The sequence below is a fragment of the Lygodium microphyllum genome, chromosome 23, assembly GCF_053477565.2.
Source record: "Lygodium microphyllum isolate KBCC chromosome 23, Lygodium_microphyllum_v1.1.10, whole genome shotgun sequence".
NCBI classification, from domain to species: Eukaryota; Viridiplantae; Streptophyta; class Polypodiopsida; order Schizaeales; family Lygodiaceae; genus Lygodium; species Lygodium microphyllum.
The window spans coordinates 26,314,506-26,458,684 of NC_141157.1; positions in this window are offsets into that span (position 1 = coordinate 26,314,506).

The following is a 144,179-nucleotide window of genomic DNA, read 5'->3' on the forward strand; positions in this document are numbered from 1 at the left end:
AGGCCTTGGTACAACAACTTATCTTTTAGAAAGATGGCAAGATCCATGCACAAGAAACGGGATTGCCTCTTTCTTTGACTTCTGGAAAGGGAGGTATGCAGAAGTTGTTGGAAAAGTTGGTTGTCTGAAATGCTTATGTGGCAGTACATGCTTCTAATTTTGGTCTACAGTTGGATAGAATGCATGGCCAAGTGATGGTTGGTCCAAAGGTCGAAATATGGACACATGCTTTATATGCAGCTGAAAAGAGAAAGGTCATTGATAGTGGAATGTCTCATACAGGGCAAGACATTCGTGGCATAACTGGTTGGGAATCACCGTAGATGCATATTCAGTGTATGCATATTAGCAAAGATACAAAAGATGGATGTAATTGTGGAAGAAAAATGAAAAAGAGATGAAGATATTGCAGGGACATCTAAAAGAATGACAAGAAGAAGTGTGGATCAGCCTAAAGCTGCAAATCAGCTACCTCCCGAGCATGTTATGGAAGAGGTCAGTCAAGAACAAAAACAAGATAACAAACAAGAGGGCAAAAAGAAGGGCAAGCACCCAAGATATAAGTTGCAATCTGACATTGAGACAGCCATAGATCTTGAGAAGGTTCTTGAAGAACAGATCTTAAACAATCGGGTGAAATTCACCTTAGGAGAGGTGCTTGGCATTGCCAAGCGAGAATTTCATGATGAGATCATTGATATAATTAAAAGGAGGTGTCAGTTTCTTGGTGATACCACTAGTGCATTGCTACAATTTGAAGAGGAAACTGGTTTGTTGGGTATTCGGGCTGAATATGAGCATGAAGTAAGTACAGGATTGTCTATGTAGGATGCTGCTAATCAGTGGAAAACATGTGGAAAAGAGAAGAAAGTGGCTGAAAATGCATTGTCTTGTAGCAATATGCATGGTGGAGTAAGGTAAATGCAACAATATAGAGAACAGACTCTAGGATTTATTCCTCGAAGTCACTACACAAGAAACCATTGGGCTAGAGCTACCACTGAAACGGTAGTGAAAATAGGGGAACATGAAACTCCTTGTGTTGCTTTACTTGACCATGGGTTTGAGATAAATGTCATTGAGCATGGATTGTATGAAAATGGTGCATGGCTTGTAGACACTAATCATGGTTGGTGAATGAGGGCTATAAATAATTCTTCAGGGGAGCTCTATGCTGCATGTCCCCAAAGTGACGATTGGTGATGTACAGGAAGAGCAACACTTCTTTGTGCAAGATAATTCCTCATATACAATGATTTTGGGACAGCCCTATATTAGACGTGTGCATATGGAAACAAAGGTGCTTGATGATGGTTCTGCTTATGTAAGAGTCAGAAGCAAGGATGGGAGAAAAGCAATCCAATTTCTTACTGTTTGTGTTAATCATCCTAGAAATCAGGATACACTTCGAGAGTCTCCTTTGGTTCCAAATGCAAGGGAATTCAAAGACGTGGATTTTCATTAAGCACTACTGTAATGTGGGGCTACAGTAGTATTGTTCAGAGGGTGTACTTTCCTCTTGATGAAATGAAGCATGTATTTACTATTGGTAATTCTTAGTTTACAACAAACAGTTCATGTTGGTTTAAGCCTATGGAAGCTATGTGCAAGGTTGAATGCATATCTATAAAATGGGCTACTAAGGAACTGAGAGTATTGGGACTGTTAGCTGAAAATGAAGTCATTTCAAGCATGTTTTATGGGCTGAATATTAATGACACTATGGTTGAAATTTCGGCAACTATACATGCAGAAAATGAGGCTGAAAATAGAGTGTTGTCAGTATGTTCTTTGGACATGTATGATATTATAGCATTGTTTGCTCAACAAGAAGGATTGCAATGGGTTGAAGCACTTGTGGAGACAAAGTATAAGACAATTGACAAAAATGTGAAACCAATTGCTTTGCCACTTCCACTAGAGAGTAAGGGTATGTATGAAAAAGTGTCAAGGCAGCCAAGCTTATGGGATCCTAATGATATAGCTCATCAATTTACATCTGAAACATTACAGGAATTGAAAGTTGGTGTAGAAGGGTTTCTTTTGCCTGCTGAGAGAGACTGTTTTATGTGGATCTTGGCTAGACATGGAAAGGCATTTGCATTTCAGCCAAGTGAAATAGGTTGTGTGGATCCAAATGTTGTCTCTCCTATGGTCATATTTACGATGCCACATGTACCATGGAACTTGAGGCCTAATCGGGTGCCTAAAGCTTACTTGCCAAAGCTGATGGATTTGCTAAATGAAAAGATTTGCATGAAGATTTTGGAGCCTTCGTCAACCCCGTACTCAAAACATTGGTTTACTATGCCCAAAAAGAATGGGGCTTTGAGATTTATTCATGACAAGCAACCGATCAATAAAGTAACCATAAGAAATGTGGGTGCAGGTCCTGTGGTTGATGAATTTGTAGAGGCTTTTGCAGGTAGAGCAAATAATTCTTTGGGCGATCTTTACTTGGGTTATGATCAGTTTCGCTTGCAATTGAAAGTAGGGATATCACAACCATGAAGACTCCCTTGAGGTTATTACGGATGTGTACTCTCCCACAAGGAGCAACAAACTCAGTGGCACACATGACAAATGCTATGAATAGGGTACTCAAGCATTTTATACCACAATTGACTATGCCCTTCTTGGATGATGTCCCAATCAAAGGGTGTACAGTGGATGAAAAGAATGAAGAGATGGATGCACATGGATGTAGATAGTTTGTTGCAGACCATATTGTGGATTGTGAGAGGATTTTGACCCGTCTAGAAGAGGTGCATTTAACTCTTTCTGGACAAAAGCCTGTCTTTGGAGTTGAAGAGGTTTTGATTGTTGGGCATATGTGTGGGCCTTATGGGCGAAGGCCATCACCAGCAAAAATAGATGGGATTGATAGAATGCAAGATGTATGTATGAATGTATCAGAGGTGCGTAGATTCTTGGGTGCATATGTATTCTATTTGATATGGATTCCTCACTTTGCACATGTAGCCGATGCTCTTTATCAGCTTCTAAGAAAAGGCTAAAATTTTCATTGGAAAAGGAAGCATCAAAAAGCAATGAAGAAATTAAAGCAACTCTTAAAATCTGCTCCTACATTGAGAAAGGCTAACTATTCACATGGAAAGCCTATCATTATTATTGTTGATACAAGCCCAATCGGAATTGGATGGGCAATTGGGCAAGATGATGAGGAAGGGCAAAGTTATGCAACTCACTTTGGTGCTAAAGTATTGACTGAACGACAGAGAAGATATCCACTGGTTAAAAGAGAATTATGGAAATTTGTGACAACCCTTAAATGTGACAAGGAGTATTTTATGGGTGCTCATGTAGTCATTGAGACCGATTGTTTGCCGGTATTGGGTATGATTACTAGTTGTGCTACTCCGGACATTGCTATGCTCCGGTGGATTGCATACATAAAATCTTTGAACCCTGAATTTCAGCATATTGCAGGAAGAGATAACCCAGTGCATATATGTTATCTCGAGCACCTTATGAGAATGAAGATGGGATGATGGATGAGGAGGAAGAATATGACTTTCTTATGGCTGAAAATGATATTGCAAGAGTGCATTTAGCAATACAAGGTGTTGCTATAGCATTAACAGAAGCCTGGAAAACAAAGAGGAGAATTGGTCAAATACCTCAGTACATTAACAAATAGAGATGAATGGTCAGATGAGGAGTTTAAGAAAATCAAGAGGAAAGCGTATTGGTTTTTTTTAAAATATGGATACTTATGGAAATATGCTAAAAAGAAACAGGGTATGCCATTGCGAGTTTTGGGTGATAGAGCTTCACAAGTAAAAGTAACGCAAGAATTTCATGAAAGCTTGTGGGCTAGTCATAGAGGTGTTTGGGGTACTTTTACAAAGATCAAAGAAAGATATTGGTGGTAGGGTGTGTATAAGAATGTTGCTCACTTTCTAGAAACATGTACGACATGTCAAATGTATTCATCTGTGAGACATCAGGATGAATTGCAACCGACATATCCACGGTCTCTTCATTTTAAGTGGGTTGTGGATTTGGTCACAATGCCTACAGGTCTTTGGCAAATGAGGTATCTTGTGCTTGCTCATGAAGACTTGACTAATCAAGTGGAAGGGAAATCTTTACGTACTAAGACAACAAATGTTGTGCGTACTTTTTTCTTAAAAGAGATCTTTTATCTGTATGGCTATGGGGAAAAATTTACAGCAGATAGGAGTGAGTTGGATGCAGATGAAGCTCATGATTTCTTTGCATGGTTGGGGATAAAGCTTGCTTTAACTTCAGCCTATAACCCTAAAAGAAATGGAAAAAGTGAAAGAGGTCATCCACCTATTGTGAAGGCATTAGCAAAAGCATGTGGAGAGGAGGAAAAAGAGTGGTCATGATTGCTCCCTTATGCTTTGTGGGCCGATAGAACAACTCATAGTGCCGTTACAGGATATATGACTGCAGAATTGATGTATGGTCCAAAATCTATCATGCCAATAGAAGAGATGACAGTCACATGGAGTGTGCTACCTTGGGAGGAGGAGTTGGATCGAGAGGAGTTATTGGCCTTGCGCATTAAACAATTGGAAAGAAAGTCAGAAGACATAGAGGTAGTAATTGGAAAGTTAAGGGTAATAAGGATACATAACAAGAAACGGCTTGAAAAAAGACATACACTGAGACCAAGAACCATACAAGATGGGGATTGGGTATTGGTTTATGATAGCAATTTAGACAACCAGCATAGTGCCATGTGTAAAGTTCTCAAAAGATGGTTTGGACCCTATGTGGTAAGACAGGTGTTTGACAATGCTACTTATGCATTAAATTAGTTGGATGGGATAGCCATCAAACTTCTAGTAGCAGAGAAAAAAATCAAATTACTCAAAAGCTAGGAATCTACTGCCTATGAGTTGCTAGAATTGGAAGAAAATAGTGTTCATGATACAAGGGCTAGCTAGGAAGATATGAAAGATGAAGAAGAAAAGGATATGATTACAGAGGATGATGAGGACTCAAAATCCGATGATAACTAGGATTTTGGCACATACCGGAGGATGTGCAGGTTAGGAGGGGGTGGATGTCGTGATGTTATGAGGACACAATGTGAAAAAGTATAGAATGCATCATCATTCGACTTCTTTATTGATCTAGAGAGTCAATGTGATTTGAGCCATTAGTACTAGTATGAGTTGCATGGATTATTTGAAAATACTAGATTTTTGGATAATTTTAGCCTATTTTTGATATTATTGATTGTAAAAATCCTAAAAAGTTAGAAAAAGATTCTAGATTAGGATGGCATGCAAAAAGCCAGCTGCTTTTTTAGCCAATTATGGGATTTTCACAAGGGGGATAGATTGACGAAATCGCACACATCGCGATCGCTATAAATAGGCTGAAAACTGTAGATTGAACGGAAAGAAGAAGAAGGAGTGATGTGGGAGATCCGTGGGCAGGTGTCATGCAGTTTTACCCCCCTTTCAGAGGCAACGGAGCCATCAAATTTGGGTTCCGAGCAACAGAGAAGAAGCTGTAATTTGGAGGCACGTTTTGTTCTACGAAGAAGCTCCAGGAGAACTAATGCCTTGGGATTGCTTCTGAGTAGTGCAAAGATTCAAGGTTCTTTCAATACATATTGATTCAATTCTTTGTGCTTTGTCTTTGTAGTGTTTACCACTTATGTATTCTCTATCTTCTCTTCCATCTCCTATCTCTACTTTCTTCTACTTCTGATCCTCGGTGGATTCGACCTTTCGACAAAACCCCTCCGACAATGCCATGCTCAAATTGTGTTTTGTATCTATAAAGATATCTTTGGGATTCCATGAATCTCATACCATACCCTTCCACATACCACTTGTCCATTGAAGATTAAGTTGTACTTCCTTATTCCCAAGTAATCAATCGTGCATGATGATTCAAACTTGTTATAAACATAGTACGTGTAGTTTTCAAATTGTAGTCTTCAAAAGTATTTACATAATTATTGCATTGCTTCTCTATCAACAAACTGACAACACTTTTCTTGGCAACAATCAATCATGGAAACCTGTGAAATGGAGTCCATAGAAGTCCTCAAGTTTGCACCTTTAGGGGCAATAATTCAAGGCTTTCTATTGACCATACAATATGATCTCTTCTGAACAAAAATTGACTTTTTTGCAGAAACATAATCTTCATTGGTATCTTTCATGTTTTTGGCACAAGCATTTGTAGAGATAAATTGCATGTATGATTGTTGTTGTAGCAGTGATGTTCCATCATCAAAGGTGACTTGTTTAATAGGCCATCTTTCCAATGTGACATAGTGGAGGTTGTCATCTATGTATGTTCCTGTGATTTAATCAAGGGCTTTATCTACCACCACACCAACATCCTCTTCTCCTAGCAATTCAAATTTTATCACATCATATGGAAAAGCCAATAATATAACCTATGTCCCAACACACACACAGTTGCCTTCTATCCATAGCATCACTCTACATTCTCTCCAACTTTCACGAATGCTAAGCACATCAATATCCTCAGAAGGTAGAACATGGTTTGATTCGTAATCATCTCCTCTGTCATGAATTGTAATTGAGTTTGAAACAACCACCACATCTTTCTTTCCCCATTTTGCAAAACCACCTATAGCTTCATGAACCTTCATTGTGTCAATTGTTGGGAATGGAAAATATGCTGCTATATTTAAATATTTATCAATATCCACTGAAATATATCAATCTTCAAGTATTTCTCCATGGTATTCTCATTTGGATGTATTGCATGCACTCTCCCAAGTGCAACAATCTCATGATCAACTAGCAAATTCATAGTTTCTCCAAAATAAAATTTGTTATTCATGATACATGTACAAGTGAGAAAATGGAGATTTTATCATTTCTATGTTGTCACCTCTCACAAAGAAGAAAACAATAATGAAATTGCTAAATACAATTAAGTATCAAATTTCATTGAAACGAAAAAAACACTTAAACATTAGATAGAATGAGTTCAACTTCTATAATAGAAAGTATTAATTGAAACATTATACAAAAAGGGGATAAATTTGACCATATGACCAAAAACAAACTTTCTCATGAACTATGCCCTAAAGTAAATAAGAAAAGTTTCTTATATTATTTTTAGTTACCCTTGATTTTACTTTATTTTATTAGCTACTCTTTGAGTAAGCAAAAACTTCTTGGTGTGTTCTCATTGGGAAAAGATATAGCAAATGTACAAAACTTATACTATACCTATTCAATATGAGAGAAATGATTAAAATTATTTATAATGTGTATAGAAAAAGATTTAGCCACCTGGACAAAAATCTATTGTATGTATTCCATACCATAGCAAATATAAAAATTATTTGTGATCCCCATAGGAGAAAACATAGTCAAATGATTGAAATCTTTGTTGTATGTATTTCACATGACAAAAAGATAAAAGTTCATTGTGGTCTCCATAGAAAAATATTTAGCTAGATGGTCAAAACCTCAAGCAAAATACATACAACAAGGATAAAAGTTCATTGCGATCTTTATAGAAAAAGATTTAGCCAAATGATCAAAACCTCTATTGCAACTATTTTACACAAGACTTAGGATTCAAATTCTTTGTGATGCCCACAAGAAAAGATTTAGCCATATGGTCAAAACATGTATTATATGTAACCTAGATGATAGCAAGGATAATAATTGTTTGTGATGTCCATAGAACAAGATTTAGCCAAATGGTCAAAGCATTTATTGTATGTTAACAAGAATAAATAATCTTTGTGATCTCCACTAGAAAATATTTGATCAAATGATCAAAACCTTTATTTCATGTATTCCACATGACAACAAGGATAAATATTTTTTATGAGAAACTTTGACCTCGTGCTTAAATGTTAAAACCACAATGACCTCTAAAGAATAAGAGATTTCATTCCCTATGACACAAAGTTATAAGATTGAGAAAATTTCAACATCAATTAGAAACTATTTGAGAAGGAAATATATTTTTTATCATGGTTAAATATTTATAAATCTTATACTACCTACTTGTTGATAATAGTAAGTAACATATTATATTTTATTTTTAAGTTATACTATTTTAGTCTAAATCATGTTATATTAGTATATCGTACTATGTGCATATTATGGAATATAGTATCAAATTATTTTTAAAAAATAGATATATTAAATTAATTTAGTAATAACTAATAAATATAAGTAAAATATATTAAATTATATTTTGTAAGATTATGTATATTTAATGTATCTAATATGTAATGTGTAATATCAATGAGGATTTTGAAGCCACCTTAGTGATAGTTCGAGAGTAGAATCTCTAGTAGGATAGGATAGAGAGTATGTAGACAAAATCTCTAGCTGTGGAAATAGGGGCAATATCCCAATGGTGGGTTCTAAAGGAGGGGCGAGGAGGAAGGAGCGGATCTAGGAGAAATGCCCCTAGTGAGAGTTTGAGGGCAATGTCCTCCTCAGTGGTGGTTTGGGAGCAATGCCCCCAGTCGAGGTTTGGGGATAGTGCCCCTTGTAAGGATTTAGGGGCAATGCTCCCAATGGTGGGGGGGGAGGGGGGTTCAAGGGGTAGCACCCCTTAATGGGGGTCTGCGCGGGCAACACCCCTAGTAGGCGGTTGGGGGTAACACCCCTGATGGGGGTTTGGGGGCAATGCCCCCAACGGGGGATTCGGGGGCAGCACTCCCAAACGGGGGTTCGGGGCAGCGCCCGCGGTGGGGGTTTGGAGGCAACGCCCACAACGGGGGGTCCAGGGGGCCCTAACAACGCGGTCTGGGGGCGACGGTATAGCCATTACATGATTTTTGAAAAAATCGCAACTTGAAATCTTTAATAATATTAAAAAATAGATACAAAAATAAGATCTAAATTTACTTGTATTCCGTAACAAGTCATGGTTATTTGAATAGTGTGATATATTAAATGATCCCTTTCATGAGGTCGATCTTTACAACTAATCAAGATGTTTTTCAAAATGAGTTACTCTTCCCCTCCCTCTTTCTTCCACGTGACTCTCTAACTTGAGTGTTTTCTCTGTTGCATTTCTACAACTGCAGGTTTTGCATCTCTCATCCTCTCCGTATCTCTGCTTCTCTCACCCCTCTCTTATTGCAGGTTTTGCGGCCCTAATCTTTGGCAGTTCTATCCCCCTGCTCTTCTTTGATTGCTCTCCATTGTTTCATTTTCTCAAACTGAAACAGATTGTACAGTGGAAATTCTAGTTCAAATAAGGGTATTATGACCAAAACTATTTGCATCTTCAAATCAGAAATCTTAGTCCAAGGCTTCAGCAATTCAACAGGGCAGTGAATGATTGCCACTCCACAATGTGTCTGCTCTACTTCATGGGTGTATTTTGTTACATTGGCATACATTACTGACTTCTACTAATTACAACAGGTTTTCAACTCTTCCCTACATTTCTGATTTTGAGTTAAACTACATTGATTTTGATAATTTCAATCCATACAATTACTACAAATCACACTACTACTCTTTTGTATGAATACTATTGAATAATATTAAGATCAAACACCAAAAGCATTTTCTAAATAAGAATCATGTATGAAAAATAAATGTAATATTTATTTCTGTAGCAATGAGATTAGGCACTCACTCTTGAGAATTCAATGTCATCTTCTTCTTCTCGATTGCTTGATTGATCTCTTGGAGCGCCTGTCTTTTTTTATGTCCACATATCTTGCAAATGATAGCTTATTTGCTGTGAATATGAAAACCACCATTTCTTGCACTGTTGAAAATATTCTTTTTGCTATGAATATGAAATATATGATTTGTGCAATGTTGAAAAAACTCTCTTAGATGTGAATATGGAATAAATGGTTTGTGCAATGATTTTATCAATGAGTGCTTTCAAAATACTAACATTTCTTTCTATTCTGTGATGCTATATACCTTAAGGTTTTACCTCAATGCTAAATCTAGCCATATATTTCTTGTATCCTTCAAGTAATATTAGAACATTTTATCAAGTTCTTATACATCATATTATACTTTACTATATAGAACTTTTCATTATGCTGTATTTTTATAGCAAAAGCATTACCATCAGATTTTATGGTTACATTCTTTATAATTTTGCAATAAGCATATGGCTATACAATACTTACCAATACTCAATATGATTTTGCCATAGAATGTAATTTGATCTTCTAATAACACATATCATGATCTTTCATCACTTTTTGTTATTTCATTCAATACAATCTGAGATTTGGCCATGAGGTCAAATCTTTTCTTATAATATAAGATGTGATTTATGTTATTTTTCCCAATATACTGTGAGATTTTGCCATGTGGCCAAATCTTCTCCTTAAGCTATCTCTTTGCCAAAATAAGGACTCTTGTAGTATCACAATATCTTGCAACAAATCGACCACTTTGTTCATTTTACTACAAGAATGGCATTTCACCATTTGGTCAAATGCTTTCTTATATTATCAACTCTTACTCACTTCCAAAAGGAAATGCTAGATACTACTTAGAATTCCTTATTTTCTATAATTTGGCCATGTGGTCAAATCTTGTCTTGCAACAAACAAACCACTTTTTTGGAAATTTATCCTGAAAAATTAAGACTAAATCTATGGTGGGTTCGATCACAAAATTTTTGGAGATGCTAGATTTGGTTGTATGGCAAAATCTTCTAAGAAAAACATCTTCTATATTATCTCCAAAAAGGAAGACTATGTTCTACTTGGAACTCCTTGATTACCTACTATATTTATAGGAAGTTTTGCCATGTGGTCAAAACTTGTCATGCAACAAATAAACCACGTTGTTTCCATAAACCATTTCTTTCATTTCAATTTTTCATAACCTCCTATCTATATGTTCATATATAAATATCATATCATTTTGCCACAAATCAGCCACTTTTTCCATTCCACTACAAAATAAAAATTGGCCATATGGTCAAATCTTTCATTTTGTTATCAATGCTAGCATCCAAGAATCCCCCATTCTTGTTTCATTCAGCCATATGATCAAATCTAATCTCATACATCTTGCAAACCATTAGACCACTTTTTCATTCCACTATAAAATAATATTTGGCTATATAGTCAAATCCAATTTCACATGTTACAACAATGAATCACTTTCTTCATATGGTTATGAAACTAGATTTGACCATATGGTTAAAGCTAGTTTATAAAAATTGTCTTATCTTGTAGGTTTCACCATGAGGTTAAATCTCCACCTTTCAAGTATTTTTCACATTACCTTATATTGATATCTATGGGATTTGCTACATAGCCATATTTGTTTATATGTGAATCTCATATCACAATAAACTGTATCCTCTCTTTAAATAGCCTTTAAAAACCATATGGTAAAAAACCATGGCAAAGGTTCTAATCTTATAGATAAGTCTTACGACTAAATAGGATTTGACCACATGGCTAAAACCAATGACAATGTTTTTACAATATAGCTCCTTTCAAGGGAAACTTACATGGCACTAATTAAAATTTAACTTTGGGCCAAATGGAATCGTGAGATTACTACATAACCACATTGATATATGGGTGGATCTCATATTGGACTAAATCGCATTCTTTGATTAAATAGGAGCTGACCACATGGCCAAAATCCTTAGCAAAGTTCCTAGAGTATGATCCTTGCATAGGAAACTTACATGGAGAAAAAATCCAATGTTAACTTAGGGACAAAATCATCCATGACATTTTCTACATAACCACAATGATTTTTCACTATATCTCATACCACACTCACACTCAATTCACTTAACCATTTGATTAAGCCCATGGTTAAGTCTCACTATTAATAGAATTTGATCTTCTCACCGAAGTCCATGGCAAAGTTTTTACTATATGATTCTTGCAAGAGAAACATAATTAATGCTAGCTTACGACTAGAATAATCCATGAGATTTGATACATAAGCACATATATTTATGGTCGGATCTCATACCACACTTAATCTTAAATTTCAATATTTCATTTTATGGAAGAGTCCCTTTAAAGTGCATTTGACTTGCATTTCATAAAATCTTGTGTTGTGTCTTCAATTTTCAACCTAGATATATTATACATTTATTTGGGTTTTGTGAATTTTGAATATTTTTCTATTTGTAGAACTATTCAATGGCAAAGAAAGATAGCACATCCAAAAAGGAGACCCAAACCATTGATGGAGTTATCGGTGATTTTGTGTATCCATGGTATGTGGATGTTTATGATAGTCAAGGAAAAAGGGCTAACAATGCTCTCTTATTTACTTTAAAGAGTGATATTCCATTTGTTCAACAAGATGGTATCATAGAGAAGAAGAAAGAGGGAATACCATGTAATCTTGTTAAGATGAAGGGGAAAATGTAGTATACAAACTTGATCCTTTGTCATTTTGCTTTGCCCGTATTAAAGAGGACGAAGAATACTCTTTGAAAACAATGGGATGGACCTTATTTGAGGAGGTAAGGGCACAAAAGACATTATATTAGCATTCCAAGCTATCCAAAATAGTGAGCTACTTTCCCTATAATGAAAAGGTTATCGCCCCAACAAACGAATAAAGCTCCAAGATAAACAAATAGACTTGAGATCTTTACATTCTCCTCAAGAAGAAAATAATTCACTAAATCCCACAAGCTCAAAGTCAAAATCAACTCAACAAAGTTCCTTGTCACAAGCTCTTGTTGTTAGTATGGCTGCTAACACTACTGAGAATGATGCCACTTTACCTTCCATGCTAGAAAGTTACACCTGCAAAGCCAATAATTTCTCTTAAGGTCAAGGGAGTAGAAAGAACATTTGATTTTCTTGAGATAGTTAAGAAGAAGGAAAAGAAGGAAGAATCATGATTTCACATGTTTTAAAAATTCTTTCCATTTGGTCTAACAACACAATTTCATATTCTCATTGATAGGTGTTATGAGGCACCTCCTTTATATGCTTATAGGTCATTGTGTTGGGATTATATAGAGAAGCTAACCACGTTTTTCATAAAGAATCCCATGAATCTAGCAACAACAGTATATCTTATGCATCTTGTATAAGACAACAATGAGAAGAGACCCATGCATCGTGATGAGGTGGATGCTAATAAGTTGGACACTTATAGTTATTGGATTATATCAGGGCTTTACTCAATTCATGCAGCAAAGATATATATTTAGAGTAATACTACACGTTATCTAGTAACCAAGCATTTATACACCACGAGAAATGCTAGAATATTAGTTGATTGTCCTGCGGAAATGTGCATTGAGCTTTCATGAATGACAAATATGGAATCACATTATGTCATGAAGAATGCCCCTTATGTTGAGCAATTTCAACAATTAAGAGATTAGTGGCTAGAATTTGGTTCTCCACCAAAACCCCAACAAGGGCTTTCTAAGACAAGCTCTTAAGGAGTACCATGGCAGGTAATCGCATATAAGCTTACCTTCTCTTTTTATGAAGATTAGTGTGATGCTCTTTCTTTTATTCTATGCTCACTATTTTGATCTTTTTTTGGTTGAGATTTGTGGCATACATTGGAGAAAATTGTGCATCTAGAGATTGCCATATGATTGTTAGCTCCCAAGAAATATTTGATAGTTGGATCAAAATCATGAAGAGATACTCTAGAGGTGAGCTTATATCCCAAGAGCAGAGTTCAAGAAAAAAGGGAAGGCAACATTGTCCTATTGCATTTCATTGCCTTATGGGTTTAAAGGATGGAGACATCCTTACACTACAAGAGGAGATCGATGAAGGTCATATCCTTTTTCTTAGAAACAAATGGGATAAGAAAGATATGATTGATATGGAAACAAGCTGGGCTAAGCAAATCGAGCAAGATAGGGTCCTAAAGGAGGAATTAGTCACTCATTTCAATGCTTCAATTCCAGAAAGTAGCATTGTGATGAAGACTTGGGAAGAGCTTTTTGATGATTATGATATCAATGATGAAGTCTACACAAAGATTCTAGGCATTTGCAATGATTGGGTATCAAAGAAGCTCACATGTGGAGATGATGTTGCAGGGTTCCTACCAAACGAAGTAAAAGATATTGTGAGCTCCCTAATTGGAAAAATGTAAAATCCTCTTCCATCCTCCACTACTTCCCCTTGGCGTGTATATGTTGTCGGATGAAATCTAGAAACCTTTGATCTTATATATAATGTTTACAGAGATCTAATTACCATTGGGGTTGTTGTTCTAGATGCAGCACATGGGGTTGAGGGAATGAAATGGGACTCTATAAAGTTTGGAAAGGTTGTATCCACTATACTACAAATGACATGTGAACCTAAACAATTCATGTTGTTATCATTTATTGATTGAAAGAATTTCTTGGAAGTATCGCATGCTAGGTGGTAGTGTTGACTTCCTACCAATGGATAGAGCATTTGCTTTTGGATCTATAGATTCTTTTGTGGTTTTGACATTAGTGACCATGGAGAAAAGCTTCATCAATTTTGAGCGATTGTAATATATTATATATATATATATATATATATATAAAATTCACCTTAGCGGTGGCGCATCGAGCTGGAGCATGAGAGGGGGGATGGAGGAGCCAGCAAGCTCCTCGCTGGAGCTTGCTCGGCTCCATCTTCATGCATAGCGCCACATCGAGGGAGGGAGGATTCCCTCACCTCCCCTATAAAATCAGGGGTAGGCAGCTGAGACAAGAAGGCCGGGAGAGAGTAGAAGGAAGCTTTGGCGCTGCTGGTGCTGCTATCGAGGGAGGACAAGGACAAGGAGAAGCCGCCTGGTGCTGCCGAGCTGCCACTGCCGCCTATCACCTCTAGCCTATCTCCCCACGGCGCCATCGTCGGCGACCGGCAGATTTTTCCACCCCCATCGCCGCCTGATCGTTTCCCGCTCCTGCCATGTGGGATAAAGGAAGCTTCTTTGAAGAAGCTTCCTAAGGGGGGGCTAATTAAGCCCCCTTTCACCCCCTCATATCCCTTCTACTCCATAAATTCCCGCCCCCCCACCCCGGTTTTTTTTAAACCCTCAAGTTCCCCTTTCTATACCTTTCCTTTACCCTTTCACCCCCTCCTGGTTCTAACCCTTAGAAATCTTTTTCACCCCCGCGACGGTCCTAAGACCTTAAACCCTTCCCGAGGGCCGTTAAACCCCCACAACCCTTGGCCTCATAACCCATAAATTCCCCTCCCCCCCCCCCCCCCCCGCCTAAATCTATAAGTCCCTTCTTGTGTTGAAACCTCGTGTTTTTCTCCCCTCATATTCTTTTTTTTTCTTAACACAACCCCTAAGCCTTTCTAATCCCGTGTTCCCTTTTTCTTACACACCCTTTTCTCTCTTCCCCCTACTATAAGCCTTCACCCTTCACCTTTCCCTCTCACTCCGGGTTAAAATCCCAAAAACCTTTACTACTCTAAAAATTCCCTTTCTATACCTTTTACCCCAAGCCCAAAGTTCCCCAAAGGTTCATGTGGTTGCGAAGATACATTCACCCATAACCTTTTTGCCGTGTATATACCCTATAGGGCCTTCTTAGGCTTTATAAATCTTTCCCTCTCCAAAGAAGATAAGAACCTAAAGGTCTTATTATTTCTTCTCCTAGTCAATCATTTAGACGGCTCCTTGCCTCGAAAGAGAGATGGTGGAAATCTGAAAGAAAGAGTAAAAGCTACCTTCATGTTTGAACTGCGATGCCGCCTAAGAAAGTCCAAGGAGTAGCTACGGGAGGGTCATCTCCTGGTATCCATGTGGATATCTCACCCCAAAATCAGATTTTTCCTTCTTGGTTTTATATCGATTTTAAGTCAATCACGCAAAGATGAATTGTTAGGGATAATATATATATATATATTTTTGAGTTATTTACGATGAAGGAGTTTAGTTTAATTGAACATGCAAAAATGATAATGTATAAAACATAGTTCCTTCGAATAGCATCATGCATTGAAACGAATTACGAGCAAGATTATCTACCTACTATAGTAGTATATTTTGGTTAAATCTTGAAGGTATAAAAATTACATCTTGCACCATTAGCCCTATTCCTTTTTGCAATGAATCATCGTAGAACATGAAATTCATGAAAGGTTTCTTACGTTGCTTGAATTCTAGGAAGTTATCATTGCTAATTGCATATCTTAGCAAGGAAAAGATTGTTATTTGGCATGAGTTTTGTTTGCAAGGAAAATGGAAGAATAATTGAATTTACCTAACCTCAAAGCATTAAAGTTTAGGACTGAAAAATCAATTGTCACAAGGATAACAAATCGTGCCGAGGTAATCTCAATATTACCTTCTAAAAGATAACTGAATTAATGTAAACTTAGAAATACCTATGCTGCGAAATATGCCTTGCAAACGATTTAAAGACCAAGAAACGTTTATACCTTAAACACTTGACTATCTTCCCTGATTGTAGGGTAAATAAATTCGTAAATGTAAAAGAACTAGGGTTGTCCTTGAGGTTCTTAAAAAGAGACCCTAGGTCCGACAAACGTCAGCTTAAAGAAACTAAAATGGATTATTTCATCGTATATTACGATGCAGGACTTGCGCAACAAGTACGAAGTCATATAGTCTTGTGACTGATTCACAAGAAGAAAGGTTAAATACCCTCAACAAGGATGGCGGATCCTTATGCAAGTTATCTTGTAAAAGGATGTATTCTTTGATATCCTTCTAAATAAGGAAAATTAAAAACCGAAAACTAAAGTATCCAATGAACTTTAGGGTTGACCAAGTTGGGTTAATAAGATACGCCCTAACCCATAATATAAGGGATCTTGCTAAGTTGCAAAACACCTTGCAATGAGTGCTGATGCATTCGAAAGAAAAGAATCATTCCTTAGCAATTTGCCAAACAACAAGGTCGATTAATGGAAATGTTTGTGCTTGCTAGAGATTTTAGAGCACTGTTTGATTTATGAATTACAGATTAAATGAATACCTATACTTCAGGTTGAAGGCCTAAAGGGAGAGGCTGTTTTAGTTACCCCCGACTGCATGCCTGACCCTAGCAAAGGGGGTTGTTGACCGCACCGAGAACGTGGACCGAAGCCCCTACGAGAGGTCTCTCCGTTGAGCTCTACTTGGAGCAGGAGGACGCTTGGGTGCCCAGGGGGGCCTTGGCCGTAAATCCCTCGCCTTTCGGGTCCTGCACAAGAGGCTAACGTGACTCGGGATTGGATCTTGAGGCCTGCATACTAGTTTACGGGTGAAAGCTTGGAATAGTGATCCCTGTGGATTACTGGATAACCTTCAGGCGGATTATGGACAAGCCTACGGGTGGAAACTCCTTGTATTTCAAAGATAAAAATGATGATATGTTAATAAAGAACTTGTTTGATATTGTTTTTCTATGTCACGTGATAAGATTACGTGAAGGAACCAGTGCTTAACGGATTAATTAAAGAAGCTGATTGTTACATGTCAAATTAATGTGTTAGATAATTACATAACTAAAACAAACCGAGGAAAGTGCGGAGGATGGGCCATGGGTCCGTCCTACGGTTGGGTGGTCCCGACTAGCCGGGAACTTTTCTCAAAGAACAGTGGGATGATCGTCAAAGGACAGGAACAACAAAAGCGTTGACCTAGAGTGATGTCTTAACCGATTTACACTGTTTTAGGGGAACAGACTGGGACTATGCCTTATGGTAGAGAGGTTGAGCTTTGCATCCCTCTCATTTCCCATTCTCCTTGAACCAAGTGCAGCGTGAATCCGCTACGGACCTGGTGTTTCTGCGTAAAGTAGTTCGCTTGGGTCCGACGCTAGTTGCTGTTAGGTAATGACCAATCTAGAAAACCCTAATTCTGGTCGATCCTAAGTGGGAACGGCCAGAATACTTCCGCTACATGGCAAACGCGAGAAGCCCTAGATCGCAAATCCCGTAACATTCCATGGGAGTGCCGGGCGGAGCTTTCTAGACATCCTTCCCGACGGACTGCTAAGACGTGTCCTGGATGATGCTAATGGACACATTACAGTTGGTATCAGAGCCGACAAATAACGAAATAGTTTTTATGAAATCTCAAAGAAATGAAGTAAAGCAACTGTTGCTGTGCGAGCATTTCCTTACCTTCAATGCTGTCTTGCAGAATTACGAAGCGTGGAACAAGTTTTTGGTATTTCAAGTCATGTTTATGACTGCAATGCATTCTCCGCTTTATAAACAAAGAATAGGGATGATGAACAACTTGGAGCAGATTTATAACCCATCACCTTTATACATGGAACGAAGATGGACGTGTGCTTTAGGAATCTATTATATAGCCACCCACCGGTTTACTTATCTACAGACCAACCTAAAGAGGATCAAGTTGTTGGTAGACCTGAAAATTGTGAAGCTGTTTGACTCACATAAATTCGACTTTACATATTCGTGGTCAAAGGGTTGAGATGAACTCATATGTATATGAGGAAGTAACTCGTGTAATCCTCGCCGACAGGATTAAAGTGTTGGGCCGCCATGAGAAGTATAGATTCCAACGGAAAGGATATCCTGAACTTCCAATGACTTATCGATTCCTGAAGATCCATGATCCAAAACCCTACTATTATACAGTTCATGTAGATAAATGCAATACAACGTTGTTCTCTCCAAACTAAATGTAACAATTGACTTATCATCACAGGGAACGTTGCATTCTTGCCTTGGGGTGTGTACTTATGTAGGAAGGTCATCCAGTAGCATACTCTTCAAGGAAATTGAAGAGCCATGAAAAGAATTATACTACGCATGATCTAGAATTACTAGCTGTCATCCATGCTTTAAAACTTTGGAGACGCTACCTGTTGGGTAACAAGTTTACTCTAGTAACTGACCATAAGAGCCTCAAATGGATCTTTACCCAGAACGAGCTCAACATGAGGCAACGTCGGTGGATTGAAGTGTTGGAGGAATATGATTTTGAATCAAGTACCGACCAGGGAAAGAGAATGTAGTTGCCAATGCACTTAGCCGCAAGGCATTCCTAAATTCCCTAATCTTGCAAAATCCGTCAACGGCTAGATCTCTGGCTGCAAAAGTATCTATGCCAAACAACCCTATACTTGAGTTAGCTAGAGAGGAAGCATGCCATGATTTGGCCTACCAAACAATGCTAAATGAGATCTCTACCAAGGAGCAAAATCAAAAGTTGCAAGCTAAGTATCAAGAATTTTCCATTGATAATGGACTTGCCTACTACAGAACAAGGTTGTGTATACCAACAACCCAGTCACTTAAGCAGAAGATAATGTGGGAAGCTCATGATTCCCCTTTCGCAGGACATCCTAGCTATACTAAGACTCTTAATGCAGTTAGGAAGAGCTACCATTGGGAAAGGCTCAAAGGTGACGTTCTCAAATATGTCACTGAGTGTTTGTCTTGCCAACGTATCAAAGCCGAACATGTCATGATGCCAGGGAAACTGCAACCACTTGACATTCCCCAAATGAAATGGGAATTCATCAGTATGGATTTTGTGGTAGGCTTACCCCAAGTCCAGGGAGGATACAACTCCATTATGGTTGTGGTTGACAGCTCACCAAGGTTGCACACTTGATTTCAGTAAAGACAAACTATAAAGCCTCCGACATTGCAAGATTGGTTATCAAGGAGATATTCAAGCTACATGGTTTACCGAGAAGAGTCATTAGTGATCGAGATTCTCTCTTCATATCACACTTTTGGAGAGCTATCTTTGAAGCTATTGGGACTCAACTCTGTTTTAGCATTGCCTACCATCCCCAAACGGATGGCCAAATAGAGCGAGTAAATCAAGTCATCGAGGATATGCTTAGGGCATACTGCTCTCGAGAACCCAAGAAGTGGATTCAATACTTGCCTTTGGTAGAATTTGCCTACAATGCTTCTTACCAGCAAAGCATTCAGATGACCCCTTTCTAAGCATTATATGGTCATGATTGTCGAAGTCCTCTAAACTTTTATGATCCAATCCTAAGGGTTGAAGCATCAAGGCAGATGTTGGAAGAGATGGATGATCAAATAAAGACAATAAGATAGGACATCCAAGCGGCCAAGGATAGACAGAAGGCATACACGGATTTAAAGCGTCATGGAAGAGTCTTCGAAGAAGGAGACATGGTCTTCATTCGCGTACGCCCTAAAAAGAGTTCTCTATCCCTAGGAGATTGCAAGAAGCTAAGTCCAAGGTATTGTGGGCCATACAAAATCCTCAAATGCCTAGGACCCAATGCTTATAGATTACAACTCCCGGAGAACATAAAAGTTCACAATGTATTCCATATCAGCCTATTGAAAAAATATGTACCCAACCCTAATCATGTACTTGGTGACCAACAAATTGTAATGCCTAGTCAAGGAGTCCTTGAACTAAGGCCAGATAGGATCTTATATGTTAGGGAGAGACAATTAAGATCCAGAACCTTGAGAGAATGCCTCATCCAGTGGAAAGATTATCCCGAAGAGGATGCCACCTGGGTAGATGAAGGCACTCTCAACCATCAATATCCCCAGTTTATCTTGAGATGAGGACATCTCGATTCTTCTAAGGGGGAGAGAATGTAATATATTAAATATATATATTTTAAAAAAATTCACCTTAGTGATGGCGCATCGAGCTGGAGCATGAGAGGGGGGATGGAGGAGCCAGCAAGCTCCTCGTTGGAGCTTGCTCGGCTCCATCTTCATGCATAGCGACACGTCGAGGAAGGGAGGATTCCCTCCCCTCCCCTATAAAATCAGGGGTAGGCGGCTGAGACAGGAAGATTGAGAGAGAGTAGAAGGAAGCTTTGGCGCTGCTGGTGTTGCTATCGAGGGAGGACGAAGACAAGGAGAAGCCGCCTGGTGCTGCCGAGCTGCCACTGCTGCCTATCACCTCTAGCCTATCTCCCCACGGCGCCATCGTCGGCCACCGGGCAGATTTTTCCACCCCCATCGCCGCCAGATCGTTTCCCCATCCTGCCACGTGGGATAAAGGAAGCTTCCTTGAAGAAGCTTCCTAAGGGGGGGGCTAATTAAGCCCCCTTTCACCCCCTAATATCCCTTCTACCCCATAAATTCCCCCCCCCTCCCCCGGTTTTTTTAAAAGCCTCAAGTTCCCCTTCCTATACCTTTCCTTTACCCTTTCACCCCCTCTCGGTTCTAACCCTTAGAAATCTTTTTCACCGTCGCAACGGCCCTAAGGCCTTAAACCCTTCCCGAGGGCCGTTAAACCCCCACAACCCTTGGCCTAATAACCCATAAATTCCCCCCTTGCCTAAATCTATAAGTCGCTTCTTGTGTTGAAACCCCATGTTTTTCTCCCCTCATATTCTTTTTTTTTCTTAACACAACCCCTAAGCCTTTCTAACCCCGTGTTCCCTTTTTTTTACACACCCTTTTCTCTCCTCCCCCTACTATAAGCCTTCACCCTTCACCTTTCCCTCTCACTCCAGGTTAAAATCCCAAAAACCTTTACTACTCTAAAAATTCCCCTTCTATACCTTTTACCCCAAGCCCAAAGTTCCCCAAAGGTTCATGTGGTTGCGAAGCTACATTCACCCATAACCTTTTTGCCGTGTATATACCCTATAGGTCCTTCTTAGGCTTTATAAATCTTTCCCTCTCCAAAGAAGATAAGAACCTAAAAGGTCTTATTATTTCTTCTTGTGGTCAATCATTTAAATGGCTCCTTGCCTCGAAAGAGAGACGGTGGAAATCCGAAAGAAAGAGTAAAAGCTACCTTCACATTTGAACTGCGATGCCGCCTAAGAAAGTCCAAGGAGTAGCTGCGGGAGGGTCATCTCCCGGTATCCATGTGGATATCTCACCCCAAAATCAGGTTTTTCCTTCTTGGTTTTATATCGGTTTTAAGTCAATCACGCAAAGATGAATTGTTAGGATAAGATATTTTTTTTTTTCCAAGTTATTTACGATGAAGGAGTTTAGTTTAATTGAACATGCAAAAATGATAATGTATAAAACATAGTTCCTTCGAATAGCATCATGCTTCGAAACGAATTACGAGCAAGATTATCTACCTATTATAGTAGCATATCTTGGTTAAATCTTGAAGGTATAAAAACTGCATCTTGCATCATTAGGCCTATTCCTTTTTGCAACGAATCATCGTAGAAGATGAAATTCATGAAAGGTTTCTTACATTGCTTGAATTCTAGGAAGTTATCATTGCTAATTGCATATCTTAGCAAGGAAAAGATTGTTATTTGGCATGAGTTTCGTTTTGCAAGGAAAAAGAAAGATTAATTCAATTTACCTAACCTCAAAGCATTAAAGTTTAGGACTGAAAAATCAATTGTCACAAGGATAACAAATCGTGCTGAGGTAATCTCAATATTACCTTCTAAAAGATAACCAAATTAATGTAAACTTAGAAATACCTATGCTGCAAAATATGCCTTGGGAACGATTTAAAGACCAAGAAACGTTTATACCTTAAACACTTGACTATCTTCCCTGATTGTAGGGTCAATAAATTCGTAAATATAAAAGAACTAGGGTTGTCCCTGAGGTTCTTAAAAAGAGACCCTAGGTCCGGCTTAAAGAAACTTAAATGGATTATTTCATCGTATATTACGATGCAGAACTTGCGCAGCAAGTACGAAGTCATATAGTCTTATGAGACTGATTCACAAGAAGAAAGGTTAAATACCCTCAATAAGGATGGCGGATCCTTACACAAGTTATCTTGCAAAAGGATGTATTCTTTGATATCCTTCTAAATAAGGAAAATTAAAAACCGGAAACTAAAGTATCCAATGAACTTTAGGGTTGACCAAGTTGGGTTAATAAGGTATGCCCTAATCCAGAATATAAGGGATCTTGCCAAGTTGCAAGACACCTTGGAATGAGTGCTGATGCATTCGAAAGTAAAGAATCATTCCTTAGCAGTTTGCCAAACAACAAGGTCGATTAATGGAAATGTTTGTGCTTGCTAGAGATTTTAAAGTACTGTTTGATTTATGAATTACAAATTAAATGAATACCTATACTTCAGGTTGAAGGCCTGAAGGGAGAGGCAGTTTTAGCTACCCCCGACTGCCTGCCTGACCCTAACCAAGGGGATTGTTGACCGCGCCGGGAACGTGGACCGAAGCCCCCGCGAGAGGTCTCTCCGTTGAGCTCTACTTGGAGCAGGAGGACGCTTGGTTGCCCGGGGGACCCTAGCCGTAAATCCCTCGCCTTCCGGGTCCTGCACAAGAGGCTAATGTTGTCGAAGGGTTTGTGAAAGCAAAGTCGCGTCTTCAGAAGACCTTGATATATATCAAGATGAAAGATGGAAGATGGAAGATCAATCAAATGAATAATCCAATGTCAGAGATGGTTCTAGCATTCAACTCTGAGTCATATATTTTTAATAGCCATACAATAATTCCAGAATTCAATCAATAAATTCTGTTTTGGCTTCAGCATGTCATACAGGAAGAGTGCACCAATAACATTCCTGTAGTCCACTGAAAATAGATGCCTCTCTTTTACAGTGAGCTCAACATCAAGTTTTCAGGGCTAAACCAAGCAGAATAGGATGAATAGGTGGCAATATGTTGTTATGATGGGCTGTTTCTGTAAATCTCCCTTCAAAAGCAGAGTCTCTATCTGGTCAATATTTACTGATGCATTTCCTTTTACCTCTGTACTCTTTAGACGTCACATCTCAAATAGTGGTTGTTTCTTTTGACATGTAAAGAAATGTCCCATCATCGACCTCAGTGGGGCAAGCAAAGTTTATTCTTTGTTTTCTGATGTTTGCTTTCGAGTGGTAGGCATTGTGACCTGTGAAAGTCTGAGGTATACCTGATAGCAGATGAATTTTTGTTTTAACAGTTTATATTTAATATCAGTGGACTGATGAACCTTTATTTTTCAATTCCATCCACCATGGCAAAGGCCTTTCACAGTACAGTTTTCCATCCATATGTATATTGGCAAGACCACTGCAACATCTCATCCAAACTGGTAAGGTTCGTTCACGCTTTGACCTTCATATGATGATGGATGGGAAAGGAGTTTGGTGGTTGTCAACCCATGTAATATCCAAGCTGAAAGGTGGTTTCAGCAGCTGTTATGCTGGAGTCATTCTACTGCACAGACCCAGCAGTTATTAGCCTTGAAGATGACACCTCGGCTGTTGCAAGCTTTGAAGACTTCACACTTGATGTGTCCTGAATGTCCTGGGTACTAATTACACTGTGTGCTTGCATTGCCAACATCTCAGAAAGCTTAGATTTCAGTAATTCGTTCTCCTGAAGGAGTAGATGCTCCTTTTTTGCGCAGGTCCGGGACCTGTTCCACCAGCAGTTGCATCTGCTTGTTACACAGCAATGTTGTCTTTTAGCCCCCAATCCTCTTCTCTTCTTCCCCCAGAGCACAAAAAGCAACGTCGCCGTGACCTCTGCAGTGCTCCCCTGGAAACGAGCTTGAATTCCCTTAGAAATTTTGGAGGAACTGTTTGCTTCAAGGTTTGCATCTCCTAGAGACTCATCAGGATTACTTGTTTTGATCCACAGCACACGCCACTGCACACGACTAGCTCTTTCAACACCCGAGAGATAGTTGCACTGATCGCAACTTTTTTACCTTCACATATGTCTCCAACAATCTTTGGTTGAGTGCTTTTTGAGGAGCAAGCATTACTTTTGTTGTAATGGAAGAGACAGGATTCCCCAATCTGTTGTTCCGGTCCGTTGCCATCAAAGTTTTAGCTTTTTTTTTTTTTCCATTTGACAGTCATGGATGCCACTCATTCTGTCCGCATTCCCTTCCCAAAATGCAGATATACTCAGGTAACAGAGAGACGGACTAACTTCGAGTTGCCGGTCTTCTTCTTTGTTATTGCCTCTTCATTATCTTCAATCGTCTCCTCTGAGAATCCATGTCATCGTCATGTTTCGTCCTACATCAGTGCTCCTTCTTCCGAGTTTGCGGAGAACTTCTTCGATTCCAATTCGTGGTGAGATTGCCCTCCTCCTCAGTCGATCCTCATCTTTCGTTCTTGCTCGACAGGTTCAGCGACAGGCCTGTCCCTGCTCTATCGTTTTGCACTTAAGGAACTGAACTCTTCCTTCTCGTCGACTGAGCAATGTTTGCCCTCCAGATGACGACTTTCAATTCCATTTTTGATACGTGCAGCTCCTGAAGCCCCCATCACTTCCGATTCCCTTTGTTCTTGCAGACTTTTCCGATGATCCCTCTTCGTCTCCGGCTATTTTCCTCCTCGTCCAGCACAGACAATCTATTTCCCTCCTTCACGATTCAAAAAAAGCTCTTCCTTTTTTTCCCCAAAAAAAACCTCTTTTTCCTTCCTTTTCGTTCCACACCAAATTAGCGTCCTTCAGATTTGGCCTCATATTTAGCACAGCACCAATCAACAGACCACCTGCACTTCCCATGGATACATAACTTGTCCTTAGCACCAAAATTGTATGCCATTAGGTGTTCTACTGAGGCAATAAAGTCAGTAAACGTGTTCTTCTTTTTCAATAGCTTCCCGTCTTCATACCATTTTCTTCCCATCTCTCCCCCTCCGCGTATGTGTGCAACAGCATACACAAATCCTCTATCAATCAGCGCTAATTTATTTGATCGAAATTCTGGCTCAATTGGATACTTATATGATCCATATCCATACAACAGCATGGAATCTGTACCATCTAGTTTCACAAGATCCTTCCTATAGAGAATAGAAATCAGTAGTTTTGTTCTATCAACTGTCGTTGCCCATTCACGAGTTGTCACATAATTCATACATGTCCACAAGCATGTCACCAACAACAGAGTCTCTTTCTAGGCCCCTTAGGATGATCTCAGCATGTATCTCTTGGCCCATTGGGAATGCTCCTATGCTACCACAACTTTCAAACAAACCCTTGGTCACAATCAAAGTGGTCCATGAGATTGCATTTCAAGTTACCAGTCTACCAAAATTCCTTATTCTTCTCCGTCTTCGGCACAAAATGAAAGAGCAAACATAATAACTAAATATGTACAAAGTATCAAATCACACACACGACTTTTGGGTGGTTTTCACACCTCGAATGCGCAGCAATACAACATCCACCCCCTCTAATCCTGCGCATCCTCCAGATGGGCCAACTACCCATGATCGTTGTCATCAAGATCCACAAACAGATCAATCTCTTCGTTATGCATTTCTTGTAGATCAACAAGATTATCTGTCATATCATCTGTTTCTTCCATTGGAGTTTCTTCTCGTTGCTCTTCTCTTGAAAATTCTTCCAATGCGTATTCCTCATCATCTCTTTTCTTCAAAATCTTGATTCTTTTTCCAGCAATAGGCACTCTAAGCACTGTCCCATCCAATTCTGTCAGCTCATATGTTGCATTATCAAAGACATGTCTGACTATGTACGGCCCAAACCATCTTTTCACCATCTTCCGAAGTGCAGTCTGCTGATTTTCAACGCTGCTATCAAAGACCAATACCCAATCTCCCTCTTCTATTGCTCTTGGCCGCAAGCGATGCCTGCTGTCAAACCTGTCCTTATTTCTTAGTCTAGCAACCTTCAACCTGTCAATAGCTAGCTGAATATCCTCAGGTCTCCTCTCCAACTGTCGAATCCGAAGAGCTAAGAGCTCTTCTCTCCTCAAATCCTCCTGCCAAGGTAAAACTGACCAAGTCAAAGCACAAGTCTCAATCGGCATAACCGGTTTCTGACCATACATCAACTCTGCAGGCATATATCCTGTGGTAACACTATGAGTCATACGATCAGCCCACAAAGCAAATGGTAGAAGTCTCGGCCATTCTCCAATCCGTCCTCTGCATGCTTTGGCTAATGCTTTCACTATCGGCGGATGCCCTCTTTCACTCTTTCCATTTCCCTCTGGATTGTATGCTGTTGTTAGAGCCAACTTGATTCCTAGCTGAGAGAAAAACTCCCTAGCTTCATCTGCATCCAATTCACCACGATCCGTAGTGAACTTACCCACACAACCATACCTGCAGAAAATTTCCTCCAATAAGAACTTACACACTGCACTAGTGGTCTTCGTTCTCAAAGATCTGCCCTCAACATGATTGGTAAGATCCTCTCTAGCCAAAACAATGTACCTCATCTGCCATAGACCCATAGGCATGGTAACCAAATCAACTACCCACTTATAATGAATGCATAGTGGATAGGTCGGATGAAGCTCATCTCGATGACGCACTACCGAATACATCTGGCAGTCTCTGCAAGTCTCAACAAAGTGAGAAACATCTCTATACGTGCCTTTCCACCAATATTTCTCCTTGATTTTCTCATAAGTAGCCCATACTCCTTTATGACCAGCCCAAGGACTCTCATGAAACTCCCTCATCACCTGTAACTGTGTCTCTCTATCGCAGACAACCCGCAAAGGTAATCCGCATCTTTTCTTCGGATGCTTCCAAAGAAATCCGTCCTTGAGAAAGTAACCATAGGCTTTCCTTCTGATCTTCTTGAACTCTTCATCCGTCCATTCATCTCTTTTGTTTAGTGTACTAAGGTACCTGCCAATCTGCAACCAATCTCCAACATAGAGTTCTTCTGTGAAAGCCACAATATCATAGACATGACAAACATGATCAACCATAGTGGCTGAAATTTCTGCATCATCCTCTTCTGCAAGTAGAGTCTCCTCATCATCATATCTGGCTCTAGACAACATATCTGCCACTGGATTATCCTTCCCTGCTATGTGTTTAAATTCCGGATTTAATGACTTGATATATGCAATCCATCTCAACATAGCTATATCCGGAGTAGAGCAACTCGTAATCATACCAATCAATGGCAAGCAATCTGTCTCTACCACAACTGAAGCTCCAATAAAGTACTCCTTGTCACATTTGAGAGCTGTGACAATCCCCAATAACTCCCTCTTGATTTGCGAATATCTCCTCTGTCTCTCGTTTAGGACTTTCGCCCCAAACCGAATAGCATACCTATTTCCATCTGCATCATCTTGACCCACAGCCCAACCTATGCCAATTGGACTAGTGTCAACTGTCAATACAATAGGCCTTCCACAATTATAATCCGCTTTCCTAAGAGTAGGAGCATTCTGCAATAACTTCTTCAATTTCCGCATGGCTCTAGTGTGGCTCTCATCCCAATAGAATTTCTGCCCCTTTCGAAGTAGCTGATACAAACAATCTGCTATGTGTGCAAAATGAGGTATCCAAATCATATAAAACACACAAGCTCCAATGAATCTCTGTACCTCTGAAGTAGTAGAACAATACTCTGCAATCTTGCCAATAGCATTCACCTTATCAGGTGAGGGTTTTCTGCCATAATATCCACACATATGTCCAACAATGACAACCTCATTCACTCCAAAAACAGATTTTTGCCCTGAAAGTGTCAAGTTCACTTCTTCTAACTTGGCCAAAATCTTCTCACATGCTGAAATATGATCAGCCACAAAGTATCTGCATCCGTGCTCATTTAGGCTCTCATTCTTCTCTTCTTCTGCACACCCCTTAATGGGCACATCATCCAAGAAAGGCATAGTAAGCTGAGGTATGTAATCACGAAGGACCTTATGCATGGCATTCATCATATGCGCAACAGAATTAGTGGCACCTTGAGGCAAGGTACACATCTTGACAAGCCCAATAGGAGTTCTCGTGGTGGTTATGTCCTTGCTTTCCAAAGCCAGCTGAAACTGATCATATCCTGAATACAAATCACCCAAGAATAGATGGCGCGTCCAGAAAATGCCTCTGCAAACTCATCCACAACTGGACCTATACCAACATTCCTGATAGTAACTCTGTTCACTGGCTGCATGTCCTGAATAAATCGAAGAGTACCATTTTTCTTTGGAACTGTAAACCACCTGTTTGAGTATGGTGCAGATGAAGGCTCAAGGATTCCCATCCTGATTTTCTCATTCAATAAATCAATCAGCTTTGGCAAGTGTGCTTTAGGCACTGGAATAGGTCGGAGATTCCATGGGATATGAGGAATAGTAAAAATGACCATAGGAGCAACAATATCAGGATTCACACATCCAATCTCATGTGGGAAAAAAGCAAATCCCTTTCCATGACGCTCAAGCATCTCCTGAAAGCATTGCTTCTCTATGGGTAACAAGAAATCACCATTTCCAATTTTCAATTCAGCAAGAGTCTCTACTGAAAATTTATGACCAATATGCTCCGGATTCCTCAAAATTTGCTGTTTAGCAGCCCTCTCTATTTGCTGATCACTGTCAGGTGGAAGCAGTACAGCAACCGGCTTCACCTTCTTATCCACAGTTTTGTATTTCGTGTCAACCCTGGCTTCATTATGTTCTTCTGCATTACATAAACCTTGCTGTAAATCAGCAATTCTGCACTCCAATGGCTGAATATTCTCAGCCCTCTGCTCTATGGACTGCATAGAAACAGCCCCAAACTCTGAATGCTGAAATATTTCAGCATTAAACTCTGTTGGCTGAAAATTTTCAGCCCTCTGTTACTCTGAAAGCTGATCATAACCAGCTGGAAACTCTGTTTGCTGAATTTCTTCAGCACTCAACACTTTTGGCTGAGTTACCTCATCCTCTGACTCAATCTTTGACACAAAATCTGCAATTTCATGAAACATGTCCAGGGACTGCACTAATACATTACTGTGACAATTCAGCATATCAGTTTTCAGCATATCTCCCATCTCTGTCATCGTATCTGCACAAATTACACTGTCATACATCCCATCTATGTGCTCATCATCCTCCAAAATTCCTGCATTTTTCAAATTTTTCTCCTTCTTGCATATATACTGCCTGGCAGCTCTAGGCAACCTAGAAGTCTTCTGTTAACTCATCGAACTGTTTGCTGAAATCCCAACGAACCCGGAGGAGAAAACACTGCTGCCAGGAGGCGAGAACTCCAATCTCCTCTCCTCTGTACCACCGTCGTCTCGCGAAACGGCGGTACCTAATGAAAACCTGAATCTCTCACAGTGGGCAAAGGTGCATCTCTGAGAGTATCTCTGTTTCTAACATGGTTCACACATACAGTCATAAACTGAACTGCTCTCATACCATCTTTACTGCGAATCCGTGCATAAGCAGATCCATCATCCATGACCTTTATTTCCATGCGCATCTCTGTAATGAATGGCTGACCAAGAATTATGGGATAAGAGCATGAATCCTGCACAAAGAAATGAAAATCCTCCTCTACATCACCAATAGAAACCCTGACACTAGGACAAGTAGCATATAAATCACTTGCAGTGTTATTGGCGGCTCTCATACGCCACCCATGCTCTACATCCATAGGCCATCTGTTACTCTCATAAACTCCACGAACTATGAGATTAATCTCTGAACCATGATCCACCAATGCAACATAAGGCACCTGTTTCTCTCCAATCTTTACCATCGTCTTTGTAGTTGCCCTAGCCCAATGGCTCCGCGAAAAGTGACTACGCGGTATCATGACAGGCTCATCAATTTCAGCATAATGCATAGGCTGAACCCTCTTCTCTACCTGCGGAAAAACAGAAGCATTATCAACCATAACTTCATCCTCATCCTCATCCAACTTCCCAATCAAAACTCCCTGTGTATCAGTGGTAGACAATGCATGTCTTTTCCTCTTCAAGACCTCCTGAAACTGATCCTGAAACTCTCTTTTTGAGATGCCCAAAATCTCAGAAATAGTGAAAGTCACCTCACTGCCAAGTATCTTATCATTAAAGATTTTCTTCATGTCTGTAGATGTCTCAATATCGGACATCAATCTGAATCTTGGCTGCTTTCTCTCTCTAGGCTCTTGCCTCTTTTCCCTCTTTTGAGCATCCTCCATCTGTCGATCTGGCCCTGGTCTTGAAGATGGTCCTGCAGTAGGTGGAGTAACAAACTCACCCCCTCTAGTCTTCTTAGTTGCACTTGGATTTTCTTCATCCCTCTTACGCTTCTCCTCAACAAATACATCTGCACCATGAAATTTAGCCAAATAAGCATAAATAGAATACCTGTCAACAGGCGAGTCCCAACCTGTCTCTGATCTGATGCTAGAGCCTGCACTAGTCAAAACAGTTTGCTGAATTTTCCCCTTGTTTGCAGTCTCCATAGCATAAGTCCATAGCGCGGACTGAGTCTCTGATCCCTTCTCAATCTGTACTCCATATGCAGAAGCATCACCTCTAGCTGTCACATAAGAAGTACGGGCAACCATGTCCTCCACTAACTTCTTCATTCCACCTTTACCAAAGTTGGTAGCAAGTGGAGCTCCTGTCTCAGTCAACCAAATCTTACCATCTTGCCCCCAATATACCACATTCTTCCTCCTTGCATCCTGAAAAGAATCACAATCCCTGCAATGCTGATGGTCCGTACTATCACACCAAATACATCTCCGATCTCTCCTAGGTGCACTAGGAGAACTCCTAGGTGCAGTAGGAGCACTAGAAGAAGTAGTAGGCGCAGTTGAAGCAAACTGCTCCTTCAACTTTCCCACCAACTCCGCTTTGACTGACTCCAGTGTCAAATCTATGATGCCTTTGATTATGTCATCAAGAGAGGTAGGCACTGATGGAGCAGATGGTTTTGGAGTAGAAGGTGTAGGCATCGGTCGTGGAACAGGAGGAATAGGTGGAGTGGAAACAGTAGGCACTGGCATAGGCCAAGAAACTGGCTGAGGAGGAGAAGAAATAACAGGGATAGAAGAAGGTATAGGAGCTTATGAAGGTGTACGTGTCATGGAACCATTCTGTAGGCGAGTCTTCCATATCCTCCTCTTGGTCAAAGTCGAGACTGCATCCTGAGCATCCTGCCAATCAGTTTTAAGACCCATAGGCTTCGTGCGATCTTCAAGAAGCTCACCCAATTCTTCTTGAAGAGCAGGATCTGCAGCTTGCAAGAAAAGCTCAACTTTTTCAACATCCAATGCTCTTTGTTCAATGGCATCAAGCTGACTATACCTCTCTTCGAATTCTCGAATCAACTCCGAAGCAGCGAGACCTTTGTTTGGCATGTAGACCCACTCTCGGAATGACCGCCGAGTAGCCATACCAAAGTCCTCAAGGAAGTATTCTTCTTTCAAGGCCTTCTTAAAGTCTTGCCAATGTGTATTTTGAATAAAAAGATCAGTCACTTTTGTCCTCAAAGCAGGTGTGACAAGACGAAGGAAGTACTTACTCATAAGTCCAGCTGGAACTCCGAAAAACCCCATCTTGATCTCATATGTCTTCAAATATGCTGAAACATTACGCCCGTCAAATAGCTTCTTCTCATTCTCAACTGCTTCAATAGCCTTAGTCACGCTGTTTGCATTCTCTTGCTCCGAATAGAGTTGCCTTTGCTGAGACAACTGCTGTTGATGCAATTGTTGTTGCTGCTGCATATACAATTGTGTTTGCTGATTTTGGAGCTGCATATACATGGACATATTCTGCAAAATCTGCTTTAGATCCTCCGTTGAAGTACTTGACGCAGCAGTCATTGATGGAGCTGAAGTAGACGCAGCTGGAACTGTAGAAGAAGCTGAAATAGAGGCTGAAGTATCTCCCATCCTGAAATTTCTGCGACGCTTTCACGTCGGGTTCACCAAAGATGTCGAAGGGTTTGTGAAAGCAAAGTCGCGTCTTCAGAAGACCTTGATATATATCAAAGTCGCGTCTTCAGAAGACCTTGATATATATCAAGATGGAAGATGGAAGATCAATCAAATGAATAATCCAATGTCAAAGATGGTTCTAGCATTCAACTCTGAGTCATATATTTTTAATAGCCATACAATAATTCCAGAATTCAATCAATAAATTCTATTTTGGCTTCAGCATGTCATACAGGTAGAGTGCACCAATAACATTCCTGTAGTCCACTGAAAATAGATGCCTCTCTTTTACAGTGAGCTCAACATCAAGTTTTCAGGGCTAAACCAAGCAGAATAGGATGAATAGGTGGCAATATGTTGTTATGATGGGCTGTTTCTGTAAATCTCCCTTCAAAAGCAGAGTCTCTATCTGGTCAATATTTACTGATGCATTTCCTTTTACCTCTGCACTCTTTAGACGTCACATCTCAAATAGTGGTTGTTTCTTTTGACATGTAAAGAAATGTCCCATCATCGATCTCAGTGGGGCAAGGAAAGTTTATTCTTTGTTGTCTGCTGTTTGCTTTCGAGTGGTAGGCATTGTGACCTGTGAAAGTCTGAGGTATACTTGATAGCAGATGAAATTTTTTTTAAACAGTTTATATTTAATATCAGTGGACTGATGAACCTTTATTGTTCAATTCCATCCACCATGGCAAAGGCCTTTCACAGTACAGTTTTCCATCCATATGTATATTGGCAAGACCACTGCAACATCTCATCCAAACTGGTAAGGTTCGTTCAGGCTTTGACCTTGATATGATGATGGATGGGAAAGGAGTTTGGTGGTTGTCAACCCATGTAATATCCAAGCTAAAAGGTGGTTTCAGCAGTTGTTATGCTGGAGTCATTCTACTGCACAGACCCAGCAGTTATTAGCCTTGAAGATGACGCCTCGGCTGCTGCAAGCTTTGAAGACTTCACACTTGATGTGTCCTGAATGTCCTGGGTACTAATTACACTGTGTGCTTGCATTGCCAACATCTTAGAAAGCTTAGATTTCAGTAATTCGTTCTCCTGAAGGAGTAGATGCTCCTTTTTTGCGCAGGTCCGGGACCTATTCCACCAGCAGTTGCATCTGCTTGTTACACAGCAATGTTGTCTTTTAGCCCCCAATCCTCTTCTCTTCTTCCCCCAGAGCACAAAAAGCAACGTCGTCGTGACCTCTGCATTGCTCCCCTGGAAACGAGCTTGAATTCCCCTAGAAATTTTGGAGGAACTGTTTGCTTCAAGGTTTGCATCTCCTAGAGACTCATCAGGATTACTTGTTTTGATCCACTGCACACGCCACTGCACACGACTAGCTCTTTCAACACCCGAGAGATAGTTGCACTGATCGCAACTTTTTTACCTTCACATATGTCTCCAACAATCTTTGGTTGAGTGCTTTTTGAGGAGCAAGCATTAATTTTGTTGTAATGGAAGAGACAGGATTCCCCAATCTGTTGTTCCGGTCCATTGCCATCAAAGTTTTAGCTTCTTTTTTTTTTTTTCCCATTTGACAGTCATGGATGCCACTCATTCTGTCCGCATTCCCTTCCCAAAACGCAGATATACTCAGGTAACAGAGAGACGGACTAACTTCGAGTTTCCGGTCTTCTTCTTTGTTATTGCCTCTGCATTATCTTCAATCGTCTCCTCTGAGAATCCATGTCATCGTCATGTTTCGTCCTACATCAGTGCTCCTTCTTCCCAGTTTGCAGAGAACTTCTTCGATTCCAATTCGTGGTGAGATTGCCCTCCTCCTCAGTCGATCCTCATCTTTCGTTCTTGCTCGACAGGTTCAGCAACAGGCCTGTCCCTGCTCTATCGTTTTGCACTTAAGGAACTGAACTCTTCCTTCTCGTCGACTGAGCAATGTTTGCCCTCCAGATGACGACTTTCAATTCCATTTTTGATACGCGCAGCTCCTGAAGCCCCCATCACTTCCGATTCCCTTTGTTCTTGCAGACTTTTCCGATGATCCCTCTTCATCTCCGGCTATTTTCCTCCTCGTCCAGCACAGACCATCTATTTCCCTCCTTCACGATTCAAAAAAAGCTCTTCCTTTTTTTCCCCAAAAAAAACCTCTTTTTCCTTCCTTTTCGTTCCACACCAAATTAGCGTCCTTCAAATTTGGCCTCATATTTAGCACAGCACCAATCAACAGACCACCTGCACTTCCCATGGATACGTAACTTGTCCTTAGCACCAAAATTGTATGCCATTAGGTGTTCTACTGAGGCAATAAAGTCAGTAAACGTGTTCTTCTTTTTCAATAGCTTCCCGTCTTCATACCATTTTCTTCCCATCTCTCCCCCTCCGCGTATGTGTGCAACATCATACACAAATCCTCTATCAATCAGCGCTAATTTATTTGATCGAAATTCTGGCTCAATTGGATACTTATATGATCCATATCCATACAACAGCATGGAATCTGTACCATCTAGTTTCACAAGATCCTTCCTATAGAGAATAGAAATCAGTAGTTTTGTTCTATCAACTGTCGTTGCCCATTCACGAGTTGTCACATAATTCATACATGTCCACAAGCATGTCACCAACAACAGAGTCTCTTTCTAGGCCCCTTAGGATGATCTCATCATGTATCTCTTGGCCCATTGGGAATGCTCCTATGCTACCACAGCTTTCAAACGAACCCTTGGTCACAATCAAAGTGGTCCATGAGATTGCATTTCAAGTTACCAGTCTACCAAAATTCCTTATTCTTCTCCGTCTTCGGCACAGAATGAAAGAGCAAACATAATAACTAAATATGTACAAAGTATCAAATCACACACACGACTTTTGGGTGGTTTTCACACCTCGAATGCGCAGCAATACAACATCCACCCCCTCTAATCCTGCGCATCCTCCGGATGGGCCAACTACCCATGATCGTTGTCATCAAGATCCACAAACAGATCAATCTCTTCGTTATGCATTTCTGGTAGTTTAACAAGATTATCTGTCATATCATCTGTTTCTTCCATTGGAGTTTCTTCTCGTTGCTCTTCTCTTGAAAATTCTTCCAATGCGTATTCCTCATCATCTCTTTTCTTCAAAATCTTGATTCTTTTTCCAGCAATAGGCACTCTAAGCACTGTCCCATCCAATTCTGTCAGCTCATATGTTGCATTATCAAAGACATGTCTGACTATGTACGGCCCAAACCATCTTTTCACCATCTTCCGAAGTGCAGTATGCTGATTTTCAAGGCTGCTATCAAAGACCAATACCCAATCTCCCTCTTCTATTGCTCTTGGCCGCAAGCGATGCCTGCTGTCAAACCTGTCCTTATTTCTTAGTCTAGCAACCTTCAACCTGTCAATAGCTAGCTGAATATCCTCAGGTGTCCTCTCCAACTGTCGAATCCGAAGAGCTAAGAGCTCTTCTCTCGTCAAATCCTCCTGCCAAGGTAAAACTGACCAAGTCAAAGCACAAGTCTCAATCGGTATAACCGGTTTCTGACCATACATCAACTCTGCAGGCATATATCCTGTGGTAACACTATGAGTCGTACGATCAGCCCACAAAGCAAATGGTAGAAGTATCGGCCATTCTCCAATCCCTCCTCTGCATGCTTTGGCTAATGCTTTCACTATCGGCGGATGCCCTCTTTCACTCTTTCCATTTCCCTCTGGATTGTATGCTGTTGTTAGAGCCAACTTGATTCCTAGCTGAGAGAAAAACTCCCTAGCTTCATCTGCATCCAATTCACCACGATCCGCAGTGAACTTACCCACACAACCATACCTGCAGAAAATTTCCTCCAATAAGAACTTACACACTGCACTAGTGGTCTTCGTTCTCAAAGATCTGCCCTCAACATGATTGGTAAGATCCTCTCTAGCCAAAACAATGTACCTCATCTGCCATAGACCCATAGGCATGGTAACCAAATCAACTACCCACTTATAATGAATGCATAGTGGATAGGTCGGATGAAGCTCATCTCGATGACGCACTACCGAATACATCTGGCAGTCTCTGCAAGTCTCAACAAAGTGAGAAACATCTCTATACATGCCTTTCCACCAATATTTCTCCTTGATTTTCTCATAAGTAGCCCATACTCCTTTATGACCAGCCCAAGGACTCTCATGAAACTCCCTCATCACCTGTAACTGTGTCTCTCTATCGCAGACAACCCGCAAAGGTAATCCGCATCTTTTCTTCGGATGCATCCAAAGAAATCCGTCCTTGAGAAAGTAACCATAGGCTTTCCTTCTGATCTTCTTGAACTCTTCATCCGTCCATTCATCTCTTTTGTTTAGTGTACTAAGGTACCTACCAATCTGCAACCAATCTCCAACATAGAGTTCTTCTGTGAAAGCCACAATATCATAGACATGACAAACATGATCAACCATAGTGGCTGAAATTTCTGCATCATCCTCTTCTGCAAGTAGAGTCTCCTCATCATCATATCTGGCTCTAGACAACATATCTGCCACTGGATTATCCTTCCCTGCTATGTGTTTAAATTCCGGATTTAATGACTTGATATATGCAATCCATCTCAACATAGCTATATCCGGAGTAGAGCAACTCGTAATCATACCAATCAATGGCAAGCAATCTGTCTCTACCACAACTAAAGCTCCAATAAAGTACTCCTTGTCACATTTGAGAGCCGTGACAATCCCCAATAACTCCCTCTTGATTTGCGGATATCTCCTCTGTCTCTCGTTTAGGACTTTCGCCCCAAACCGAATAGCATACCTATTTCCATCTGCATCATCTTGACCCACAGCCCAACCTATGCCAATTGGACTAGTGTCAACTGTCAATACAATAGGCCTTCCACAATTATAATCCGCTTTCCTAAGAGTAGGAGCATTCTGCAATAACTTCTTCAATTTCCGCATGGCTCTAATGTGGCTCTCATCCCAATAGAATTTCTGCCCCTTTCGAAGTAGCTGATACAAACAATCTGCTATGTGTGCAAAATGAGGTATCCAAATCATATAAAACACACAAGCTCCAATGAATCTCCGTACCTCTGAAGTAGTAGAACAATACTCTGCAATCTTGCCAATAGCATTCACCTTATCAGGTGAGGGTTTTCTGCCATAATATCCACACATATGTCCAACAATGACAACCTCATTCACTCCAAAAACAGATTTTTGCCCTGAAAGTGTCAAGTTCAATTCTTCTAACCTGGCCAAAATCTTCTCACATGCTGAAATATGATCAGCCACAAAGTATCTCCATCCGTGCTCATTTAGGCTCTCATTCTTCTCTTCTTCTGCACGCCCCTTAATGGGCACATCATCCAAGAAAGGCATAGTAAGCTGAGGTATGTAATCACGAAGGACCTTATGCATGGCATTCATCATATGCGCAACAGAATTAATGGCACCTTGAGGCAAGGTACACATCTTGACAAGCCCAATAGGAGTTCTCATGGTGGTTATGTCCCTGCTTTCCAAAGCCAGCTGAAACTGATCATATGCTGAATACAAATCACCCAAAGAATAGATGGCGCGTCCAGAAAATGCCTCTGCAAACTCATCCACAACTGGACCTATACCAACATTCCTGATAGTAACTCTGTTCACTGGCTGCATGTCCTGAATAAATCAGAGAGTACCATTTTTCTTTGGAACTGTAAACCACCTGTTTGAGTATGGTGCAGATGAAGGCTCAAGGATTCCCATCCTGATTTTCTCATTCAATAAATCAATCAGCTTTGGCAAGTGTGCTTTAGGCACTGGAATAGGTCGGAGATTCCATGGGATATGAGGAATAGTAAAAATGACCATAGGAGCAACAATATCAGGATTTACACATCCAATCTCATGTGGGAAAAAAGCAAATCCCTTTCCATGACGCTCAAGCATCTCCTGAAAGCATTGCTTCTCTATGGGTAACAAGAAATCACCATTTCCAATTTTCAATTCAGCAAGAGTCTCTACTGAAAATTTACGACCAATATGCTCCGGATTCCTCAAAATTTGCTGTTTAGCAGCCCTCTCTATTTGCTGATCACTGTCAGGTGGAAGCGGTACAGCAACCGGCTTCACCTTCTTATCCACAGTTTTGTATTTCGTGTCAACCCTGGCTTCATTATGTTCTTCTGCATTACATAAACCTTGCTGTAAATCAGCAATTCTGCACTCCAATGGCTGAAAATTCTCAGCCCTCTGCTCTATGGACTGCATAGAAACAGCCCCAAACTCTGAATGCTGAAATATTTCAGCATTAAACTCTGTTGGCTGAAAATTTTCAGCCCTCTGTATCTTTGAAAGCTGATCATAACCAGCTGGAAACTCTGTTTGCTGAATTTCTTCAGCACTCAACACTTTTGGCTGAGTTACCTCAGCCTCTGACTCAATCTCTGACACAAAATCTGCAATTTCATGAAACATGTCCAGGGACTGCACTAATACATTACTGTGACAATTCAGCATATCAGTTTTCAGCATATCTCCCATCTCTGTCATCGTATCTGCACAAATTACACTGTCATACATCCCATCTATGTGCTCATCATCCTCCAAAATTCCTACATTTTTCAAATTTTTCTCCTTCCTGCATATATACTGCCTGGCAGCTCTAGGCAACCTAGAAGTCTTCTGTTAACTCATCGAACTGTTTGCTGAAATCCCAACGAACCCGGAGGAGAAAACACTGCTGCTAGGAGGCGAGAACTCCAATCTCCTCTCCTCTGTACCACCGTCGTCTCGCGAAACGGCGGTACCTAATGAAAACCTGAATCTCTCACAGTGGGCAAAGGTGCATCTCTGAGAGTATCTCTGTTTCTAACATGGTTCACACATACAGTCATAAATTGAACTGCTCTCATACCATCTTTACTGCGAATCCGTGCATAAGCAGATCCATCATCCATGACCTTTCTTTCCATGCGCATCTCTGTAATGAATGGCTGACCAAGAATTATGGGATAAGAGCATGAATCCTACACAAAGAAATGAAAATCCTCCTCTACATCACCAATAGAAACCCTGACACTAGGACAAGTAGCATATAAATCACTTGCAGTGTTATTGGCGGCTCTCATACGCCACCCATGCTCTACATCCATAGGCCATCTGTTACTCTCATAAACTCCACGAACTATGAGATTAATCTCTGAACCATGATCCACCAATGCAACATAAGGCACCTGTTTCTCTCCAATCTTTACCATCGTCTTTGTAGTTGCCCTAGCCCAATGGCTCCGCGAAAAGTGACTACGCGGTATCATGACAGGCTCATCAATTTCAGCATAATGCATAGGCTGAACCCTCTTCTCTACCTGCGGAAAAACAGAAGCATTATCAACCATAACTTCATCCTCATCCTCATCCAACTTCCCAATCAAAAATCCCTGTGTATCAGTGGTAGACAATGCATGTCTTTTCCTCTTCAAGACCTCCTGAAACTGATCCTGAAACTCTCTTTTTGAGATGCCCAAAATCTCAGAAATAGTGAAAGTCACCTCACTGCCAAGTATCTTATCATTAAAGATTTTCTTCATGTCTGTAGATGTCTCAATATCGGACATCAATCTGAATCTTGGCTGCTTTCTCTCTCTAGGCTCTTGCCTCTTTTCCCTCTTTTGAGCATCCTCCATCTGTCGATCTGGCCCTGGTCTTGAAGATGGTCCTGCAGTAGGTGGAGTAACAAACTCACCCCCTTTAGTCTTCTTAGTTGCACTTGGATTTTCTTCATCCCTCTTACGCTTCTCCTCAACAAATACATCTGCACCATGAAATTTAGCCAAATAAGCATAAATAGAATACCTGTCAACAGGCGAGTCCCAACCTGTCTCTGATCTGATGCTAGAGCCTGCACTAGTCAAAACAGTTTGCTGAATTTTCCCCTTGTTTGCAGTCTCCATAGCATAAGTCCATAGCGCGGACTGAGTCTCTGATCCCTTCTCAATCTGTACTCCATATGCAGAAGCATCACCTCTAGCTGTCACATAAGAAGTACGGGCAACCATGTCCTCCACTAACTTCTTCATTCCACCTTTACCAAAGTTGGTAGCAAGTGGAGCTCCTGTCTCAGTCAACCAAATCTTACCATCTTGCCCCCAATATACCACATTCTTCCTCCTTGCATCCTGAAAAGAATCACAATCCCTGCAATGCTGATGGTCCGTACTATCACACCAAATACATCTCCGATCTCTCCTAGGTGCACTAGGAGAACTCCTAGGTGCAGTAGGAGCACTAGAAGAAGAAGTAGGCGCAGTTGAAGCAAACTGCTCCTTCAACTTTCCCACCAACTCCGCTTTGACTGACTCTAGTGTCAAATCTGTGATGCCTTTGATTATGTCATCAAGAGAGGTAGGCACTGATGGAGTGGATGGTTTTGGAGCAGAAGGTGTAGGCATCGGTCGTGGAACAGGAGGAATAGGTGGAGTGGAAACAGTAGGCACTGGCATAGGCCAAGAAACTGGCTGAGGAGGAGAAGAAATAACAGGGATAGAAGAAGGTATAGGAGCTTATGAAGGTGTACGTGTCATGGAACCATTCTGTAGGCGAGTCTTCCATATCCTCCTCTTGGTCAAAGTCGAGAGTGCATCCTGAGCATCCTGCCAATCAGTTTTAAGACCCATAGGCTTCGTGCGATCTTCAAGAAGCTCACCCAATTCTTCTTGAAGAGCAGGATCTGCAGCTTGAAAGAAAAGCTCAACTTTTTCAACATCCAATGCTCTTTGTTCAATGGCATCAAGCTGACTATACCTCTCTTCGAATTCTCGAATCAACTCCGAAGCAGCGAGACCTTTGTTTGGCATGTAGACCCACTCTCGGAATGACCGCCGAGTAGCCATACCAAAGTCCTCAAGGAAGTATTCTTCTTTCAAGGCCTTCTTAAAGTCTTGCCAATGTGTATTTTGAATAAAAAGATCAGTCACTTTTGTCCTCAAAGCAGGTGTGACAAGACGAAGGAAGTACTTACTCATAAGTCCAGCTGGAACTCCGAAAAACCCCATCTTGATCTCATATGTCTTCAAATATGCTGAAACATTACGCCCGTCAAATAGCTTCTTCTCATTCTCAACTGCTTCAATAGCCTTAGTCGCGCTGTTTGCATTCTCCTGCTCCGAATAGAGTTGCCTTTGCTGAGACAACTGCTGTTGATGCAATTATTGTTGCTGCTGCATATACAATTGTGTTTGCTGATTTTGGAGCTGCATATACATGGACATATTCTGCAAAATCTGCTTTAGATCCTCCGTTGAAGTACTTGACGCAGCAGTCATTGATGGAGCTGAAGTAGACGCAGCTGGAACTGTAGAAGAAGCTGAAATAGAGGCTGAAGTATCTCCCATCCTGAAATTTCTGCGACGCTTTCACGTCGGGTTCGCCAAAGATGTCGAAGGGTTTGTGAAAGCAAAGTCGCGTCTTCAGAAGACCTTGATATATATCAAAGTCGCGTCTTCAGAAGACCTTGATATATATCAAGATGGAAGATGGAAGATCAATCAAATGAATAATCCAATGTCAGAGATGGTTCTAGCATTCAACTCTGAGTCATATATTTTTAATAGCCATACAATAATTCCAGAATTCAATCAATAAATTCTGTTTTGGCTTCAGCATGTCATACAGGTAGAGTGCACCAATAACATTCCTGTAGTCCACTGAAAATAGATGCCTCTCTTTTACAGTGAGCTCAACATCAAGTTTTCAGGGCTAAACCAAGCAGAATAGGATGAATAGGTGGCAATATGTTGTTATGATGGGTTGTTTCTGTAAATCTCCCTTCAAAAGCAGAGTCTCTATCTGGTCAATATTTACTGATGCATTTCCTTTTACCTCTGCACTCTTTAGACGTCACATCTCAAATAGTGGTTGTTTCTTTTGACATGTAAAGAAATGTCCCATCATCGATCTCAGTGGGGCAAGGAAAGTTTATTCTTTGTTGTCTGCTGTTTGCTTTCGAGTGGTAGGCATTGTGACCTGTGAGAGTCTGAGGTATACTTGATAGCAGATGAATTTTTTTTAAAACAGTTTATATTTAATATCAGTGGACTGATGAACCTTTATTGTTCAATTCCATCCACCATGGCAAAGGCCTTTCACAGTACAGTTTTCCATCCATATGTATATTGGCAAGACCACTGCAACATCTCATCCAAACTGGTAAGGTTCGTTCAGGCTTTGACCTTGATATGATGATGGATGGGAAAGGAGTTTGGTGGTTGTCAACCCATGTAATATCCAAGCTAAAAGGTGGTTTCAGCAGTTCTTATGCTGGAGTCATTCTACTGCACAGACCCAACAGTTATTAGCCTTGAAGATGACGCCTCGGCTGCTGCAAGCTTTGAAGACTTCACACTTGATGTGTCTTGAATGTCCTGGGTACTAATTACACTGTGTTCTTGCATTGCCAACATCTCAGAAAGCTTAGATTTCAGTAATTCGTTCTCCTGAAGGAGTAGATGCTCCTTTTTTGTGCAGGTCCGGGACCTGTTCCACCAGTAGTTGCATCCGCTTGTTACACAGCAATGTTGTCTTTTAGCCCCCAATCCTCTTCTCTTCTTCCCCCAGAGCACAAAAAGCAACGTCGTCGTGACCTCTGCAGTGCTCCCCTGGAAACGAGCTTGAATTCCCCTAGAAATTTTGGAGGAACTGTTTGCTTCAAGGTTTGCATCTCCTAGAGACTCATCAGGATTACTTGTTTTGATCCACTGCACACGCCACTGCACACGACTAGCTCTTTCAACACCCGAGAGATAGTTGCACTGATCGCAACTTTTTTACCTTCACATATGTCTCCAACAATCTTTGGTTGAGTGCTTTTTGACGAGCAAGCATTAATTTTGTTGTAATGGAAGAGACAGGATTCCCCAATCTGTTGTTCCGGTCCATTGCCATCAAAGTTTTAGCTTCTTTTTTTTTTTTTCCCATTTGACAGTCATGGATGCCACTCATTCTGTCCGCATTCCCTTCCCAAAACGCAGATATACTCAGGTAACAGAGAGACGGACTAACTTCGAGTTGCCGGTCTTCTTCTTTGTTATTGCCTCTGCATTATCTTCAATCGTCTCCTCTGAGAATCCATGTCATCGTCATGTTTCGTCCTACATCAGTGCTCCTTCTTCCCAGTTTGCAGAGAACTTCTTCGATTCCAATTCGTGGTGAGATTGCCCTCCTCCTCAGTCGATCCTCATCTTTCGTTCTTGCTCGACAGGTTCAGCGACAGGCCTGTCCCTGCTCTATCGTTTTGCACTTAAGGAACTGAACTCTTCCTTCTCGTCGACTGAGCAATGTTTGCCCTTCAGATGACGACTTTCAATTCCATTTTTGATACGTGCAGCTCCTGAAGCCCCCATCACTTCCGATTCCCTTTGTTCTTGCAGACTTTTCCGATGATCCCTCTTCGTCTCCGGCTATTTTCCTCCTCGTCCAGCACAGACCATCTATTTCCCTCCTTCACGATTCAAAAAAAGCTCTTCCTTTTTTTCCCCAAAAAAAACCTCTTTTTCCTTCCTTTTCGTTCCACACCAAATTAGCGTCCTTCAGATTTGGCCTCATATTTAGCACAGCACCAATCAACAGACCACCTGCACTTCCCATGGATACATAACTTGTCCTTAGCACCAAAATTGTATGCCATTAGGTGTTCTACTGAGGCAATAAAGTCAGTAAACGTGTTCTTCTTTTTCAATAGCTTCCCGTCTTCATACCATTTTCTTCCCATCTCTCCCCCTCCGCGTATGTGTGCAACAGCATACACAAATCCTCTATCAATCAGCGCTAATTTATTTGATCGAAATTCTGGCTCAATTGGATACTTATATGATCCATATCCATACAACAGCATGGAATCTGTACCATCTAGTTTCACAAGATCCTTCCTATAGAGAATAGAAATCAGTAGTTTTGTTCTATCAACTGTCGTTGCCCATTCACGAGTTGTCACATAATTCATACATGTCCACAAGCATGTCACCAACAACAGAGTCTCTTTCTAGGCCCCTTAGGATGATCTCAGCATGTATCTCTTGGCCCATTGGGAATGCTCCTATGCTACCACAGCTTTCAAACGAACCCTTGGTCACAATCAAAGTGGTCCATGAGATTGCATTTCAAGTTACCAGTCTACCAAAATTCCTTATTCTTCTCCGTCTTCGGCACAGAATGAAAGAGCAAACATAATAACTAAATATGTACAAAGTATCAAATCACACACACGACTTTTGGGTGGTTTTCACACCTCGAATGTGCAGCAATACAACATCCACCCCCTCTAATCCTGCGCATCCTCCGGATGGGCCAACTACCCATGATCGTTGTCATCAAGATCCACAAACAGATCAATCTCTTCGTTATGCATTTCTGGTAGATCAACAAGATTATCTGTCATATCATCTGTTTCTTCCATTGGAGTTTCTTCTCGTTGCTCTTCTCTTGAAAATTCTTCCAATGCGTATTCCTCATCATCTCTTTTCTTGAAAATCTTGATTCTTTTTCCAGCAATAGGCACTCTAAGCACTGTCCCATCCAATTTTGTCAGCTCATATGTTGCATTATCAAAGACATGTCTGACTATGTACGGCCCAAACCATCTTTTCACCATCTTCCGAAGTGCAGTATGCTGATTTTCAAGGCTGCTATCAAAGACCAATACCCAATCTCCCTCTTCTATTGCTCTTGGCCGCAAGCGATGCCTGCTGTCAAACCTGTCCTTATTTCTTAGTCTAGCAACCTTCAACCTGTCAATAGCTAGCTGAATATCCTCAGGTCTCCTCTCCAACTGTCGAATCCGAAGAGCTAAGAGCTCTTCTCTCGTCAAATCCTCCTGCCAAGGTAAAACTGACCAAGTCAAAGCACAAGTCTCAATCGGCATAACCGGTTTCTGACCATACATCAACTCTGCAGGCATATATCCTGTGGTAACACTATGAGTCGTACGATCAGCCCACAAAGCAAATGGTAGAAGTATCGGCCATTCTCCAATCCGTCCTCTGCATGCTTTGGCTAATGCTTTCACTATCGGCGGATGCCCTCTTTCACTCTTTCCATTTCCCTCTGGATTGTATGCTGTTGTTAGAGCCAACTTGATTCCTAGCTGAGAGAAAAACTCCCTAGCTTCATCTGCATCCAATTCACCACGATCCGTAGTGAACTTACCCACACAACCATACTTGTAGAAAATTTCCTCCAATAAGAACTTACACACTGCACTAGTGGTCTTCGCTCTCAAAGATCTGCCCTCAACATGATTGGTAAGATCCTCTCTAGCCAAAACAATGTACCTCATCTGCCATAGACCCATAGGCATGGTAACCAAATCAACTACCCACTTATAATGAATGCATAGTGGATAGGTCGGATGAATCTCATCTCGATGACGCACTACCGAATACATCTGGCAGTCTCTGCAAGTCTCAACAAAGTGAGAAACATCTCTATACATGCCTTTCCACCAATATTTCTCCTTGATTTTCTCATAAGTAGCCCATACTCCTTTATGACCAGCCCAAGGACTCTCATGAAACTCCCTCATCACCTGTAACTGTGTCTCTCTATCGCAGACAACCCGCAAAGGTAATCCGCATCTTTTCTTCGGATGCTTCCAAAGAAATCCGTCCTTGAGAAAGTAACCATAGGCTTTCCTTCTGATCTTCTTGAACTCTTCATCCGTCCATTCATCTCTTTTGTTTAGTGTACTAAGGTACCTGCCAATCTGCAACCAATCTCCAACATAGAGTTCTTCTGTGAAAGCCACAATATCATAGACATGACAAACATGATCAACCATAGTGGCTGAAATTTCTGCATCATCCTCTTCTGCAAGTAGAGTCTCCTCATTATCCTTCCCTGCTATGTGTTTAAATTCCGGATTTAATGACTTGATATATGCAATCCATCTCAACATAGCTATATCCGGAGTAGAGCAACTCGTAATCATACCAATCAATGGCAAGCAATCTGTCTCTACCACAACTAAAGCTCCAATAAAGTACTCCTTGTCACATTTGAGAGTCGTGACAATCCCCAATAACTCCCTCTTGATTGCTGCCAGGAGGCGAGAACTCCAATCTCCTCTCCTCTGTACCACCGTCGTCTCGCGAAACGGCGGTACCTAATGAAAACCCGAATCTCTCACAGTGGGCAAAGGTGCATCTCTGAGAGTATCTCTGTTTCTAACATGGTTCACACATACAGTCATAAACTGAACTGCTCTCATACTATCTTTACTGCGAATCCGTGCATAAGCAGATCCATCATCCATGACCTTTGTTTCCATGCGCATCTCTGTAATGAATGGCTGACCAAGAATTATGGGATAAGAGCATGAATCCTGCACAAAGAAATGAAAATCTTCCTCTACATCACCAATAGAAACCCTGACACTAGGACAAGTAGCATATAAATCACCTGCAGTGTTATTGGCGGCTCTCATACGCCACCCATGCTCTACATCCATAGGCCATCTGTTACTCTCATAAACTCCACGAACTATGAGATTAATCTCTGAACCATGATCCACCAATGCAACATAAGGCACCTGTTTCTCTCCAATCTTTACCATCGTCTTTGTAGTTGCCCTAGCCCAATGGCTCCGCGAAAAGTGACTACGCGGTATCATGACAGGCTCATCAATTTCAGCATAATGCATAGGCTGAACCCTCTTCTCTACCTGCAGAAAAACAGAAGCATTATCAACCATAACTTCATCCTCATCCTCATCCAACTTCCCAATCAAAACTCCCTGTGTATCAGTGGTAGACAATGCATGTCTTTTCCTCTTCAAGACCTCCTGAAACTGATCCTGAAACTCTCTTTTTGAGATGCCCAAAATCTCAGAAATAGTGAAAGTCACCTCACTGCCAAGTATCTTATCATTAAAGATTTTCTTCATGTCTGTAGATGTCTCAATATCGGACATCAATCTGAATCCTGGCTGCTTTGTCTCTCTAGGCTCTTGCCTCTTTTCCCTCTTTTGAGCATCCTCCATCTGTCGATCTGGCCCTGGTCTTGAAGATGGTCCTGCAGTAGGTGGAGTAACAAACTCACCCCATCTAGTCTTCTTAGCTGCACTTGGATTTTCTTCATCCCTCTTACGCTTCTCCTCAACAAATACATCTGCACCATGAGATTTAGCCAAATAAGCATAAGTAGAATACATGTCAACAGGCGAATCCCAACCTGTCTCTGATCTAATGCTAGAGCCTGCACTAGTCAAAACAGTTTGCTGAATTTTCCCCTTGTTTGCAGTCTCCATAGCATAAGTCCATAGCGCGGACTGAGTCTCTGATCCCTTCTCAATCTGTACTCCATATGCAGAAGCATCACCTCTAACTGTCACATAAGAAGTACGCGCAACCATGTCCTCCACTAACTTCTTCATTCCACCTTTACCAAAGTTGGTAGCAAGTGGAGCTCTTGTCTCAGTCAACCAAATCTTACCATCTTGCCCCCAATATACCACATTCTTCCTCCTTGCATCCTGAAAAGAATCACAATCCCTGCAATGCTGATGGTCCGTACTATCACACCAAATACATCTCTGATCTCTCCTAGGTGCACTAGGAGAACTCCTAGGTGCAGTAGGAGCACTAGAAGAAGTAGTAGGCGCAGTTGAAGCAAACTGCTCCTTCAACTTTCCCACCAACTCCGCTTTCACTGACTCCAGTGTCAAATCTGTGATGCCTTTGATTATGTCATCAAGAGAGGTAGGCACTGATGGAGCGGATGGTTTTGGAGCAGAAGGTGTAGGCATCGGTCGTGGAACAGGAGGAATAGGTGGAGTGGAAACAGTAGGCACTGGCATAGGCCAAGAAACTGGCTGAGGAGGAGAAGAAATAACAGGGATAGAAGAAGGTATAGGAGCTGATGAAGGTGTATGTGTCATGGAACCATTCTGTAGGCGAGTCTTCCATATCCTCCTCTTGGTCAAAGTCGGGACTGCATCCTGAGCATCCTGCCAATCAGTTTTAAGACCCATAGGCTTCGTGCGATCTTCAAGAAGCTCACCCAATTCTTCTTGAAGAGCAGGATCTGCAGCTTGCAAGAAAAGCTCAACTTTTTCAACATCCAATGCTCTTTGTTCAATGGCATCAAGCTGACTATACCTCTCTTCGAATTCTCGAATCAGCTCCGAAGCAGCGAGACCTTTGTTTGGCATGTAGACCCACTCTCGGAATGACCGCCGAGTAGCCATACCAAAGTCCTCAAGGAAGTATTCTTCTTTCAAGGCCTTCTTAAAGTCTTGCCAATGTGTATTTTGAATAAAAAGATTAGTCACTTTTGTCCTCAAAGCAGGTGTGACAAGACGAAGGAAGTACTTACTCATAAGTCCAGCTGGAACTCCGAAAAACCCCATCTTGATCTCATATGTCTTCAAATATGCTGAAACATTACGCCCGTCAAATAGCTTCTTCTCATTCTCAACTGCTTCAATAGCCTTAGTCGCGCTGTTTGCATTCTCCTGCTCCGAATAGAGTTGCCTTTGATGAGACAACTGCTGTTGATGCAATTGTTGTTGCTGCTGCATATACAATTGTGTTTGCTGATTTTGGAGCTGCATATACATGGACATATTCTGCAAAATCTGCTTTAGATCCTCCGTTGAAGTACTTGACGCAGCAGTCATTGATGGAGCTGAAGTAGACGCAGCTGGAACTGTAGAAGAAGCTGAAATAGAGGCTGAAGTATCTCCCATCCTGAAATTTCTGCGACGCTTTCACGTCGGGTTCACCAAAGATGTCGAAGGGTTTGTGAAAGCAAAGTCGCGTCTTCAGAAGACCTTGATATATATCAAGATGGAAGATGGAAGATCAATCAAATGAATAATCCAATGTCAGAGATGGTTCTAGCATTCAACTCTGAGTCATATATTTTTAATAGCCATACAATAATTCCAGAATTCAATCAATAAATTCTGTTTTGGCTTCAGCATGTCATACACGTAGAGTGCACCAATAACATTCCTGTAGTCCACTGAAAATAGATGCCTCTCTTTTACAGTGAGCTCAACATCAAGTTTTCAGGGCTAAACCAAGCAAAATAGGATGAATAGGTGGCAATATGTTGTTATGATGGGCTGTTTCTGTAAATCTCCCTTCAAAAGCAGAGTCTCTATCTGGTCAATATTTACTGATGCATTTCCTTTTACCTCTACACTCTTTAGACGTCACATCTCAAATAGTGGTTGTTTCTTTTGACATGTAAAGAAATGTCCCATCATCGATCTCAGTGGGGCAAGGAAAGTTTATTCTTTGTTGTCTGCTGTTTGCTTTCGAGTGGTAGGCATTGTGACGTGTGAAAGTCTGAGGTATACTTGATAGCAGATGAAATTTTTTTTAAACAGTTTATATTTAATATCAGTGGACTGATGAACCTTTATTGTTCAATTCCATCCACCATGGCAAAGGCCTTTCACAGTACAGTTTTCCATCCATATGTATATTGGCAAGACCACTGCAACATCTCATCCAAACTGGTAAGGTTCGTTCAGGCTTTGACCTTGATATGATGATGGATGGGAAAGGAGTTTGGTGGTTGTCAACCCATGTAATATCCAAGCTAAAAGGTGGTTTCAGCAGTTGTTATGCTGGAGTCATTCTACTGCACAGACCCAGCAGTTATTAGCCTTGAAGATGACGCCTCGGCTGCTGCAAGCTTTGAAGACTTCACACTTGATGTGTCCTGAATGTCCTGGGTACTAATTACACTGTGTGCTTGCATTGCCAACATCTCAGAAAGCTTAGATTTCAGTAATTCGTTCTCCTGAAGGAGTAGATGCTCCTTTTTTGCGCAGGTCCGGGACCTGTTCCACCAGCAGTTGCATCTGCTTGTTACACAGCAATGTTGTCTTTTAGTCCCCCAATCCTCTTCTCTTCTTCCCCCAGAGCACAAAAAGCAATGTCGTCGTGACCTCTGCAGTGCTCCCCTGGAAACGAGCTTGAATTCCCCTAGAAATTTTGGAGGAACTGTTTGCTTCAAGGTTTGCATCTCCTAGAGACTCATCAGGATTACTTGTTTTGATCCACTGCACACGCCACTACACACAACTAGCTCTTTCAACACCCGAGAGATAGTTGCACTGATCGCAACTTTTTTACCTTCACATATGTCTCCAACAATCTTTGGTTGAGTGCTTTTCGAGGAGCAAGCATTAATTTTGTTGTAATGGAAGAGACAGGATTCCCCAATCTGTTGTTCCGGTCCATTGCCATCAAAGTTTTAGCTTCTTCTTCTTTTTTTCCCATTTGTCAGTCATGGATGCCACTCATTCTGTCCGCATTCCCTTCCCAAAACGCAGATATACTCAGGTAACAGAGAGACGGACTAACTTCGAGTTGCCGGTCTTCTTCTTTGTTATTGCCTCTGCATTATCTTCAATCGTCTCCTCTGAGAATCCATGTCATCGTCATGTTTCGTCCTACATCAGTGCTCCTTCTTCCCAGTTTGCAGAGAACTTCTTCGATTCCAATTCGTGGTGAGATTGCCCTCCTCCTCAGTCGATCCTCATCTTTCGTTCTTGCTCGACAGGTTCAGCGACAGGCCTGTCCCTGCTCTATCGTTTTGCACTTAAGGAACTGAACTCTTCCTTCTCGTCGACTGAGCAATGTTTGCCCTCCAGATGACGATTTTCAATTCCATTTTTGATACGTGCAGCTCCTGAAGCCCCCATCACTTCCGATTCCCTTTGTTCTTGCAGACTTTTCCGATGATCCCTCTTCGTCTCCGGCTATTTTCCTCCTCGTCCAGCACAGACCATCTATTTCCCTCCTTCACGATTCAAAAAAAGCTCTTCCTTTTTTTCCCCAAAAAAAACCTCTTTTTCCTTCCTTTTCGTTCCACACCAAATTAGCGTCCTTCAGATTTGGCCTCATATTTAGCACAGCACCAATCAACAGACCACCTGCACTTCCCATGGATACATAACTTGTCCTTAGCACCAAAATTGTATGCCATTAGGTGTTCTACTGAGGCAATAAAGTCAGTAAACGTGTTCTTCTTTTTCAATAGCTTCCCGTCTTCATACCATTTTCTTCCCATCTCTCCCCCTCCGCGTATGTGTGCAACAGCATACACAAATCCTCTATCAATCAGCGCTAATTTATTTGATCGAAATTCTGGCTCAATTGGATACTTATATGATCCATATCCATACAACAGCATGGAATCTGTACCATCTAGTTTCACAAGATCCTTCCTATAGAGAATAGAAATCAGTAGTTTTGTTCTATCAACTGTCGTTGCCCATTCACGAGTTGTCACATAATTCATACATGTCCACAAGCATGTCACCAACAACAGAGTCTCTTTCTAGGCCCCTTAGGATGATCTCAGCATGTATCTCTTGGCCCATTGGGAATGCTCCTATGCTACCACAGCTTTCAAACGAACCCTTGGTCACAATCAAAGTGGTCCATGAGATTGCATTTCAAGTTACCAGTCTACCAAAATTCCTTATTCTTCTCCGTCTTCGGCACAGAATGAAAGAGCAAACATAATAACTAAATATGTACAAAGTATCAAATCACACACACGACTTTTGGGTGGTTTTCACACCTCGAATGTGCAGCAATACAACATCCACCCCCTCTAATCCTGCGCATCCTCCGGATGGGCCAACTACCCATGATCGTTGTCATCAAGATCCACAAACAGATCAATCTCTTCGTTATGCATTTCTGGTAGATCAACAAGATTATCTGTCATATCATCTGTTTCTTCCATTGGAGTTTCTTCTCGTTGCTCTTCTCTTGAAAATTCTTCCAATGCGTATTCCTCATCATCTCTTTTCTTGAAAATCTTGATTCTTTTTCCAGCAATAGGCACTCTAAGCACTGTCCCATCCAATTTTGTCAGCTCATATGTTGCATTATCAAAGACATGTCTGACTATGTACGGCCCAAACCATCTTTTCACCATCTTCCGAAGTGCAGTATGCTGATTTTCAAGGCTGCTATCAAAGACCAATACCCAATCTCCCTCTTCTATTGCTCTTGGCCGCAAGCGATGCCTGCTGTCAAACCTGTCCTTATTTCTTAGTCTAGCAACCTTCAACCTGTCAATAGCTAGCTGAATATCCTCAGGTCTCCTCTCCAACTGTCGAATCCGAAGAGCTAAGAGCTCTTCTCTCGTCAAATCCTCCTGCCAAGGTAAAACTGACCAAGTCAAAGCACAAGTCTCAATCGGCATAACCGGTTTCTGACCATACATCAACTCTGCAGGCATATATCCTGTGGTAACACTATGAGTCGTACGATCAGCCCACAAAGCAAATGGTAGAAGTATCGGCCATTCTCCAATCCGTCCTCTGCATGCTTTGGCTAATGCTTTCACTATCGGCGGATGCCCTCTTTCACTCTTTCCATTTCCCTCTGGATTGTATGCTGTTGTTAGAGCCAACTTGATTCCTAGCTGAGAGAAAAACTCCCTAGCTTCATCTGCATCCAATTCACCACGATCCGTAGTGAACTTACCCACACAACCATACTTGTAGAAAATTTCCTCCAATAAGAACTTACACACTGCACTAGTGGTCTTCGCTCTCAAAGATCTGCCCTCAACATGATTGGTAAGATCCTCTCTAGCCAAAACAATGTACCTCATCTGCCATAGACCCATAGGCATGGTAACCAAATCAACTACCCACTTATAATGAATGCATAGTGGATAGGTCGGATGAATCTCATCTCGATGACGCACTACCGAATACATCTGGCAGTCTCTGCAAGTCTCAACAAAGTGAGAAACATCTCTATACATGCCTTTCCACCAATATTTCTCCTTGATTTTCTCATAAGTAGCCCATACTCCTTTATGACCAGCCCAAGGACTCTCATGAAACTCCCTCATCACCTGTAACTGTGTCTCTCTATCGCAGACAACCCGCAAAGGTAATCCGCATCTTTTCTTCGGATGCTTCCAAAGAAATCCGTCCTTGAGAAAGTAACCATAGGCTTTCCTTCTGATCTTCTTGAACTCTTCATCCGTCCATTCATCTCTTTTGTTTAGTGTACTAAGGTACCTGCCAATCTGCAACCAATCTCCAACATAGAGTTCTTCTGTGAAAGCCACAATATCATAGACATGACAAACATGATCAACCATAGTGGCTGAAATTTCTGCATCATCCTCTTCTGCAAGTAGAGTCTCCTCATTATCCTTCCCTGCTATGTGTTTAAATTCCGGATTTAATGACTTGATATATGCAATCCATCTCAACATAGCTATATCCGGAGTAGAGCAACTCGTAATCATACCAATCAATGGCAAGCAATCTGTCTCTACCACAACTAAAGCTCCAATAAAGTACTCCTTGTCACATTTGAGAGTCGTGACAATCCCCAATAACTCCCTCTTGATTGCTGCCAGGAGGCGAGAACTCCAATCTCCTCTCCTCTGTACCACCGTCGTCTCGCGAAACGGCGGTACCTAATGAAAACCCGAATCTCTCACAGTGGGCAAAGGTGCATCTCTGAGAGTATCTCTGTTTCTAACATGGTTCACACATACAGTCATAAACTGAACTGCTCTCATACTATCTTTACTGCGAATCCGTGCATAAGCAGATCCATCATCCATGACCTTTGTTTCCATGCGCATCTCTGTAATGAATGGCTGACCAAGAATTATGGGATAAGAGCATGAATCCTGCACAAAGAAATGAAAATCTTCCTCTACATCACCAATAGAAACCCTGACACTAGGACAAGTAGCATATAAATCACCTGCAGTGTTATTGGCGGCTCTCATACGCCACCCATGCTCTACATCCATAGGCCATCTGTTACTCTCATAAACTCCACGAACTATGAGATTAATCTCTGAACCATGATCCACCAATGCAACATAAGGCACCTGTTTCTCTCCAATCTTTACCATCGTCTTTGTAGTTGCCCTAGCCCAATGGCTCCGCGAAAAGTGACTACGCGGTATCATGACAGGCTCATCAATTTCAGCATAATGCATAGGCTGAACCCTCTTCTCTACCTGCAGAAAAACAGAAGCATTATCAACCATAACTTCATCCTCATCCTCATCCAACTTCCCAATCAAAACTCCCTGTGTATCAGTGGTAGACAATGCATGTCTTTTCCTCTTCAAGACCTCCTGAAACTGATCCTGAAACTCTCTTTTTGAGATGCCCAAAATCTCAGAAATAGTGAAAGTCACCTCACTGCCAAGTATCTTATCATTAAAGATTTTCTTCATGTCTGTAGATGTCTCAATATCGGACATCAATCTGAATCCTGGCTGCTTTGTCTCTCTAGGCTCTTGCCTCTTTTCCCTCTTTTGAGCATCCTCCATCTGTCGATCTGGCCCTGGTCTTGAAGATGGTCCTGCAGTAGGTGGAGTAACAAACTCACCCCATCTAGTCTTCTTAGCTGCACTTGGATTTTCTTCATCCCTCTTACGCTTCTCCTCAACAAATACATCTGCACCATGAGATTTAGCCAAATAAGCATAAATAGAATACATGTCAACAGGCGAATCCCAACCTGTCTCTGATCTAATGCTAGAGCCTGCACTAGTCAAAACAGTTTGCTGAATTTTCCCCTTGTTTGCAGTCTCCATAGCATAAGTCCATAGCGCGGACTGAGTCTCTGATCCCTTCTCAATCTGTACTCCATATGCAGAAGCATCACCTCTAACTGTCACATAAGAAGTACGCGCAACCATGTCCTCCACTAACTTCTTCATTCCACCTTTACCAAAGTTGGTAGCAAGTGGAGCTCTTGTCTCAGTCAACCAAATCTTACCATCTTGCCCCCAATATACCACATTCTTCCTCCTTGCATCCTGAAAAGAATCACAATCCCTGCAATGCTGATGGTCCGTACTATCACACCAAATACATCTCTGATCTCTCCTAGGTGCACTAGGAGAACTCCTAGGTGCAGTAGGAGCACTAGAAGAAGTAGTAGGCGCAGTTGAAGCAAACTGCTCCTTCAACTTTCCCACCAACTCCGCTTTCACTGACTCCAGTGTCAAATCTGTGATGCCTTTGATTATGTCATCAAGAGAGGTAGGCACTGATGGAGCGGATGGTTTTGGAGCAGAAGGTGTAGGCATCGGTCGTGGAACAGGAGGAATAGGTGGAGTGGAAACAGTAGGCACTGGCATAGGCCAAGAAACTGGCTGAGGAGGAGAAGAAATAACAGGGATAGAAGAAGGTATAGGAGCTGATGAAGGTGTATGTGTCATGGAACCATTCTGTAGGCGAGTCTTCCATATCCTCCTCTTGGTCAAAGTCGGGACTGCATCCTGAGCATCCTGCCAATCAGTTTTAAGACCCATAGGCTTCGTGCGATCTTCAAGAAGCTCACCCAATTCTTCTTGAAGAGCAGGATCTGCAGCTTGCAAGAAAAGCTCAACTTTTTCAACATCCAATGCTCTTTGTTCAATGGCATCAAGCTGACTATACCTCTCTTCGAATTCTCGAATCAGCTCCGAAGCAGCGAGACCTTTGTTTGGCATGTAGACCCACTCTCGGAATGACCGCCGAGTAGCCATACCAAAGTCCTCAAGGAAGTATTCTTCTTTCAAGGCCTTCTTAAAGTCTTGCCAATGTGTATTTTGAATAAAAAGATTAGTCACTTTTGTCCTCAAAGCAGGTGTGACAAGACGAAGGAAGTACTTACTCATAAGTCCAGCTGGAACTCCGAAAAACCCCATCTTGATCTCATATGTCTTCAAATATGCTGAAACATTACGCCCGTCAAATAGCTTCTTCTCATTCTCAACTGCTTCAATAGCCTTAGTCGCGCTGTTTGCATTCTCCTGCTCCGAATAGAGTTGCCTTTGATGAGACAACTGCTGTTGATGCAATTGTTGTTGCTGCTGCATATACAATTGTGTTTGCTGATTTTGGAGCTGCATATACATGGACATATTCTGCAAAATCTGCTTTAGATCCTCCGTTGAAGTACTTGACGCAGCAGTCATTGATGGAGCTGAAGTAGACGCAGCTGGAACTGTAGAAGAAGCTGAAATAGAGGCTGAAGTATCTCCCATCCTGAAATTTCTGCGACGCTTTCACGTCGGGTTCACCAAAGATGTCGAAGGGTTTGTGAAAGCAAAGTCGCGTCTTCAGAAGACCTTGATATATATCAAAGTCGCGTCTTCAGAAGACCTTGATATATATCAAGATGGAAGATGGAAGATCAATCAAATGAATAATCCAATGTCAGAGATGGTTCTAGCATTCAACTCTGAGTCATATATTTTTAATAGCCATACAATAATTCCACAATTCAATCAATAAATTCTGTTTTGGCTTCAGCATGTCATACACGTAGAGTGCACCAATAACATTCCTGTAGTCCACTGAAAATAGATGCCTCTCTTTTACAGTGAGCTCAACATCAAGTTTTCAGGGCTAAACCAAGCAAAATAGGATGAATAGGTGGCAATATGTTGTTATGATGGGCTGTTTCTGTAAATCTCCCTTCAAAAGCAGAGTCTCTATCTGGTCAATATTTACTGATGCATTTCCTTTTACCTCTACACTCTTTAGACGTCACATCTCAAATAGTGGTTGTTTCTTTTGACATGTAAAGAAATGTCCCATCATCGATCTCAGTGGGGCAAGGAAAGTTTATTCTTTGTTGTCTGCTGTTTGCTTTCGAGTGGTAGGCATTGTGACGTGTGAAAGTCTGAGGTATACTTGATAGCAGATGAAATTTTTTTTAAACAGTTTATATTTAATATCAGTGGACTGATGAACCTTTATTGTTCAATTCCATCCACCATGGCAAAGGCCTTTCACAGTACAGTTTTCCATCCATATGTATATTGGCAAGACCACTGCAACATCTCATCCAAACTGGTAAGGTTCGTTCAGGCTTTGACCTTGATATGATGATGGATGGGAAAGGAGTTTGGTGGTTGTCAACCCATGTAATATCCAAGCTAAAAGGTGGTTTCAGCAGTTGTTATGCTGGAGTCATTCTACTGCACAGACCCAGCAGTTATTAGCCTTGAAGATGACGCCTCGGCTGCTGCAAGCTTTGAAGACTTCACACTTGATGTGTCCTGAATGTCCTGGGTACTAATTACACTGTGTGCTTGCATTGCCAACATCTCAGAAAGCTTAGATTTCAGTAATTCGTTCTCCTGAAGGAGTAGATGCTCCTTTTTTGCGCAGGTCCGGGACCTGTTCCACCAGCAGTTGCATCTGCTTGTTACACAGCAATGTTGTCTTTTAGCCCCCAATCCTCTTCTCTTCTTCCCCCAGAGCACAAAAAGCAACGTCGTCGTGACCTCTGCAGTGCTCCCCTGGAAACGAGCTTGAATTCCCCTAGAAATTTTGGAGGAACTGTTTGCTTCAAGGTTTGCATCTCCTAGAGACTCATCAGGATTACTTGTTTTGATCCACTGCACACGCCACTACACACAACTAGCTCTTTCAACACCCGAGAGATAGTTGCACTGATCGCAACTTTTTTACCTTCACATATGTCTCCAACAATCTTTGGTTGAGTGCTTTTCGAGGAGCAAGCATTAATTTTGTTGTAATGGAAGAGACAGGATTCCCCAATCTGTTGTTCCGGTCCATTGCCATCAAAGTTTTAGCTTCTTCTTCTTTTTTTCCCATTTGTCAGTCATGGATGCCACTCATTCTGTCCGCATTCCCTTCCCAAAACGCAGATATACTCAGGTAACAGAGAGACGGACTAACTTCGAGTTGCCGGTCTTCTTCTTTGTTATTGCCTCTGCATTATCTTCAATCGTCTCCTCTGAGAATCCATGTCATCGTCATGTTTCGTCCTACATCAGTGCTCCTTCTTCCCAGTTTGCAGAGAACTTCTTCGATTCCAATTCGTGGTGAGATTGCCCTCCTCCTCAGTCGATCCTCATCTTTCGTTCTTGCTCGACAGGTTCAGCGACAGGCCTGTCCCTGCTCTATCGTTTTGCACTTAAGGAACTGAACTCTTCCTTCTCGTCGACTGAGCAATGTTTGCCCTCCAGATGACGATTTTCAATTCCATTTTTGATACGTGCAGCTCCTGAAGCCCCCATCACTTCCGATTCCCTTTGTTCTTGCAGACTTTTCCGATGATCCCTCTTCGTCTCCGGCTATTTTCCTCCTCGTCCAGCACAGACCATCTATTTCCCTCCTTCACGATTCAAAAAAAGCTCTTCCTTTTTTTCCCCAAAAAAAACCTCTTTTTCCTTCCTTTTCGTTCCACACCAAATTAGCGTCCTTCAGATTTGGCCTCATATTTAGCACAGCACCAATCAACAGACCACCTGCACTTCCCATGGATACATAACTTGTCCTTAGCACCAAAATTGTATGCCATTAGGTGTTCTACTGAGGCAATAAAGTCAGTAAACGTGTTCTTCTTTTTCAATAGCTTCCCGTCTTCATACCATTTTCTTCCCATCTCTCCCCCTCCGCGTATGTGTGCAACAGCATACACAAATCCTCTATCAATCAGCGCTAATTTATTTGATCGAAATTCTGGCTCAATTGGATACTTATATGATCCATATCCATACAACAGCATGGAATCTGTACCATCTAGTTTCACAAGATCCTTCCTATAGAGAATAGAAATCAGTAGTTTTGTTCTATCAACTGTCGTTGCCCATTCACGAGTTGTCACATAATTCATACATGTCCACAAGCATGTCACCAACAACAGAGTCTCTTTCTAGGCCCCTTAGGATGATCTCAGCATGTATCTCTTGGCCCATTGGGAATGCTCCTATGCTACCACAGCTTTCAAACGAACCCTTGGTCACAATCAAAGTGGTCCATGAGATTGCATTTCAAGTTACCAGTCTACCAAAATTCCTTATTCTTCTCCGTCTTCGGCACAGAATGAAAGAGCAAACATAATAACTAAATATGTACAAAGTATCAAATCACACACACGACTTTTGGGTGGTTTTCACACCTCGAATGTGCAGCAATACAACATCCACCCCCTCTAATCCTGCGCATCCTCCGGATGGGCCAACTACCCATGATCGTTGTCATCAAGATCCACAAACAGATCAATCTCTTCGTTATGCATTTCTGGTAGATCAACAAGATTATCTGTCATATCATCTGTTTCTTCCATTGGAGTTTCTTCTCGTTGCTCTTCTCTTGAAAATTCTTCCAATGCGTATTCCTCATCATCTCTTTTCTTGAAAATCTTGATTCTTTTTCCAGCAATAGGCACTCTAAGCACTGTCCCATCCAATTTTGTCAGCTCATATGTTGCATTATCAAAGACATGTCTGACTATGTACGGCCCAAACCATCTTTTCACCATCTTCCGAAGTGCAGTATGCTGATTTTCAAGGCTGCTATCAAAGACCAATACCCAATCTCCCTCTTCTATTGCTCTTGGCCGCAAGCGATGCCTGCTGTCAAACCTGTCCTTATTTCTTAGTCTAGCAACCTTCAACCTGTCAATAGCTAGCTGAATATCCTCAGGTCTCCTCTCCAACTGTCGAATCCGAAGAGCTAAGAGCTCTTCTCTCGTCAAATCCTCCTGCCAAGGTAAAACTGACCAAGTCAAAGCACAAGTCTCAATCGGCATAACCGGTTTCTGACCATACATCAACTCTGCAGGCATATATCCTGTGGTAACACTATGAGTCGTACGATCAGCCCACAAAGCAAATGGTAGAAGTATCGGCCATTCTCCAATCCGTCCTCTGCATGCTTTGGCTAATGCTTTCACTATCGGCGGATGCCCTCTTTCACTCTTTCCATTTCCCTCTGGATTGTATGCTGTTGTTAGAGCCAACTTGATTCCTAGCTGAGAGAAAAACTCCCTAGCTTCATCTGCATCCAATTCACCACGATCCGTAGTGAACTTACCCACACAACCATACTTGTAGAAAATTTCCTCCAATAAGAACTTACACACTGCACTAGTGGTCTTCGCTCTCAAAGATCTGCCCTCAACATGATTGGTAAGATCCTCTCTAGCCAAAACAATGTACCTCATCTGCCATAGACCCATAGGCATGGTAACCAAATCAACTACCCACTTATAATGAATGCATAGTGGATAGGTCGGATGAATCTCATCTCGATGACGCACTACCGAATACATCTGGCAGTCTCTGCAAGTCTCAACAAAGTGAGAAACATCTCTATACATGCCTTTCCACCAATATTTCTCCTTGATTTTCTCATAAGTAGCCCATACTCCTTTATGACCAGCCCAAGGACTCTCATGAAACTCCCTCATCACCTGTAACTGTGTCTCTCTATCGCAGACAACCCGCAAAGGTAATCCGCATCTTTTCTTCGGATGCTTCCAAAGAAATCCGTCCTTGAGAAAGTAACCATAGGCTTTCCTTCTGATCTTCTTGAACTCTTCATCCGTCCATTCATCTCTTTTGTTTAGTGTACTAAGGTACCTGCCAATCTGCAACCAATCTCCAACATAGAGTTCTTCTGTGAAAGCCACAATATCATAGACATGACAAACATGATCAACCATAGTGGCTGAAATTTCTGCATCATCCTCTTCTGCAAGTAGAGTCTCCTCATTATCCTTCCCTGCTATGTGTTTAAATTCCGGATTTAATGACTTGATATATGCAATCCATCTCAACATAGCTATATCCGGAGTAGAGCAACTCGTAATCATACCAATCAATGGCAAGCAATCTGTCTCTACCACAACTAAAGCTCCAATAAAGTACTCCTTGTCACATTTGAGAGTCGTGACAATCCCCAATAACTCCCTCTTGATTGCTGCCAGGAGGCGAGAACTCCAATCTCCTCTCCTCTGTACCACCGTCGTCTCGCGAAACGGCGGTACCTAATGAAAACCCGAATCTCTCACAGTGGGCAAAGGTGCATCTCTGAGAGTATCTCTGTTTCTAACATGGTTCACACATACAGTCATAAACTGAACTGCTCTCATACTATCTTTACTGCGAATCCGTGCATAAGCAGATCCATCATCCATGACCTTTGTTTCCATGCGCATCTCTGTAATGAATGGCTGACCAAGAATTATGGGATAAGAGCATGAATCCTGCACAAAGAAATGAAAATCTTCCTCTACATCACCAATAGAAACCCTGACACTAGGACAAGTAGCATATAAATCACCTGCAGTGTTATTGGCGGCTCTCATACGCCACCCATGCTCTACATCCATAGGCCATCTGTTACTCTCATAAACTCCACGAACTATGAGATTAATCTCTGAACCATGATCCACCAATGCAACATAAGGCACCTGTTTCTCTCCAATCTTTACCATCGTCTTTGTAGTTGCCCTAGCCCAATGGCTCCGCGAAAAGTGACTACGCGGTATCATGACAGGCTCATCAATTTCAGCATAATGCATAGGCTGAACCCTCTTCTCTACCTGCAGAAAAACAGAAGCATTATCAACCATAACTTCATCCTCATCCTCATCCAACTTCCCAATCAAAACTCCCTGTGTATCAGTGGTAGACAATGCATGTCTTTTCCTCTTCAAGACCTCCTGAAACTGATCCTGAAACTCTCTTTTTGAGATGCCCAAAATCTCAGAAATAGTGAAAGTCACCTCACTGCCAAGTATCTTATCATTAAAGATTTTCTTCATGTCTGTAGATGTCTCAATATCGGACATCAATCTGAATCCTGGCTGCTTTGTCTCTCTAGGCTCTTGCCTCTTTTCCCTCTTTTGAGCATCCTCCATCTGTCGATCTGGCCCTGGTCTTGAAGATGGTCCTGCAGTAGGTGGAGTAACAAACTCACCCCATCTAGTCTTCTTAGCTGCACTTGGATTTTCTTCATCCCTCTTACGCTTCTCCTCAACAAATACATCTGCACCATGAGATTTAGCCAAATAAGCATAAATAGAATACATGTCAACAGGCGAATCCCAACCTGTCTCTGATCTAATGCTAGAGCCTGCACTAGTCAAAACAGTTTGCTGAATTTTCCCCTTGTTTGCAGTCTCCATAGCATAAGTCCATAGCGCGGACTGAGTCTCTGATCCCTTCTCAATCTGTACTCCATATGCAGAAGCATCACCTCTAACTGTCACATAAGAAGTACGCGCAACCATGTCCTCCACTAACTTCTTCATTCCACCTTTACCAAAGTTGGTAGCAAGTGGAGCTCTTGTCTCAGTCAACCAAATCTTACCATCTTGCCCCCAATATACCACATTCTTCCTCCTTGCATCCTGAAAAGAATCACAATCCCTGCAATGCTGATGGTCCGTACTATCACACCAAATACATCTCTGATCTCTCCTAGGTGCACTAGGAGAACTCCTAGGTGCAGTAGGAGCACTAGAAGAAGTAGTAGGCGCAGTTGAAGCAAACTGCTCCTTCAACTTTCCCACCAACTCCGCTTTCACTGACTCCAGTGTCAAATCTGTGATGCCTTTGATTATGTCATCAAGAGAGGTAGGCACTGATGGAGCGGATGGTTTTGGAGCAGAAGGTGTAGGCATCGGTCGTGGAACAGGAGGAATAGGTGGAGTGGAAACAGTAGGCACTGGCATAGGCCAAGAAACTGGCTGAGGAGGAGAAGAAATAACAGGGATAGAAGAAGGTATAGGAGCTGATGAAGGTGTATGTGTCATGGAACCATTCTGTAGGCGAGTCTTCCATATCCTCCTCTTGGTCAAAGTCGGGACTGCATCCTGAGCATCCTGCCAATCAGTTTTAAGACCCATAGGCTTCGTGCGATCTTCAAGAAGCTCACCCAATTCTTCTTGAAGAGCAGGATCTGCAGCTTGCAAGAAAAGCTCAACTTTTTCAACATCCAATGCTCTTTGTTCAATGGCATCAAGCTGACTATACCTCTCTTCGAATTCTCGAATCAGCTCCGAAGCAGCGAGACCTTTGTTTGGCATGTAGACCCACTCTCGGAATGACCGCCGAGTAGCCATACCAAAGTCCTCAAGGAAGTATTCTTCTTTCAAGGCCTTCTTAAAGTCTTGCCAATGTGTATTTTGAATAAAAAGATTAGTCACTTTTGTCCTCAAAGCAGGTGTGACAAGACGAAGGAAGTACTTACTCATAAGTCCAGCTGGAACTCCGAAAAACCCCATCTTGATCTCATATGTCTTCAAATATGCTGAAACATTACGCCCGTCAAATAGCTTCTTCTCATTCTCAACTGCTTCAATAGCCTTAGTCGCGCTGTTTGCATTCTCCTGCTCCGAATAGAGTTGCCTTTGATGAGACAACTGCTGTTGATGCAATTGTTGTTGCTGCTGCATATACAATTGTGTTTGCTGATTTTGGAGCTGCATATACATGGACATATTCTGCAAAATCTGCTTTAGATCCTCCGTTGAAGTACTTGACGCAGCAGTCATTGATGGAGCTGAAGTAGACGCAGCTGGAACTGTAGAAGAAGCTGAAATAGAGGCTGAAGTATCTCCCATCCTGAAATTTCTGCGACGCTTTCACGTCGGGTTCACCAAAGATGTCGAAGGGTTTGTGAAAGCAAAGTCGCGTCTTCAGAAGACCTTGATATATATCAAAGTCGCGTCTTCAGAAGACCTTGATATATATCAAGATGGAAGATGGAAGATCAATCAAATGAATAATCCAATGTCAGAGATGGTTCTAGCATTCAACTCTGAGTCATATATTTTTAATAGCCATACAATAATTCCACAATTCAATCAATAAATTCTGTTTTGGCTTCAGCATGTCATACACGTAGAGTGCACCAATAACATTCCTGTAGTCCACTGAAAATAGATGCCTCTCTTTTACAGTGAGCTCAACATCAAGTTTTCAGGGCTAAACCAAGCAAAATAGGATGAATAGGTGGCAATATGTTGTTATGATGGGCTGTTTCTGTAAATCTCCCTTCAAAAGCAGAGTCTCTATCTGGTCAATATTTACTGATGCATTTCCTTTTACCTCTACACTCTTTAGACGTCACATCTCAAATAGTGGTTGTTTCTTTTGACATGTAAAGAAATGTCCCATCATCGATCTCAGTGGGGCAAGGAAAGTTTATTCTTTGTTGTCTGCTGTTTGCTTTCGAGTGGTAGGCATTGTGACGTGTGAAAGTCTGAGGTATACTTGATAGCAGATGAAATTTTTTTTAAACAGTTTATATTTAATATCAGTGGACTGATGAACCTTTATTGTTCAATTCCATCCACCATGGCAAAGGCCTTTCACAGTACAGTTTTCCATCCATATGTATATTGGCAAGACCACTGCAACATCTCATCCAAACTGGTAAGGTTCGTTCAGGCTTTGACCTTGATATGATGATGGATGGGAAAGGAGTTTGGTGGTTGTCAACCCATGTAATATCCAAGCTAAAAGGTGGTTTCAGCAGTTGTTATGCTGGAGTCATTCTACTGCACAGACCCAGCAGTTATTAGCCTTGAAGATGACGCCTCGGCTGCTGCAAGCTTTGAAGACTTCACACTTGATGTGTCCTGAATGTCCTGGGTACTAATTACACTGTGTGCTTGCATTGCCAACATCTCAGAAAGCTTAGATTTCAGTAATTCGTTCTCCTGAAGGAGTAGATGCTCCTTTTTTGCGCAGGTCCGGGACCTGTTCCACCAGCAGTTGCATCTGCTTGTTACACAGCAATGTTGTCTTTTAGCCCCCAATCCTCTTCTCTTCTTCCCCCAGAGCACAAAAAGCAACGTCGTCGTGACCTCTGCAGTGCTCCCCTGGAAACGAGCTTGAATTCCCCTAGAAATTTTGGAGGAACTGTTTGCTTCAAGGTTTGCATCTCCTAGAGACTCATCAGGATTACTTGTTTTGATCCACTGCACACGCCACTACACACAACTAGCTCTTTCAACACCCGAGAGATAGTTGCACTGATCGCAACTTTTTTACCTTCACATATGTCTCCAACAATCTTTGGTTGAGTGCTTTTCGAGGAGCAAGCATTAATTTTGTTGTAATGGAAGAGACAGGATTCCCCAATCTGTTGTTCCGGTCCATTGCCATCAAAGTTTTAGCTTCTTCTTCTTTTTTTCCCATTTGACAGTCATGGATGCCACTCATTCTGTCCGCATTCCCTTCCCAAAACGCAGATATACTCAGGTAACAGAGAGACGGACTAACTTCGAGTTGCCGGTCTTCTTCTTTGTTATTGCCTCTGCATTATCTTCAATCGTCTCCTCTGAGAATCCATGTCATCGTCATGTTTCGTCCTACATCAGTGCTCCTTCTTCCCAGTTTGCAGAGAACTTCTTCGATTCCAATTCGTGGTGAGATTGCCCTCCTCCTCAGTCGATCCTCATCTTTCGTTCTTGCTCGACAGGTTCAGCGACAGGCCTGTCCCTGCTCTATCGTTTTGCACTTAAGGAACTGAACTCTTCCTTCTCGTCGACTGAGCAATGTTTGCCCTCCAGATGACGACTTTCAATTCCATTTTTGATACGTGCAGCTCCTGAAGCCCCCATCACTTCCGATTCCCTTTGTTCTTGCAAACTTTTCCGATGATCCCTCTTCGTCTCCGGCTATTTTCCTCCTCGTCCAGCACAGACCATCTATTTCCCTCCTTCACGATTCAAAAAAAGCTCTTCCTTTTTTTCCCCAAAAAAAACCTCTTTTTCCTTCCTTTTCGTTCCACACCAAATTAGCGTCCTTCAGATTTGGCCTCATATTTAGCACAGCACCAATCAACAGACCACCTGCACTTCCCATGGATACATAACTTGTCCTTAGCACCAAAATTGTATGCCATTAGGTGTTCTACTGAGGCAATAAAGTCAGTAAACGTGTTCTTCTTTTTCAATAGCTTCCCGTCTTCATACCATTTTCTTCCCATCTCTCCCCCTCCGCGTATGTGTGCAACAGCATACACAAATCCTCTATCAATCAGCGCTAATTTATTTGATCGAAATTCTGGCTCAATTGGATACTTATATGATCCATATCCATACAACAGCATGGAATCTGTACCATCTAGTTTCACAAGATCCTTCCTATAGAGAATAGAAATCAGTAGTTTTGTTCTATCAACTGTCGTTGCCCATTCACGAGTTGTCACATAATTCATACATGTCCACAAGCATGTCACCAACAACAGAGTCTCTTTCTAGGCCCCTTAGGATGATCTCAGCATGTATCTCTTGGCCCATTGGGAATGCTCCTATGCTACCACAGCTTTCAAACGAACCCTTGGTCACAATCAAAGTGGTCCATGAGATTGCATTTCAAGTTACCAGTCTACCAAAATTCCTTATTCTTCTCCGTCTTCGGCACAGAATGAAAGAGCAAACATAATAACTAAATATGTACAAAGTATCAAATCACACACACGACTTTTGGGTGGTTTTCACACCTCGAATGCGCAGCAATACAACATCCACCCCCTCTAATCCTGCGCATCCTCCGGATGGGCCAACTACCCATGATCGTTGTCATCAAGATCCACAAACAGATCAATCTCTTCGTTATGCATTTCTGGTAGATCAACAAGATTATCTGTCATATCATCTGTTTCTTCCATTGGAGTTTCTTCTCGTTGCTCTTCTCTTGAAAATTCTTCCAATGCGTATTCCTCATCATCTCTTTTCTTGAAAATCTTGATTCTTTTTCCAGCAATAGGCACTCTAAGCACTGTCCCATCCAATTCTGTCAGCTCATATGTTGCATTATCAAAGACATGTCTGACTATGTACGGCCCAAACCATCTTTTCACCATCTTCCGAAGTGCAGTATGCTAATTTTCAAGGCTGCTATCAAAGACCAATACCCAATCTCCCTCTTCTATTGCTCTTGGCCGCAAGCGATGCCTGCTGTCAAACCTGTCCTTATTTCTTAGTCTAGCAACCTTCAACCTGTCAATAGCTAGCTGAATATCCTCAGGTCTCCTCTCCAACTGTCGAATCCGAAGAGCTAAGAGCTCTTCTCTCGTCAAATCCTCCTGCCAAGGTAAAACTGACCAAGTCAAAGCACAAGTCTCAATCGGCATAACCGGTTTCTGACCATACATCAACTCTGCAGGCATATATCCTGTGGTAACACTATGAGTCGTACGATCAGCCCACAAAGCAAATGGTAGAAGTATCGGCCATTCTCCAATCCGTCCTCTGCATGCTTTGGCTAATGCTTTCACTATCGGCGGATGCCCTCTTTCACTCTTTCCATTTCCCTCTGGATTGTATGCTGTTGTTAGAGCCAACTTGATTCCTAGCTGAGAGAAAAACTCCCTAGCTTCATCTGCATCCAATTCACCACGATCCGCAGTGAACTTACCCACACAACCATACCTGCAGAAAATTTCCTCCAATAAGAACTTACACACTGCACTAGTGGTCTTCGTTCTCAAAGATCTGCCCTCAACATGATTGGTAAGATCCTCTCTAGCCAAAACAATGTACCTCATCTGCCATAGACCCATAGGCATGGTAACCAAATCAACTACCCACTTATAATGAATGCATAGTGGATAGGTCGGATGAAGCTCATCTCGATGACGCACTACCGAATACATCTGGCAGTCTCTGCAAGTCTCAACAAAGTGAGAAACATCTCTATACATGCCTTTCCACCAATATTTCTCCTTGATTTTCTCATAAGTAGCCCATACTCCTTTATGACCAGCCCAAGGACTCTCATGAAACTCCCTCATCACCTGTAACTGTGTCTCTCTATCGCAGACAACCCGCAAAGGTAATCCGCATCTTTTCTTCCGATGCTTCCAAAGAAATCCGTCCTTGAGAAAGTAACCATAGGCTTTCCTTCTGATCTTCTTGAACTCTTCATCTGTCCATTCATCTCTTTTGTTTAGTGTACTAAGGTACCTGCCAATCTGCAACCAATCTCCAACATAGAGTTCTTCTGTGAAAGCCACAATATCATAGACATGACAAACATGATCAACCATAGTGGCTGAAATTTCTACATCATCCTCTTCTGCAAGTAGAGTCTCCTCATCATCATATCTGGCTCTAGACAACATATCTGCCACTGGATTATCCTTCCCTGCTATGTGTTTAAATTCCGGATTTAATGACTTGATATATGCAATCCATCTCAACATAGCTATATCCGGAGTAGAGCAACTCGTAATCATACCAATCAATGGTAAGCAATCTGTCTCTACCACAACTAAAGCTCCAATAAAGTACTCCTTGTCACATTTGAGAGCCGTGACAATCCCCAATAACTCCCTCTTGATTTACGGATATCTCCTCTGTCTCTCGTTTAGGACTTTCGCCCCAAACCGAATAGCATACCTATTTCCATCTGCATCATCTTGACCCACAGCCCAACCTATGCCAATTGGACTAGTGTCAACTGTCAATACAATAGGCCTTCCACAATTATAATCCGCTTTCCTAAGAGTAGGAGCATTCTGCAATAACTTCTTCAATTTCCGCATGGCTCTAGTGTGGCTCTCATCCCAATAGAATTTCTGCCCCTTTCGAAGTAGCTGATACAAACAATCTGCTATGTGTGCAAAATGAGGTATCCAAATCATATAAAACACACAAGCTTCAATGAATCTCCGTACCTCTGAAGTAGTAGAACAATACTCTGCAATCTTGCCAATAGCATTCACCTTATCAGGTGAGGGTTTTCTGCCATAATATCCACACATATGTCCAACAATGACAACCTCATTCACTCCAAAAACAGATTTTTGCCCTGAAAGTGTCAAGTTCACTTCTTCTAACCTGGCCAAAATCTTCTCACATGCTGAAATATGATCAGCCACAAAGTATCTGCATCCGTGCTCATTTAGGCTCTCATTCTTCTCTTCTTCTGCACACCCCTTAATGGGCACATCATCCAAGAAAGGCATAGTAAGCTGAGGTATGTAATCACGAAGGACCTTATGCATGGCATTCATCATATGCGCAACAGAATTAGTGGCACCTTGAGGCAAGGTACACATCTTGACAAGCCCAATAGGAGTTCTCATGGTGGTTATGTCCCTGCTTTCCAAAGCGAGCTGAAACTGATCATATGCTGAATACAAATCACCCAAAGAATAGATGGCGCGTCCAGAAAATGCCTCTGCAAACTCATCCACAACTGGACCTATACCAACATTCCTGATAGTAACTCTGTTCACTGGCTGCATGTCCTGAATAAATCAGAGAGTACCATTTTTCTTTGGAACTGTAAACCACCTGTTTGAGTATGGTGCAGATGAAGGCTCAAGGATTCCCATCCTGATTTTCTCATTCAATAAATCAATCAGCTTTGGCAAGTGTGCTTTAGGCACTGGAATAGGTCGGAGATTCCATGGGATATGAGGAATAGTAAAAATGACCATAGGAGCAACAATATCAGGATTCACACATCCAATCTCATGTGGGAAAAAAGCAAATCCCTTTCCATGACCCTCAAGCATCTCTTGAAAGCATTGCTTCTCTATGGGTAACAAGAAATCACCATTTCCAATTTTCAATTCAGCAAGAGTCTCTACTGAAAATTTACGACCAATATGCTCCGGATTCCTCAAAATTTGCTGTTTAGCAGCCCTCTCTATTTGCTGATCACTGTTAGGTGGAAGCGGTACAGCAACCGGCTTCACCTTCTTATCCACAGTTTTGTATTTCGTGTCAACCCTGGCTTCATTATGTTCTTCTGCATTACATAAACCTTGCTGTAAATCAGCAATTCTGCACTCCAATGGCTGAATATTCTCAGCCCTCTGCTCTATGGACTGCATAGAAACAGCCCCAAACTCTGAATGCTGAAATATTTTAGCATTAAACTCTGTTGGCTGAAAATTTTCAGCCCTCTGTATCTCTGAAAGCTGATCATAACCAGTTGGAAACTCTGTTTGCTGAATTTCTTCAGCACTCAACACTTTTGGCTGAGTTACCTCAGCCTCTGACTCAATCTCTGACACAAAATCTGCAATTTCATGAAACATGTCCAGGGACTGCACTAATACATTACTGTGACAATTCAGCATATCAGTTTTCAGCATATCTCCCATCTCTGTCATCGTATCTGCACAAATTACACTGTCATACATCCCATCTATGTGCTCATCATCCTCCAAAATTCCTGCATTTTTCAAATTTTTCTCCTTCTTGCATATATACTGCTTGGCAGCTCTAGGCAACCTAGAAGTCTTCTGTTAACTCATCGAACTGTTTGCTGAAATCCCAACGAACCCGGAGGAGAAAACACTGCTGCCAGGAGGCGAGAACTCCAATCTCCTCTCCTCTGTACCACCGTCGTCTCACGAAACGGCGGTACCTAATGAAAACCCGAATCTCTCACAGTGGGCAAAGGTGCATCTCTGAGAGTATCTCTGTTTCTAACATGGTTCACACATACAGTCATAAACTGAACTGCTCTCATACGATCTTTACTGCGAATCCGTGCATAAGCAGATCCATCATCCATGACCTTTGTTTCCATGCGCATCTCTGTAATGAATGGCTGACCAAGAATTATGGGATAAGAGCATGAATCCTGCACAAAGAAATGAAAATCTTCCTCTACATCACCAATAGAAACCCTGACACTAGGACAAGTAGCATATAAATCACCTGCAGTGTTATTGGCGGCTCTCATACGCCACCCATGCTCTACATCCATAGGCCATCTGTTACTCTCATAAACTCCACGAACTATGAGATTAATCTCTGAACCATGATCCACCAATGCAACATAAGGCACATGTTTCTCTCCAATCTTTACCATTGTCTTTGTAGTTGCCCTAGCCCAATGGCTCCGCGAAAAGTGACTACGCGGTATCATGACAGGCTCATCAATTTCAGCATAATGCATAGGCTGAACCCTCTTCTCTACTTGCGGAAAAACAGAAGCATTATCAACCATAACTTCATCCTCATCCTCATCCAACTTCCCAATCAAAACTCCCTGTGTATCAGTGGTAGACAATGCATGTCTTTTCCTCTTCAAGACCTCCTGAAACTGATCCTGAAACTCTCTTTTTGAGATGCCCAAAATCTCAGAAATAGTGAAAGTCACCTCACTGCCAAGTATCTTATCATTAAAGATTTTCTTCATGTCTGTAGATGTCTCAATATCGGACATCAATCTGAATCCTGGCTGCTTTCTCTCTCTAGGCTCTTGCCTCTTTTCCCTCTTTTGAGCATCCTCCATCTGTCGATCTGGCCTTGGTCTTGAAGATGGTCCTGCAGTAGGTGGAGTAACAAACTCACCCCCTCTAGTCTTCTTAGCTGCACTTGGATTTTCTTCATCCCTCTTACGCTTCTCCTCAACAAATACATCTGCACCATGAGATTTAGCCAAATAAGCATAAATAGAATACATGTCAACAGGCGAGTCCCAACCTGTCTCTGATCTGATGCTAGAGCCTGCACTAGTCAAAACAGTTTGCTGAATTTTCCCCTTGTTTGCAGTCTCCATAGCATAAGTCCATAGCGCGGACTGAGTCTCTGATCCCTTCTCAATCTGTACTCCATATGCAGAAGCATCACCTCTAGCTGTCACATAAGAAGTACGCGCAACCATGTCCTCCACTAACTTCTTCATTCCACCTTTACCAAAGTTGGTAGCAAGTGGAGCTCCTGTCTCAGTCAACCAAATCTTACCATCTTGCCCCCAATATACCACATTCTTCCTCCTTGCATCCTGAAAAGAATCACAATCCCTGCAATGCTGATGGTCCGTACTATCACACCAAATACATCTCCGATCTCTCCTAGGTGCACTAGGAGAACTCCTAGGTGTAGTAGGAGCACTAGAAGAAGTAGTAGGCGCAGTTGAAGCAAACTGCTCCTTCAACTTTCCCACCAACTCCGCTTTGACTGACTCCAGTGTCAAATCTGTGATGCCTTTGATTATGTCATCAAGAGAGGTAGGCACTAATGGAGCGGATGGTTTTGGAGCAGAAGGTGTAGGCATCGGTCGTGGAACAGGAGGAATAGGTGGAGTGGAAACAGTAGGCACTAGCATAGGCCAAGAAACTGGCTGAGGAGGAGAAGAAATAACAGGGATAGAAGAAGGTATAGGAGCTGATGAAGGTGTATGTGTCATGGAACCATTCTGTAGGCGAGTCTTCCATATCCTCCTCTTGGTCAAAGTCGAGACTGCATCCTGAGCATCCTGCCAATCAGTTTTAAGACCCATAGGCTTCGTGCGATCTTCAAGAAGCTCACCCAATTCTTCTTGAAGAGCAGGATCTGCAGCTTGCAAGAAAAGCTCAACTTTTTCAACATCCAATGCTCTTTGTTCAATGGCATCAAGCTGACTATACCTCTCTTCGAATTCTCGAATCAGCTCCGAAGCAGCGAGACCTTTGTTTGGCATGTAGACCCACTCTCGGAATGACCGCCGAGTAGCCATACCAAAGTCCTCAAGGAAGTATTCTTCTTTCAAGGCCTTCTTAAAGTCTTGCCAATGTGTATTTTGAATAAAAAGATCAGTCACTTTTGTCCTCAAAGCAGGTGTGACAAGACGAAGGAAGTACTTACTCATAAGTCCAGCTGGAACTCCGAAAAACCCCATCTTGATCTCATATGTCTTCGAATATTGTGAAACATTACACCCGTCAAATAGCTTCTTCTCATTCTCAACTGCTTCAATAGCCTTAGTCACGCTGTTTGCATTCTCCTGCTCCGAATAGAGTTGCCTTTGCTGAGACAACTGCTGTTGATGCAATTGTTGTTGCTGCTGCATATACAATTGTGTTTGCTGATTTTGGAGGTGCATATACATGGACATATTCTGCAAAATCTTCTTTAGATCCTCCGTTGAAGTACTTGGCGCAGCAGTCATTGATGGAGCTGAAGTAGACGCAGCTGGAACTGTAGAAGAAGCTGAAATAGAGGCTGAAGTATCTCCCATCCTGAAATTTCTGCGACGCTTTCACGTCGGGTTCACCAAAGATGTCGAAGGGTTTGTGAAAGCAAAGTCGCGTCTTCAGAAGACCTTGATATATATCAAAGTCGCGTCTTCAGAAGACCTTGATATATATCAAGATGGAAGATGGAAGATCAATCAAATGAATAATCCAATGTCAGAGATGGTTCTAGCATTCAACTCTGAGTCATATATTTTTAATAGCCATACAATAATTCTAGAATTCAATCAATAAATTCTGTTTTGGCTTCAGCATGTCATACAGGTAGAGTGCACCAATAACATTCCTGTAGTCCACTGAAAATAGATGCCTCTCTTTTACAGTGAGCTCAACATCAAGTTTTCAGGGCTAAACCAAGCAGAATAGGATGAATAGGTGGCAATATGTTGTTATGATGGGCTGTTTCTGTAAATCTCCCTTCAAAAGCAGAGTCTCTATCTGGTCAATATTTACTGATGCATTTCCTTTTACCTCTGCACTCTTTAGACGTCACATCTCAAATAGTGGTTGTTTCTTTTGACATGTAAAGAAATGTCCCATCATCGACCTCAGTGGGGCAAGCAAAGTTTATTCTTTGTTGTCTGATGTTTGCTTTCGAGTGGTAGGCATTGTGACCTGTGAAAGTCTGAGGTATACCTGATAGCAGATGAATTTTTGTTTTAACAGTTTATATTTAATATCAGTGGACTGATGAACCTTTATTGTTCAATTCCATCCACCATGGCAAAGGCCTTTCACAGTACAGTTTTCCATCCATATGTATATTGGCAAGACCACTGCAACATCTCATCCAAACTGGTAAGGTTCGTTCAGGCTTTGACCTTGATATGATGATGGATGGGAAAGGAGTTTGGTGGTTGTCAACCCATGTAATATCCAAGCTGAAAGGTGGTTTCAGCAGCTGTTATGCTGGAGTCATTCTACTGCACAGACCGAGCAGTTATTAGCCTTGAAGATGACGCCTCGGCTGCTGCAAGCTTTGAAGACTTCACACTTGATGTGTCTTGAATGTCCTGGGTACTAATTACACTGTGTGCTTGCATTGCCAACATCTCAGAAAGCTTAGATTTCAGTAATTCGTTCTCCTGAAGGAGTAGATGCTCCTTTTTTGCGCAGGTCCGGGACCTGTTCCACCAGCAGTTGCATCTGCTTGTTACACATCAATGTTGTCTTTTAGCCCCCAATCCTCTTCTCTTCTTCCCCCAGAGCACAAAAAGCAACGTCGCCGTGACCTCTGCAGTGCTCCCCTGGAAACGAGCTTGAATTCCCTTCGAAATTTTGGAGGAACTGTTTGCTTCAAGGTTTGCATCTCCTAGAGACTCATCAGGATTACTTGTTTTGATCCACTGCACACGCCACTGCACACGACTAGCTCTTTCAACACCCGAGAGATAGTTGCACTGATCGCAACTTTTTTACCTTCACATATGTCTCCAACAATCTTTGGTTGAGTGCTTTTTGAGGAGCAAGCATTACTTTTGTTGTAATGGAAGAGACAGGATTCCCCAATCTGTTGTTCCGGTCCGTTGCCATCAAAGTTTTAGCTTTTTTTTTTTTTCCATTTGACAGTCATGGGTGCCACTCATTCTGTCCGCATTCCCTTCCCAAAACGCAGATATACTCAGGTAACAGAGAGACGGACTAACTTCGAGTTGCCGGTCTTCTTCTTTGTTATTGCCTCTTCATTATCTTCAATCGTCTCCTCTGAGAATCCATGTCATCGTCATGTTTCGTCCTACATCACTGCTCCTTCTTCCCAGTTTGCGGAGAACTTCTTTGATTCCAATTCGTGGTGAGATTGCCCTCCTCCTCAGTCGATCCTCATCTTTCGTTCTTGCTCGACAGGTTCAGCGACAGGCCTGTCCCTCCTCTATCGTTTTGCACTTAAGGAACTGAACTCTTCCTTCTCGTCGACTGAGCAATGTTTGCCCTCCAGATGACGACTTTCAATTCCATTTTTGATACGTGCAGCTCCTGAAGCCCCCGTCACTTCCGATTCCCTTTGTTCTTGCAGACTTTTCCGATGATCCCTCTTCGTCTCCGGCTATTTTCCTCCTCGTCCAGCACAGACCATCTATTTCCCTCCTTCACGATTCAAAAAAAGCTCTTCCTTTTTTTCCCCAAAAAAAACCTCTTTTTCCTTCCTTTTCGTTCCACACCAAATTAGCGTCCTTCAGATTTGGCCTCATATTTAGCACAGCACCAATCAATAGATGACCTGCACTTCCCATGGATACATAACTTGTCCTTAGCACCAAAATTGTATGCCATTAGGTGTTCTACTGAGGCAATAAAGTCAGTAAACGTGTTCTTCTTTTTCAATAGCTTCCCGTCTTCATACCATTTTCTTCCCATCTCTCCCCCTCCGCGTATGTGTGCAACAGCATACACAAATCCTCTATCAATCAGCGCTAATTTATTTGATCGAAATTCTGGCTCAATTGGATACTTATATGATCCATATCCATACAACAGCATGGAATCTGTACCATCTAGTTTCACAAGATCCTTCCTATAGAGAATAGAAATCAGTAGTTTTGTTCTATCAACTGCCGTTGCCCATTCACGAGTTGTCACATAATTCATACATGTCCACAAGCATGTCACCAACAACAGAGTCTCTTTCTAGGCCCCTTAGGATGATCTCAGCATGTATCTCTTGGCCCATTGGGAATGCTCCTATGCTGCCACAGCTTTCAAACGAACCCTTGGTCACAATCAAAGTGGTCCATGAGATTGCATTTCAAGTTACCAGTCTACCAAAATTCCTTATTCTTCTCTGTCTTCGGCACAGAATGAAAGAGCAAACATAATAACTAAATATGTACAAAGTATCAAATCACACACACGACTTTTGGGTGGTTTTCACACCTCGAATGCGCAGCAATACGACAACGTGACTCGGGGTTGCATCTCGAGGCCTGCATACTTGTTTACGGGTGAAAGCTTGGAATAGTGATCCCTGTGGATTACTGGATAGCCTTCAGGTGGATTATGGACAAGCCTACGGGTGGAAACTCCTTGTATTTCAAAGATAAAAATGATGGTATGTTAATAAAGAACTTGTTTGATATTGTTTTTCTATGTCACGTGATAAGATTACGTGGAGGAACCAGTGCTTAACGGATTAATTAAAGAAGCTGATTGTTACATGTCAAATTAATGTGTTAGATAATTACATAACTAAAACAAACCCAGGAAAGTGCGGAGGATGGGCCATGGGTCCGTCCTACGGTTGGGTGGTCCCGATTAGCCGGGAACTTTTCTCAAAGAATAGTGGGATGATCGTCAAAGGACACGAACAACAAAAGCGTTGACCTAGAGTGATGTCTTAACTGATTTACGCTGTTTTAGGGGAACAGAATGGGACTATGCCTTATGGCAGAGAGGTTGAGCTTTGCATCCCTCTCGTTTCCCATTCTCCTTGAACCAAGTGCAGCGTGAAACGGCTTCGGACCTGGCGTTTCTGCGTAAAGTAGTTCGCTTGGGTCCGACGCTAGTTGCTGTTAGGTAATGACCAATCAGGAAAACCCTAATTTTGATCGATCCTAAGTGGGAACGACCAGAATACTTTTGCTACGTGGCAGACGCGGGAAGCCCTAGATCGCAAATCCCGTAACATTCCATGGGAGTGCCAGGGGAGCTTTCTAGACATCCTTCCCGACTGACTGCTAAGACGTGTCCTGGATGATGCTAATGGACACGTTACAGTTGGTATCAGAGCCAACCAATAACGAAATAGTTTTTATGAAATCTCAAAGAAATGAAGTAAAGCAACTGTTGCTGTCCGAACATTTCCTTACCTTCAATGCTGCCTTGCAGAATTACGAAGCGTGGAACAAGTTTTTGGTATTTCAAGTCATGTTTATGACTGCAATGCATTCTCCGCTTTATAGACAAAGAATAGGGATGATGAACATCCTGGAGCAGATTTATAACCCATCACCTTTATACATGGAACGAAGATGGATGGGTGTTTCAGGAATCTATTATGTAGCCGCCCACCGGTTTACTTATCTACAGACCAACCTAAAGAGGATGAAGTGGTTGGTAGACCTGAAAATCGTGAAGCTGTTTGTTTTCATGGAAGCTCACATAAATTCGACTTTACATATTCGTGGTCAAAGGGTTGAGATGAACTCATATGTATATGAGGAAGTAACTCGTGTAATCTCCGTCGACAGGATTAAAGTGTTGGGCCGCCATGAGAAGTATAGATTCCAATGGAAAGGATATCCTGAACTTCCAATGACTTATCGATTCCTGAATATCCATGACCCAAAACCCTACTATTATACAGTTCATGTAGATAAATGCAATACAACATTGTTGTCCCCAAACTAAATGTAACAATTGACTTATCATCACAAGGAACGTTGTATTCGAAAGGGCTATGCCCATGTAAATACAAATAAATACTTCTTTTTATCAATGTTTGGCTGTGTATAAGAGTTGACAAAAAGTTAAGTAGCTACATTGTTTATGAGATATCCGAATTAAAGATGTCATATAAGCTATCGTTGATTATCGTATAATAACGTTAAGAAAACCTTTATTCAGGCACAATCCCAGGTACAGGTTCCTAATTCGCCTCCTACATCAAGTATTGCTGTGATCCAGGAGAAGAAGTTCCTCCTCAAGAAAATTAAGCCACCCCAGTTTGACGGGAGAGGTAGATTCATTCAGGCTGATGCTGAAATTTGGATTGAATCCATGGAGGATTACTTCGAAGCAGCCGGTACTGCACCCACCAATTAGGCTATGCTCGCCAAGTTAAAACTCACCGGCGAAGCCGGACTTTGGTGGAAGCAATGGTGCAGGGATCAAGGGATTGCAGAGGGATCCGTTACCTGGGAGAAGTTGAAGAAAGCCATGCAGGGAAGATACTTACCACCTGCATATCGCATGCAGAAAATGAATAAGTTCTACAAGCTAAAACAGCTAGGACTCACTCTTGACGCATACTACTCTAAATTCATCTCACTTTTAAAGTATGCACCACAGATGGATATGACATAGCAGGTGTCCAAATTCTGTGCGGGCTTAAATCCACCAGTAAATACCCATCTCAAATCTATGCATCCATCAGATCTTTAGGATGCACTCATTTGAGCAGCACCTATAATTTAGGAGGTACAAGCTAGACCAAGGGGTAACGAAACTTGGTCTTATAATGACCCGAACAGAGGAACATTCAGACCTCAAATGAAGAGAGTTCAAGGTCATAATCATGGACAAAGAAAGAAAGCAAGGACGAATAACGTCAACAACTTTATTCCTACTCAAGGTAATGGCCAAAACCTTCCTTGTTTCCACTGCAACGAACCCAGTCACTTCAAGAGGCAATGTCCCAAGCTTAGCAGAGGACATCGCCAAGCGCCTTTCCAAGGAGCAGGTTGTGGTCAAGGAGCCGCTACCCGTGGAAGAGGAAGAACCGCCTGCATTTCCAATAGGCAAATGTGCGAAGAAGGGGAAGAAGAAGATCCGACCATGGAAGCAGAATTCGAAAGAGCGACAGTCCATGCCGCTTTACACAAGAAAGGGCCGAATCGCCAATTCTCAATGATTCAGACACCGTCAGACTATCAAGGTAAAGGTTTCAAGACCTTGATTGATTGTGGCAGTACACATTCCTTTATCTCACCAGCATGTGCAAAAAGATTAGGAATAGCCACAGTAGAAGCACCTACCCTGCTTGTGGAATTGGCAAATGGTCGTGAGGTAACTTGTATCAGGCAAACTGCTAAGGTGGAATTCTTTTTGGGAGGAAAGAAGAATTCAGTTAAATTCAGAGTCATGAATTTAGGTATCCATGAGTGTCTACTCGGAATGGATTGTCTTAAGCCCAACGACGCCCACATTCACTGTGGAAAGGGTCAAGTTTCCTTTCGAAACTCTGAAAGGGAATTAGTCACAACTCAAGGTGAGGCAGGAGTGCCAAGAATTCAATTGGCCAAAGTATCTCGGATCATAAAAGGAGTCAAAAAAGGATTACCTGTTTACTTGATCAAACTCAACAAGTTAGATCAAAAGCAAGAGTCTCATGAAGGACCTTCTTGGCTAAAGGAATACGCGGACGTATTCCCTAAAGAGTTGACCGAACTTCCGCCTCAAAGGGAAGTAGATCATGAGATTAGGTTAGTACCTGGAGCTGCGCCAATTGCAAAGAGACCTTATAGAATGTCCATACCAGAAGCAATTGAGTTGAAGGAACAACTCAAGCAACTATTATATCAGGGCTACATCCGGCCTAGCAATTCACCGTGGGGAGCTCCAGTGCTATTCCAGAAAAAGAAAGATGGGACACTTCGACTATGTATTGATTACCGAGGGTTGAATCAATCAACAGTCAAGAATAAGTATCCTATTCCTAGAATAGATGAGCTTCTTGATCGTCTTCAGGGTGCAAATATCTTTTCCAAGATTGATCTCAGGTCAGGTTACTATCAGATAAGGATCAAGGAAGAAGATATCCCAAAGACGGCCTTCAATACAAGATATGGGCACTTTGAGTTCTTGGTTATGTCATTCGGGCTTACGAATGCACCTGCTACCTTCAATAGATTAATGCATGATATTTTTAGGCCATATCTTGATGATTTCGTGCTTGTCTTCTTCGATGACACTTTAGTCTATTCTAAACAGGAAGAAGATCATGAACCTCAACTTCAGATTGTCCTTGAGACAATGAGGTCACATAAGCTATATGCAAAAATGAAGAAGTGTGCATTCTTCAAGCGTCAGATTGAATATCTGAGATTCATAGTATCATCAGAATGAATATCAGTAGACCCAGCCAAGGTTAGAGATATGCTTGAATGGCCAACACCAGTATCTGTCAAAGAAATACGCAGCTTTCTTGGATTGACAGGATGGTATAGGGTCTTCTTCAAAAACTATACTTTGATTGCAGCACCTCTGACGGATTTACTAAAGAAGCAGACTTCCATTACATGGTCAGCTCCCGAACAGAATAGCTTCGACAAATTGAAGTAGAGTTTGGTATCAGCACCTATTCTAAAACTTCCAGACCTTAGTAAAGAGTTTGAGGTAGTAACAGATGCTAGCATTCTTGCCTTGGGGTGTGTACTTATGTAGGAAGGTCATCCAGTAGCATACTCTTCAAGGAAATTGAAGAGCCATGAAAAGAATTATGCTACGCATGATCTGGAATTACTAGCTATCATCCATGCTTTAAAACTTTGGAGACACTACCTGTTGGGTAACAAGTTTACTCTAGTAACTGACCATAAGAGCCTCAAATGGATCTTTACCCAGAACGAGCTCAACATGAGGCAACGCCGGTGGATTGAAGTGTTGGAGGAATATGATTTTGAAATCAAGTACCGACCAGGGAAATAGAATGTAGTTGCCAATGCACTTAGCCGCAAGGCATTCCTAAATTCCCTAATCTTGCAGAATCCATCAACGGCCAGATCTCTGGCTACAAAAGTATCTATGCCAAACAACCCTATACTTGAGTTAGCTAGAGAGGAAGTATGCCATGATTTGGCCTACCAAACAATGCTAAATGAGATCTCTACCAAGGAGCAGAATCAAAAGTTGCAAGCTAAGTATCAAGAATTTTCCATTGATAATGGACTTTCCTACTACAGAACAAGGTTGTGTATACCAGCAACCCAATCACTTAAGCAGAAGATAATGTGGGAAGCTCATGATTCCCCTTTCACAGGACATCCTAGCTATGCTAAGACTCTTAATGCAGTTAGGAAGAGCTACCATTGGGAAAGGCTCAAAGGTGACGTTCTCAAATATGTCACTGAGTGTTTGTCTTGCCAACGTATCAAAGCCGAACATGTCATGATGCCAGGGAAACTGCAACCACTTGACATTCCCCAAATGAAATGGGAATTCATCAGTATGGATTTTGTGGTAGGCTTACCCCAAGTCCAGGGAGGATACAACTCCATTATGGTTGTGGTTGACATGCTCACCAAGGTTGCACACTTGATTCCAGTAAAGACAAACTATAAAGCCTCCGACATTGCAAGATTGTTTATCAAGGAGATATTCAAGCTTCATGGTTTACCCAAAAGAATCATTAGTGATCGAGATTCTCTCTTAACATCACACTTTTGGAGAGCTATCTTTGAAGCTATTGGGACTCAACTCTATTTTAGCACCGCCTACCATCCCCAAACGGATGGCCAAACAGAGCGAGTAAATCAAGTCATCGAGGATATGCTTAGGGCATACTGCTCTCGAGAACCCAAGAAGTGGATTCAATACTTGCCTTTGGTAGAATTTGCCTACAATGCTTCTTACCAGCAAAGCATTCAGATGACCCCTTTCCAAGCATTATATGGTCATGATTGTCGAAGTCCTCTAAACTTTTATGATCCAATCCTAAGGGTTGAAGCGTCAAGGTAGATGTTGGAAGAGATGGATGATCAAATAAAGACAATAAGATAGGACATCCAAGCGGCCACGGATAGACAGAAGGCATACGCGGATTTAAAGCGTCATGGAAGAGTCTTCAAAGAAGGAGACATGGTCTTCATTCGCGTACGCCCTAAAAAGAGTTCTCTATCCCTAGGAGATTGCCAGAAGCTAAGTCCAAGGTATTGTGGGCCGTACAAAATCCTCAAATGCCTAGGACCCAATGCTTATAGATTGCAACTCCCGGAGAACCTAAAAGTTCACAATGTATTCCATATCAGCCTATTGAAAAAATATGTACCCAACCCTAATCATGTACTTGGTGACCAACAAATTATAATGCCTAGTCAAGGAGTCCTTGAACTAAGGCGAGATAGGATCTTAGATGTTAGGGAGAGACAGTTAAGATCCAGAACCTTGAGAGAATGCCTCATCCAGTGGAAAGATTATCCCGAAGAGGATGCCACCTGGGTAGATGAAGGCACTCTCAACCATCAATATCCCCAGTTTATCTCGAGATGAGGACATCTCGATTCTTCTAAGGGGGAGAGAATGTAATATATTAAATATATATATTTGAAAAAAATTCGCCTTAGCGACGGCGCATCGAGCTGGAGCATGAGAGGGGGGATGGAGGAGCCAGCAAGCTCCTCACTGGAGCTTGCTCGGCTCCATCTTCATGCATAGCGCCACGTCGAGGAAGGGAGGATTCCCTCCCCTCCCCTATAAAATAAGGGGTAGGCGACTGAGACAGGAAGGCCGAGAGAGAGTAGAAGGAAGCTTTGGCGCTGCTGGTGCTGCTATCAAGGGAGGACGAAGACAAGGAGAAGCCTGGTGCTGTCGAGCTACCACTTCCGCCTATCACCTCTAGCCTATCTCCCCACGGCGCCATCGTCGGCCAGCGGCAGATTTTTCCACCCCCATCGCCACCAGATCGTTTCTCCCTCCTGCCACGTGGGATAGGAAGCTTCCTAAGGGGGGGGGCTAATTAAGCCCCCTTTCACCCCCTCATATCCCTTCTACTCCATAAATTCCCCCCCCCCCCCCCTCCCCTGGTTTTTTTTTAACCCTCAAGTTGCCCTTCCTATACCTTTCCTTTACCCTTTCACCCCCTCTCGGTTCTAACCCTTAGAAATCTTTTTCACCCCCGCAACGGCCCTAAGGCCTTAAACCCTTCTCGAGGGCCGTTAAACCCCCACAACCCTTGGCCTCATAACCCATAAATCCCCCCCCTGCCTAAATCTATAAGTCCCTTCTTGTGTTGAAACCCCGTGTTTTTCTCCCCTCATGTTCTTTTTTTTTCTTAACACAACCCCTAAGCCTTTCTAATCCCGTGTTCCCTTTTTCTTACACACCCTTTTCTCTCTCCCCCCTACTATAAGCCTTCACCCTTCACCTTTCCCTCTCACTCCGGGTTAAAATCCCAAAAACCTTTACTACTCTAAAAATTCCCTTTCTATACCTTTTACCCCAAGCCCAAAGTTCCCCAAAGGTTCATGTGGTTGCGAAGCTACATTCACCCATAACCTTTTTGCCGTGTATATACCCTATAGGGCCTTCTTAGGCTTTATAAATATTTCCCTCTCCAAAGAAGATAAGAACCTAAAGGTCTTATTATTTCTTCTTGTGGTCAATCATTTAAATGGCTCCTTGCCTCAAAAGAGAGACGGTGGAAATCCGAAAGAAAGAGTAAAAGCTGCCTTCACATTTGAACTGCGATGCCGCCTAAGAAAGTCCAAGGAGTAGCTGCGGGAGGGTCATCTCCCGGTATCCATGTGGATATCTCACCCCAAAATCAGGTTTTTCCTTCTTGGTTTTATATCGGTTTTAAGTCAATCACGCAAAGATGAATTGTTAGGGATAAGATATATTTTTTTTTCCAAGTTATTTACGATGAAGGAGTTTAGTTTAATTGAACATGCAAAAATGATAATGTATAAAACATAGTTCCTTCGAATAGCATCATGCATTGAAACGAATTACGAGCAAGATTATCTACCTATTATAGTAGTATATTTCGGTTAAATCTTGAAGGTATAAAAACTGCATCTTGCACCATTAGCCCTATTCCTTTTTGCAACGAATCATCGTAGAAGATGAAATTCATGAAAGGTTTCTTACATTGCTTGAATTCTAGGAAGTTATCATTGCTAATTGCATATCTTAGCAAGGAAAAGATTGTTATTTGGCATGAGTTTCATTTGCAAGGAAAAAGGAAGATTAATTGAATTTACCTAACCTCGAAGCATTAAAGTTCAGGACTGAAAAATCAATTGTCACAAGGATAACAAATCATGCCGAGGTAATCTCAATATTACCTTCTAAAAGATAACCGAATTAATGTAAACTTAGAAATACCTATGCTGCAAAATATGCCTTGGGAACGATTTAAAGACCAAGAAACGTTTATACCTTAAACACTTGACTATCCTCCCTGATTGTAGGGTCAATAAATTCATAAATGTAAAAGAACTAGGGTTGTCCTTGAGGTTCTTAAAAAGAGACCCTAGGTCCGACAAACGTCAGCTTAAAGAAACTAAAACGGATTATTTCATCGTATATTACGATGCAGGACTTGCGCAGCAAGTACGAAGTCATATAGTCTTGTGACTGATTCACGAGAAGAAAGGTTAAATACCCTCAACAAGGATGGTGGATCCTTACGCAAGTTATCTTGTAAAAGGATGTATTCTTTGATATCCTTCTAAATAAGGAAAATTAAAAACCAGAAACTAAAGTATCCAATGAACTTTAGGGTTGACCAAGTTGGGTTAATAAGGTACGCCCTAACCCAGAATATAAGGGATCTTGCCAAGTTGCAAGACACCTTGGAACGAGTGCTGATGCATTCGAAAGGAAAGAATCATTCCTTAGCAGTTTGCCAAACAACAAGGTCGATTAATGGAAATGTTTGTGCTTGCTAGAGATTTTAGAGCACTGTTTGATTTATGAATCACAAATTAAATGAATACCTATACTTCAAGTTGAAGGCCTGAAGGGAGAGGCAGTTTCAGTTACCCCCGATTGCCTGCCTGACCCTAACCAAGGGGGTTGTTGAGCGCACCGGGAACGTGGACCGAACCCGCCGCGAGAGGTCTCTCCATTGAGCTCTACTTGGAGCAGCAGGACGCTTGGGTGCCCAGGGGGGCCTTGGCCGTAAATCCCTCGCCTTCCGGGTCTTGCACAAGAGGCTAACGTGACTCGGGATTGGATCTCGAGGCCCGCATACTAGTTTACGGACGGAAGCTTGGAATAGTGATCCCTGTGGATTACTCGATAGCCTTCAGGCGGATTATGGACAAGCCTATGGGCGGAAACTCTTTGTATTTCAAAGATAAAAATGATGATATGTTAATAAAGAACTTGTTTGATATTGTTTTTCTATGTCACATGATAAGATTACGTGAAGGAACCAGTGCTTAACGGATTAATTAAAGAAGCTGATTGTTACATGTCAAATTAACGTGTTAGATAATTACATAACTAAAACAAACCGAGGAAAGTGCGGAGGATGGGCCATGGGTCCATCCTACAGTTGGGTGGTCCCGGTTAGCCAGGAACTTTTCTCAAAGAACAGGGGGATGATCGTCAAAGGACACGAACAACAAAAGTGTTGACCTAGAGTGATGTCTTAACCGATTTAAACTATTTTAGGGGAACGGAATGGGACTATGCCTTATGGCAGAGAGGTTGAGCTTTGCATCCCTCTCGTTTCCCATTCTCCTTGAACCAAGTGCAGCGTGAATCGGCTTCGAACCTGGCGTTTCTGCGTAAAGTAGTTCGCTTGGGTCCGACGCTAGTTGCTGTTAGGTAATGACGAATCAGAAAAACCCTAATTCCGGTCGATTCTAAGTGGGAACGACCAGAATACTTCCGCTACGTGGTAGACACGGGAAGCCCTAGATCGCAAATCCCGTAACATTCCATGGGAGTGCTGGGCGGAGATTTCTAGACATCCTTCCCGACGGACTGCTAAGATGTGTCCTGGATGATGCTACTGGACAGGTTACAGCGATATATAAACAATGTCAACAATCCTTCCATTTTGGACTTTGAAGGCTTGGACAAGGAGTGCAATTGTAAAAGAGTGGGGATAGATGGGTAGGACATAGGTAAGCATGGGAATACCCAGTTATATTGACAGGGTATATAAGGTGTTGAGAGACCCAATTAGGGTAGCACTTATCAATAATCAAGTCTCTCTTTTCTCCTTCCTCCTGGCTTTCATGGCTTCGCTCCTCTTTCTCTCTCTTTTTCTCTCATCTTCTTCCTCTTTCTCTCTCCTCTTTGCAGTCTCTCCCTTCTCACCTTCTCTCTCCTAGGTCTCCTTCATTACAGTTGGAATCAGAGCTTAGTTTTTAGATCCTTCCTTTCTCTCTCTTTTTCCTCAAATCTAGTCTCATTTTCCAATAATAAACCCTACTTTTCAGGTACACAAGTAGAGATGGCAGCTTTCTTGAAAGACACACAGGAGCTATGGCAGGATGTTTGACTGAATTGGAGCACCAATAGCAGGAGAAAAGAGCATACCAGGACCTCTAATAGGAGCCCAACTTTGTAAAGAAGTTGGTGATAACCCAAACTCTACCTCTGCGCATGCTGTCACCATCCTTCCTAGTGTCGCCTCTCATGCTGGGAGGGACGTATGAGTTCTTGCCTGTTGTGGTAGATCCAGCACAAGGAGCAGCCAATCCAGGCCCATCATCTTCTGGAGGCTTCTCACTAAGTGTGAAACCCTTGGTCCCAATGAGATCCTTGAGGGGGCATTTGGAGGTCCAATGATCTCCTTTCTTGTCACAGGTCCTACAAACGATGAGCGAGGCATTAGCTGTTGGCGTAGGTACTGATTTTTAGAGCTCAGTTGAGAAGCTTGCTTTTGCAGTCCCTCATTATTCTAACATATGATGGCATAGTGGCATTTTCCAAGATGGCAAGGGGTGACAGCTCTATTGGTCCAATCTTGAGGACTGCTCTCCACTTGGCGAATCAAGCACCGGCATTGTAGTATTGCTGTCAGCATTGGGCAAGACCATCCAACCCCTGTGTTGTGGTCTCACCATTGGTCCCAACCAAATCTACAATGCCTTTGTCTACCTTGATGCCAGGGATGACACCAGCCTCCTTCAACACATCCATAAATGGCTTCCCGGCTACAATCTTCTAATACAGGGTTTCCTCAAACAAGATAACCCCACTTATGTACTGCAAAGCACCATGGGTGGTGAACAGGAGCTCCTTGAGGGCTTGCCTATTGGATTCCACATTTTCTACATTGATGCTAGCAAGGCGCTTGCCAATTGTACATGTGCTCTCATCCGTAGCCACCAAAAGATGAAAGCCTCTGAGCAGAGCTACTCTTAAATGGAAGCCAAAAGACTGAGCTTCTTGAGCTGAATGCGAAGAAAGTAGAAGGCGAGGAATGAAATTGCACTGGTTGGGATGTATGCGAAATGCGGCACATGGGGTCCTGAATGCTTGTGCAAATTCAACAACACTTGAGCAATGCAAAAGGATCCATGGAGATGTGATGAAGCATGGCTTTTGGTTTTGATACTGATGTGTGTAATGCAATAGCTGGGATGTATGCAAAATGTGGCACATGGAGGTTGCATCAAAACTTATAATGAAGTCCTTTGACGAGACACCACCACCACTTCGAATTGCAACAATGGCTACTCAGGAGGGGCTTGGAACAAGGTTCTCCAATTCTTCAAAGGAATGCTATGTGCTAGCTTGAAACTGAATGATAGATAAGTGTGTTCTCTCTGCATTCAACGTCCTTGGTTAATCATAAGGTCACCACTATTTCAGTGCTAATGTGTTGAGATCATCGCACCACACTGAGACCCCAAGATTGTTGCTGTATGGTTGACATTTTTGGGTCGGGCAGGACTTCTAAATGAAGCCAATGACAAAGTTATGGGAGTAAGCGGTTAACATGGTACTTCAATGTGTCTTTCCTTACTTAGTGCTTGTAGGAAGCATCAAAGTATAGCCATGTAGAGGCATGCTTTTGAACAGGTCCTAAAATGTTTGGGGGACACATGTCATGCTCTTTAACATCTATGCTGCAGCTTTCAACTAGGACGAGATAGCTAAGCTTAGGAAGGAAATGTCTGATGTAGAAATGGAGTAGGCAGAATGCACTTCGGCTCACATCAATAATTGAAAGTTTTCATGTGAATATAGGGGATGAAATCCTATCCACAGTTTTGCAAATATGATGCTGAGTTGAGAGAAGGTTGGAGATGATAAAGATGGAAGGATGTACACCTGACTTTAGCTTTGCCTTCCTACGATGTGACAGAATTAGCCAAGAAGTGATGGAATGCAATTCACTGAATGAGCTTGATCGTACATTAGGATCAGAAAATGTGAAGGCCGATGTCAAGAGGAGATCCTCTACCAGTGCACATGGACCTTTTCCTTTGTCCAATAGAAAGTAGTAGTAGTTAGCTCAATGACAGAGCTAGAGCAAAGACACATAAGCTCAGCTCATAGATAATCTCCAAAAGATAGGAGACAATCCTACTTGAACGAAGGACATTCCTCATACTATTGTGGATTGTGGCCTGAGTCTTCAAAAGACAACAGAGAGACTGTTGTTCAAGCCACTTCCAACCATGATGAGTTCGTTGAGGATACTATTCAAAAGATTGAAGTCGAAGAACAACCTAAATGTGTAGATGTTTAGAAGTACATGAAATTTCAATTCCCTCAGAACTTTGCAGATAAGTAAAGTTCTTATGCCAAGAAATCAAGACAGTCCTGTGCAAATGATTGACAAGATTTTGGGCAAATTCTTGGTGTTGGAAAGCATAGTTGGAAGGGACTTTTACACAAAATAGACAAAGGAACAGAACATGCATAATTTCATGTAGAATTCCTTCTATTAGAACCAGCGAAAGCATTGGATGATAAGTCTGATTAACTTTTAACACACAGTGAAGAGTGTGTTGTATAGAGTGAGCAACATACAATAGCAAACAATAGTGTGCAGATCTGATTTTCAGTAGTAACACTAGGGATCTTTTGATGCTCTGTATTTTATGAAAAAGAAAAGTGAAGTTTTTGGGCATTTCAAAACTCTTAAAGCTATGGTTGAAAAAGAAACAGGCCTACAAATAAAATGCCTAAGGTCAGATGGAGGGGGAGAGTACCTCTCAAATGAGTTTGCAAGGTTCCTGCAGGAGCATGGCATAAAGCAGCAATATTCATGTAGTCATACCCCACAACAAAATGGAGTTGCAGAAAGGAAAAACAGGCATATTGGAGAGGTATCTCATGCCATGCTCAACGAAAAAGACTTGCCAGATTTTTATTGGGCTGAAGTAGTTGCTACAGCAGTCTACATAATGAACAGGACTCCCACTGCAGCAATACATGGAATGACTCCAGAGGAGAGGTATACTAGTAGGAAACCAGATATTTCTCATTTGAAAATTTTTGGTTGCATTGCCTATGTACATGTGCCAGATGAGTTGAGATCCAAGTTGGATCCAAAATCTGAGAAGTGCATCTTTATTGGTTACTCTCTGCAGCAAAAAGGGTATAGATGCTATAACCCTTCTACTTGTAAGTTTACAGTGAGCAGAGATGTTGTTTTTGATGAGATGAGTAGCTGGTATAAACCAGTAAATGTGATTGATGATGTAGATGCACAAAATGGTAATGCTGCACAGAATTCACAGCAGCAGTCACAAAATATTAGTGGACCTGGAGCGTCCTCTAGTAGCGGTTCACATTCTTCGCCATGGACAGGCAGATTAAGATCAGGAGAATCTTCTCAAAGCAATGCAGATAGTGGTATGCAGCTATCACGAAAAGGAAAAGAGAAGGTTGATCAGCCCATGTTTGATGTGAATGCAGGTCACTCTTATGTGGATGGTGAATCCAATGGCTCAGAACAGAGCATTGATGATGAGTTGGGTATTCCTTCTATTGTTACACCTGGAGTAAGGAAGACCAGGGATGTTTTGAGAGCACCTGGGAGTGAACCTACTTTGCGCAGGTCTACGAGAGCTAGGTATCCTGTGGATAGGTTGAAATATGATGGATTTATAGCCATTCACTATGCATATATGGTTAAAGTGATACAGGAACCAGAACCCACTTCTTTTGAGGAAGCCATGGGAAAAGAAAAATGGGAAAAAGCCATGGATGAAGAAATGGATGCCTTGGAAGCAAATGCTACATGGGAATTGGTACCTTTACCTAAAGGTAAAAATGCAATTGGCTGTAAGTGGGTTTATAAGGTGAAGCACAATGCAGATGGTTCTGTGAACAGATACAAGGCAAGATTAGTAGTCAAGGGGTATGCACAGACATATGGCATTGACTATGAGAAACATTCAGTCCGGTTGCAAGGATGGCAACCGTAAGAGCAGTCATTGCTATGGCTGCATCAAAGGGATGGTCTTTACATCAGATGGATGTAAAGAATGCCTTCTTGCATGGTGATTTGCAAGAAGAGGTCTATATGGAGCAGCCACCAGGTTATGTGCATGCTGTTCATCCTGAGTTTGTTTGCAGGTTGAAGAAAGCCTTGTATGGCTTGAAGCAAGCACCTAGAGCATGGTCTGACAAGATAGGACAATATCTTGTCACTATTGGCTTTCAGATTTCCAAGGCAGATTTCTCACTTTATGTGAGAAAAACAGAGAAAGGTATTATGCTACTTGTCATTTATGTTGATGATTTAATTATGACAGGTGACAGTGATGAAGATATCCTTCATGTGAAAATGCTATTGAAGCAGAAGTTTGAGATGAAGGATTTGGGAGAGCTGCGTTATTTCTTGGGCATTGAGGTGATTAGATCACCAAGTGGGATACAGCTCTTGCAGAGGCAGTATGGATTGGACATGCTGTCCAAATATGGGATGACAGGCTGTAAGCCTATTTCAGTTCCTTTGGAGCAGAATGTGAAGCTGAGCGCAGATGCAGGTGAGCTTCTGGAAGACCCTACTATGTACAGACGCGTAGTAGGAAGCTTGATTTATATGACTATTACCAGGCCAGATTTGAGCTATGCTGTTGGATTGGTAAGTCAGTTTATGCAGGCTCCAAGGAAATCGTATTTGGATGCGGCTAGACGCATACTCAGGTATGTGAAGTCCACATTGCAGTATGGACTATTTTATGAGACTGGGATTCAGATACAGTTGCATGGATACACTGATGCTGATTGGGCTGGTAGTATTTCTGATAGACGATCTACCAGTGGATATGTGTTCTCTTTTGGGAGTGCTGCAGTTACTTGGAGCAGCAAGAAATAGCCTACAGTTGCCTTGTCGAGCACAGAGGCTGAGTACAGGGGTGCAGCAATGGCTGCATGTGAGGTAGCTTGGTTGCATAAGCTACTTTATGATATGCATCAGTCTACAGATGGGCCAGTTGTCATTTATTGTGACAACATGAGTAGTATACACTTGGCAAATAACCCAGACTATCATGCTAGAACAAAGCACATTGAGGTGCATTATCACTATGTGCGAGAGAGGGTTTTACTAGGTCTTATTGATCTAGTTTATGTCAGCATAGAGGATCAGGTAGCTGACGTATTCACGAAGGCATTGGGCGCAGAGAAGCTGCGCAAGTTTAGAGACATGCTTGGTGTGTAGGAATTGGGATTGAGCTCGAGGGGGAGTGTTGAGATATCGAGCTCCACTCGTGATACGCCAGGGTGACCGTTGTGCATTTATGTCACCGACTTGTCAGTTGTAGATGCGGTTGGTACACCGCCCATGAATAATAGCTACATGACAGGTATCTTTATCTACTCTAGTTCGTGGCTCAGTTAGTATGCCACCTTAGTTAGTTGAGTTTGGTTTGAGACCCATATATAGGGTTCTTCTATTTCTTTGTACTAGAGTTCTTTTTGGCTTACACAACTAAGAAGAGGAAAACTATTTTCAGCCTCCACCTCTGTGTGTATTCCCCCATTGTGCAAGCAAGAAAGCTACAAGTGAGACTTCTTCCTTCTCTCCCACAATTTTGACAGTACTAACTATTCTAGCTTTACTTGTGGATGGTAACCCAATGCATGGAAAGGATAACCACTTTCCATTTGACCTTGGTGGTAGTGCAGAGACCCATGGTTGCATGGATGACCTGTATGCTGATGATGCTTACCATGGAGGTTATCCATTTGATCCTAGGGGTTGAAAAAAAGCTCTATCTACATCAGCACTCCTCTCACCTTTAGGCAGGAACCTTGGCTAAAGACGACTCGATTTGGGCATGTTTTGCAGTAGACAACCATCTATTTTCGAATAGTTTCGGGCCTGCATCAAGTGCCCCCATGCATGACCTACTGAAAGTACCACCCTCAACGAGCTTCATTTTGACATGTCACACGCCTCAATAGGAGATGCCCATAGGAAGTTAGGACCAATTTCCTCCAGCAGGCCTGTTCTGGACAGCATGCTGTCGACTGTTTGTCAACCCCTAATTGTCAAGAATTGGAGGCCAAACTCATATGCTATCAACTTGCACATGTCATATACATCATATACACGATTCTATGCCCCAATTCCACATGAGATTCTCCTATATTCATCTTTGTAATACTGAGCAGAGTAGTACTCTGCAACCCCCCCCTTTGGCTATGAGCCGTAAGTCCTCTTTTTGTTTTTTAGGGCAAAAACCTTCGGGGTTGGGATGGAATGTAAAAGAGTGGGGATAGACAGGTAGGACATGGGTTAGCATGGGAATACCTAGTTATACTGACAGGGCATATAAGGCATTGAGAGACCCAATTAGGGTAGCAGTTGTCAATAATCAAGTCTCTCTTTTCTCCTTCCTCCTAGCTTTCATGGCTTCCCTCCTCTTTCTCTCTCTTTTCCTGTCTTTCTCTCTCTTCTACTAGTCTTTCTCTCTCTTTTTCTCTCATCTTCTTCCTCTTTCTCTCTCCTCTTTGCAGTCTCTCCCTTCTCTCCTTCTCTCTCCTAGGTCTCCTTCATTACAGCAATGATGAAGACCTTGAAGAAGAACAAAGGATTGCAAAGGCTATTTTGAGAAAGAAAATGAAAGTTATGGAAATGACAATCAAAGCATTCAATTATGCTCATGAGGTTGTATTTGATGTATATGCAAGTGGACTTGCATCTAAGGTGGCATTGGTAAGTCATATGAAGACTATTGCAGTGGTTTGCAACACTCAAGAGCAAAGAGAGGTTGAAGCACAATTGTGGAGGGTCCATGAGAGTGCCAAAAATTTTTCAAACTCCCAAGAGGTTCCTCCTACTAAAGTTCAAGTTCTTGAAGTACCACACGAGGGCATAGAAGAATCAAGCCAAGGTATAGCAAGTCTAATTATAAAAGAGAAATTAAAGGCTACTTGAGGTGTTTAAACTCTGTTCCTTCTCCTTTCATCAAGGAAGACACATTGATGTAATTTTTATTTTTTTACTTGAGAAGTTATTGCCATTAGCATTTGCAATATTTTCTTTCTTTGGTGATATTATTTAAAGAAACTATGTCTTTAGTTTTTTAATTTTTTACAAAAGATACCAAGCATGTTTGGTTTAAAAAATCTATTTAAGTAAATATTTTGCTAAAATAGTATTAAAGAGCTCATTAAAATTTATCATCCTTTGTAATGATAACTATTTAATTATAATCTAGTGTGTAAGAATACTTATCATAATGAAAAGTTCGAGCTAGCTATGCAAAATTTACTTAAGAGTCTATTTTAGATCTTATTTCAATTAAACTCTTATATGTGTTGTGTAATGATCTTGTCATGTTAGTTTTGGTTAGATTTGTCCACATGGTCAAATCTCTTATCTCTTATAGCCTCTTTTACTACATCACTAGTGTATGTCTATGCATGTACCTTAGGATAAGAGAGCCAACAATATATTGCATACCCCAAAAAAGATTCATTGCACTTTCCAAAGGAGTTTTACCTAAGTAGCAAATATTGCAATAAAGATTTCACTCCAATGTATCTTTTGAGATGTGTATATGGAATAATAAGGTAAAATCCTTGTTACAATTCATGAGTTTAAATATCTATGGGATATAACTAGATAAAAAATAGAACGGTTAGCCCTTAAGAAGAGACTATGAAAACTTATCCAAATAGAGTATAACTTATCTCAATTAAATTATCGTGTGTCACTTATATGGGACATAGTTTTGGTCACATGATAAAAAATATCATATTTAAATTTTCTTTTAATAATTAGGACTAATAAATACATTCTTTTTAAGATATCATCATATATAATATAATTAGGAAAAAATAATTTGAAGGCATACTTAATATTATTTTAAGATATTATTAAAATATAAAATATAATTAGAAATAAGATTTTAAATAATAATAATAATTTTATCTTTAAATTATAATGATATCATACTTAATATTATTTTAAGATATCATTAAAATATAAAATATAATTGGGACTAAGATTTTACTTCAAAGAAATCACCATATACTAAATTTTTACCTCATAATATTACTCTTGGTTAGATTTGTCCACATGGTCAAATGTCTCTTTTCTTAAGACATCATTTATTAAGTAGTACATGTATGTATTTGTCAATGTAAAGTTAAATTTATTTGGTGCCAATTTATAGCTCAAACATTAAGTAGAATGATGAGGAATTAAACGAATCTAATGTACTTCTTTTTCTTCTTTATAACTTCAACTAAGACATCTATGGTTGGATATCTAACAGACTCAACAACAGTAGAGCATGATGATGTGATTGATGTGTCCTAAAGAAATGCAACACAATTATGTGTAATACTTGATATCAATGATCTTCTTTTACAACGATGCTTTGCTAAGTCTAAAAGGTTTCAAAGCTTTCAAATGGGAAAGCAATGACTTGTTATTTAACTAGGATGTATGGAGTTTCTTGAAGCCTTATTTGTAAGATTCCAAGTGGGAGTTTGGTCAACAGCTTTACATAAGAATGTCATGGCAGTTATTAAGTGCTTGGAGATCCATGCAAAAAGGAAGTATCATTTCTTCATGATTTGGGACCAAGAACAATGTCATAGATATCGACTCAAAATCATATAAAGGCCAGATAAGATAGGAGTAGAAGCAATGTTCAAGCCTTTGAAGTATGTATGAGATCAATATGGAGATGTTTATCAGCATACCAAGACTATTCTCATAGATGAGAGTCCTTACAAAGGATGTCCAAATCCTGTTGAGAATTGCATTTATCCAAAAACCTTTGATATTAATCGTGAAGACTCTATCTTGATCAAAGAACTTCTATCATACTTGTCTCGCTTAAGAAAATACCACGATGCACGTGAAGTCATCAAGTTTGATCGATATGGACAGGATCCAGTTCAATATGGACATGAATTGTATGCTCAATTCAAGGTTTTCATTGATGAATGGATTAGAGCAGAGAATGATGGTATTTCATCTTCATCATCAGCACTGCACGAGACCATGATTGATAAAGATGGTATATATGTTCAACTGCTTCAAGAGGCCATCTATCATACAAACCTCCTCAACAAATGCCTCATGTCATCCATCTCTTACATTGAATAGCTCACAAGTATCCATGTTGAAGCAGACTCCTTTACTCTCAACTTTGAAAGATATGGAAGCAATGCAACTTGCTCATGAGTTAGGATATTACAAACATTTCATAAATGGTAGTGTAGCTAAACATTTTATACAAATTTCACAAAATTTGTATTTTCCCAATATACATGATGTAACAAGGTGGTGACTCTATATAGACTATTTTTGACTCTCATAATAAATATATCCCTTACATTAAAGGCTTTTGCATGGCTATGAAATATATGCTTGTTAGAAATTTAAAGTGTTTTATGTAGTTACCTTGGTGTTTCTAAACACCACCAATATCAATGAGAGAATCTACTTAGTGTTTTTAATTCTTTCAATAACATTAGTTAATTGTGTTGAAATTTCTTATAAAGTGGTTTAAATTCTATTTTGTACTTTATGACTATCTATTATACAAACATACTCAACAAATGCCTCACCTCGTCAATCCTTTACATTGAACAACTCACAATTATCCAAGTTGAAATAGACTCCTTTAGTCTCTACTTTGAATGATATTGAAGCAACACAACTTGCTCATGAGTTAGGATATCACAAAAATTTCATAAATGGTAGTGCAGCTATCTACAAAAGTTGTATTTTTTCAATATACATGATGCAACAAGACAACGACTCTATATAGACTAATTATGACTTCCATAGTAAATATATCCCTTACATTAAGGGCTTTTGCATGGCTATGAAATATATGCTTGTTAGAAATTTAAAGTGTTTTATGTAGTTACCTTTGTGCTTTTAAACGCCACCAATATCAATGAGAGAATCTACCTAATGTTTTTATTCTTTCAATAACATTAGTTAATTGTGTTGAAATTTCTTATAAAGTGGTTTAAGTTCAATTTTGCACTTTATGTCTTAGCTAACAAATAAGTCTTAAATAATAATAAAATTATGTCTATTTCTTTGGAAACATAAATCATTGGTCAAAGGTTAAATCTTTGGTCTTAAAAAAATCATAAACTTCTAGCTTGGTATATAAATCTTCATTTTATGATATGAAAGTTCATTTAGCCAGTCAAAGTGTGAAGCTAGTTAATTTTGGCCAAAGCCAATATCCATCTTATCCATATATTGTCAAGATAAAAATTTTGAACAAAATATATTTATATATCATGCATATACATACAAAAAATGCAAATAGAGTGACCAATTATTTAACATACTTATGTCTATTGGTTTACACAAAAAAAAACCATCCCATCATAGGTTATCCAAACTTATTACTATATGGTATTAGATCAAGTTATTAAACCACACCTAGTTAGTGGTGACTCTTTTAAGGTCCTAGTTCATGAAACTTATACATGTCACTTTAAATAATGCTATATCTAAAAGAAATAACTCATATTATAATATCTTCAAATCCATAACACTATAAATTTTGGCCATGATAATATATTTTCATATAATGTTTAAGACTCTTGTATTCTAAATTCTCTCTGCACTCCTTCAAACCTTTGTATTCTTACATTAAACTTGGAAATTTCCTAGGTATATACTAGTTAAGCCTCCTTGATGTTTCCACCACCATACAACATCATATTTTGTTAATATGCTAGAAAAGATAGAGGTGAAATCCAAATCTCCTAATAGCCACATAGCTTACATTCATCATTTAAGCTCTCAAGATGTGTGATCTCATATTTGTAACATACAAAGTGCCCTTTAAAGATAAACATAAACATAGTGCTCTCTTTCATTCACAAAAGTAAGACATTCATTAAAAGTGGGACTTGGAAAATTCCCAAAATCTCTAATATGGTGTTTAGAATGATACATAAGGCAATAAATTAGATTCAAATCACATGATTTGATGAGAGAAGTTGTAAAGAAAATATAATCTTATTCTACAATGCATAGGAAAATTATGACCATTAGACCAAAATTTTAGTTGAGTTTTCTTTCAAAGCTAGTGCTAGGTTATCAAGCAATGTAGATCGAGAGAGGATAAAACGTCCCCATTTCCTTTAAGGTATAATGTTGGTCTTATTAACTTTCCTTCAACTTTCAAATAGATTAATTCTTCAACTAATACACACTCGCAAATTATCTTTGTCCTTTCAAATCAAGATTTGGCTTTGGTGTTTTATTTTATAATGGCTTTGGAATTATGTAATGTATGAATTATCCTCGATTCATAAGAGTAGTAGTAAAATGTAAATTCTAAGAAAAAAGAGAAGAAAAAGATTAATTTTTAGAAATATAGCCAAGAAAAAAGTAAACATTGATAGATCAATGCTTCAAATTGTGTTGTTTTAATTAATGTGTTGCTTTTGGATGCCTAAATTCCAATCATTAAACTAAATACATTTATTGAATGCATGTAAGATCATTGTTAGAAGATGCTTCATTAATGTCCCATAATAAGGGAACCATGGAAGCATTTAAGTATCTCAACCTACCTATTGTAGTCTTGGAACTAATCTACAAAGCATGAAGGCCCTAAAATCTTGTCTTGACTTTTACTTCAACATTAGGTAGGTTGTTGTCTTACTATTTTTAAACTAATTTTTATTGCTATATCAAGATAAAATACTACTAATTACAAAATAGTGATTTATCTCAAAGCAAGAGAAGTACAAGAAACTTGAAGGAGGGAGTCCAACAAAGAAGAGCCCTAAATAGATCGCTAGGAGACAAAAAAGAATATTCTTTCAACAAAATATCACAAGCTAGTTTAAGGACAATTTTTTTCTTTTACCAATATGGCACAAGCGATTTGATGGACAAAGATATTGTTTCACAAAAATGGCACAAGCTACTAGATAATGTGAACCACCATTCAAGGTAGAGCAATGTCTCAAAATTTTGCAACTATTAAGCACTTAATTAGATAAAGAATTTGGATAGTACACTTGTGTTTCTCTATTTTTTTGTTGTAATACCATCATTTTGGTCATTATGCATTATCTCATGAAGAAAATTTGAGCCCATAGACTCCTAGTTATTCCCGAAAAAGGAGGAGGAAGAAGAAGAAAAAGAGGAGGATAAGAAGATATGTGTTGAAGGACCTAAAGAATTGATTCCAAACTTGTAGACCATGTGACTTGTTAGAATCCAACATAAGGATCATCAAAGTATGGTTCAATATACCAAATGGGATGAATTCACTTTTAGGCACACTTTTATTCATTTAGCAATGATTTAGATTCCATCCAACAAAACATCTTGATAGTTCAATCATCTTCCTTGCACTATCCATTTTATTGTCTTGTCTAGTCTTAGCCTTATGTTGCTATCTTGTTAACTGTAGTAGTCCCTCTACCAAGGTCTAAGCAACTCCAATAGTAGCTATAGAATCTATAATAGCTTCATTTTCCAATCTTCCTCAACCATTCGACACATCCTTATCAACTAAAAAATTTAGACCTCACGGTTATCTCTCACCTAGCATACTCATATGGAAAATCTACAACTAAAAACATGAGAGAACACACTTACCTACACTTATCACGTTGTATTCATTGTATCGGCAAGCCACATCCTTAATCCATGCATACACTCCTTTTCCCTCAATCTACTTTCCTTTTTTCCATGATGGTGCAGGGATACCAATGATGAGCTTAAGGATATGAAGAGAAGAAGAAGGCTTCATGATCCATGTCCCTCACCCTCTCAACAATTGATTTTAGCATGAAATGAAACTTAAAAATTATTTGCTAATATGTTTGGGATTTTTGTAGTGTCTTTATGTGCAATATTGAAGATATAATCTATGTAAATTATTGAGTAAGTTTACCAATCTTACAAGTGAATACCCAAAACCATTTGACCTTGGCTTTAACCTTGACATAACACTTGAGCATCTTTCCTATCAATGGTCCTTTTTAGACATTCATCCCAAATTTATTGTAGTATAATGCTTCTAATAGATTGGAAAGCCAACTATCTTACCATAACCTTGTCAATATAAAGATCCAAATTTCTATTTTTAATCTTCACCCATCCATCCTACTCCACCTCGGTTCTAGAAGTAGTTGATTACTTTGCACCATATGGACATAGCATTACATCCATACCAAATTAAATGTGTAGCTATTTCTTGCTCCCCATAGGTGCATCTCTCATTGAGAAGGCCTCTACCATGAACCTTTTGGTTGAAAGCAACCACATCCATGATGACTCTCCAAATGAACATTTTGTCTACCCATGGTAGTGGCCATAAACCAAGACCTCATTGGGTTATCCATTAGTTTGATTTTGATTTCTAGCATTTGGATCCCCAACATTTGTAAATCCTATTATTGTCTACTCCCTCCTTTCTTCCATGTTGCTTTATATTTTTTGTTTTCAAGGCTTGAGATAGTTGTTTTTAATCTACTTTTTTACTATTTTTCTAGGCACCTCCCTCTTTCTAGACTACAATTAGGCTCTCTCTTTAATTCTTCATCATTGAACACCCTTGAGAAATTCCATTTAGCAACAATGTAAATTTAGCACCATTCTTTTGTTGATTATTGATGATAGTTTTTTAATCTACCTTGCAAGTGCCACCCTTATGATTATTTGAGCCTGATTTAAAATTGATAATTTCCATTTATCTAGGTCCCTCTCTTTATTATTTTTTTCAAGCCCTTCATTCTTTCCTTGACCCAAAGAATTTCTTTGCTCTCATTGTTGCATGGCCACATGCCTTGTAAGTTAATGTAATGTTTAAAGGTGTTGATGAATCTTGCACAAGGATTAAGACACATATCTCTTATATCATCTGTGAGTTTGTTTACGGAACCTTGCATCATGTACCTAAAGGCAACTTGTAGGGTTTGCAACAAGCCATTCATGGTTTCCTTCAATTCTCACAAGCTGTATTGCTTTAGATTTAGGATTACAGGAGCATGGCTAACTAAAAGATATTTGTAATCCACCTCTACAATTACTATTAAAGTAACCACACTCCCAATTTTTTATCATTTTCCCATCCATCATTCAAACATGACAGTAGAATCAAGAATCTTCCATAAGAATGTTTTACTAGAGGCCAAAGGCCAAGTATATAACATATACGTTCAAGTGGAATTATGAAGCTAAAAACTTGGTCTCAAAGTCTTCATGAAGAAGCTTCTACAAAAGAAAAGACATTGTACACAATGTGATGTCCATTGAAGACATTGTTGAATGAAACCTATCATAAATTTTGATTTTTTGATCTAAACCAAACATGCTATCAACCCATATAGATTTTATTTAGTTGTCATTAGTAAAAATCCAAACTATTCAAAAACAATGAGCAGTTTGTAGGCATTCTGCGATGGAATAGAGACCAATTGGCATATTCTTCTACTAAGGATCACTTAAATATTCTATAGTACATGCTTATCTAGATAGGGGTTGAAAATTTTCAGCCATCCAAATCAGAAGGGAAGGTGTCACCATCCATTGGATCATAATCCAAGACAATGCAGACAAGTAGAGTTGAAAAAATCAATGCCTCATGGAATAAATCTTCAATGATCTACATGTTATCATTCATTGTTACATTATTTGGGTCATCAAGGACCATTATGCTATATGAAGTTGAGATATATGGAGATGAAAACATCATTGGATTCACCACATCATCTCCCATGTCTTCCATGTCTTCTATTGTTTCAGAAAGCTGCAACTCACTTCAGTGACAATCTCTCACCTTGTCTCTCAACATGATCCAATACCGCCACTCCTTTGTATCCACAACCAAGCACACCAATGAGTCGAAGAGCTAGTAGAGAAGATAAGAAAAGAAATACGATGGCGAAGAGCTTCACCTTCCCTTAGTCCCTTGCTCAACACACCTCTCACTCTCTCCCTTTCAATCACTCACAACACAATGGAAGCAAGATGGTAGAATGGAAAGATAGAATAGAAAGCTTGAGTGGTCACACTGATAGAGCTTTTGCAGCGTGGATGTGCCAAAAGGAATACAACTGAGAACTCCAACCCTTGTATAGACCAAGAACTAGGATTAGGGTTAGGGTTTGTGCCCCTTTTGGGTTTAGGGTTTGTGCCCCTTTTGTGTTTTGCGTTTGCATCCTCTCTTGGGCATCCTACCCACTTTGTGGGCTCTAAGGGCTCTAGGCCAACCAATCATCATTGCATGCTTGAACCTTAGCCAAATTAGACCAAGCGTAAGATATTCTAATCACAAATACATGTGTGCAACCCATGCAACACGTGTGTTCAATGAATACAATTACAGGTGGTGAATACAATGTGCACGACTCTCACAAAGTAATACATTTATGATAATGTGGTGTTATCCATGAGTAAAAATAGTAGTGCTTTTTGTAGCCTTTTCAAAATACCATTAACATTATGTTGGGAAGAGTCGATTGAAGTAGTCCTAATAAGGAGAAATGAATGTTGTTAATGAAGAATTTGTTACTGCTAAAGAGGATGATTTGTTTCATGCTACGAGTACAAACGATGTTGCTCATACTATGGTAGATGTTGTGACTAGTGACAAATTTTGTAGAAGTTGAGTGTGATGAAGATACACTTGACCAATGGTTCTTCTAATGGAGATAGCTTGAATGGCCCTTGAAGTGGAATGGAAGATTATAGAAGATGGGAGATTCAATGTCGATGTAGAAGTGATGGCTCATGATCCTCCATGAAATTTTGTATGTGCAAAGTAAACCTCATGTGTAATCACTTCCTAGGGAAAAGTGCTAGTCTTTTTTTCATGCACAGGACATATGATGTTCTCAGTTTAGTAGATCGGTCGAACTCCAAGCAAGCTTGAAGTCTTGTTCGACACTTGAGGACCCAAAACCATGAATAGGTTATTGTGCAAATACTATAGTGAGTGCACGTGCATATATAGTTAGAATCTAATAAGCTCTTGAAGAACATGGGTCTTTGAGGGATCAACCACACATGGTAGTTGATGAAATTTTTGGCTTTATGTTGAAGAACCTTTTTCACCTTTTTGAGGGATTAAATGTGCAAGTGACTTAGGGAGGCAGGTCAGCCAAGGGCCAATAATCCCTAGGTATGTCTTGGCATTGATGTGTTCTAAGTAAGGGTGTGGAAGAATGGAAAAAGGGCTAGGGGGTTAGAGATGGAGCCAGTTGACAAGGGTCACTCGATACATCCAACTTGAGGACCCTTAAGGGAAATGCAGTGTAGGTGCGTGCATATATATTTTTCTTTTATCTCTCTTTTTTTCTTGTTTTTTTTCCAAGTTAAGTAACAACAATGATATATGATAAGGCATGCTACCTTACAAGGAGAAATGGAAGTATGAGATTAGAAGGCTAACTTCAAATAATAAAACTTGGCACATAAGATGATTGGTGCATTGAGGTGCATATAATGAAGATTTGAACATTGATTCTAAACATTGAAGCACATTGCCGCATTTTTGATGAAGCTATTTTTGAAGAAGAACCTAAACTTGTCGATGAAGATTGGTATGCTCATTGATGAAGCACTTTGCAATTTATCCTAAGGAAGTAGATGACCATTTGATATTGTAGTAAATGTATGGTGTCATTGAAGAAAGCAGAACCTCATTGTTGATGGTTCTTTAAGTTCTGTGTTTCTTCATTGAGGCTCCAAGATAAACTTATTGTCTTGATTGGCCTTTGATGTCTTGACATGATGCCTCTCGAGCTTGAGATATTCAAGAAGGTGCTAATGCTAGTGTCCGCTTCTAGTCTTTAATGTTGTTGTAGCATAGGATAATCATGGAAAGCTTCTATTGTCGATGATATAGTCTTCAAGCCTTGAGGTTCATTGCATTTCTTTGTCGCCTATTGTTTTCCTGCATTCACTTGGTGAAACTTTGAGAGTACTATGCATTGGATTTAGGGGAAAAAGATAGAAAGAATTACAAACAACTTTTTTCTTCCTTGAATTTCACAATCACATGAGGAGTGAAAAGATTTGAGCTTGTACCTCTTTTTTTTTTCCCCTTCCATAAGATGTAGCATTGTTTCTAAAGTTGAAGGGACTTTTGCTCTTGTTAGTGTAATAAATTGAGCTAAAGAAAAATATGTACAAAGAAACTAAGACTAGAAAAGAAAAAAGAGTTAGTATTCTGTAGTTTTTGGGATCCACACTAGTCATAGAAATTCGGATTGTAATCCGATTTGGCAAAAGCATCCAAGTTAGGTGGTTTGATATCTTGTCCAAAAATGTAAGTAATCAGATGACCAAGCAAAGAGGGTCCTACAAAGCAACTAGAAATGTGTAGTTCGTCTTCGATCAGAATCTTATCAGGCAATGGATGACACTACAAGATATAGACCTTATACCGACGTTTAAAGCGACGAAAATACAAACAACAAAATTTGCCCCCATCGTCGCAAAAAGCGTCGTTATTGAGGACTCCATAGAAACGTCGCTATTGGCATCACTATATGCGTCGCATTTGCAAATAGCGACGCAAATAGCGACGCAACCAGTGAATTTGCGACGTGCATAGCGAGGCCAATAGCGACGCGAGCAGTAAATTTGCGACACAAATAGCGATGGTAATAGGGAAAAAAAAATTGTGGCAGGGCAGCACTGTGTGCTATATGAGAGCCATACAAAATAGTTTCTGCACTACTGCATACAAAGCGCTTGCAAACAAAAAGAATGTATACTGGAATCATAAAACTGATACATGAAATAAATACATGATCGCATAAAATGCGATTGGTACAATCATGAAAGGATATCACTAATACATAGAAAATGTCTACATAGATCAGGCGACTAAAAACTAAAGGTGTGTGAGCTCCAAGGATCCAAGGGCGAGCTATAAATCGTCATCCCCCGAAAGCTCGTCCCGCCGCAAAGAAGCATCGAACGAATTCTGCAGAAAAAGAAACAACATATCAATCCACCATACAATAATGCATTCAAATATCTCATGGTAACTACGGACAAGAAAGATGAGTGACTTATAAGGCCGCCGCGTCTATACAATCGGTCGATCAATGCATTGAGACCGTGCCTCTCTGCATATCGAGTCTCAAGGCCTTACGGATCACGATTTGTAATGGAGTGCTGCAAAGAAAAAAAAATGCTAACTGTTAGAAACATGATTGTCAGTACAAAGAATATTTCAAAAAAACAAATAAGCAAAACAAAAGAGAAACTTACAAAGTCCTCCAAATATGTCATGTGGCCGCCACTCCCAAGATGATGGACCACTCCGGCCTCGAGTCATGCCCTCGCCGCCTCCTGCTCTGCTGACTCCAACGTCTTGGCGAATTTGTAGCCTCCTCCCTCAGTCGGAGCTAGTCGTCTGTATCTAACCACTTGGGCTTTGCAGCCCCACTCTTGATTGCCTTGCGTGCGTCGAATCGTCTATGTGACATGTATGCATGCTTGCAATCCATCATCCAGCCCGTAGAGAATCTATCTACTACGACTGGCACCGGAAACTCCTCGTGCAAGGATGCTACTATGTAGTCCTTGCTCCCCTCCGGTATGTTCTTCCAATGATCCAGGACGTTGTGCCGAAAAACTTGTTGGCACAACTCTCTCATGCGAGCCATCACCCTCCTCCCCTCATCATTCATGATGATGGCTCCTGACCTACTATCAACCAGGTATCCATAACCCCTAGGAGTCTGCCTAAGATGGGTCCTCTCCCATCTCCATCTGTGGACCTATTCTGCACATGCCACGTTGTCAAGCTTGCCATGCCAGACGTGCGAAACATGTGGTTTATGCGGGGGATGAGCGGAAAGTGTCTGAGAACTTTTTGAGGGATGGTTTGCCCTTGCAAGTCCTCTCGATACCTGTGAGCACCACACTTTGGACATGTCTCCATAGTCTCGTATTCATCTCGAAATAGTATGCAGTTGTTGATACATGCATGGATGTTATTGTAGTCCATGCCAAGCTTCCGTAAAACATGTCGTGCATCATCATGAGACTCAGGCATGGTATTTGCAGGTGGTAATATATGATATTTCAATAACCTGAAAAAAATCATAAAACACCTTGAAAAAGCACAAATGTTTGCAATAATACTGTAAAAAAAAAAATCAATGAAGCCTATGTGCAAGGTACTTGAATAACTCAGTCACACTCGTATCGCTCCAACCGTATTTTTCTTGCACACTTAAGAGTACAAGCAATATCTTCAACCGAGATACTCGGCACCCATCATATAATGGTATGGATGCTTCCTCTCTAAGTGGGTCAGATGTCTCAACATCCATGGGAATCAATGCATCGATCATTGCCTCCATCTCAGGCTCCAAGATTGTAGGTAGGTCGGGAAGGTTGTCTGTCTCCTCTGGCATTGACGGTATAGATGGGCCTTGCGAGTGGTGGATTGGCTCCTGCAATCCATCCATCGCACGTCAAGGAACTCTTCTAATTGGCCACAAAGGGTGCACTCCCCCTTGGGTCGAGACATCACCCCCCTGGATAGAAAATTTGCCAACAAGACCCAATCTTATTGTGTATGGTTTTCAATTAGCTTGCGAGTACAATGCATGATTAATATTAACTTCAAATTACCATTTGCTGAAAATCCGCAATCGCCTGATCAATGATCTCAGATTGAAACTCGCCAAATCGTCGTATGTGTTCTATAGACAATTGGCGTTTTCGTCTAAATGCACAATGTACATGGCCCATGGCAAAGCACATTGCATACCATTATCGATAAGTCTATTATCTTAAATTTCCTTCCCCTCCCTCTCCCTCTCTTTCTCTCCCTCTCTCTCCCTCTCCCTCTCTTTCTCTCTCATTTCCTCTCCTAAACAAGCAAAAAAGAAAGTGATTCAAACATTAAACAAGCAAGAGGGAGAGTGAGAGAGAGAATGCACTCTCCCTCCCTCTCCCTCTCCCTCTCTTTCTCTTTCTCTCCCTCTCTCATTTCCTTCCCCTCCCTCTCCCTCTCCCTCTCTTTCTCTCTTTCTCTCTCATTTCCTAAACAAGCAAAAAACAAAGTGATTTAAACATTAAACAAGCAAAAGGGAGAGGGAGAGAGACAATGCACTCTCCCTCTCTTTGTCTTTCTCTCCCTCTCTCATTTCCTTCCCCTCCCTCTCCCTCTCCCTCTCTTTCTCTCTCATTTCCTCTCCTAAACAAGCAAAAAATAAAGCGATTTAAACATTAAACAAGCAAAAGGGAGAGGGAGAAAGAGAATGCACTCTCCCTCCCTTTCTCTTAAGAAATTGTGGCAGGGCAGCACTGTGTGCTATATGAGCACATAGAGTCCACTGCATACAAAACCTTTGAAGATAAGACTAATACTGCAGGTTCACAAAGTCTAGATTAAAATAAATACATTATCCAAATGTCCTCTCTCTCTCACTCCCACTCTCTCTCTCTCTCTCTCTCTCTCTCTCTCTCTCTCTCTCTCTCTCTCTCTCCCTCTCCCTCCCTCTCCCTCTCTTTCTCTTTTTCTCCCTCTCTCATTTCCTCCCCCTCCCTCTCCCTCTCCCTCTCCCTCTCTTTCTCTTTCTCTCCCTCTCTCTCCCTCTCCCTCTCTTTCTCTCTCATTTCCTCTCCTAAACAAGCAAAAGAGAGTGATTTAAACCTTAAACAAGCAAAAGAAAAGGAGAGGGAGACTCACCGATGAGATATGGCGAGCGTGGGGCGGCTCCTCTTTGCGATGAAGGCTCCTCCTCTCCTTCACGAACAACAGCCGGCGGCGGCGGCAGCGGCGGCGGCAAGTCTTCTTCCTCTCCTTCTCTCACGACGGTCGCTCTCTCCCTCGCTCTCACTCTCAAAACTCACAATGGAGCAAACGCGAAATGAAAACCGCGCTCGGTTTTGGCCGCTTTTTTTCCGTGTGGAGAGTCGCTATTTGCGTCGCTATTTGTGTCGTGACGCTATTAGCGACGCCAATAACGATGCCAATAGCGATGTCGCTATCCGTCGTCGCTAATCGGCGTCGCTACTAGCTCAAATCCTTGTAGTGTGATATATCAACTTTCATGGAAATGTGAGATTCTAAGCTAGAATGATAGAGCGCAATGAAGTGGTCTCACAATAAGTTGGGTTATCTTGAAGTATAATTACTATACGGCGTTGCTCACTTGTGGTCATAAGACAATTGTCATTGCAAGAAATCTCAACTCGATGAGAAAACCACTTCTACAAGAACAGACTTGAGGAATAACAATTCTGCTCAAGCTCATTAAGTACTGATTAGTCTTGGATTTTGGTCACAGAAGCATAAGAAGGAATAAATCAACATGATAACACGTGCTCTTGAGGGAGATGCCTAACATATTCCTTTTGAATCAAGAGACTTTTATCGAAAAGACATTCATTGTCCTCCTAAGTGGAATGCCATTTAGAAGCAACATGAACTACCTCATTATCAGCAAGGTGCCTAGATCAATCATTGCAAGTAACTTGGCATAATGTCAGGACCTAAAATGGGCCCAACATTGACTATAGGCCCTAATCGGGCCTCTATAACACTCACAAGACAACCCCCCACGGCGTTGTGGCCAGGAGCATCCAAGGGGCACACTGCCCTAATTACTACTAGAGATATTGCGTTCGTAATGGGATGTAGTCCAAGGATTGTCCTTCCATACTCCACAAAGGGAGATCCCATACATCTTGGTATAATATACCATGTAACACAAACATAAAGGAGGCACCCCTCCGGTTGAATGCCTTGGGCTCCATTACAGCTCTCCTACACCGAGAGGATTGGCCCCTTGAATGTGCTACTCTAACATGAAAAACATACAAACAGTCTCCACTCATATGTATTTTGAACAATCCAGGAGATTTGATATTTCCTTACCAAGCTTGCCCCAAGAAATCGTTCATCTACCCTGCAGCTCGGGTTTCCTTACACACTCCATGTAGATCATTGTTTGGAAAGCAATTGCAATGTGTCCAAGTTTGATACAATGTTGCTCAATGCAAGTGTGGATGACCATTATGCTCAAGCACTTTATCATTAGAAACCAGCTAGGTGAAGTACAAAAGAAACCCTTCAATGATTTTCGAGCTAATCGTACGTTTGGTGTTATATACAAATAGATTAGAATTCGAATCATTTTTAGCAATTAACCACTCTCACAAACCCTCTTCTACTGTTTAGGTTTTGCATTCATTGGGTAGTTGTAGGGTTCATTTTTATGTAAATTTTCATATAAAAATCGATAAAAACATACTATAACATAGAAATAAGGCTTGTATGAGGCTTGATCCTCATGCTCTAGACTTGTTATATGCTCACAAACATGAAATGTATTTTTTCCTAATTTTTTGAGGTGCAACTAAATTTTTTCTTATTTTTTCTATTTATTTCTTCATAAAAATGACATATTTTAGAATTATGAGTTCTTATTGATCAAGAACACTCAACATCATTTCCATATCCATTTCTATCACATATGATCCCAAAACACACAACAAAAATCTCAAATTTCATTATTTTTATCAGAACCGCAACTTGCAGGTTTTGTGTGTTTTGCAAAAAAATATTATATCATTGAATTTTTTGATTTTCTTTCATATTTCAGAGAGAATGCAACATGGGTAACCAGGAACAATCAAAATCAAGCCTTGGGTAAGCTACTCATGAATATATGTGTGCATGACGTGGGTTCAAAAGAAGGTATGTTTATAATATTATTTTTATATATAGAAGGGTGTAATATAAATGATTTATTTAGAGAATGAATAGAAAGTGGTTATATTTTATTCAAGAAAAATTCACAAATAAGGATATTTATAAATAAGCCTTGAACGCACGTGATGTGGACGATGTACATATAGTAACTTCCCTGAGAATCAAGCACTTTCTTCAATCATTTTTCCATAAAACAAAAGATCCACTCACTTACGTATAGAAACCACAATTTCTAGACTCATATTTTATAGATGAGAGGTGACTAATGCTTCTTCTTTACCGCTGACGCACTCTCTCAGCCCGATCTACATCCTCCATCACTATCACATCATTTGCTCTAGATTCTTCTTCATCACAACCCTTCCCCTTCTCTCTTGAATTGATGCATACAAACAACAACAAAGAGGAGAGAGGAGAGAGGAGAAATAAATACTAAAAAAATCAATTTTCTTATTCTTTCATGAAATTGGGCAAGGTTACAGCCATCTCCTTGCTCTCTCTCTGCCTAGATCAGGAATCTCTCTCTCTCTAAAATGATATCAATCGGAGAGGCATCGTTTAGATCTGAAGAGTTGGCAAAAAATAACGACCAATGGAAATGATTGTGCTTGTAATAGACTTAAAAGCATTGTTTTGCTCTATTTGATCAAAGAATTAAAGGATAAATGGATATTTAATGCTTCAGGTTGAAGGCCTGAAGGGAGAGGCAACTTCAATTACCCCCGACTACCTCCCTGACCCTAACCAAGGGGGTTGTTAACCGCGCCGGGAAGGTGGACCGAACCCGCCGCGAGAGGTCTCTCCGTTAAGCGCAACTTGGAGCAGGAGGACGCTTGGGTGCCAGGGGGGGCTCTGGCCGTAAATCCCTCACCTTCCAGGCCCTGTACAAGAGGCTAATGTGACTTGGGATTGGATCTCGAGGCCCGCATACTAGTTTACGGGCGAAATCTTGGATTAGTGATCCCTGTGGATTGCTGGATAGCCTTCGGGTGGATTGTGGATAAGCATACGGGCTGGACTTTATGTATTTCAAAGATAAATATGATAACCTGTTGAAAAGGAACTTGTTTGACATTGCTTTCCTATGTCAAGTGCTATGATTACGTGAAGGAACGAGTGCCTAACGGGTTAATTAAGGAAGTTTATTGACACATGTCCAACTAAATGTGTTAGGTAATTAAATAACTAAAACAACCTGAGGAAAGTGTGGAGGATGTGGCCATAGGTCCATCCTATGGATGGGTGGTCCTGGTTGGCCGGGAACTTTTCTCAATCAAGATGGACAGTAAGAAGATCGTTCAAAGAACACAAACAACAAGAGCATTGGCCTAGAGTTATAACTGATCTCGATTTACGTTTTTTTAGGGGAACGGAATGGGACTATGCATTATGGCAGAGAGGTTGAGCTTCGCATCCCTCTCGTTTCCCATTCTCCTTGAATCAAGTGCAGCTGAATCCGCTTTGGACCTGGCATTTCTGCATAAAGTAGTTCGCTCAGGTTCAACGCTAGTTGCCGTTAGGAAATGACTAGTAGGGAAAACCATAACTTAGGACAGTCCTAAGTGGAAACGGTTGGAATACTTCCGCTACGTGGTAGATGTGGAAAGTCCTAGATCACAAACCCGATAACATTCCATGGGAGTGCCGGGCAGAGCTTTCTAGACATCCTTTCCGATGGATTGCTAAGATGTGTCCTGAAGATAACAGGTGGACACGTTACAATTGGTATCAGAGTGAACCAACAATGGAATTGTTTTTATGAAATCTTAATAAGATAAAGTAAAGAAAATGTTGTTGTTCCAAACATTTCCTTACTTTCAATGCTGTCTTGCAGAATTGCGAAGCATGGAACAGGTTCTTAGTGTTCCGCATCATGTTTATGACTACGATGCATTCCTCGGATTATCGACAAAGGGTTGAGATGATGAACATCCCGGAGCGTATCTATAATCCATCGCCTTTGTACATGGAACGAAGATGGACGGATACCTCAGAAATCTACTGTATAGCTTCCCACCGATTTGCATACCTACAAACCAACCTAAAGAGGATCAAGTGGTTGGAAGACCTGGAAGTCGTGAAGCTGTTCATTTTTGTGGAAGCTCACGTTAACTCAACTTTACATATTCGAGGTCAAAGCGTTGAGGTGAACTCATATGCATATGAGGAAGTAACCCATGTAATCCTCGCTGACAGGATTAAAGTGTTGGGGCACCATGAGAAGAATGGGTTCCAAAGGAAAGGATACCCTGAACTTCCAATGACTTACCAATTCCTGAAGATCCATGACCTGAAACCATACTATTATACAGTTCATGTAGATAAATGTAATACAACATTATTCTACCCTAATTAAATGTAAACAGTTGGCTTATCATCCCAAGACATGTTGTATTCTGAAAGGGCTAAGCCCATATAAATACAATAAGACTTCTTTTTATCAATGTCTGATTGTGCATGAGAATTGATAAAAAGATAAGTGGTTAGATTGCTTGGTTGATAGCAGAAATGGAGACGAAATATAAATCATAACGATTATCATGTAATAATGTTAAGAAACCTTTGTCCAGGCACAACCCCAGGTACAGAATCCCAGTTCGCCTCCTACATCAAGTACTACTGTAATCCATGAGAAGTTTCTTCTCAAGCAGATTAAGCCACCTGAATTTGACGGGAAAGGTAGGTCTGTCCAAGCAGATGCTAAACTTTGGATTGAATCCATGGAGGATTACTTTGAAGCAGCCGAGATTGCACTTGCCAACCAGGCTATGATCGCCAAGCTAAAGCTCACTGGCGAAGCCAGGCTTTGGTGGAAGCAATGGTGCAGAGATCAAAGGATCGCGGAAGGATCCGTTACTTGGGAGAAGCTGAAGAAAGCCATGCAGGGAAGATACTTACCACCTGCGTATCGCACACAGAAAATGAATGAGTTCTACGAGCTAAAATAGCTGGGACTCACTCTTGGCGCATACTACTCCAAATTCGTCTCACTTCTTAAGTATGTGCCACAGATGGACATGACACAGCATGTGTCAAAATTTTGTGTTGGTTTAAATCCACGAGTGAATACCCATCTCGAATCTATGCGCCCATCGAATCTACAGGACGCACTCATTCGAGCTGTCCCTATAATTCAAGAGGTGCAGGTTAGACCAAGGGGAAACAAAACTTGGTCTTATAATGATCCGAACAGAGGAGCATTCAGGCCTCAAATGAAGAGAGTTCAAGGTGAGAATCAGGGACAAAGAAAGAAATCAAGAACTAACAATGTCAACAACTTTGTTCCTACTCAAACCAATGGCCGAAACCTCCGTTGTTTCCACTACAACGAGCCGGGCCATTTCAAGAGGCAATGTCCCAAGCTTGGAGGAGGATATCGCCAAGCACCTTTCCAAGGAACTGGCCATGGTTAGGGAGCCGCTACCCGAGGCAGAGGAAGAACCGCCTATGTTGCCAATAGGAAAATGTGCAAAGAAGAAGAAGATCCGACCATGGAAGGTGAATTTGAAAGGGCGATAGTCCATGCCGATCTTCACAAGAAAGGGCCGAATCGCTAGTTCTCGGTGATTTAGACACCGTCGGACTATCAAAGTAAAAGTTTCAAGACCTTGATTGATTGTGGCAGTACACATTCCTTTATCTCACCAGCTTGTGCAAAAAGACTAGGAATAGCCACAGTAGAAGCATCTATCTTGCTTGTGGAATTGGCAAATGGTCGTGAGGTACTTGTATCAGGAAAACTGCTAAGGTGGAATTCTTTCTGGGAGGAAATATGACTTCGGTCAAATTCAGAGTCATGAGTCTAGGTATCCATGAGTGTCTACTCGGAATGGATTGGCTTAAACCTAATGACACCCACATTCATTGTGGAAAGGGCCAAGTTTCCTTTCGAAACTCTAAAAGGGAATTAGTCGCAACTCAAGGTGAGGTTGGAAATCCAAAAATCCAATTGGCCAAAGCATCTCGGATCATAAAAGGAGTCAGAAAAGGATTACCTGTCTACTTGATTAAGCTCAACAAGTTAGATCTGAAGTAGGAGTCTAGTGAAGGACCTTCATGGCTAAAGGAATACGTGGATGTATTTCCTAAAGAGTTGACAGAACTCCCGCCTCAAAGAGAAGTGGATCATGAGATCAAGCTAGTACCAGGAGCTACGCCATTTGCAAAGAGACCTTATAGAATGTCCATACAAGAAGCAATTGAGTTGAAGGGACAACTCAAGCAACTGCTAGATTAGGGCTACATCCGTCCTAGTAGTTCACCATGGGGAGCTCCAGTACTGTTCCAGAAAAAGAAAGATGGAACACTTCGACTATGTATTGATTACAGAGGGTTGAATCAATCAACTGTCAAGAACAAGTACCCTATTCCTAGAATAGATGAGCTTCTTGATCATCTTCAGCGTGCAAAGATCTTCTCCAAGATTGATCTCAGGTCCGGTTACTATCAGATAAGGATCAAGGAAGAAGATATCCCAAAGACGGCCTTCAATACAAGATATGGACACTTTGAGTTCCTAGTTATGTCATTCAGGCTTACGAATGCACCTACCACCTTCAACAGGTTAATGCAGGATATCTTTAGGCCATATCTTGATGATTTCGTGCTTGTCTTCTTCAACGACACGCTAGTATATTCTAAACAGAAAGAAGATCATGAACCCCAACTTCGAATTGTCCTTGAGACAATGAGGTCACATAAGCTGTATGCTAAGATGAAGAAGTGTGCATTCTTCAAATGTCAGATTGAATATCTGGGATTCATTGTATCAGCAGCCAGAAGGAATCTCAGTGGACCCAGCCAAGGTCAGAGATGTGCTAGAATGGCCAATACCAACAATTGTCAAAGAAATACACAGCTTTCTTGAATTGACAGGATGGTAGGGTCTTCATAAAAAACTATGCTTTGATTGTAGCACCTCTGACGGACTTACTGAAGAAGCAAACATCCATTGCATGGTCAACTCCCGAACAAACTAGCTTCAACAGATTGAAGCAAATTTTGGTATCAGCACCTATCCTAAAGCTTCCAGACCTTAGTAACGAGTTCGAGGTAGTAATTGATGCTAGTGCACTTGCCCTAGGATGTGTGCTCATGCAAGAAGGTCATCCTGTAGCATACTCTTCAAGGAAATTGAAGAGTCATGAGAAGAATTATGCTATGCATGATTTGGAATTGTTAGCTATCATCCATGCTCTAAAGCTTTGGAGACGATCTCAACATGAGGATCTTTACCCAGAACGATCTCAACATGAGGCAACGTCAGTGGATTGAAGTGCTGGAGGAGTATGACTTTGAAATCAAGTACCGACCATGAAAAGAGAATGTAGTTGCCGATGCACTCAATCGCAAGGCATTCCTTAATTCCCTAATCTTGCAAAACCCATCAATAGCTAGATCTCTGGCCACAAAGGTGTCCATGCCAAACAACCCGATACTTGAGTTAGCTAGAGAGGAAGCATGCCGTGACCTAGCCTATCAAAAGACGCTAAGGAAGATCTCTATCAACGATCAAGACCAAAAGGTGCACGCTAAGTATCATGAATTCTCTATCAATAATGGACTTCTCTACTATAGAATGAGGTTGTGTATACCAACAAGTCAGTCACTTAAGCAGAAGATATTGTGGGAAGCTCATGATTCCCCTTTCTCAGGACATCTTGGCTATGCCAAGACTCTCAATGCAGTTAGGAAGAGCTACCATTGGGAGAGGCTTAAAGGTGACGTTCTCAAATATGTCACTAATTGTTTGTCTTGTCAACGTATCAAAGCCGAACATGTCAAGATGCCAGGGAAGTTACAACCACTTGAAATTCCCCAAATGAAATGGGAATTCATCAGTATGGATTTTGTTGTTGGCCTACCCCAAGTTCAGGGGGGATACAACTCCATCATGGTTGTGGTTGACATGCTTACTAAGGTTGAACACCTTATTCCAGTAAAGACAAACTATAAAGCCTCAGACATTGCAAGATTGTTTATTAAGGAGATATTCAAGCTACATGGGCTACCAAGAAGATTCGTTAGTGATCGTGATTCTCTCTTCACATCTCACTTCTAGAAAGCCATCTTTGAAGCCATTGGGACTCAACTCTATTTTAGCACAGCTTACCATCCCCAAATGGATGGCCAAACAAAGCAAGTCAATCAAGTCATCGAGGATATGCTTAGGGCATACTGCTCTCATGAACCAAAAAGGTGGATTCAATACTTACCTTTGGTTGAATTTTCCTACAATGCTTCTTACCAACAAAGCATTTAGATTACCCCTTTCCAAGCATTGTACGGTCATGACTGTCAAAGTCCCCTAAACTTCTCAGATCCAACCTTGAGGGTTGAAGCTTCAAGGCAGATGCTGGAAGAGATGGATGATCAAATAAAGTCAATAAGACAGGACATCCAAGCCACCAAGGATAGACAGAAGGCATATGCGGATTTGAAGCGTCAAGATAGAATCTTCGAGGAAGGAGATATGGTCTTCATTCACGTACATCCAAAGAAGAGTTCCCTATCCTTAGGAGATTGCAAAAAGCTAAGTCCAAGGTATTGTGGACCGTACAAAATCCTCAAGTGCCTAGGGCCTAATTCTTATAGACTGCAACTCCCTGAGAACCTAAAAGTTCATAATGTATTCCATATCAGCCTATTGAAGAAGTATGTATCTAATCCTAGCCATGTACTTGATGATCAACAAGTTGTAATGCCTAGTCAAGGAGTCCTTGAACTAAGGCCTGACAGGATCTTAGATGTTACGGAGAGACAACTGAGATCCAGAACCTTGAGAGAATGCCTGGTCTGGTGGAAAGATTATCCTGAGGAGGATGCCACTTGGATTAATGAAAGCACTCTCAACCATCAATATTCCCAGTTTATCTCCAGATGAGGACATCTCGAATCCTCCAAGGGGGAGAGAATGTAATATTTCTACCGAAAATATATATTGAGTCCATGTGAATTCTTGGCAAAAGACAATGCTGGCATTGGGTCCCGGACAGTATGAATTTCGATACGATGTATCATTATCTACTTTGGCGAAATCCGGGACTATGAAACCGCATATGTCGAATGAATCCCCTCTTGGGAAGAGGTCATGGGGATAATTTCTGAATTGGATAATGGAAAAATTTTTAATTAGTCCCCTTACCCCCCAGCCGACAGTCGTGATGGAGGGGAGGGGAATAGCATGTATGAGTAAGCTCCTTACTAGAGCTGTTGAAGGTAGGAGGCCATGCATTATGGCCGTGTGGGGGTGGGAAGAATCCCTCCCTTAGCTATAAAAACCATGGGACACGACCGTCGAGGAGAGGCAGATACACTATTACTACCATAGTGGTGAGAAAGAGGGAGAAGATTGTTACACTACGACTGAGGGACAACATCCGTGAGGAAGAGTGTGGGTGTCGAGTGAGGTGGAGGGCTGCCATGAAGTAAGGGAAGAACGCCGTCTGAGAGGATGAGGTCGCCACCTCAGGAAACACGTCGCCATTTGCCGCCTTTCTCCTACCACGCAGGGCTTCCACATTGTTCAGAAGCTTCTTAGGAAGCTTCTAAAAGCCTCCTAAGAAGCCCCCCCTTCATGTGGCTCTTTAAGACTACCCCTCCCCCCCCAAAAAAATCCCTCCTAAGGGTCTTTTACACCCTTTCTCCCCCACATAACATTCCCTTTTTAAAGGGCTTATACACCCCTTGTTTCCCCTTTTCCCGTGGGGTCTCGACAAACCTTGAAAAAGGCCATTAAGCCCTTTCCCGTGGCTTTAATAAGCCTTACCATCGAAAGACTTTAAACCCCCCCTCGAGATCTATAACCCTCCCCGTGGGTTTTCCCAAACACTTGGAATTCAAAGGGCCTTAATCCTTGCTTGTGGTCTCCTTCAAAAGGCCCTTTCCATGTGTCCCATCCAAGTTTTTATAAGCCCCATTAAGTTTTCCCCTCGCATTCTTACACAAGGGTTCATCTTAACCTCGGGGTCCCTTAACCCCCTTCCTATTGACCTCCACAAAACACCCTCTTTTCCCCCTTTTTTGCATACCACAAAGTTACCTTCTTTTTCCCCCTTTTTGTGTATACAAATTGCATAGAAGCTTCTACGAAAGGAAGGGAAAAAATTCATAAAGGACGGTGGAATTACAAAAGGGAGTTCGCAAAGCCGCATCCAAGACGGAAAGGCCGCATTCACGATGGCTCCTAAGAAAGCACAAGGCACAACCGCAGGAGGATCGTCTCCTAACATCCACGTGGACATCTCACCACAAGTCTAGGTTTTTCTTCCTAATTTTTATTTTACGTTGTTATAATTCAATCGTGCGTGGATGATTTTTGGAGATAGGATGCATTTTTCGTCTTAAATACTTTGGTTAATTTAAAAGAATTAGCTCACAATGGAAGAGTTCGGTCATTAGTACTTTCAATAAAACAAACAAAATAAAGTGAGAAGAAAATTGATATGCATTTCTAGCAAGTAGTTTTTGTGCATTGCAATGAATTGAAATTCGATTAATGTCCATATCTACAAAATGGAATTATGAAAGTACACTCCGATTAAGCATGAAGGGAATAAACCGCATATTGCATTATTGAATATCTTTTTTTGGAATGATTCTTAAAGAAAGTTATTAGCAATCGTAGGAAATTACAGGGACTACATGAAGAAGATTTAATTAGGCAAGTGGTCTAAGAACTTAATTTAACGGAAGGGTGTGTAAGTTCTGCATACGATAAATTCATTCGAAAATGAAAGTTCTGCATACGATAAATTCATGTTTTAGCATGAATCTTCTCCACATGTTATAGGATGATTAATTGGAATTAGGCTATAACCTAACCTATGCTTGATCTTAAACCAAAAAGTTAGGGTTTGAAAAATCAACTTACGCGTAGACAATGAGTCATGTGGTTATGGAAATGATAGCATAATTAACTTCAAGAATAGACAGGTTAAATTGGCATAAACCTAAACACCTAAAATTGCAGAGTACTCGTTTGGAAAAGGGTTAATTCAATGCAACATATCCCAAGGAATTGACTAGGGTTAGCAATTTGGAGACATTGCCTAGTCGCTCGTTTTACCAAAGCTGAAACTCCGATACCCTAAAGACTTGCCCACATTCACGTAATGTAGGGATAGTAGGGCATACTTGCGAGAAAAGATCTAGGGTTTTTACCCTAATGATCTCTCGCTAAAAAGATGAAACTCGAAACCCTAGGACCAACAATGTCGGCCTAATGCAATCAGGAACGGATTGTTATATATAATCATGACACCGTGATTGGAAGACACCAGTTATGGATAGAATAATCCCATAGTTTGATGTGACACTTGTGCAACAAGTTGTAAAGTCGCATGATCTTGGGATTGGATCACAAGGGAATGGCCAATTCCTCAGAATGATATTGACAGATTCTTATGCAAGTTATCTTGCAAGAGGATGAATAATCGTCCTAATATAGTATTTTCCTTGGGTAAAGATAATTGCTTGGAAGCAAAAGACCAACCGATAAATTGGAATAACATATGAACTTAAGGTATTGATCAAGTCGGGTTAATAGGGTATGGCCCTAAACCACGATATAGGGGATGTTTCCAAGCCACAATTGATCTCGGATCGAGTGCTGGATGCATTCGGAAAGAAGGATTCTCTCCTTAGTAGTTGGCCAAAAATAACGACCAATGGAAATGATTCTTCTTGTAATAGACTTAAAATCACTGTTTTGCTCTAGTTGATCAAAGAATTAAAGGATAAATGGATATCTAATGCTTCAGGTTGAAGGCCTGAAGGGAGAGGTAGCTTCAGTTACCCCCGACTGCCTCCTTGATGCTAACCAAGGGGTTGTTAACCGCGCCGGGAAGGTGGACCGAACCCGCCGCGAGAGGTCTCTTCATTAAGCGCTACTTGGAGCAAGAGGATGCCTGGGTGCCAGGGGGGACTCTGGCCGTTAATCGCTCACGTTGCAGGCCCTGCATAAGAGGCTAACGTGACTCGGGATTGGATCTCGAGGCCCGCATACTAGTTTACGGGCAGAATCTTAGATTGGTGATCCCTGTGGATTGCTGGATAGCCTTCGGGCGGATTGTGGATAAGCCTATAGGCTGGACTTTATGTATTTCAAAGATAAATATGATAACCTGTTGAAAAGGAACTTGTTTGACATTGCTTTTCTATGTTAAGTGCCATGATTACGTGAAGGAACGAGTGCCTAACGGGTTAATTAAGGAAGATGATTGACACATGTCTAACTAAATGTGTTAGGTAATTAAATAACTAGAACAACCTGAGGAAAGTGCGGACGATGTGGCCATAGGTCTGTCCTACAGATGGGTGGTCCTAGTTGGCCATGAACTATTCTCAATCAAGATGGACAGTAGAAAGATCGTTTAAGGAACACGAACAACAAGAGCATTGGCCTAGAGTTATAATTGATCCTGATTTACAATGTTTTAGGGGAATGGAATGTGACTATGCCTTATGGCGGAGAGGTTGAGCTTCGCATCCCTCTCGTTTCCCATTCTCCTTGAACCAAGTGCAGCATGAATCCGCTTCGGACCTGGTGTTTTTGGATAAAGTAGTTCGCCTGAGTTCGACGCTAGTTGCCGCTAGGAAATAACCAATAGGGAAAACCCTAATTCATGTCGGGTCCTAAGTGGAAACGACTGGAATACTTTCGCTACATGGCAGATGCGGAAAGTCCTAGATCGCAAACCCTGTAACATTCCATGGGAGTGCTGGGCGGAGGTTTCTAGACATCCTTTCCGATGGACTGCTAAGACGTGCCTTAAAGATAACAGGTGGACAAGTTACAAATTTTCATGAAAATTTGGTCTTTGGAGCTTCCCGTACTTCAAAAACGGTCTCAAATTCTTCAAGCACAACACAAAATTGTCTCCTAAAATCCATCTCTCATTGGTGACCACGAGATAGGGTGACTCAATCTGTCAAATCCCACGAATAGATCTGCACATGCATAATCATAAAGAGCATCAATTTGATACAGAAATTATGATAAACAAAGCACAATAATAGCTCTTACCCTACCCCTTGATAAAACCAAGGCATGAAAATCCACAAGGGATAGACCCAACATAATCTGAAAAAAATCCAGAGTGAGTCTCTTACCAACAGCTCGAACACGGATTGGCTAAAAAGCCCATCAAAGAGGTCATCCTAGTGATGGTTTGAACTATCTACCTAGCTTAGGACAATTGGACCACAACTTCCTACTAGGCGAGGACTCCTATAGCTTGGTCATCATATTCTTCTTATAACATATTTTCCATTCAAGGTTTCCATAATTGGGCATGTAAAAAGGAGGGAGATGAGAGTAGAGTGACTCAAGGACAATAGGGCATCGGCCTTAGGTCTTGATTCGGTACCCAAGCACCTACCAAGCTCTCGCAAGGTGACACTTAATCATTTTTTAACGCTCACTTTTATTTTTTCTTCAACCTTCCTTTATTTTCTTTTTTGGCTAGCTGCTACCCCTAGGAAGACAAGGCATTAGCTTGTCCCCAGGAACCTACCAGGCCTTTGCAAGGCAATAATTAACTACTTGTAGGAAGTTTCTTCATTTTTCTTTTATTTTTTCTTATTGAGAGGTTAGAACCCCTTTTTACACACCTCTGGAATTTTTATTTTTAGATAGATTCGACACTTCATATTCTCTGATATTTTTGTAGGCTTCTCTAACTACCTTACACTAATAATAGGGACTCCTAGGACAACTACCTTGCAAGCAAGCAAGACAGGGTCTCAAGGACGACCCTCCAGCAAAGGTTTTTATCACCTAACAATGTCCTAGCAAGAGGTAGATGACTACTCAAATCTCCCCCAGATATACCTAACCAACCCTGGGACTTCATGCTTTGATTGCTAGTCCCTAACAATCAAAAATAAATTAACCCCTACGTACACATATAACAATTTTTTCTTAAGGAAAAACTTAGAAAGGGGATGAAACCACCTAGAATGGCCACAAGAAGCTCCTCCGCAGCATAGGCTCCCTCTAGTGACTTCATCAACTTGTGTGATGGAATAACTAAAACAGGAAACCATTAAACGTACCTGCACCAAACAGACATATGGCCCTCCTGGCCTAAGGAAATATCATTGTTCACACCTAACAAAACTGGCCCTCTTGGCCTAAGGAAATATCACTGTTCACACCTAACAAAACTGGCCCTCTTGGTCGAAAGAAATTAAGCATTAAAATCCAAAAAAAACAAGCCCTCAGCCTAATGGAATCAAACAAAACATTTTGTATATATCCCTCCTTGTAAAATCTTATTAATATACAACAAGATGCTCCATCCCAAGGAGGAAATAGGGCTCATTCCCTAAACTAGATGCATTAGATTGTGACCCATGCCTTCTACATAAATAGCAAGAGGTGTATGCATAATGTGTCATTTGACCAACCGATGAGTCCAAGATAACAAAGGAAAATGGGTCTCGGCCACTCTTTGCATCACACATACTAACTATCACTTGTCATATAATGCATGTTCTAATAGAAGGTCCCATAATCGAATGGGTCCTATCTCATGATTAATAGAGAAATCCAAACTAGGACCACGGTTGAAGAAAATGTCTTCTTCATAAGAAAAGTTTGCTAACAAGTCCGCAAATTGATTCCAATATTGTGAAACCAATTGAAGAGACACTCTCTCAAACCCCGTTGAGCATGGTCATGGCAGTATGATAATACATAGAACAAATGGGATTTCGTACTATGTAAGTCCCATTTATTTGGTTCAATACCAATTGGGAATCCTTCTTTACTAACAACTGATAGAATACCATCCTTCTTAGCAATATTTAAGTCCATAATTAAAGCTTTGTATTCTTGTAACGTGTCCACCTGTTCACTTGTAGGACACGTCTTAGTAGCCCATCGGGAAGAGAGTCCAAAAAGAACCGCCCAACACTCCCACAGAATGTCACGGGGTTTGCGATCTAGGTATTCCCGAGTTTGCCATGAAGTGGAAGCATTCCGGCCGTTCCCACTTAGGACTGACCTAAATCAGGGTTTTCCTAGTGGTCAAATTCCTAGAACGGTAGCTAGCGTCGAACCCTTGGCAAATTACTTTATGCAGAAATGTTAGGGTCGAAGCGGATTCATGCTGCATTTGGTTCAAGGAGAATGGGAAATGAGAGGGATGCAAAGCTCGATCTCTCTACCCGTAAGGCCAATTCCCATTCCGTTCCCCTAAAATAGCATAAATCGGGACTCTAGTATCCTAGATTCTAGGTCATCGTTCCTTGCTGTCAATTTCCTTTGAGAAAAGTTCTCGGCCAACCGGGACCACCCTTCTGTAGGACAGACCCATGGTCATAGCCATCGCATGTTCCTTAGGGTTGCTTTAGTTGTCTAATTACCTACCACATTTAGTTTGACAAACAAAAACAGCTTCCTTAATTTGTCAATTAATCACCATCTCCTTCACCTAATCTTAGCACTGACATAGAAAAACAGTGTTAAACAAGTTTCTTTTCAACAATTGATATTATTTATCAGTATTTGGAATATATCATATAATCTAGCCCGAAGGCTATTCCATAATCCGCCCGAAGGCTAATCCATAATCAGCCCGAAGGCTAATCCACCAATCCTCAGGGATCACTATTCCAAGTTTCCGCCCATAGACTAGTATGTGGGCCTCGAGATCCTATCCCGAGTCATCTCGGCCTCCTCTGTAGGATTCGGAGGCAAGGGATTTACGGCCAGAGTCCCCCCTGGCACCCTAGCGTCCTCTTGCTCCAAGTAGCACCCATGGAGAGACCTCTCGCGGTAGTTCGGTCAATGTACCCGCCGCGGCTAACAACCCCCTTGGATAGGGTCAGGCAGACAGTCGAGCGTAACTGAAGCTGCCTCTCCCTCCATGCCTTCAAAGTGAAGCATTAATTATTTTTTTCAGATTTAGTTCATTGAGCAAAGAAGTATAAACATTGCTCCTAACTGTACAAACACAATCAATCCAGTGGTCGTTTATTTGGCTAACTATTAAGGTGTGAATCCTTCTCTCTGAATGCATCCAGCATTCCATCCAGGGTCAATTGCGATTTGGCAAGTTCCCCAAGGGTTTTTTTGTTTGTTTACCCCTTTTATCCTTGGGTTAGGGTTTATACCCTGTTAACCCAACTAACAAATACTTTAGGTTCCTTAAACTAAGACAGTAAGTCCGAGTAACCTTGTCACTCTAACTTGATTTGTCAATTGCTTGCTAGGCAATTCATAGTTACCCTAACTTGGCAACTTAGACTCACAGAAGGGTGATGTAACAGGATGACTACTCATCCTCTTGCAATTTAAACTTGTATTTAGATCCCGCCAACCTTGTTCCAAGGAGTGGCAAATCTATCTTGTGATTTAAACACAAGGTCATGCGACAATACAACTTCTTGCTCGAGACAAGTGTCGCATCTAACTCGTGGGATCATTTCTCCCATCAAAAGGCATTCCTTGGTCAAGATGTAGGGTTTTGGGATGTCCTCTTGACTCAATCCAACCCTAATCTTACTAGGCCGAGAACGTTTGGCCCTAGGGTTTCTAAACTCAATCGGAAGTCTAGTATTAAGCCAATTTACCCTTAGGGTAAAAACCCTAGATCGTTCTTGCATTTAAATAACCCTAACATTCCGTGAATGTGGGTAGGGTCTTTAGGATTGAAAATATTAAGTCGGTTTGCTGAGTGCGATACTAAGCAAAATTACCTAATCGATCTAATGGTCTTGTGATAAGAGGTGATCTCTTCTTAGAGATGCAAATACATTTTTCCTAGAAAGATGTAAATAATTTCAAAATGCAACATTTCATGCAAATATGTGGTTCATGGACTTATTTCTTCTATGCAACTATGAGATTTACAATGACCATTTCTTTTCTTTGCTTCAACTATTAAGAATGACAATTTAGGGCTAACTCGTGTAAACCCTACGTTGAATTTTAATAAGAACTATGCTTATAACCCTTTGCTTAATACATTGAATTCAAGCTTTAATATGAAATGCATCTTTTTCTAAAACAACTTCGATAAAAGAAGTTCATGCATGAGTGAATGTCATAGGACTATTTATTGACTTAATCCATCCTACAGCATTTAACCCAACCTAGGATGTAATTAACATCGCATGCAATAGGCATGGTACTTTCATGCAATGCAACTCCTTGGACAACATCCAATGGATGACAACGATTATCTCATACAAATCCACAACTAGAAAACTATTACCTAAATTCCTTATGCACTTTTCTTTTTTGCGAGCAATCAAGGATGCATTTAAAAAAATCCACCTTTTATGCAACATGCGATTGGGATTGCAACTTGGAAGTGCAAGCATTTTTTAAAGGCATGACATGCACTAACCTTGTAAACGAATGGATAATTTCGTTTAAAATTTCCAAAAATATTTAACTCGATTAGGTGTATTAAAGACATGCTTAAATGCATTCTTTCCACACGAAATCAATTTCTAAGAACCTGGGCATTGAGGTTTGGGGTGTTATCCACACGCGAAGTCGGAGTAGAAGCTCCTGCTTGTGCGCCTCTTGCCATTTTCTTGGGAGCCATAGACGACGTAGATACTTTGCTCAGCAACTTTCCCTTGGGTTACTTTCGCGTATCGAACCCCTCTCTACTGCCTAAAATCTTCTATTCTGCGCGGGATACGGCCCTATCAGATACTGTTTTAGGAAAAACTGAGATGGTGTCAGTGAAAAGGATTTAAGGAAGCCTTGTTTGAAAGCTTCTAAAGAAGCTTCTAAGCTTCTGAACAGAAGCTTACATGGAGAGAGAAAAAGGTAATTGGGTGGATGAGGATGATGATGACGAAGATGGTGATGATAATGATGATGGGGGAAATGGGATGGCGCAGGCGACAACAAGCCATCGTGGTGGCAGTAGGCGGTGTGGAGGTGGATGGCGGCGGCCTGGTTCCACAGGTGGGCAGCACGACAGCCTCTTTCTCTCACTTTCTTCTTGCCTCCCTCCCAAGCTCCAGGGGGGAGTTCTTATAGGTAGAGGGGGGGAGATAGCCACACACGTGGCTAGTGGCATGCTCCCCTCCCATGCTCCTCTCTCCTCCACTTAGCTCCACTCCCTCTCACACTCCTCTCCTCTGCTATGCATCGGCTGAGGGGAGGGTGTAAATAATAAAAAAATTTACCTCAATTTTAACCATTATCCCCTTTTTCCCTCTAGAAGAGGTGTTCTTGCGCGGGCTTGCGGTCTTCAAGCCATGACCTCTTTTACACGTCATGGAGCTGGAACTTAATATTGCGCGTGGAGGGAACACTTAGCCACCAACATTAATCGACGCGGGAGATTATTTTGCACTACTTTTGCGCGAGATGTGCGGGGTTTTTAAGGTTGATTAATATTTTAGGCGAAAATATTACATTCTCTCCCCCTTTGAGGAATTGAGATGTCCTCATCTCGAGAAGAACTAGGGGTATTGTTGGTTGAGAGTACTTTCATCCATCCAAGTGGCATCCTCTTCAGGATAATCTTTCCACTGGACGAGGCATTCTCTCAAGGTTTTGGATCTCAAATGCCTCTCCCTAAGATATAAGATCCTGTTATGCCATAGCTCAAGGACTCCTTAGCTAGGCATTACAACTTGTTAATCATCAAGCACGTGACTAGGGTTAGGCACATACTTTTTCAATAGATTGATATGGAATACTATAAGCATTAGGCCCTAGGCACTTTAGAATCTTGTAGGGTCCACAATACCTTGGACTTAGCTTTTTGCATTCACCCAAGGATAGGGAACTCTTCTTTGGACGTACGCGAATGAAAACCATATCTCCTTCAACAAAGGATCTTTCTTGACGTTTTAGGTCCGCGTAAGCCTTCTACTGCCTATCCTTGGCGGCTTGGATGTCCTGCCTTATTGATTTGATTTGATCATCCATATCTTTCAGCATTTGCTTTGAGGCTTCAACCCTCAAGGTTAGATCCAAAAAGTTTAAAGGACTACTACAGTCGTGCCCATACAATGCTTGAAAAGGGGTCATCTAAATGCTTTGTTGGTAGGAAGCATTGTAGGCAAACTCAACCAATGACAAATATTGAATCCACTTTTTGGGTTCGCGGCAACAATGTGCCCTTAGCATATCTTCTATAACTTGGTTGACTCGCTCTATTTGACCATCGGTTTAGGGATGGTAAGCTGTATTGAAATAGAGTTGAGTCCTAATGGCCTCGAAGATAGCACTCCAGAAGTGTGATGTGAAGAGAGAGTCACGATCACTAATGATTCTTCTAGGTAACCCATGCAGCTTGAATATCTCCTTGATAAATAACCTTGCAATGTCTGAGGCTTTATAGTTTGTCTTAACAGGGTTAAGATGTGCAACCTTGGTAATCATACCAACCACAACCATAATGGAGTTGTATCCTCCCTGAACTTGGGGTAGGCCAACAACAAAGTCCATGCTAATCAATTCCCATTTGATTTGGTGTAACGTGTCCACTAGTATAATCCAGGACATGTCTTAGCACTCCATCAGAAAGGATGTTTAGAAAACTCCGCCCGGCACTCCCATGGAATGTTATGGATTTTGCGATCTAGGTCTTCCCGTGTCTACCACGTAGCGGAAGTATCCTGGCCGTTCCCACTTAGGATCGACCGGAATTAGGGTTTTCATGATTGGTCATTAGCTAACAGCAACTAGCGTCAGACCCGAGCGAACTATTTTACGTAGAAACGCCAGGTCCAAAGCGGATTCACGCTGCACTTGGTTCAAGGAGAATGGGAAACGAGAGGGATGCAAGGCTCAACCTCTCTGCTATAAGGCATAGTCCCATTCCGTTCCCCTAAAACAGTGTAAATCGGGTAAGACGTAACTCTAGGTCATCGCTCTCGTTATTCGTTTTGATGATCATCCTGCTGTTCTTCGAGATTTTTGAGAAAAGTTCCCGGCTAACCGGGACCACCCAATCGTAGAATGGACCCATGGCCCATCCTCCGCACTTTCCTCGGTTTGGTTTTAGTTATGTAATTATCTAACACATTAATTTGACATATAACAATTAGCTTCTTTAATTAACCTTGTTAAGCACTGGTTCCTTCACGTAATCTTATCACGTTACATAGAAAAACAATGTCAAGCAAGTTCTTTTTTTAACATTTCATCATTTTATCATTGAAATACAAGAAGTTCCGCCCGTAGGCTTGTGTATAATTTGCCCGAGGGCTATCCAGTAATCCCCAGGGATCACTATTCCAAGCTTCCGCCCATAAACTAGTATGCGGGCCTCAAGATCCAATCCCGAGTCACGTTAGCCTCTTGGGCAGGACCCGGAAGGCGAGGGATTTACGGCCAGAGCCCCCCCTGGCACCCAAGCATCCTCCTACTCCAAGTAGAGCTCAATGGAGAGACCTCTCGCAGTGGGTTCGGTCCACGTTCCCGGCGCGGTGAACAACCCCCTTGGCTAGGGTTAGGCAGGTAGTCGGGGGTAACTGAAACTGCCTCTTCCTTCGGGCCTTTAACATGAAGTATAGGTACTCATTTAATTTGTAATTCATAATTCAAACAGAGCCCTAAAATCTCTAGCAAGCACAAACATTTCCATTAATCAACCGTGTTGTTTGGCAAACTGCTAAGGAAGTGTTCTTTCCTTTTTGAGTGTATCAGCACTCGTTCCCAGGGTGTCTTGTAAATTGGCAAGATCCTTTACATTCCGGTGTAGGGTGTACCTTATTAACCCAACTTGGTCAACCCTAAAGTTCCTTAGATATGCTAGTTTCCGGTTTACAACTTTCCTTATTTAGAAGAATATCCAAAAATACGTCCTTTTGCAAGATAACTTGCGTAGGGATCTGCCATCCTTGTTGAGGGTTTTTACCCTTTCTCCTTGTGAATCAATCACAAGACTAAATGATTTCGTACTTGCTGCGCAAGTCCTGCGATGGAATAATCCGTTTTTAGATCCTTTAAGCTGACGTATGTCGGGCCTAGGGTTTCTTTTTAAGGATCTCGGGGACAACCCTAGTTCTTTATCTTTACGAATTTTTTTGACCCTACAATAAGGAAAGTAGTCAAGTGCTTAGGGTATGAATATTTCTATGTTTAGATTGGATTGGATATTATTTGGAAGGTAATATTAATCGTCTTGTCACAGTTTTGCTATACTTGTGACAATTTACTTTTCAGTCAATACAGTTCAAATTAAACTTCCTTTTTCCTTGCAGATGAACTCATGCCAAATAACAAACATTTTCCTTGCTACGATGTGCAATTAGCAATGATAACTTCCTAGTAATTTGAGCAACAAAAGAAACCTTTCATGAAATCATTTACAATGATTCGTTGCAAAAGGAATAAGACTAATGGTACAAGATATAATTTCTATACCTTTAGGAATTAACTAAAATATACTACTATAGTAAATGTATAATCTTGCTCGTAAGTTATAATGCTTGAAGCAATTCGAAGGAAACTAAGTTCTATACATTATCATTCATTCAAATAAGCTAAACTCCTTCATTACAAGTAACTTGGACAAATATATCCTATCCCTAACAATTTCTCTTTGCATGATCGACTTAAAACCGAATTAAAGCCAAGAAGAAAAACCTAGTTTTGGGGTGAGATATCCACGTGGATACCGGGAGATGACCCTCCTGCGGCTATGCCTTGGACTTTCTTAGGAGGCATCACAATTGTAGTTTTTCGAACGTGGAAGCAGCTCTACAACTCTTTCTAGGAATTCCACCGTCGCTTCCTTGCACCGCTTGTTGATAGTAGTTTTTGGAAGGCTCTCTCCTTGGAGGTCAGGGAAATTCGAAAGGGTGTTTCAGAGACTTCTACGATTAAGACCCATTGAAGCCATGGGGAAGGCTTAATGGTCTTTTAATGACTCGCTCAAACGAGGAACGAAAATGAATGGAAAAAACACAAGGTGCAGGAGAGAACTTCTAAGGGAATATAGTAACCGTAAAGGTTATAAATAAGGTCGAAGGACCCTTAAGTCAAACTTAAAAGGGGGTTTCAATACGCCACAAGGGGAGGCCTAGGGAAGGTATAAATACGGAGGAACGAGGGGTGGTTCCAAAGAAAAGAGATAGGGGTTTAAGGGATTAACACGGGGGTGTGGTTCCAAGGAAAAGGGATAGAGGTTTAAGGGATTAACACGGGAGGTGTGGTTCCAAGGAAAAGGGGGCTTGAGGATTTATAAAATATGAAAAAGGGGCTTAAGGAAAGGGGGTATGTGACTTTTAAAAGCACGGGGGGGGGGGGGGGAAGAGGAGTAATAATAGGACCTCTAAGCCCACTCTTTTTTGTGGAAAAAGGGGCTTATGATCCTTTAAACACGGGGGGGGGGAGGGAGGGGGAGATGGTGGTTTTGAGGCCAAGGGAATGGGAGCTAAGGGGATTTTAAAACCGGGGGGGGGGGGGGGGGAACAAAGGGTATGAAAGGGGGCTTCCTAAGGGCTTTGGAAGCTTCCCAAGAAGCTTCCAAAGCTTCTGGAGGGTGAATTCTCCACGTGGAAGAAAAGGGGATGTTGATGGCGGCAGCTTGCGATCCAGGTGACAGTTGGCAACGTGTTGACGGGCAGGGCAGACTACAGTTCGAGCTGCTGGCGGCGTGAATACGGGTAGGGGGTCGGACTACTACGGCAGCTCAGAGGTGACTGTTGGCTTGTCTCGTTTCCCAGCGTCCAGCTTAGCTCCTCCCTCTCTCCTTCACGACCACCCTCTCTCTCTACTTCACAGCGGTGACAACGTCTTCTCTTATTCCATGGCAGCCCCGTCTCAGCAGTTTCCTCCCCAGCCTACACACCCTCTCTCACAAATTAAATAGGGGAGGGAAGGGGGATCCTCCCTCCCTACGTGTCGACTCTATGGAGATTAGAGGTGAGGAAGCTCCAGCAAGGAGCTTGCTGGACATTCTATTTCCCTCTCCCCCCCTCCAGCATGATAGTCGGGGCTAGGGGGGAATAAGGAAAAAAATTTCCATTATTCATTTAAAAAAATGTTATATCATTATCCCTAAGAGGTAGTTTATGTGAATGTTACATTCTCTCCCCCTTAGAGGAATCGAGATGTCCTCATCTCGAGATAAACTGGGGATACTGATGGTTAAGAGTGCCTTCATCTACTAAGGTGGCATCCTCTTCGGAATAATCTTTCCACTGGACGAGGCATTCTCTTAAGGTTCTAGATCTTAACTGTCTCTCCCTAACATCTAAGATCCTATCCGGCCTTAGTTCAAGGACTCCTTGACTAGGCATTACAATTTGTTGGTCATCAAGTACATCATTAGGGTTGGATACATATTTTTTCAATAGCCTGATATGGAATACATTGTGAACCTTTAGGTTCTCAGGGAGTTGCAATTTATAAGCATTGGGTCCTAGGCATTTGAGGATTTTGTACCGCCCACAATACCTTGGACTTAGTTTCTTGCATTCTCCTAGGGATAGAGAACTCTTTTTAGGGCGTACGCAAATGAAGACCATGTCTCCTTCTTCGAAGACTCTTTCTTGACGTTTCAAATCTGCGTATGACTTTTGTCTATCCTTGGCCGCTTGTACGTCTTGTCTTATTGACTTTATTTGATCATCCATGTCTTCTAACATCTGTCTTGACGCTTCAACTCTTAGGGTTGGATCAGAAAAGTTTAGGGGACTTCGACAATCATGACCATACAATGCCTGGAAAGGAGTCATCAGAATGCTCTGCTAGTAAGAAGCATTGTAGGCAAATTCAATTAATGGCAAGTATTGAATCCACCTCTTCGGCTCTCGACAACAGTATGCCCTAAGCATATCTTCGATGATTTGATTTACTCGCTCTGTTTGGCCATCCGTTTGGGGATGGTAAGCGGTGCTAAAACAGAGTTGAGTCCCAATAGCTTCAAAGATAGCTCTCCAAAAGTGTGATGTGAAGAGAGAATCTCGATCACTAATGATTCTTCTAGGTAACCCATGTAGCTTGAATATCTCCTTGATAAACAATCTTGCAACGTCGGAGGCTTTATAGTTTGTCTTTACTGGAATCAGGTGTGCAACCTTGGTAAGCATGTCAACCACAACCATAATGGAATTGTATCCTCCTTGGACTTGGGGTAGGCCCACAACAAAATCCATACTGATGAATTCCAATTTCATTTGGGGAATGTCAAGTGGTTGCAGTTTCCCTGGCATCATGACATGTTCGGCTTTGATACGTTGGCAAGACAAACACTCAGTGACATACTTGAGAACGTCACCTTTAAGCCTCTCCCAATGATAGCTCTTCCTAACTGCATTAAGAGTCTTAGCATAGCCAGGATGTCCTGCAAAAGGAGAATCATGAGCTTCCCATAATATCTTCTGCTTAAGTGACTGGCTTGTTGGTATACACAGCCTTGTTCTGTAGTAGACAAGTTCATTATCAATGGAAAATTCCTAATACTTAGCTTGCAACTTTTGATTCTGCTCCTTGGTAGATATTTCCTTTATCATTTTTTGGTAGGCCAAATCATGGCATGCTTCCTCTCTAGCTAGTTCAAGTATAGGGTTGTTTGGCATAGATACTTTTGTAGCCAGAGATCTGGCTGTTGATGGATTCTGCAAGATTAGGGAATTTAGGAATGCCTTGCGACTGAGTGCATCGGCAACTACATTCTCCTTCCCTGGTCGGTACTTGATTTCAAAATCATATTCCTCCAATACTTCAATCCACCGACGTTGCCTCATGTTGAGCTCGTTCTGGGTAAAAATCCATTTGACACTCTTATGATCTGTTACTAGAGTAAACTTGTTACCCAACAAGTAGTGTCTCCAAAGCTTTAGAGCATGGATGACAACTAGTAATTCCAGATCATGTGTGGCATAATTCTTTTCATGACTCTTCAATTTCCTTGAAGAGTATGCTACTAGATGACCTTCCTGCATAAGTACACACCCCAAGGCAAGAATGCTAGCATCAGTTACTACCGCGAACTCCTTATTGAGGTCGGGAAGTTTTAGAATAGGTGCTGATACCAAACTTTGCTTCAATTTGTCGAAGCTATTTTGTTCGGAAGTTGACTATGTAATGGAAGTCTGTTTCTTTAGTAAGTCTGTAAGAGGTGCTGCAATCAAAGCATAGTTTTTGATGAAGACCCTATACCATCCTGTCAATCCAAGAAAGCTACGTATCTCTTTGACGGATACTGGTATTAGCCATTCAAGCACATCTTTGACCTTGGCTAGGTCTACTGATATTCCTTCTGATGATACTATGAATCCCAGATATTCAATCTGATGCTTGAAGAATTCACACTTCTTCAGACCTCATTGTCTCAAGGACAATCCAAAGTTGAGGTTCATGATCTTCTTCGTGTTTAGAATAGACTAAAGTGTCATCGAAGAAAACAAGTACGAAATCATCAAGATATGGTCTAAAGATATCTTGCATTAATCTATTGAAGGTGGCAGGTGCATTTGTAAGCCCGAATGACATAAACAAGAACTCAAAATGCCCATATCTTGTATTGAAAGCCGTCTTTGGAATATCTTCTTCCTTGATCCTTATCTGATAGTAACCTGACCTGAGATCAATCTTGGAGAAGATCTTTGCATCTTGAAGACGATCAAGAAGCTCATCTATTCTAGGAATAGGATACTTGTTCTTGAATGTTGATTGATTCAACCCTCGGTAATCAATACATAGTCGAAGTGTCCCATCTTTCTTTTTCTGGAATAGTACTGGAGCTCCCCACGGTGAATTGCTAGGCCGGATGTAACCCTGATCTAACAGTTGCTTGAGTTGTTCCTTCAACTCAATTTCTTCTGGTATGGACATTCTATAAGGTCTCTTTGCAATTGGTGCAGCTCCAGGTACTAGCCTAATCTCATGATCTACTTCTCTTTGAGGCGGAAGTTCAGTTAATTCCTCAGGGAATATGTCAGCATATTCCTTTAGCCAAGAAGGTCCCTCATGAGACTCTTGCTTTTGATCCAACTTGTTGAGTTTGATCAAGTAAACAGGTAATCCTTTTCTGACTCCTTTTATGATCCGAGATACTTTGGCCAATTGAATTCTTGGCACTCCTGCCTCACCTTGAGTTGTGACAAATTCCCTTTCAGAGTTTCGAAAGGAAACTTGACCCTTTCCACAGTGGATGTGGGCGTCGTGTGGGCTTAAGCCAATCCATCCCGAGTAGACACTCATGGATACCTAAATTCATGACTCTGAATTTGACTGAAGTCTTCTTTCCTCCCAGAAAGAATTCCACCTTAGCAGTTTGCCTGGTACAAGTTACCTCACGACCGTTTGCCAACTCCACAAGCAGGGTAGGTGCTTCTACTGTGGTTATTCCTAAACTTTTTGCACATGCTGGTGAGATAAAGGAATGTGTACTGCCACAATCCATCAAGGTTTTGAAACCTTTACCTTGATAGTCCGGACGGTGTCTGAATCACCGAGAACTGGCGATTCGGCCCTTTCTTGTGTAAAGCGGCATGAGCTGTCGCTTTTTCGAATTCAGCTTCCATAGTCGAATCTTCCTCTTCTTCTTCTTCGCATCTTTGCTTATTGGCAATGCAAGCGGTTCTTCCTCTTCCACGGGTAACGGCTCCTTGACCACGGCGTGCACCTTGGAAAGGCGTTTGACGATGTCCTCCGTTGAGCTTGGGACATTACCTCTTGAAGTGACCGGGTTCGTTGCAGTGGAAACAACGGAGGTTTCGGCCATTACTTTGAGTAGGAAAAAAGTTGTTGACATTATTTGTCCTTGCTTTCTTCCTTTGTCCCTGATTATGACCTTGAACTTTCTTCATTTGAGGTGAGAATGCTCCTCTGTTCGGGTCACTATAGGACCAAGTTTTGTTACCCCTTGGTCTAGCTTGCACCTCCTGAATTATAGGCGCCACTCGAATGAGTGCATCCTGAAGATCTGATGGACGCATAGATTTGAGATGGGTATTTATGGGTGGATTTAAGCCCGCACAAAATTTGGACACCTGCTGCATCATGTCCATCTGTGGCGCATACTTTAAAAGTGAGACGAATTTAGAGTAGTATGCGTCAAGAGTGAGTCCTAGCTATTTTAGCTTGTAGAACTCATTCATTTTCTGCGTACGATATGCAGGTGGTAAATATCTTCCCTGTATGGCTTTCTTCAACTTCTCCCAGGTAACGGACCCCTCTGAAATCCCTTGATCCCTGTACCATTGCTTCCACCAAAGTCTGGCTTCACCGGTGAGCTTTAACTTGGCGAGCATGGCCTAATTGGTAGGTGCAGTACCAGCTGCTTCAAAGTAATCCTCCATGGATTCAATCCAAATTTCAGCATCAGCGTGGATGAATCTGCCTCTCCTGTCAAACTCGGGTGGCTTTATCTGCTTGAGGAGGAACTTCTTCTCCTGGGTCACAGCAGTACTTGATGTAGGAGGCGAATTTGGAACCTGTACCTGGGGTTGTGCCTGGATAAAAGTTTTCTTAACGTTATTATATGATAATCGATGTTAGCTTATCTTTCATTTTTAGTTCAGCTATCTCGTAAACAATGTAGCTACTTAACTTTTTAACAACTCTTATGCGCAGCCAGATATTAATAAAAAGAAGTCTTTATTTGTATTTACATGGGCATAGCCTTTTTGAATACCACGTTTCGTGTGATGATAGGCCAATCATTACATTCAATTTGGGGAGAACAACGTTGTATTGCATTTGTCTACAGGAACTGTGGAATAGTAGGGTTTTGGGTCATGAATCTTTAGGAATCGATAATTCATTGGAAGTTCAGGATACCCTTTCCATTGGAATCCATACTTCTCATGGCGGCCCAACACTTTAATCCTGTTGTCTGGGATTACACGGGTTACTTCCTCATATACATATGAGTTCATTTCAACCCTCCGACCTTGAATATGTAAAGTTGAATTTACGTGAGCTTCCACAAAATGAACAGCTTCACGACTTTCAAGTCTTCCAACCACTTGATCCTCTTTAGGTTGGTCTGTAGATAAGCAAACCGGTGGGCGACTATATAGTAGATTCCTGAAGACCCCATCCATCTTCGTTCTATGTATAAAGGTGATGGATTATAAATCTGCTCCAGGATGTTCATCATCCCAATTCTTTGTCTATAAAGCAGAGAATGCATTGCAGTCATAAACATGACCCGAAATACCAAACATTTATTCCATGCTTCATAACTCTGCAAGACAGCATTGAAGGTAAGGAAATGTTTTGACAACAGCAATTTCTTTACTTCATTTAATTGAGATTTTATAAAAGCAATTCCGTTATTGGTCGGCTCTGATACCAACTGTAACGTGTCCACTAGTATCATCCAGGACACGTCTTAGCAGTCCATCGAAAAGGATGTTTAGAAAACTCCGCCCGGCACTCCCATGGAATGTTACGGGTTTTGCGATCTAGGTCTTCCCGCGTCTGCCACGTAGCGGAAGTATCCTAGCCGCTCCCACTTAGGATCGACCGAAATTAGGGTTTTCATGATTCGTCATTAGCTAACAGCAACTAACGTCAGACCCGAGCGAACTACTTTATGCAGAAACGCCAGGTCCGAAGCGGATTCACGCTGCACTTGGTTCAAGGAGAATGGGAAACGAGAGGGATGCAAGGCTCAACCTCTCTGCCATAAGGCATAGTCCCATTCCGTTCCCCTAAGACAGCGTAAATCGGGTAAGACGTAACTCTAGGTCATCGCTCTCGTTATTCGTTTTGATGATCATCCCGCTGTTCTTCGAGATTTTTGAGAGAAGTTCCTGGCTAACCGGGACCACCCAACCGTAGGATGGACCCATGGTCCATCCTCCGCACTTTCCTCGGTTTGGTTTTAGTTATGTAATTATCTAACACATTAATTTGACATATAACAATCAGCTTCTTTAATTAACCTTGTTAAGCACTAGTTCCTTCACGTAATCTTATCACGTGACATAGAAAACCAATGTCAAGCAAGTTCTTTTTTTAACATTTCATCATTTTATCATTGAAATACAAGAAGTTCCGCCCGTAGGCTTGTGTATAATTTGCCCGAGGACTATCCAGTAATCCCCAGGGATCACTATTCCAAGCTTCCGCCCATAAACTAGTATGCGGGCCTTGAGATCCAATCCCGAGTCACGTTAGCCTCTTGGGCAGGACTCGGAAGGCGAGGGATTTACGGCCAGAGCCCCCCCTGGCACCCAAGCATCCTCCTACTCCAAGTATAGCTCAATGGAGAGACCTCTCGCAGTGGGTTCGGTCCACGTTCCCGGCGCGGTGAACAACCCCCTTGGCTAGGGTTAGGCAGGTAGTCGGGGGTAACTGAAACTGCCTCTTCCTTCGGGCCTTTAACATGAAGTATAGGTACTCATTTAATTTGTAATTCATAATTCAAACAGAGCCCTAAAATCTCTAGCAAGCACAAACATTTCCATTAATCAACCGTGTTGTTTGGCAAACTGCTAAGGAAGTGTTCTTTCCTTTTTGAGTGTATCAGCACTCGTTCCCAGGGTGTCTTGTAAATTGGCAAGATCCTTTACATTCCGGTGTAGGGTGTACCTTATTAACCCAACTTGGTCAACCCTAAAGTTCCTTAGATATGCTAGTTTCCGGTTTACAACTTTCCTTATTTAGAAGAATATCCAAAAATACGTCCTTTTGCAAGATAACTTGCGTAGGGATCTGCCATCCTTGTTGAGGGTTTTTACCCTTTCTCCTTGTGAATCAATCACAAGACTAAATGATTTCGTACTTGCTGCGCAAGTCCTGCGATGGAATAATCCGTTTTTAGATCCTTTAAGCTGACGTATGTCGGGCCTAGGGTTTCTTTTTAAGGATCTCGGGGACAACCCTAGTTCTTTATCTTTACGAATTTTTTTGACCCTACAATAAGGAAAGTAGTCAAGTGCTTAGGGTATGAATATTTCTATGTTTAGATTGGATTGGATATTATTTGGAAGGTAATATTAATCGTCTTGTCACAGTTTTGCTATACTTGTGACAATTTACTTTTCAGTCAATACAGTTCAAATTAAACTTCCTTTTTCCTTGCAGATGAACTCATGCCAAATAACAAACATTTTCCTTGCTACGATGTGCAATTAGCAATGATAACTTCCTAGTAATTTGAGCAACGAAAGAAACCTTTCATGAATTTAATCATTTACAATGATTCATTGCAAAAGGAATAAGACTAATGGTACAAGATATAATTTCTATACCTTTAGGAATTAACTAAAATATACTACTATAGTAAATGGATAATCTTGCTCGTAAGTTATAATGCTTGAAGCAATTCGAAGGAAACTAAGTTCTATACATTATCATTCATTCAAATAAGCTAAACTCCTTCATTACAAGTAACTTGGACAAATATATCCTATCCCTAACAATTTCTCTTTGCATGATCGACTTAAAACCCGAATTAAAGCCAAGAAGAAAAACCTAGTTTTGGGGTGAGATATCCACATGGATACCGGGAGATGACCCTCCCGTGGCTACACCTTGGACTTTCCTAGGAGGCATCACAATTGTAGTTTTTGGAACGTGGAAGCAGCTCTACAACTCTTTCTAGGAATTCCACCGTCGCTTCCTTACACCGCTTGTTGATAGTAGTTTTTGGAAGGCTCCCTCCTTGGAAGCCAGGGAAATTCAAAAGGGTGTTTCAGAGACTTCTATGATTAAGACCCATTGAAGCCATGGGGAAGGCTTAATGGTCTTTTAATGACTCGCTCAAACGAGGAACGAAAATGAATGGAAAAAACACAAGGTGCAGGAGAGAAATTCTAAGGGAATTTAGTAACCATAAAGGTTATAAATAAGGTCGAAGGACCCTTAAGTCAAACTTAAAAGGGGGTTTCAATACGCCACAAGGGGAGGCCTAGGGAAGGTATAAATACGGAGGAAAGAGGGGTGGTTCCAAAGAAAAGGGATAGGGGTTTAAGGGATTAACACGGGGGTGTGGTTCCAAGGAAAAGGGATAGAGGTTTAAGGGATTAACACGGGGGGTGTGGTTCCAAGGAAAAGGGGGCTTGAGGATTTATAAAATATGAAAAAGGGGCTTAAGGAAAGGGGCTATGTGACTTTTAAAAGCACCGGGGGGGGGGGGGGGGGGGAAGAGGAGTATTAATAGGACCTCTAAGCCAACTGTTTATTGTGGAAAAAGGGGCTTATGATCCTTTAAACACGAGGGGGGGGGAGGGGGAGATGGTGGTTTTGAGGCCAAGGGAATGGGAGCTAAGGGGATTTTAAAACCGGGGGGGGGGGGGGGGGAACAAAGGGTATGAAAGGGGGCTTCCTAAGGGCTTTGGAAGCTTCCCAAGAAGCTTCCAAAGCTTCTGGAGGGTGAATTCTCCACGTGGAAGAAAAGGGGATGTTGATGGCGGCAGCTTGCGATCCAGGTGACAGTTGGCAACGTGTTGACGGGCAGGGCAGACTGCAGTTCGAGCTGTTGGCGGTGTGAATACGGGCAGGGGGTCGGACTACTACGGCAGCTCAGAAGTGACTGCTGGCTTGTCTCGTTTCCCAACATCCAGCTTAGCTCCTCCCTCTCTCCTTCACGACCACCCTCTCTCTCTACTTCACAGTGGTGACAACGTCTTCTCTTATTCCATGGCAGCCCCGTCTCAGCAGTTTCCTCCCCAGCCTACACACCCTCTCTCACAAATTAAATAGGGGAGGGAAGGGGGATCCTCCCTCCCTACGTGTCGACTCTATGGCGATTAGAGGTGAGGAAGCTCCAGCAAGGAGCTTGCTGGACATTCTATTTCCCTCTCCCCCCCTCCAGCACGACAGTCGGGGCTAGGGGGGAATAAGGAAAAAAATTTCCATTATTCATTAAAAAAAATGTTATATCATTATCCCTAAAAGGTAGTTTATGTGAAGGTTACATTTAGGGAATGTCAAGTGGTTGCAATTTCCCTGGCATTTTGACATGTTCAACCTTAATGCGTTGATAAGACAAACACTCAGTGACATATTTGAGAACGTCACCTTTGAGCCTTTCCCAATAATAGCTCTTTCTGATTGCATTGAGGGTCTTAGCATAGCTAGGATATCCTCAAAAAGGGGAGTCATGGGCTTCCCAAAGTATCTTCTGCTTGAGTGACTGGCTTGTCGGTATACATAATCTCGTTCTATAGTAGACAAGTCCACTATTGATAGAGAATTCTAGATACTTTGCCTGTAGCTTCGGGTCTTGATCATTGATGGGGATCTCCCTTGGCAATTTCTAATAGGTTGGATCATGGCATGCTTCTTCTCTAGCCAGCTCAAGAATTGGGTTGTTTGGCATGGATACCTTTGTGACTAGAGATCTGGCTGTTGATGGATCTTGGAAAATCAGAGAATTTAGAAATGCCTTGCGATTGAGTGCATCAGCAACTACATTCTCCTTTCCAGGCTGGTATTTGATTTCAAAATCATATTCCTCCAGCACTTCAATCCATCAATGTTGCCTCATGTTGAGCTCATTTTGGGTAAAGATCCATTTAAGACTTTTATGATCCGTCACTAGGGTAAACTTGTTACCCATCAAGTAGTGTCTCCAAAGCTTGAGAGCATGGATGACATCTAACAATTCCAGATCATGGGTAGCATAGTTCCTTTCATGGCTCTTCAGTTTCCTCGAAGAGTATGCTACAGGATGACCTTCTTGCATAAGCACACATCCTAAGGAAAGTGTGCTAGCATCAGTTATCACTTCAAACTCCTTACTAAGGTCCGTAAGTTTCAGGATGAGTGCTGATACCAAGCTTTGCTTTAATTTATCAAAGCTGGATTGTTCAGCAATTGACCATACAATTGATGTCTGCTTCTTCAGTAGATCCGCCAGAGGCGCTGCAATCAAGGCATAGTTTTTGATAAAGACCCTGTACCATCATGTCAATCCAAGAAAACTACGTATTTCTTTGACAGTTGTTGGTGTTAGCCATTCCAGAACATCTCTGACCTTGGCCGGATCTACTGAAATTCCTTCCGCTGATACAATGAATCCCAGATATTCAATCTATCATTTGAAAAATGCACACTTCTTCTTTTTGGCATAAAGCTTGTGTGCCCTCATTGTCTCAAGGACAATGCAAAGCTGGGGTTCATGATCTTCTTCCTATTTAGAGTAGACTAGGGTATTGTCAAAGAAGACGAGTACAAAGTCATCAAGATATGGCCTAAAGATATCCTGCATTAGCCCGTTGAAGGTAGCAGGAGCATTTGTCAGCCTGAATGACATGACTAGGAACTCAAAGTGTCCATACCCTTGTACTGAATGTCGTCTTTGGGATATCCTCTTCCTTGATCCTTATCTGATAATATCCATACCTGAGATCAATCTTGGAGAAGATCTTTGCACCTTGAAGATGGTCAAGAAGTTCATCTATTCTTGGAATAGGATATTTGTTCTTAATGGTTGATTAATTTAACCATCTGTAATTAATACATAACCGAAGCGTTCCATCCTTCTTCTTCTGGAACAACACTGGAGCTCCCCATGGTGAACTGCTCGGACGGATGTAGCCTTGGTCTAGCAGTTGCTTGAGTTGCTCCTTCAGCTCAATCACTTCCGGAATGGACATTCTATATGGTCTCTTTGCAATTGGTGTAGCACCCGGTGCTAGCTTGATTTCATGATCGACTTCCCTTTGAGGAGAAAGTTCTGTCAGCTCTTCAAGAAATACGTCTGCGTATTCCTTTAGCCATGAAGGTTCTTCCCTAGACTCCTGATTCTGATCTAGCTTATTTAGCTTAATCAAATAGACAAATAGCCCCTTTCTTACTCCTTTTATTATCTGAGATGCTTTGGCTAGTTGAATTTTTGGCTTCCCAGCCTCTCCTTGAGTGTAATATATCAAACACTGCAATTCACGCATGAATCTCCTTTTTAGGTAATGGGATACTGATGTAGCATTTTGAAAATTTATTAAGGTTAATGGGAAATTTTTTTTCTTAGCCGATGGTCGTGCTGGAGGGGGAGAGGGGAATAGAAGGTCTAGCAAGCTCCTTGCTGGAGCTTGCTCACCCTTAGTGCCATGCCAATCGACACGAAGGAGAGGGAGGATCCCCCTCCCCTTCCCTATTTAAACCATGGGCTGCTGCCGCTTGGAGGAGGAGGAAGGGAGTGCTACCGCCACTCTGAGCAGTTGACGTGAGAGAGAAAGGACTTGAAGGAGCACTCTGCTAGACGAGGGCTGCCAAACCGCTGTTGCCGCTTGATTCTGCCAAACCGCCGCTGCCGCCTAATTTTGCCGTCGACTGACAGCTTTAATACCCCCCTCCCAGCAAGCTTCTGGAAGCTTAGAAGCTTCCAAAGGGGTGCCTTCTTAGCCCCCTTTCACCCCCCCCTTCCCCCCCCATGTTTAAAGTTTTATATGCCCCTTTCCCATGGTTGTTTGAACCACCCCCCCCATGTCTTAAAATTTTCTTTTAGCCCCTTCCCTTGGGCATCTTGAAACCACCCTTTTCCCCCGTGTTTTAACCCCCTTAAGCCCCCCTTTTCTGTGGATCTTGGAAACCCTTCCACCCCCGTGTTTTAACTCATAAGCCCCCTTTTCTCCCCTTAGCCCCTTTTCCCGTGGATGTTGGAAACCCTTTCCCCCCGTGTTTAAAAATTTCTTTTAGCCTCCCTTCTCTTGAGGCATCTTGAAACCCTTCCCGTGGCCTCTTGAAACCCCTTTCCTCCAAATTTGCCCTAAGGGTCCTTAGACCCTTACTTATAACCTTTAAGGTTACTTTTTCCTTGGAGTTTCCCCCTTAGGGTTTTTCCCCCATAAAAGGTTACTCCAAATAACCTTTCTTTTTTCCCCCATGTTTTGTTAAAATCCCCCTTAGGCCATGCAAAAATACCCCTTGGAACTCTCCCACACCTTGTTTCTTTTCCCACATGTAAAAGAAAGAGGAATGTTAAGGGTCATTTGACACCTTCCTTTTCCACTCAAAAAGCCTCAAGGGAGCCTTCTAAAACTACTTTCGACGGACGGTGTAAGGGAGGGATGGTGGAATTCCAAAGAGGAGTTGTAAAGCTGCTTCCATGTCTAAAAGACTACAATTGCGATGCCTCCTAAGAAAGTCCAAGGCGCAGCCGCGGGAGGGTCGTCTCCTGGCATCCACGTGGACATCTCACCCCAAGCCCAGGTTTTCCTTCCTAAATTTTATTTGGTAATGTTGAAATTCAATCATGCAAGGTAAATTGTTGGATATAGGATATATTTTTGTCCTAGATGTTCACGATGTAGGAACTTAGTCATTAATACTTTCATTAGAACATGTAAAATAAATGAAGCATAAATGCATTTCTAGCAAGTAGCCTTATGCGTTGAAATGAATTAAAAATTAGATTAATGTCCATTAAAATAGTATACTTTGTTTTAAGCCTAAATGTGTAAACTATATCGCACTATTAGCCCATACCCACTTCGCAATGAATCATCATGGAAAGTGAAAAGTGAAAATGATTCTTACGATGTATAAACTCTAGGAAATTATCGTTTGACAACTACATAAATTATCAAGTAAAAAGTTGCTTGTTTAGCATGAATTTTTATTCACAAAGTATAGGAAGATTAGTGGAATTAACCTAACCTATGCCTGACCTCAAATCGGTAAGTTAGGGTTGAAAAATCAATTTACGCATAGTCAACAAATCATGTGGAAATGATCTCGAAGTTATTTTCTAGAGTAAACAAATTGGCATAAACCTAAAACATCTAAACCTCGGAGTACTCGTTTGGAATGAGTTAAATTCCAAGAAATGCCTATACCTTAAATACTTGCCCACATTCACTAAATGTAGGGACTGTGAAATGTAATCATAAAGTGAGCTAGGGTTTGTCCCTAAGAATCTTACAAGATGGAACTTGGAAACCCTAGGTCTAACAACATTAGCCTAATGTAATCAAGAACAGATTGTTTCGGGACTCCATTCAATGCGACACTTGTGCAACAAGTGTAGAGTAATACGATCTTGTGATTGGATCACAAGGGAATGGCCAAATTCTCGCAACGAGGATGGCAAGTCCTTACGCAAGTTATCTTGCAAGAGGATGAATAATCATCCCAATTTAGTATCTTTCTTGAGTAAAGAAGATTGATTGGAAGCTAATGACCAGCCGATAAACTGAAATAACTGATGAACTTAAGGATTGACCAAGTCAGGTTAATAGGATACGCCCTAACCCAGGATATAGGGGATCTTGCCAAGTTGCAAGTCATCCCAGATCGAGTGCTGGAAGCATTCGAAAGGAAGGATTCATTCCTTAGCAGTTTGCCAACAAAAAAATGATCAATGGAAATGTTTATGCTTGCTACAGATTTTAGAGCACTGTTTGGCTTTGTTTAATCAATGAATTAAAAGATAAATGGGTATCTATACTTCAGGTTGAAGTCCTGAAGGGAGAGACAGCTTCAGTTACCCTCGATTGCCTGCTTGACCCTAACCAAGGGGGTTGTTAACCGCACCCGGCATGTGGACCGAACCCACCAGCACTACTTGGAGCAGGAGGACGCTTGGGTTCCAGAGGGGGCTCTGGCCGTAAATCCCTCGCCTTCCGGGCCCTGCACAAGAGGCTAACGTGACTCGGGATTGGATCTCGAGGCCCACATACTAGTCCACAGGCGGAAACTTGGATTGGTAATCCCTGTGGATTGATGGATAGCCTTCCGACGGATTGTGGATAAGCCTACGAGCTGGACTCTTTGTATTTCAAAGATAAATATGATAACCTGTTAATAAGAAACTTGTGTGATATTGTTTTTCTATGTCAAGTGATAAAATTACGTGAAGGAACCAGTGCCTAACGGGTTAATTAAAGAAGCTGATTGTTACATGTCCAACTAATGTGTTAGGTAATTAAATAACTAAAACAACCCGAGGAAAGTGTGGAGGATGGGCCATAGGTCCGTCCTATAGATAGGTGGTCCCGGTTGGCCAGAAACTTTTCTCAAATCATGATGGACAGCAAGAAGATCGTCAAAGAACACGAACAACAAAAGTGTTGACCTAGAGTTATGATTGAACCCAATTTACGCTGTTTTAGGGAACGGAATGGGACTATGCCTTATGGCAGAGAGGTTGAGCTTTGCATCCCTCTCATATCCCATTCTCCTTGAACCAAGTGCAGCGTGAATTCGCTTCGGACCTGCGTTTCTGCGTAAAGTAGTTCGCTTGGGTCTGACGATACTTGTCGTTAGGAAATGACCAATAAGGAAAACCCTAATTCAGGTCGATCCTAAGTGGGAATGGCCGGAATACTTCCGCTACGTGGCAGACGTGAAAAGCCCTAGATCGCAAACCCCGTAACATTCCATGGGAGTACTGGGTGGAGCTTTCTAGATATCCTTTCCGATGGACTGCTAAGACGTGTCCTGAAGATATAAGTGGACACGTTACATTGAGTTGTGACCAATTCCCCTTTAGAATTTCAAAAGGAAACTTGGCCCTTTCCATAGTGAATGTGGGCATCATTAGGTTTAAGCCAATCCATTCTGAGAAAATACTCATGGATACCTAGGTTCATAACCCTAAATCTTACCAAAGTCGACTTTCCTCCCAAAAGGAATTCCACCTTAGCAGTTTGCCTGGTACAAGTG